Raw genomic sequence first — 120,662 nt, 5'->3', positions numbered from 1 at the left:
TCCTGACTTACTCTGAGCTAGAAGTTTTCACTTACAAGGCTTTAACTCAGAGTGTTTCTGCAGAACAGTTCCCAAGAGGCAGGCGCATCCCTGCCTCACTGCAGCATTCTCTTCCCTCACTGTTCTCCATCGCTTTTACACTCAGCTTTCACATTACACAGAGCTTTGGTCTACATCATGTCACGTTCCTGTAACCCAGGTTGCCAGGCAATGCTCCTGATCCAGTACTAACCCCCAGACCTAACTCCTCTGCTAAGAGATCACCTCCACACTTCCACAGGGAACTTCCCACCCCACTCCAGCTCTTTTACATGATTTTGTGGGAAGAAGGTGAAACGATCTCATTGCATCCACCTATTGCTGTTTGCCCACAGCAGGACACACATTGTGCATGGGAAGCACTTCCCTCAAAATGCACTTTCTGAACTCAATTAGATTAACTGTCTAGTGTTAAACACTGAGCAGAAACCTAGCAGAAGTGGTTCTGACCATCATACAACTCCCTGCAGCAACCAACAGCTGCTGCGTCACAGCCAGATGCCTTAAAAGATACAGAAATCTCTTTGACAATAATGAGCCTTCACTCATTAATTCATGACCCCAGCAAGCTCCCAGCAGTTTCAGCAGTGCACAGAAAGGACTTGCATTGCACTAGTACTGCCTACCCAGCACATTCCCTTTTTAGAAGGTGTGTTTCACGTACAAAGGAGGCCCAGTTAAGAGACACAGTACAAATTCTCCTGCCTGCCAACATCTGGACAGTGGCATCACAGCTGTAAGCAACAAGGGCTTGGAACTGGGGGTAATCAAGCTATTCAAAATACGTGACTGATCACTCAATCCTATTAGCAGCTCTCAGCTTCTTACTTACTATCAGCCAGGCAGCATCTTATCTTCATTCATGTCTTTGGATCTCTCTAGAACACAGATCTTGGTGGTCTCTGATTTTGGTGCTTAGATCTTAGAGGGATAGGTCTTGGATCTTAGATAGCTAAAGGGATGGCTCACCCAAACTGCACATTAAGCTTGGCTGCAAACTGCATATAAGGTACCAGTAGAAATATGACCCCTCTGTACCACTGTAACAGATATCATGAGCATAAACCTATCAAGGAATTAATTCTAAATGCATATCCAACCCTCCATCTGCAGACTTGGGGAGACACATGGCTTGGAGAGTACATGTCCATGGACTGCTGTCCGTCCCAAGATACCCGGGGTAGAAGTTGTTCACTTGTGTCTTCTTACGTGGGCTTTTCTATGTAAGAACCACTGGCATTTAATGTGCTTTGGAAATACACCAAATAGGCTGGACTGAACTGCTGGGATTTGCCTTCAGCAAAGCTACCTCTGCAGAAGGTCAGAAGGCTGAGGGAACCAGAAGCAGCAGCTTGGGGCATGCACCAGAATAAACACTTGCTCTTCTCTAGTCACTGCCCTGAGCTTCCTGTTGAATACCCCAAAACTGAGGAACAATTCATGGGCAGAGAAGTTTGTTTTAAGCCACCAGCCTGACTTCACCGAGGAACCTCCAGCAGAAGTGACACAGCAACAGCTTTCCAGAGCAAGACTGAGTTTCCTTCACTAGCTCTTCCTTCCACGCAGTCCCACGACTGATCCATCTTCCAGTTCAGTCAGCTGCAGCCAGCACTGCATCTCAGAGCTAAACCTACAGCTCAGAAAGGTCAATCTTCCATTTACATGCAGAGCTGAGAAGAACATTCTTTACAATCAGCTTAGTAAGACCCAGGTTCTTTGCACAAGACACTTACCTTGGCACCCCTATTAATAAACTACCAAAAGAAGGCAAAACCCAAACCACACCTTTTACACTAAAACCTTACTAACCAGATGCAAATACCAATGCAGCAGTGAGAAGGGCAGGAGCCAAAGGCACCTCCAGCCCTGCTGCAGAGGTGACTGACTAACACAGCATCAAGCGAGAAGGCACGGAGATGCTTCTAGCACATCAAACAAGTTCAGAACAAACCTGACTGGGTTTGTGGCTGAGCAGCAATGCCTGGCCTGCTCCTTGCACCGGCAACAAGAGGAGGGCTGGCTGAGCTGCAGTTCAGAGAAGCAGCTCAAGGGTGCTTGTTTCTCCCATGCAGGAAGCTGTTGCTGGACAGGCCTGCAGATCTGACAGCTTTTTGCTAACAGCATGGGGAGGAGGTTTTAGGTCAAAGCGAGTTGACTTTGCAAAGGCAAAAGCTGGAAGCTGTTACAGGTTAATACGAGACAAGAGTCTCAGCTATAGAATGACTTCCAAAGAGAAGAGGAAGGGATTAAGTTTGTTCAGAGATTGACAGTTACCTAACTCAGAGTTGAAAATACCACTGCAGCAGCTCAAACCTCTCAGAAGCCGATGGACTAAAGGCAAAAACCTTGGAGTTAACACTTAGTGATGGGAAGAGCAGGAGCTGCTTTACAGTTTAAGCATAGCCTCAACTAATAAAGAACAAAAGGTACAAGATGGTCACTGAAAGCCCTGTGAAGCTGAGGGAGGCATGGGATGCCCTCACAACACAGAATTTGTTGGCCTCGTCAGACACATGCTTCTACCCTGAAATACTTTCTGAGTGATAAAGCATTTTGATGAGTTAAGTAAGCTCCAGATAAGTAACACAGCCAAAATGACCCCAAAAGAGCCAGTTACTGGAAGGGTTGGTTAAAGTCACTTTGTCAAAGTGACTGGATTTTACTTGACAGATGAGCTGGCACAGTGAATGCAGCTAAGCTCAACCCAGACTCCTCAGACTAATGCTGGGGTGCATGTAGTGCAAGTGCTCAGAAGCCATCCCCTGGCTGCTGTTTCTACAGCATTCAGCACAGAAAAGCAGTGTAAGGTGAGGAAAGCATTGTCGAATCACAGTAATCTCTGTCAGAACAGTAACCAGACAGTTAAATACAGCCTTCCTGTAACTAGGTTTCTTCTTCTGATTCATCTGAAATCAAATCTATGTGGCGTGCAGGGTCAGCATGACCTATCCATCACTGGATTCCCATCCTGAGCTGAGCAAATCAGATACTTCTGATTTTTGTCATGGGAGAGCTATCACATCTGCTTGTGCTCCACGCTATTGAAAACCTCCTGAGTAATTTAGAAACCTTGGAAATACTGGAATTGACTTTCTGTTCTGAAGTGGGGGGAAAATGTGAGACAAAAGAGCTGTGTTCGTATATTTAGTTCCTCCTCCAGCATGAAAGTGTCTCATGGATGATGCTTAAGACTTGAACTGAGATACTCTTTGCATCTTCCCCATCCCTTTTGTTAGCCAAAGTAAAGGAAACCCCACAGCAATAAGGAGAAAACCAAGAGCAGTGTCACTAGGTCTGAAAATAAACCTGAGGCAGATGAATGATGCTGGAGAAAAGGGGATATCCATTTCCAAGGCTGAGTTCAGGTAAGCTCTGCTCGCTCCAGTCCAGGTCACAGCACACACCAGCTTCAGCGCCGATTCTCTGTTCCAGTCTGCGCTGGAACTTGTGCTACGTTCAAATTAACCCTCTAGAATGTGACAAACTCTTTGTTCTAAAGTGGAATAGGAACAATAGGAACAGGAACTGGACAACACTACCAGGGCTTTTGCATGTGAATACACAGATACAGCTGTCTTCTAACAACTGCTACAAGTCAGTATGATCTGAAAACACCAGTTGCTGCAAATAGCCCCAGCAGGATTCAGTAAGAGCATACAGTAGGCTGTAAACAACTCGTTTCCACACTTCCCTACAGGATTGTGAATTCAATGCAAACATGAAGTCATAAGGTATATTAAGTCTCCCTTCTCTCATACATATGCATTTTGTAAACCACTCTTCCTTTATACATATTAGGGCTTGAATTGAATTCAGAATAGTAACACTACAGCTTTACTCACTACCAATCATTGCTGCCCCTCTCAGTTTTCATTCTTCCTTTCCCTACACTGCAGTCTCCATTTCACAAAGGAAAAGGACAAGAATTTGGATAGATTAAGGAGCATGATTTTCTTCTCCTTCAAGAGACAAATCAACCTCTGCAGTGATAAGCTCTGAAAGGAACACAGTATCCTGCAGCAGGCAAACAGACCTTCCAAGGACAATCTAACCCAAACTGACTGTGAAACCTGGTAAGATGGCTCTGAGTAGTCATAAACAACTTCAACCTTCTCGAGCAGCAGCCATCCTGTACAATGTTAAGAAGAAAAGCAACAGGATGGAGACAGGGGTGAGCTGACAGGGATGAGAAGCTCTAACTCGTAACACAGAGCTTACACCGCAGCTTCTGCACACATTAATTGACTTCCACAGAGAGGCAAAAATCAATAGTGTTTCAGTAGTGAAATGCTGCTTTCGAGGAGAGAAGACTGGCTGTTCAACCTGAACCATGGAGTGCTGAAATCACTGCAGGAAAAGGCTTCACCTGATTAAAAAGTACTTCACAGAGCAGCCGATCACAGAGAAGGCTAATGGGAGGTGAGGGTACGAGCCCTGTGGTACATGACAGGCATAGTACTACAGAAGTCAGCAATACCCTTTGAGATCAAAAAGGTTAGGTACTCCTTTCATTTCCTACTACCTGTTTGTAGTGTTTGATTATGTTTGATAACTCGAAACCCCACAAGAACATACAACAGATTTCCTTCCCAAGAGATTTAACAGAATTAAAACTCAGTGTATTAACAGACACAGAACTAACACTACAGAGGTGCCGTGCTGCTACAGGAACCCTGCTTATAAACATCCATTACTTCTGGAGTACACATAAGTTAAACTAAACCTTTTATGTAAGTGTGGTGAAAAGATTCCTGGCTTGAGGCCCACCTACATTACCAACTGGTGCACTTGCTGCTGCAAAGCTGCTGTTCTGACATGTTTTGCAGTTGCAAGCCTAATGCAGTATGCAGAAGTGACACAGTGATCTGGATGCAGATATAAATGTCCACAATCTCTTATTATGCAGCAGCCTCTTGAAAAGGCACTAAGAGACTACTTAAAGGCTTCACAATCTGCTCCAAAAGTGTAATAGCGGCAGTCCTCAGATACCACTGTAGTTTTAAAAGCAAATTATTTTTTACTATGGATATTCCCAAACCCTGTTAGAGAAAATGTATGTGTATCAGGTGCTAACCTTTATGCAAACCTCAGAGGACTATTCACTTTTCTCCCTGCAAACTTCCTCTAGTTACCAGAATCGTATCAGGCAGTGGTAGGAGACAACCTGCATCACCTCAGAGGGCAAACTGGAGAGCTGCAACAACAAAAACACAGATGGGTTTCATGAACACCCAGCCCCATATTCCGCTGCCGCAAGCACGTAAGTGCTCTACATCAAACTGCTAGCATCATCTGTCGGTGGAGCTTCGAAACTGCACGCAATTATTTAAGCAAGAGTTAGGGAAAGAGTTGCAATTATGTGAAGGTTTGAATTAGATATGGCTCTGTAACATGCACTGTTTAAAAACGAAAACAGGACCAATCTGTATTAAGAACATTCTACTATGCAGGTTGAATTTGTACCCTATTGACATTTAATAACTGTGCCATTCTTGCACTTTAAGTAATGACACTATCATCACTAACCAGTGTTCACACCAATGCCAAACTACCAGCAGCATAATGGAGGAAGAGATGCAGCACTTACTCTTAAGGGTGATTTGGGACAAGGGGGAAAGTGTATTATAGGGGTTTTTTAGATACTTCATCTGGCATTTCATAAAACTCCAAAGCAGTAAGCAATTTGACTCAAAAGATTAAGAGTTATTTCAGCACAACTAGGAAACCTACATGGAAAATAATCTCCTCACCCGTTTATTGTTGCTTTTACCACTTGGTAACGCGGTTGTTTGGAACCTTGTGTGAATACAATTTCAGTTCTGCAGAAAAAAATCACACACCTGTATTGGTCTTCCACCCCCCCCCACCCCACCCCCCCCCATGTATCAAACACATTTCAAGTTTCAAATTTGTGTGCCTTGACTTGCTCCTTTTAATGTCTCTTTAGGGTTGTCCACTGTCACTGATCCAATAGAGTCCGAAACAGTCTCTCACATCAGGTGACAACCAAATTCAAAAGGTGTAGATTTTCTCATCAAAGACGGTCTTCTCTGTAGTGCATTGTGCTAAGTGCATTCAACCAGTGTGTCAGGACTCAACCATAAAAGCTCGGGTTGCCTTTTTGAACTACACAATACAGAAAGAGAATTTTACATGTAGCTTTGCATGCCACAAGGCTGCTCGCCCTACTATAGGACAGTGCAATAAATACAAAGATATGCACACTAGAAAAGATCTAACTGCCATGATCTACGTCTGGGTTAGGAGTACAGATTTAGCTACTCAACAAGATGACAAATTCAGCAGAAAAGGTGGCAATGGCAGTAATATTCTACTACAAAAACAAGGCTAGAAGCAAAGTGTTCTCAAGCTACAGAAAACTTGCTACCTCCTAAGATATGAAGTAGGGCCCAGTTCTGCCAAGTGCAGTCGTGATCAGTAGGTTGCATCAGAACATGCTTCTCCCCCAGTTAACAATGAATACTTGTACAATTTATTTGGTTTTGATAACTGTTTATAAATAGTACACTCTAATGACTAGTAAACTATACAGCAACATGACATTTATAGCCTAATCCTGAATACAAAGTTCAAAGAACATGACTACAAAGGCCAGAGAGCAAATGGCATCGACTAAAAGCATTTCCACTTCAGGGTTTATTGAATGTTCTCTTACACAAACACTTCTCCACCATGAAACCAAAAGGAACAGGCTTTCCTATTCCCTCTCTGCTCCAGTAGTAACTTAACCACGCATCACCCTTATAAATTAGTGATGGATTTTACCATGTAGCCCCTGGGGGCTATAGATTTTATATACTTTATATATATGCACATTTACTTTGCATTCTATGTAAAAGTTGAAAAAATGTTTGAAAGGAAAAAGCTCAGAATATATCACAGCTTTGTCAGCCAAAAAAATACAAATTACTTTTATAACCACTATTCAATTTATCAAACTTGGTTGGGTTTTTCTGCTGAAGTATTTACCTTTAATTATATACACGTTACAGGAAGGAAAACTTTGTCCACAAACATTCCCTAAGGTGACGGTTACCAACAGAATGACAGAATAAAAGCAGGAGGAATAGCCAACACATGGGGGTGGATCAATTTCTGCTTTTAAAAAGTAAAAAGTCACCATATCATTAAGTACAAAAACCTGCATTGAATGACAACTGCTGGTGTAGTAACTTGATCAGGTATGGAGACCAAGAGTATAGTAAAGCCCTATGGTAATAACATTTCTGTAGCATTTCCACTTGGTATGTATATACTAAATGTTGGCAAAGTTTCTGTAGCATTAGCTTATACAAACACAGGAGTCCTCAGTCTGCTGCATAAAAGGGAACGAGTGTGTCTGAACTCTCCTGAAATGCACCTGAAATCCAGAGTGTCACTTACAAACTGCATAATGAAGCTTCTCTTCAGAAAAATATCTGTTTGGCATCTCCAGGGCTCTGTTCCATAGGACAATAAGGGCATTTTAATCTGGGGACAAAGACAATGTGTTAGAATTGTGGCAGTGGGTGAGAACTAAGCATTAAAGGTATCGAGTTTGCAGTGATAGCCCTTCCTCTTTTTCCCCTGAAGCACTAAACAAATGCACTCTGAAGCTATAAAGCTTTACTTGGCTCCATTAAAAGTCACCTTTAGCTCAGAGAGCCCTTAGCATGCTTTTTCTTCTAATTGCACTTTCTCGCCTTTCACCCACACACTCCTAAATTATTGAATACCAGGAAATAAGTCTTCCATCTATTATTTCTACTTCTGGATGCGTCTGTTGCATTTTAGGCATTTTTAATAGGCTGCCAGCTTTCACTTTGACTTCCTCAGCATCCAGAGTAGTGTTTGTCTAGTCCCCAAAATGTTGTGTGATTTTACAACTCACTTAGACCAGCTCCTGCAGGCTACAGCTGAAGAGGTCAGCCTGGCCTCCCCCTGCTGAGTTCTCCACTGATACAATTCCACCTGCTTACAGTATTTCTTCTAGCATTGATCCATTATTCCCCATCTCTAAGTTTGGGCCTTTCACCCCCCTGCCTGAGTTAATACTGTCAGAGCTGTGCTGTCACTAAAGCTGATCAATGAAAGCACCAGGGATGAGTGACTGGAGACGGGAATAATGCAGCAGCAAGTTCAGTGGCTTCAAATGGCTAAAGTCATCCACAAAGACTTTTCTGACAGGGCAAAGAATGCAAACATTACTCAACATTTTCATTCACAGCATCACTTATTTGCACACTGGAATTCACAACTTCTGGCTCTAAATGAAGCTGACAACCTCCACGGAAGCTGCTTGTCTTCAATCCAAATTACCACTGGTTTTTCCTCAAGGAAATCTGTATAGATCTCTCCCTCCCATTTCCTCCTTCCCAAAGGCCTGTAGGCACCTCACTGGTATCTAAGAAGGATTATTTCCACAGTGATAACTCAACTACCTGTTCAATTACAAAGCTTTATTTCCCCAGAGGTTTAATTTTACCTTTTAAGGGCTATTTCACACGTTACTAACCTTGCTCCCAAGGAAAACCTGCGTGTGTAAAAGCCTCCATTTTGAGTTTAAGACAACACAATGGTACTTACAACTTGGAAAATGACTGTGTTCATCAAATTCCTTCACAGAATCTCAATTGCTACAACACCAGAGGGTTTATTATGCTTTTTTCCAGTGCATCAACCTGGCTTATCTAGCTATTAGTTATCTTCCCAAGATTAACAATTCCATCAATGATGGACTCAGTTTTCCCAAAACACAGTATTGCAGTCTTAAGCTGAGTCCTTGTCTGTACATGTTGCTTGAAACAAAAGAATTGTACTTACTTGCTGCCATTAAACATTTTATTCAAAGCATCTCTTGATATAATATGACCACAGACTAATTTCATAGGTGGGTTATTATCTGTCGTTTGCTGACGAAGAATGGGACAGGCAAATATTGAATGATACCAGCACTTCTTCCCAAGGTCCACTTCAATCTGTGAGAGAAATTAACAGAACAATTTATCTGGGGGAAAACCACATTTCCAGACAATTATCCCTTTAGGACATGGCCCTTACTTAACAGATTTCACAACTCAGCTGTGAAGGCAGCACAATCCATTGTGTGGATGCCTGACAATTTCCCAGCCAAAAATACACTTCACTGTGATCTTAAATGGTGATTTCTGTTGCTTCTCCCCATCCCGAATAAAGCAGAGAATTCTGCCAAGAGACAAGTGTGTATTTTAGTGCAGATCTATGCCCTGGCAGGAAAACTAAACTGATGACCCAGAGCAAGACTTTGTGTGTTTTCCAGCCAGTGATTTCCACAGTGGTTTAGATGACAGATTTCATTTAAGATGGGGGGAATAAAAGAGAAAAATCCATGGATTGATCATGTTAATGTTACACAGCTTCTTGAAAGACTCTCCCAACACCTACATGTCATGTCAACAATGAAATGTATCCAAACCCCTTATTTGCAGTGCTACCATTGGTACAGCGTAACTCTTGCCATAATAACAAGAGGACAAAGACAAAATGATTTCAGAAAGGGACATCTCACAGCAAATAATGGGTCTGTGACTTCAGGGATTGAGAACTGCAAAAATCACAGCTTCTGTACCTGAAGCTCCTGGCTCTGACCAGTGCTCAGTTCTGACAGGTTTAACCTTCAACAAAATCTAACATGACCTTTTCATACTACTTAATCTATGTCTTTGCACAATGAAAATTAGGCTTCCTGTCCCCATTCTGCCTCAGCAGTACATGCTAGAGACCCTTATGCTTAGAAAATGCAAGGAGGCATGTATGTACTATTAACTGATCTGCATCTGACAGCAATCTTCTCCCAAATGCTCCCTAGTTGATCATTCCTGTCTGGAGAGCAGGGCATGAATCTGTCGCAACTGGGGGTTATGCTCTCAAGCACTACAGGAAACATCACTGGGAGAAATTCCACACATGCACTTACACTATAAATGAATCTCTTCCAGCTACAATCAAAGAGGCTAACTCAGTTCATGCCCAGTTTGCACAAAATAGGTTTTCTCTCCAAATCAGGAGCAGGCCACTGGAGAGCTGCACACACTTGGTAAGAGCTATAAAGGGAAACTGGGGGTTTGTAACAACTGAACTTCATTTCAACTGATATAAATGAGTTGTGCTGGAAGCACAGTGCACTGGATCCCAGTTCAGCTTCTGTGTCCCCAGACGTAGCACTAATTCTTTCATCTCATCTCCTATCTGCCTGATAAAGAGTCAGTGTAAAGCAACCCGTGGACAGAGCTCAAGGTAGCTAAAGAAGTTAAATGTTTCTCAGTGGGATGTATTTCATTTCTAGTTATACAGAAACACCTCATACATCCAGTGTAAGGCTAAGTGGAAGGTGTTGATCAAAGGTAATCTGATCAAAGACCTTTTCAATGTGTAAGGGGATAACAAGTGAAAGGGGGAGCAAAAAGCAAAACTCAGAGACACAAACCTGACAGATCAACATAATAGAGACGGTAACAAAAAACAACCTTGCTGGACATCAAGAAACTGCAAGCAAACCTAGACTCTGCAACAGGCAAGAACACAAACCAAGGGTCTTGGAGGAGAGGGAGTCAGTAGAACTATACTGCAGAAGGAAAGTGCAGGGAAAGGATATTGGGGTGGAATGGCCAGAAAGGGGTATAAAGGGGGCTGAAAAGGCCTTGCCAGTATTTGAGGGCTCATGAATATGCATTTGTTTGTGAATGTGGAGTGGTGCATGTGTGTTTTCACCAGTGAATTTCAATCTTTACCAGCCAAAGGGGAGGAAGGGATCTTGGCTGTCTTATGCAAGCCCTGTACGTGGGTGCTGCCGAAGGCAGTGCCTTGTCTGTGGCAGCCTGTGCAGCTGGTTGTATCAGTGTCCTTTGTGCGTGTGTGTGGGCGCGTGTCTGCCATTCAGGCTCAGTTTAGCTACTGGTTCCAGCTACGAAGGGGAAAGCAGCAGTTACATCCATCAGCCTGGGATGGAGACCCCTGGTCTCTCTACAGCAGGAAGCCCCAAGATGCAGAGCTGCTGGAGGTGGTGGCCACGTATAACATCCCTTAACATTCAGCACAAAAACCCTCTGAAAACAGCATTCACCATTAGAAGCCTGTCCTGGGACAGCGCAGCATCAACTCACCGGTAGTTCATCCTTCTGGTTCCAAACACCAGTGCACTGCCTTTGTTCAATAACTGCCTTGATATTAATTAGAGCTGGTAATGCTACACAACCTGCTGAAAAACTGCAGAGAGAGGAGATGTTAACATAAGGTGCCTGTCAGGAAACCAATACTTTTGTATTTCTACTTTAAAGGCTAAATGTTCACAAGAGTGTTGTTGTACTACTACAGTCAGTTCTTGCCTATACTTCTAAGCTCCCTTCAAGTATAACAAGCAAGATTTTGGGGGCAGGTTATCAGTTACCCTGCACCTTAGACTAGGGTCCACATTCTGGACTGAAAACAAGAGTTAATCCCAGCTTTGAGTCTTATAATGAACTGATTTTAGTGGTGTACTTGGCAGTCCTGAGGTAAAGACTGGACTTGATGATCTTAAAGGTCTTTTCCAACTCCATAGATTCTATGATTTTCTGTAACACCTACTTTGATTTTGAGCTGTAAAGGAAGACATCATGTTGGCTTATGCAGATACTGGCTCCCAACCATGGAAGAGCACATGCAGCCTAAGAGTTTCCGTGTAACCCACACATACACACAACCCATAATCCTTTAATTACACGTAATTACCATGTAAAGAAACATGTCTTTCCACCTTCCCCTTAAAGCACATGTAGAAAAAACAGAGGAAGGCAAATGAAGGAAGGAAACCACAGCCTGTGACAGGAATGGCACTATACATGTGCCCAAAGTCATGTGTCCCAACAGCTGAGCTGCTCTGGGCTTTACCCACTAACAGCACTAACATACCCATTAACATGATTTTGAAATACTTCACTGTGTTACAAAAGAAACTGACACTGAGTTTCCACAAAATAACACATTTTGATGGATTTAAGTCTAACAACAGTACTATAGGCCTAGTTTTATTGTCTCCACAAGTCATGACCTTCCTCTCCACTCTGCCCCTCCAGATACTTGGCTTTATGTTTCTGCAGGATTGTTCTAGTTTACTTGTGAGGGATGTGCCTGAAACCTATGGATCTCTTGCCTAATATTAATAGAGATCACATCCCTCACCTTCAACTGGCCATTTTAACCCTTACACTTGGCTTTTTGGTGATTTCAGCTCTGAGTGTAACCTGTGTTAAGCCTGTGGAAAGCTTAGATAAATGGTATTTGTAGAAATAAAAGCATTATTGCTTTAATGGCTCTGTGTGAAACATGGGTTTCAGACAGAAAACACTGGTTCTGGAGCAATGGCTCTGGAAGAGCCCCTGAAGAGTGTAACAACTCAAGTGAATAGTAAATTCAAATGGTGTCCTGTAGTCTGTCAAGACCCTGAACCACGACCTCCTTAGTACATAAGAGTTTTCCTACTGAGTCCATGTAGTAAATCAACCCAAGAGGCCTGTGCAGGATTAGATAAATATTGGAGAATCCAATCAGCCTGAAAGAAGTGACCACTGCTCATGTTCTTATGTTTCACTTCAAGCTGATTTTATTTCTGAAGGATCTGCAGCACTCAAAAGTCACACCAGCTGAAAGCAGTGACAAGAGTATTGATACCACCTATGCGGTAAATACATTTCGGTGCAATCAATTTCACACACAGAGCAAACGTCCAACCAACCCCAACATCAGTAACAGGGATTTTCCACTTCACCAAAACTCTCCTGGCCATCTGTACTGAAAACTGCATTACAGCACCAGTGCAGGAGCAATTCACATGTAAAGCACTGCTGTTTGTTTGGCTGCAACAGGGAAAAGATGAAAGCCAGAAGCAGAAGTCTTACGTATCTATAAAACCCTGATATTGAAACCTGTAATGTTTATGGTGGAAAGGCAATCTGATAGTGCTCCCTTTGCTGCTTCTGTTGCGTGACAAAGATGCACAAAGGAGAAGTCTTGACAGCTGAAATGCTTTAAACTAAGCACATTACTAGTAACAGTAACATGCAAACGATTACTATAGAATCATAAAAAGCCAAAACACCCTCCCCCCCCCAAAAAAAAACGAGGAAGAAGCAGCGAAGCTTCTGCTAATACCAAATCAAGCCAGAAACATAGGTGTAATTTATTTTCTATTTAATATCTGGCTGGTGTATTGGAGAAATTGACATCCAAAGGCTAAAGAGCAGCTAATCTCTTCTCTTCAGAGAAGAGAGAAGGAGATTAGGTTGGGGGGTTTATTCCACATTTCCAACTGCCTCCTACAGATCTGCATTTTGTCAGATTAGCTCCTGAGCTTGGAAGTGCCTCTTTCTTCTTTGCAAATGGGTCTAGCAAACAATATGGGACTTTTAGCAGCTCAAATCACAACATCACTCTTCAGCACTCTTCTGAAGGGAAAAACAGGTAAAGTAACATGGGGATTTAAAACCATGATGAACCAATGCTGACAGAATCACAGACACAGTGTTAAGGGTTTTTGCAGTTAAACAGCAGGGACAGTTTTCACACATTTGCTGTGGGAATAACTGGCTGATTGCCACCCTCATCTTTCACACTGATGTCTGATACAGAAGCCAAATTCCATCCACAAATGCTTCCTCTTGAGCTGGGACAGCGCAGGATAAAGCCTAGCACATGGGAACGTCTGATTTCTAATCTTTGCAGATCTTGCTAGAGCTAAATGTAACTATACACTTAATTTAACATGAGACGACTTCTCAGAAGCCATTTCTTTTGTCCTGAACAAGAAATAAACCAGGGAACACTCTGTACCTGATGTGAAAAGCAAGTGAAAAGCAGCATACCTAACACTGAGAGGTGATTCAACAGAGAGACCCAGAAGAGCACAGGCATCTCTTGTAAAGATGTCACAGATGTCCGCCCACTGGTTGGCATCTAATAGATGAACGTACGGAGAGTTCTCTATTCCTTGACGCAGGTACACCAGGCTGCCCATCAAAACCTGAATATCTGACAGGGACCAGGAACACTCAGTCAGTTTGTACTACAAATAAAAGCTAGTGGCTACAGTTTTAGCTGTTACATGGAAAACAGGGAGATTGGGAGCAGCCTTCCAGTATCTGAAGGGGGCTTACAAGGATGCTGAAGAGGGACTCTTCATCAGGGACTGAAGTGACAGGACAAGGGGTGATGGGTTTAAAATGAAACATGGGAAGTTCAGGTTAGATATAAGGAAGAAGTTCTTTACTGTGAGGGTGGTGAGGCACTGGCACAGGCTGCCCAAAGAAGTGGTGAATGATCCATCCCTGGCAGTGTTCAATGCCGGGTCGGACAGAGCCTTGGGTGACAAGGTCTGGTGTGAGCTGTCCCTGCTCATGGCAGGGGGTTGGAACTTAAGGTCTTAAGGTGCTTTCCAACCCAAACCATTCTGTGCTTCTATGATATAAACCAAATCAATAATTGATTCAGTATCAATAACATTGTCACCTCTACAAAATACAATGACTGATGTCTACAGCCACAAGGGCTCCAGTCCACTATGGACAGACTGGGGGGGCGTTATCTCCCGTCTGCATGCACAACATACTGCTTACCACCTGTTTCAAACAGGTTCACCCTTATTGTAAAGCTTTGTCACACACAGTACCTAAAAACTTAAGCTTTACTGGATTCAGTTGGAGAGGATTCACTTAACTCTCATATTCTCCAGCTTTCAAGTTTCATTTCTCTTTGTATTACCCCACGCAGCAGAAAATAGCAGATGACTATTCCAAGAACATTTCTGTGCATTTTTAACACTTCACCCTGGCAGCAGGCCTATTCTGGATGTAATGTATGTATTATTTAAAGAGTCACAAACCTTAAATTCAAGCAAATGTGCAGAAAATATAATTTTCTGCCCTCTTTTAGGAAAAAAAAAAAAAGCAGGAATTAATTTAAATTGTAAAGATTCAAGTTATACAAGATAAATACAAAATGGAGTAAAACACTTTTGGAACAGGATTTATATTTTGCTTTGAAGTGCCACAACCAAGTGCTTTAAATCCCCTTAATGTGACCAAAACCTCACCTTTCTGATGATTTAGGGCGAATGGCTGGAAGTTTTTTGCATACTGAAGGGCTTCTCTTTGATTTGCTGTTCCACCCATCAATAAACTAATGAAATACAATCTGTGTAGTTTAAATTCCAACGAACTATTCTGTGCCATGAGCATTTCTCTGTTGGATACGGCCCACCTAGAAGAAAAGAAGAGGTACAATGACATACTACCCAAGAGTAATTGTCAGCCCACAACGTATGAAATCATTACAATTAGCAACCATCTATTTCTGCCAGAAGGGAGACTGAGATGAGCTCTTAGGCAGAAGCTCTTCCCTGGGAGGGTGCTGAGGCGCTGGCACAGGGTGCCCAGAGAAGCTGTGGCTGCCCCATCCCTGGCAGTGTTCAAGGCCAGGCTGGACACAGGGGCTTGGAGCAAGCTGCTCTAGTGGAAGGTGTCCCTGCCTGTGGCAGGGGGTTAGAATTGAATGAACTTTAAGGTTTTTTCCCACCCAAACCATTCTATGATTCAACACTCACTGGGTGGAAGGAAAGACTGAATATCAGGTAGAGATACTCAGAATCTACTGTCTGTGAATTAATACCATTCTGTATCTAGTTACAGGAGTATTCAGCTGCATGTTGAAGAAGCCTGACCAAGCCTTTTCCAATTTCCTCATTCACCAAACACTTTCTCTAAGCCACTATGTTCGTGTGTACACATATGCTGCCCTGGAGAGGGAAAGTGTGTCTATGGGGGCTTCAGAAAAAACATCAGAACAGGGGATAGGGTAAAAGAAAGGAAAACCAGTTTAGATTTCATACTTTACCATACTTAAACTCTGCTTTCTGTGTTATTTTCAACTGGGACAATAAAACTATTTCTCACTTTCTGGGTCTCATTCACCATGACAACTAATATTTGGCTCTGAAATAACATGGAAGAATTCTTAAACACACACCAAGTAAAATGAGCTGGAATTTTCAAAGCATTTCACTAGAAGTTATTATTTAGATTTTATCCATCCCTTTCTTGGGTGTTTTTTTTTTTTTGGGGGGGGGGGGGATGTGTTGTTTTGTTTTGTTTTCTTAATGCAATTTAATCAGGCCTAAATCAATCCAATCTTTCTCTTAAGAACTAAGTTTCAGTGTTCTTCAAGTACATCTGTTTCTCATTAGTGTTCATTAGTTGTACTATTTTCACTGTGGGGACCCCATTAAGCAAAGAGCTTTTCACTTTTTAGCAAGGAAGTGAGGTAATCCCTGTCCCTTAAAAAGAAGGGCTATGTGAGGCTTCTGTTCTTTTCAACCAACACTAAAATTAAGCATTCTTAAGAGTGCTGGGAAACCTTTCAATGTAAGTTAGCCTTGTGCATTAAGATGCAGTGTCAATGAGCAAGTATCTAATTTGTTGTGGTGAAAAGGTCAGGAGGAGTTTGACTCTACTAAAGGCTTTGTCATGACAGCAGTTACCTTTCAGTAGGGAACACTGGAATTAAGAACAAGTCCTCCTAATCTCAAGCAGTTTCAGATGAGCAGCCTCAGAGACTGTCACCTCCATCAGGAGGGAGGGACACACTCACTAACCATGGGTGGGTTTGTTGTTGTGATCAGTGTCTGCAGCTTAAACTGGAGACAGCAGCAATAAAGCTCATTCCCATCAGAAAACTGGAGTTAGAAAACACAGACCAATAAGCAGCTGAAAGACAAAAAGGCTGTTCTCTATAAACAGTAAGACTAATTCAGAGTCCCATTAACGAGATATTAATCTGTATTGCATCAAACCAGCATCCATCCTCTCCCTGCCAATATTCGCAGCCACATGACACGACACTTCATCTTGCTGAGATCAAGTCTATTTTTCTAAATTAGCTTTTAGGCAGGATTGCCATTTTTAGCTCTTTGAGTGGCAGCACAGATTTGTATCAGAAGCAAACAGCCACAGAAGAAAGGTCTGAGGTGTTGGGTCTAGGATGTGCTGCTCCCATTTCCGATGGAAGGATAGAAAACCAACAAGTGACGCCTAAAACATTCAACCCACATACTCCCTACCACCATTAAATCATTGGTAATCACAACACCCATGTTCCTGCCTACCCTCAAACCAACACTTCCAGAGTAGTTTTCACTTCTGAGACTCAAATACATATGGATTTTTTAAGGTTTACAGTATCCTGTGAGGGTGCTGAGGCACTGGCACAGGGTGCCCAGAGAAGCTGTGGCTGCCCCATCCCTGGCAGTGTTCAAGGCCACGTTGGACACAGGCGCTTGCAGCAAGCTGCTCTAGTGGAAGGTGTCCCTGCCCATGGCAGGGGTTGGAACTGGATGAGCTTTAAGGTCCCTTCTAACACAAACCATTCTCAGATTCAGGATTTAGTTAGAATGAAATCACAAAGATTAAATTAGGTTTAAACCATATCCCAAAGGTCTCAGCAAATTCCTGGACCTGTGCACATTGCTGTTTTCCAGACACAATAGAAGAAACTATCGCTTCTTCAGGAGAATACAATCAAAAGCTTTGAACCTGCAAGTCATTCCCACCAAACCTTCACATTGGAACCCACCTGGGCTCAGAAGAGCCAGAATCTGCCCAGGAAGAACCTATGGATTTCCCTCCCCATCATTAAATTACAGTGAAAAAAGTCTCTGGAATTTAATGGGATCCTGCAGAGATAAAGGGATTACACAGCTTAGGGTGCAGGGCCAGACTAGGCAACTAGAAGTCAGATATGAATAGCAACTTCTCTCTATTACCACGGGAGGCTTTTGAAAGTCTTTTCACAAAGCCATTAATCTGACACCTTCTTTTAGATGGCAGTGACCAGGAGCCACCCATGTTTGCTTGGTTTCCAACACTGAATTAAGCTGAGCACCAGCAGAGCCAGAGAGACTGGTTATTGTTTTCATCCCAACCTTCTGCACGGCTGAACCCTGCTACACTCCCCTTCCTGGTTCATAAGCCTGTAATTCATTATCCCTATGTAACACCACTTCGCCACCACCAGCACTAGGCTACCCTAGAATGGGCTGATTTAGGGACTGCTTTTATGCACCCTGAAGCTGTATTTACTGATGCCAGCTTTAGCCATTTATTAGCTTTCTGCCCTAAGAGCACACTGTCAGAGGCCATCCCTCCAGGAGCAGTTTCTATCCCTCCAGGAGCAGTTTCTATCCCTTTTCCTGAACACCAAATCTGCTGTGAAATAGTAAGAGAATACAAGCATCGGCAGTTCTGTGGAATAACCAGGCATTTAAGACATCAGTTACCACCTAAACTGTATGGTTTTGTCACATTTTGGCCCTCCTCACTAACAACCATGGGTTTTACATAAGCATCACTATAATTTTACATAATTACACAATTTTACATAAGCATCAGTATATGCCCAGAAAAGCTGTGGCTGCCCTATTCCTGGCAGTGCTCAAGGCCAGGTTGGACGGGGCTTAGAGCAACCTGCTCTAATGGAAGGTGTCCCTGCCCATGGCAGGGGGTTGAACTGGATGAGCTTTAAGGTCCTTTCCAACCAAAACCATTCTGTCAGTCTATGATTCCACGAATAAGGACCCTCTGTGCCCAGCAGCAAGGAAAGAGAAGCAGCTTCAGCACTGAGGAGTTCAGACACAGTAAACATTAGAAACAGAAATGAGATGGGATGGGGAAAGGAGCCCAGCATACACACTGGGCTGACAATACACCCTATTCTCTGTCCATTCAGCTGTCTTTGGAATAAGAGTTCCATTGAAGAAGGACCATGCCTTCTCCTTCGTTTGAAAAGCATTTAACACATTGCAGGAACCACAAGACACAACTAAGTAGCAACAAGTGAGGCATAAGGCCTGGCAAACCGGTGCTAAATGAATTCAGTGACTTCAAGTGAATGGCCATAACAGGAAGTTACTGTTCCTCAGAGGACCCTTCACAACAGCTATGTTATTACTTAAACCACAAGAACTACATGGTGTAGCTGACAGTAAATCCTGTTTCAGCTGTAACACCAGGCATTGCAGTGTTGCTTCCCTTCAATCAGCTAATTCAACAGCAATCAACCACCTGAGCTTGTAACTATATTCAAAGACCAACTATTTAGGTCAAGCTCTGTATGACCCAGAGGCATAATCCAAGATTTAGTTTATGAACACCATGGTTTGAATATCAGAGTATCTCTGCACTTGATTTAGATGCCAATAAGCTTTGAACTGACATACCTGTGTTGGCTCAAATTAAAAGGGAAAATAAAGTATTTGTTAATGTGAAGATGTGCTTAACTGAACAATGGAAAAGGGGATCTTACGAATTTCAATTAATGCTCTGCAATGAAACACAGATTATGAATTTGCTTTGGTTTCTTTGTTTCTATTTTTGAAAGGTCACTTCAGAGTTGGTTTAAGTTTTTTTTACCTTCTTTTGGGATTTCGTGTTGGTTTTGGGTTTTTCCTTACTTCCAAGACCAACCCAAGCTTACCAAAGCTCTTATAACATGTTAAAAAACAACCAACCAACCGGCTGAGGGCTTATTTGGGTTTTTCTTACTTTGAAAACAAAAGCAATTCTGGAATGATACTGCACAGTTATATATCTACTGCTATAAATCATCAAATAGTAGCCCATGAGACATTTCATCACCTTTCCCTCCTTACTGTCACTTTCTGCACCAGCTTACATTTCTAATGACTGTAAAGTCTACTAAGATTAAGAAAATACCTGGTCTAAGGTTGCTCAGACACTCCCAGGTTTGGTGTTCAACTCAAGAGTTCAGCATTACCCACTGACTTGCATTAACTGAACTGTTTTGTTCAGAAGAAACCTCACTAACAGATCCCTCCATCAGTCCAGGCTCCCAGCGGCAGCTCACATCTCACCCAGCATTCATCAGCACCAACCCGGCAGCAGCAGCCTGCAAAGTACCCCTCTGTCCTTTCATTCCCTCTTCCCACCCTGTGGTCCTTTATCTAGAAAGGGAGAGTGACTTGAGGAAAAGTAAGAACTTTGATCCTGAGTCAAGTTGTGCTCACCCCAAAGTGAAGCCACAAAGACTTGGTGGTACCCAACACCTTTACTAAGCCCTGATATCCTTCATAATTGGACCTTTTAATATAAGGCTCACTCAATATAAGGCTAAGTACCATCATGGCAGATAACCGTTCCTTCAAGTCATGTGTCTTCCTGAAACCTTAAAATATCATCAGAAATGATTCAAGATAATCTTTAATCTAAGAAAGACACCCTTACTTAAGCACTGCCTATGGGGAGGGACAAAGAGGGGACAAAGGAAGGAAGGGGTTTACTCAGTAACTGGACCATTCAAAAGATAAACAGGGACTTATCAAAATACACTAGAAGACAGTGTTTAAAGTGAAACACTAAGGATTTGTTAAAGCATTCAAAAAAAAGGGAGAAAATCAAGATCTGAGTAGACTCACTCTAGTGCAGGTCTCAAAACTCTGACTTTTAATGCTTCCAATATTCGATTTAACTCCACAAATGGCTCTTTTTGGCTTTGATCTATTGATAGACCAGACTCCTGAAAAAACAGAGGCAGTTTTTAGTTAAACCACAGAACCCAATGGGATTAAAATGCTGTTTTCCTAACAGTTTAAATATTCACCTGGAACATTCAAATAAGGACACTAAGACAAAGCATAGTTCTCCAGGGTTGATAACATTCAATATCTACACTGATGGTTACCTGACAAAGCTCCTCTGCTACATCCAACATCCCCTGCCTGAAGAAGTGCTCCACCATCACCTCGTTGAGGATCCGCTGGCTGTCAGCCTGCCAGCACCCATCTATCCCCACGCTGCTGATGTCCGAGTCAAAGTTCTGAAACACACAAATCAACAGTTAATGAGCTGGAACAAATCACCCCAGGGAATTCTTCGTTCATTATGCAGGACACCACCCTGGTGCTTTCTCTGTCTTTTACTCAGTTAGCCCTTGATTCCCTCCTGTTCAAAGTGAAACCTATCAGCTGCTTCACTATCTCCTGTATACAGAAGAAGAAATCCTTTGGTTTGCTTGTTTCAAGTCTGAATCTTATTCACTATAAAGAATTACACTGACAAAGTACAAGTGTAGCAAATTAGAAATGTAGTTAATTAAGAAAGGGGTTTCCAGACTATGATGCATTTTTGAAGGAAGTATCTGCAGAAAAAGGCTTTTTCCATATGGGAAAACTGAAAATGCAGAGGGAACAGAAAACAAAATCGCCTACACTGGAATGGAAATAGCGCTATCAATGTATCACTGTCACTACAGTGCACCAAATTAGAAGGAGAAGCTTTAACTCAAGAATTCTTTTACATAGCTGGGGGGGGGGGGGGTTAGGCAATGCTGGCAAAGGAAAATGTCACTTCTCCCCACCCCCAAACAACAATGACATTCAAATCTCTGAAGACCTCAGCATCCAGGCAACAGGATGAGCTTTGAAGATCTGAGAGATCTTTAGCAGATTTAACCCCGATGATCCTACTGCCATGTATTTTTAGGCCAGTAGCCTATGGACATATTCCAGGAATAGGTAAAAATATTGTCACAGTGACTACAGTAACACTTGGCACTGCTTTGGCACTGTGCCTCTTGGCAGCAGGAGAGCAACACTTACCCTAATGCAAGATATGAACCAGGATTTAAACTGCCAACACGTTTTATGGTAAGGGCAGGCAGGTTAATTTGAATGGAAAACCTCACCCATTGCCTGAAACAAATCTCTTGTAAAAGAAATATTGTCTAGAAGTCAGTGTGTCACTTGCTGCTTGATCTGATGACTGTGGCTCTCTTCCAAGAGGGAACTTCAGAAATCAGAAGTTTACTAGAACAGCAGTGCTTCAGCAATGTGAGAACTGACAGTCCTGCCCAGTGCAGGAACACTGACCCAGCACAAACACCTTCTCCTGCCAAAGCCCACGGGGCAAACACAACAAAGCTGGTACCAGCTACCTTCCTCCTCAGCTTCACATGGCACCTTCTTTCTATTTGCCACTTATTAATTTCCTTCATCGGCCACCTTCACATCCACTTTGATGCTGCTCTGTGGCATCACGACGAAGGGGCATCATCCTGCACACGTGGCTTCAAAAGCACCACTCCCTTCAGGTCAAACTGTCAGTAAAACAGCAAGTTCAGGCTAGCAAATTGTGTCTTTATCTTTCAGAGATGGTGGAGCAAGATGAGCACTTAGGTTACTACCACTGACTCAGGTCTCACATTTAACATCTTCACTTGGGTGTTTTAACCTGTAAACTCCTTGCCATGCTGTTCATCTTTAAGCTGTATCTCGAAGAAACTTAAGCACCTTGATGACTACATAACCCTGTTCTTATTTGTGCCAACCCTTTGAAGCCTTTAAGGTTTGCCACCATTGCTGATTCTGGTATCACTGTCCAAACACCCCTATCAGGTAACAAATCCACTGACAATGCATTAAAGAAATAGCAGAGGCAGTATTAACACATGAAGTTGCTTTTATTACTTCAGTTCCTGGTGAGGATCATCAGTAATCTAAAAACAATCAACCTTTAAGTCATTGTTAATGCAATTCAAAGTCCTAGCTAACATAATCCATAAGAAGAAACTGCATTCTTCTGGGTAGTTACCAACCATCAGAGCCGAACCTATACCTTAACCATCTTCACATCCTTCTCACTGCCTGGGGGCAGAGGTGGCAGTGCCACTTATTTCAGGTCCTTCACAAACCCCACATTTTGTTCTGAAACAACAAACCTCTGAGCCTTGAGAACCTTTTCCAAACCCCATTATAAATTAGAATCATAGAATAGTTAGAGTTGGAAAGGACCTTAAGATCACCCAGTTCCAACCCCCCTGCCATGGGCAGGGACAAATTAGACCTTTTAAGTCCTATTACAGATGGTAACAGTGAGCCACATCGACCCAGGTGTGCTGTAGATTCAAGTCACACCATACAACCTGGAGGCCTCAGTTCTTCACCCTCAGCCATTCTCTGATCAACCCAGTCTTGATCAGGTTCTCATTTCAGTAACTTATTATGATTTTAACCATTTCTGAGGTCTTTACTATATGAGATTCTACAGTTCTCCCTCCTCTGGGTCCTGGGAAGCTTCAAGAACTGACTGCTCATACAACAATGACTGTCACATGTCAGAACAAATTACTGCTTGCTTTTAGCTTACATATTTCATAACTGTCATGCACACATGATATGCTGGTGACTACACAGCTCTCAGTTTTGTTTTCTAAATGCTAACAGTATGCTAACTGACAGCACGTGGGGTTTAATAAGATAGGGAATTTATTTCAACTTTTGCTAAGTTGCAAACTCCACAAAGGTTATTTTGTGCCTTTTTTTGGTATGGTTTTAATCTTAGAAGAGTGTCAGTTGATATGCCCAAGAAACAAAGCTTTCTTTCAGAGCCTAGGGCTAAAATGTGAAACATTATGTGCTAAATACACTACTGACACAATTGAAAGTACGTGAGTAAATTGCTAGGATGTGAGAAGGACTTCAGGATGCACACACACACAAGAAGGATCATTTTAAACAACATCCAACCTTCCATGTTATTAGTGATATAGAAACATAAAATGGTTTTGGTTGGAAAGGACCTCAAGATCATCCAGTTCCAACCTCCTGCCATGGGCAGGGACACCTCACACTAGACCAGGCTGCTCCAAGGCTCTGTCCAACCTGGCCTTGAACACTGACAGGGATGGAACATTCACCACTTCTTTGGGCAACCCATTCCAGTGCCTCACCACCCTCACAGTAAAGAACTTCTTCCTTTTATCTAACCTAAACTTCCTCCGTTTACATGTAAACCCATTCCCCCTTGTCCTATCACTCCAGTCCCTGATGAAGACTCCTTCTCTAGCATCCTTGCAGGCCCTCTTTGGATACTGGAAGGCTGCTATGAGGTCTCCACGCAGCCTTCTCTTCTCCAGGCTGAACAGCCCCAACTTTCTTAGCCTGTCTTCATATGGGAGATGCTCCAGCCCCTGATCATCCTCATGGCCTCCTCAACAGCATATGAAGAAGGGTGAGGATTAAGGACAGTTTTATTCCTCAGCTTCCCAGTTTTTTTGTGCATTCCTCCCTTCTTCTGAATTCTGACCCAAAATACAACTAAAATGCATTTGTTCACCTTCTCTGTTCAATTTGTTTGTTCCTAAGATAAAGCTCAGCTTGCAAAGACTATTTACTAACCCATTATTCACAGCAACACTATTAAATGATGTTCAGTCAAGGTTTTTAGTTTATTTGTACACAGGTTTTTACATTAAACAAATGCTACATTGGGTCAAAGTTTGGTTTCCCAAAACTAAACTGGATTAAAGTGGTGGCCTTTTAAAAACAGGTTTAACATTCAGGGATAAAGTGGAGCTACCATTTACTCCAGTTTCCTCAATGAAAGTATTTAAGCACTACTCAGATTGCTGCTAGAGGGAAAATGTTTAGTAGCCCCATCAAACACGAATTCAAATCATTCCAGAAGAGTGACTGATTTACAGGGAGACTGATGAGTGAGCTACCTGATAGCAACCTGCTGAACAACAGTGACGTGATGAGTTCTGGAAGCAGAGGGAATGCTACTACAATAAAGGAAAAACTGGATGTAAACATTTCCTTTCAAAGGACAAAATGCTCTTTGGAAGAAAGGGTAACCCTTCATGGAGCAGAAGCATGGAATCCAACTAATATGAAAGAAAAAGGTCTAGTTTATTAGGTAAGTTTTCCAGGAACTGGTAACTTAAAAGCAATGCACAAAGTTTGGGCATTTCAGACTTTAACATGGCTCATATTCAATGCCAAATTTGACCTTCGTTTTTCAAACACTCAGGAACTTCTGTTCTCAGAGTGAACTCTGCAGGCAGACAAATCTAGGTCCCATCTAAGTACATAAGCAAAAACTATATTAGCTTAAAAACCAACCAGGTAAAGTTTCAGATATAGGTATAACCCTGCCTTAACATTGCCTTAATAAATAGAGCAAGTTCTTTTGAAATCCAGGCTTGTTAAGCAGGAAGTTTGTGGATCCTACATGTAACAACAGCTGTCATTTGGATGTGTGACATAAAATTGGTACCAATATTAACGCATTTCCCAATCTCAACCTGGCAATAAAGTAAGGAGTGATATTTATCTGTGCTTGAGCATAAGAAAGCCATAAGCAGTGTTCTTGAGATGTTAATGTGTCTGTAAAATAAATGAGGATTTACATGTGAGAGAATGAAATCTTCTACATCACCAACAAGCATTTTATTCAGGAAGCAGTAGGATTTTGCCCAGAACGTATTGACAATCAATGCGCTACATCAATTCCACTTAACTACTTCTGCTGGTTAAAGCTGAAGTATATTATGATGAAAGGAATGGGGAGAGAGTGATTTCAAAAAATGCTTGGCTGGCAGGTTTCAAGCACATTTTCCAGCAGCACAGGCAAATCACATGAAGTACATATGGAACATGCCCCTGTCCAGGGAAGCATTAAATTCCACCTGGATTTAAGCATTACACACATTCACCTGACAAACAAGCCAAGACTCCCATTTTAAACTACTTTCTTTAAGGTACTTCAGGCAGGGAAAACTAATAAAATTCAAATTTACTTGCATTAAGTTCCCACTGCTTCCCGGGTTTTGGATGTAAACACCACTGACAACCCAGCAAGACTGGAGGAATGAGCACAAGGAATGCAGCAAGCTGAGCTTGGTTTTTAACACCTCCCTGGAACAGCCCTTCTGACCCTCAACAGGCAGGGAGCAGACTGTTGGTTGGTATCCTTCCTATTTTACAAAACCACACGCTTGCCATTTTAACAATGCTTTTATTTACAGTTGTCCTTTTCCAAATAAAAAAGGTAGATAAAACAGCAGGAGAGAAGCAACAGTGGACAAACTACACACGAGAAGTAAACCAGCTATTTGGACATTAGACTCAAGCCTAAACCTTAAGCTTGCAAGTGCAATTTTCATGGGCATCTAGGAAACACTAAGACCCATTTCCATTGAATATTCACACCCTCTATATATGACCTAGGGCTGTTCTACCTCTGAGTATTTAAATGAGAAAGGTATAGCCACACCTGAAAGTACAAAGTCCATTTGCTAGAGCAGAAGAAGAAAGATTCAAAGTTAGGACAAGATTACACAGATTTCTTTCAGGCTTCAAGCCAGTAATAAGGATGGAATTGTACTCTAGTTAATTGGTTTAGATACAGCAGCAAGGATTAGAGACAGATGCATCCTTAAGCTTCGAATACCAGTGACGTTTGGATTAAAGCTGTTAGTAGCAGGTTTGAGCTCTCCATGATGGTCAATTGTAGATGTAAGCAAAAATACAACAGTTGCACAGACATTCTGCCCAACAACGCAGCATTATGTGCTTTGTGTCTTCACTGCACATCACACTTTGTTTTACCATCACAATTAAATGATGCTTTAACAGATTATCATTACTAACAAAGTTTAAATGAGATTCCCAAAGGATAACTAACTATTCTTCAATGCTGCAAGCATCTTTGTCTAGATGAAGAGACTCATTTACTAGTGTCTTCCTTAGTATGATTATAAGGTGCCCCTCAAACCAAATGTTTAGATCCTATCAACATAAGCGTGTTCTGATATAAAACTAGCCCAAAAAAGCAAGTACAAGACTCCTTGCCCACAGAACAACTTCCACACAGATGGAAAAAAGCATGGCATAAAAGCATACATCTAGCACCACAAAAAAAAAACAAGCAAGTTTTGGTGTAATTTCAAAGAATTGTAAATATCTACCTACACAAATACATTCAGATTCCAGTTATTCTTGAACCTGGAATCATGCATCTCATATGCAAAGCTTCAAAGATAAGCTGCCCTACCTTATTATTTGTTATGACATAGACACAGATACTATGAGAAGTTGAATCTACTCTACTCACATTAAGAGCACTGTGTGTTAGAAAATTAAGCCCTGAGAACACACATGAAACAGGTACAAAACATCTTAAATCTGGTTTTGTACTGCCTTCTAGAACAAACTGCCACCTTTGTGTTATTTGGTAGTGACAACTAGAAATGTAATATATATTAAAACTCAGTATTTCTGATTGAGACACATACTGAAGGAAATATTTTGCTAAACTGACAGAACATATACCAAGTCTAGTAACAGCTATAGGGAATGATCCCTTGGAAATCAAAAGACTTGAGCTGCCCCAGAAAGAATACTCTGCACACAAGGAGTTCTGGAAGCATGTACTGTACCCCACTGCCCTGCCCCAGGCACTTGGCAGGAAGATTTAATTAAGATTCACTGTAGTATAAATCCAAATTTTGCACAGAATACAGGCAATAATACAACCAAACCACACTATAAATACCTTATCTATGGCTTTTCCAACTCGGGATACGCTGCTGTGAATGTCTTTATGATCGGAGGCCAGTTTCTGAACTGTGTCTTTTATTCTTTTACAACACTGTGTCATAACAAGTGAAATTGTCCCCGATAAGTCTCCATCTTGATCTAGACAAAAGAAAGGAAAATTAGTGACTTTGTTACAAATAAATGATAACCTTACATCTCTTCATATGCAACAATACATAAAGACAAGAAATGGGATTAAAAGGAAGAAATGCAATCTAGGGAAATGCAATCTAGGGAGTACTTGTAATGCAAGATGGGTTTAAATGAGGGAGGATACACCTGTGGAATTAGGAATCCAGTCACAATAACAGTGAACAAGAGCAACAGCTTAAAAGATTAACGTAAAGTTCTCGTGTGTCTCAGTCACAGCAGATTAACAAACACATCTCAAAGAAACACCCCAACCCACCAAGCCCACAGGAGGTAATGGAAAGCTACTGAATTTACTACAGGGTCAGTTTTCTTTTAGACAGTTACCTCAAGATACAGCCTGTTTAACCTCCAGGTGGAAGCAAAATTTGGATCAATGAGGGCCCAATCCACTCTTTCCCTGCAAGCTGCTCACTCATATCAGACTCTGCCTGACACAGGGGGCCCAGAGAAGCTGTGGCTGCCCCATCCCTTGCAGTGTTCAAGGCCAGGTTGGAGTGGGCTTGGAGTAACCTGCTCTAGTGGAAGGTGTCCCTGCCCATGGCAGGGGGCTGGAACTGGATGAGCTTTAAGATTCCTTCAAACCCAAACTATTCCATGATCCTAGGTAACTTTTGCTTCCTGGCTTATGGAAACAGCTCTAAACAGCCAGTCTCCAATTCCCCTCAAGGGACAAGACGCAGCACATAAAGGACCTGCCTGTGAACATCAGACCTACTCCGCCTTGTAACAAGATTTATTCCCTAGAAACTGAGACATTTTTAAGCTGTTGTCCAACCAACAGGGACAATGGTGGATGACTCATTCTGCAGACAAAATGATACATACAAAAGGTCTGCATGCCCCTGACCACATCACCACACTGAACAGTTTATATCACCTCAATTCAAACATCACTCAATAGCTTTAATCAGATAATAAAATACACTTTCTTGTGCCTTACTCTAGAGTCCTTTCTTCCAGGGAGAATCTCTTTTCCAGTCTTACCTTCCTCAAAGTTCATGAAGAATTTTCCCTGTAGGGACACAGACTTTGCAGCCTGCAAAGGGAAGGCTCATTTATGTGAGAGAGCAGCCCAGAAACACTTCCCTAACATTCCGGATCCAAACCCTTCATGTGAAAAAATAAAATCCCCAGAATATCTCTTTAGAAGGAAGATTTTAAAAGCAACCACATTTTCCATAAAGCCTGTCCCTATCTCATGCTGTATTTTAACGTGCCTTTGGTTTCAGCAGCACATTAAGAGTCCAGTTTCTGGTATTATGTGGAAAGCAAAGCACCGGTGCACCCAACTGCTGCTGCAGGACCAGGAAACCAGGAACAGAAACAAACACGGCTTATACTTAACAATACGCCCCAGAGAGCAAAGAAAGAAGTTGTAATCACAGGGGAAGGTAATAACTGACCAGCCACTTACTCTATATATCTTCCTTCATGCATCCCAATTCTCAATCCTGTTGATAGCAACAGCAAAACTACCTCACTGCAAAGCAAACAGCTCCTGTTCAGCCCCACAGCTGAGGAAGCTTTAACAGCACTTTGCAACCACCATAGCTTTTAAGAAATACTACACAATAAAAGGCTTTAACTCTTTCTCCCTCCAGTCCCATGAAGCTACGGATCACCTTACAGGCAAACAACTAATGGGGCTCTGTATTCTTCCTAGTGGATAAGTGAGGAGTTATAGCACTGAAACAGTCTCTTCACATTCACCAACTTGACTCTGGGTGTCCTGAACTAAAAACGTAAGAGTCACTCAACTATCCCATCAAATTCACCTCCTCAATTTATTTAAGGAATGATCGTTATTTCTCAGTTGCTCTTTAATTTTTATGATACATATTTCAAATCACGTGAAGGAGCTTGAATAAGTGCCGCATGACTCCTGCCAAGAGAAAATGATCAGTCAGAGATTACACAACACGCAAAATGCAAATACTCCTTCCCCAGTAAACAGAGACGTTCAAATACACTCTCTTAACAGCCTTTTTCTTTTTGCAAGAAAAGCCATTAAGTAAAAACCCAAACAACTGACATGCAGAACTGCTTTTACCCCAAGCAAATAAGTGAATTACTGGGCCCCAACACTTACTGTTGCAAGAAAGCAAGTACAGTAAAGAAAGGAAATATCCACACAGGAAAAGCCACCAGAGCTGTTAGAAACGGTTTCCCCTCTGCACTCATCTCAGCTTTAGTTAAACCATGAGCTACTGCTAATAAATCAGCAGAAGAAAGCCTGCAGAGCATCCTCTTGGTAGTTCACTGTGCACAGAACACTAGAGCCTGAGAGCGTCCCCCTGTATCATGAACATACAGGCAGAATTAAAGTGTGTGTGTGTGTGTATGTATATATATATATATATATATATATATGATGGCTTGGCTTTGCGAGCAAAGATTTGGGAAGGGCTTTAACCACACTTACTACAAGCACGATGACCAAGGGCATGTGGGATAGGCAAATCTGTTTGGAAAAAAGGCTGCTTAGGCAATCAGGAAGTGTCCAACCAGGACTGTCATCTCCTGAGCAATCTCGAGCTGCCCATGTGCTATAGATATATATATATGTATCGATAGATATATATATACACACACATAAAAGTGAGCAGACACCAGGCACAGCGTAGAGCCCAAAGCCAAGTTTACTCAGCCAGACACATTTATACCATCCAAGAATACACAACTCCTGCCTTGGCTACTCCAGGAGGCAAGATCTGTTAAGGGAAGAGAGAACAAAAGCAACCTTTGTCTTCCTATTCCCAGGCCTTCACATGGGCCTGTTCTGTACTTGGGCTTTAACATGAAACCAACTCAGGACATTTATTTAAGTGACTCCATGAGTGAGGAAAAGAAAATCAATTTAGAGGTTGAAGCACCTTCTAAGTTTCTTCTTCTCCACCCACTTCTTTTTTATATCCAATGCCTATTTCAGGTCTTTTCCTACATCTCTGCCCTCCTATCTTGTCGCACAGCATTAATGTCTTCTTCAGCAATGAGGGGTTCCCCCCCCCCCAAGAAAAAACGATAGGCACAAGCTTATAGCCTGAATTACAGAGCTCCCTTTTTAGATGCTTGGCTGCTTCCACTTCCACCAAGTTTCAAACATACTCAGGATACAGCGTATAAAAGCTAAAAAATCCCTGTTCTTATTAGAAAGTTTAAGTACCATGTTAAAGAAAATACAGTAAGAATTTTACCACCTCTGAGGGCAGCTTATCCTCAGATGCCAAAACTGAACAGAGCCCACAGATGTCTGAGGGTGCACTAATAACATACTGGGTTCATTCTGGAGTACTTACTAAAAAAAAGCTCAGTCTGGGATGTGTTCTGCTGGGGCAGCATCACCACTTATTTGGGAAGTGCTAAGAATGCCCAGGGCTCTCACAGGACACTGTTAATCCAAGCCTGGATGGAAAACCCAGAGAGGACCCTGAGGGAACGGCACACTGGAACCTTTTAATGTTATTACAAAGGGAGTAAAAGCTCCAGACCTGCAACAGGATTCTCACAGCCAAAGCTCTAGGGTCAGAGTCTGCAAAGGTCACTACAAGCATGAGGATCACACCACGCAGCATCTTGGTGTGTGAAAACACACATTTTAGCAACTGTCCTTAAAGCACAAGCCCACATGATTTCAAAGGATGGACTGGATGACCTCCAGAGGTCCCTTCCAACCGTAATGATTCTGTGAGCAGCACAAAACACTTGGAAACACAGTTCAAAGCAGTGCCAAAAAGACCAACTATCCCAAAGAAATGCCTCAGAACCGGAGTTTGATGTCTGCTCCCTATGGACATTGCTGTGTACAAACACCAGCTCTAATACACTCATGTTTGTGTTCCTGAACACGCCTGTGAGTGAGCTTTGCACCTGTCCTTGTGCAGGACTACATAAAACACATTTTCACCTGAACACCACAAAAGCAGGCTCTGCAGAGCAGGGAAACGGCACAGTCTGCTCCCGAGTTTGGGCTCAGGAGTTCCTATTTTTAATCCCCGAGCCATCCCTCGCTTCCTGCACGGCCCTGGGTCAATCTCTCCAGCTGTCTCAGCGTGCCCTCCCACCCCATCAGTACACACCGCACCGCCTCCACCTTGCGCAAGGTTTAAATGGCTCATGTTCAGAGAGCACTTTGGCCACCTCGCCCGCCTGCGCAAGAGCTCGGCACCAGCTGTAAGACACAGACGAGGCTCAGGAGGCCGTGTTTACTTCTTGCTGAAGAGCGGCTTTACCCCACACGCTTCAACACGAGCCACATCAAAACAACACAGGGACGTCGGAGGGGAAATAAGTTAAATAAGAGGGGAAAAGAGGAAAAGAGGAAAGCAGGGCAGCCCTGCTGTCTGCTTCCCTTAGGAATGACTAACACATTGGTAACTCAACATAAAGGCACAGAAAGTACCAACAGGCTGACCTGGGTCGGGCCGTACCTGCTGATAAGGAACAAACCCTCCTCTTCAGAAGGGAAGGCCCAGGAGTGCCGATACGTGCTCCTACCTTTAACTCTTCCCTTTCAGAACGGCGCACACAGCTCCGACTCCACCGGGGTGACATCCTCATAGCACAGATCCCTTCCCCGATCCCCGTAACCGGGGCAGGAACCCCCAGAAGCGGGAGAGAGCTGTTCAGCCCAAAGGCAGAAGGGGAGAGGGGGGTCCCAGCCCACACAGGCCCCAAGTTTTGGGCCTCTGAACCCCAGAGGAAGGGAAGGGGCAGTGGGGGACGGGATGAGGACAGGATGGGGGTGTCTCCACGTACTCTCCGTCTGAAGAATCTCCCGCCGCAGCCCTCCCGCGTACTGGATGAGCTCCTCCAGGCTGCGCTCGCAGAGCTGCCCGTAACCAGAGAACTTCTGCAGCACCTTCTCCAGCTCCCGCTCCACCGTCACGCACTGGTCCATAGCGGCCGGCCCCGGGCCGCGCTGCTCCTCCACTTCCTCCTCCTCTCCCTCCTCCGCCGCCACCGGGCCCCCCTCGCCGCCCTCCGCCAGCACCGTCCCGCCGGCGCGGCCCAGCTCGGCCCGGCCCCGCTCCCAACTTCCCCGTCTACCCCAGGCGGCGGCAGTTGTGCGCAGGCAGCCCCGAAGACAGGCGGGGACCTCAGCGCCGCTTCACTCAGGCAGCGCTGGGGACACCTTCACCGAGGTTCCCGTCACAGCCGCGGTGGGCGGTGTGGCGGATAGGCTCCGCCTGCCGCGGAACCGGGGCCGGGCGTACGGGTACCGCTGCACCGCGGACAGGCGCCGGGCGGGGCAGGGTTGGGCTAGGTTTTGTTCCGGTGAGGTGGCCCATGGAGCAGGCGGCGGGGAGAGGGGATCATCGAGCGGCAGCGGCGCAGGCAGGAAGGCAGGCAGCTAAGAGCGGGGTCCTGAGGGAGGGCGCTGTTGCCTTGGCGACCGGAGGGTGTAGGGCCAGGGCTGAGGTAAACGGCGCGTCTGTGGGGGACCAGGAGTAGAAGGGGGGGGTCACTGCCAGGGACGCGTTGCACAAGTACATAGCGAAGAACAGGTATGTCTGCAGGAGCATGAAAGTCATCATCCCCTGTGCTGGGCACTGGTGAGGCCTCACCTCGAATCCTGTGTTCAGTTCTGGGCCCCTCACTACAAGAGAGACCTTGAGGTGCTGGAGCGGGGCCAGCGAAGGGCACTGAGCTGGTGCAGGGCCTGGAGCACAAGTGTGATGGGGAACGGCTGAGGGACCTGGGGGGTTCAGTGTGGAGAAGAGAAGGCTCAGGGGGGACCTGATGGCTCCCTACAAGTGCCTGACAGGAGGATGGAGCCAGGAGGGGCTGGGCTCTGCTCCCAAGGAACAAGGGATGGGACAAGAGGAAACGGCCTCAAGCTGCACCAGGGCAGGTTTAGATGGAGCTGAGGAACAATTCCTTCCCCAGAGGGTGCTCAGGCATTGGAACAGGCTGCCCAGGGCAGGGCTGCAGTCACCGTCTGCAAGTGTTCACACACCGTGGAGACGAGGCCTCAGTGCCATTGGTTAGTGGTGACCTTGGCAGTGGTGAGATAGAATCAGAATCACAGAACGGTTTGGGTTGGAAAAGACCTTAAGATCATCCAGTTCCAACCCCCCTGCCATGGGCAGGGACACCTCACACTAAACCATGTCACCCAGGACTCTGTCTACCCTGGCCTTGAACATTGCCACGGATGGAGCATTCCCTGGGCAACCCATTCCGGTGCCTCACCACCCTCACAGTAAAGAACTTCTTCCTTATATCCAATCTAAACTTCCCTGTTTAAGTTTTAACCCATCACCCCTTGTCCTATCACTAGAGTCTCTAATGAAGAGTCCCTCCCCAGCATCCCTATAGGCCCCCTTCAGATACTGGAAGGCTGCTATGAGGTCTCCATGCAGCCTTCTCTTCTCCAGGCTGAACAGCCTCAACTTTCTCAGCCTGTCTTCATACAGGAGGTGCTCCAGTCCCTGATCATCCTCGTGGCCTTTTCTGGACTTGCTCCAACAGTTCCATGTCCTTTTTATGCTAAGGACACCAGCACCGCACACAGTGCTCCAAGTGAGGTCGTATGAGAGCATAAAGTTGGACTCAATGATCTTAAAGGTCTTTTCCAACCTAGCTGATTCTGTGAAGAGTCAGGGCTGCACTGAGAAGCCTGGCATGCCAGAAACAACATTCAGCCTGTCATTAAGTTGTTAATTTGTTCATTAAACTTCCTCCTGGGTTTTCTGTTGACTTACAGAGTGAAGTCATGCAGCTGACACACATCTGGTAAAACTGCTCAAAAGAAGTGTCTCAGCTCAAGCACCATTTGTTTAACACACTTCAGTGTCAGTGCTGGAAACAGCAGCACAAGCCTTATGTTTTCTGTAGCATGGTACAACCGAAGCTTCTTATAAACCTGGACAAAGCTGACTGGAAAAGTGGTATTTGGTCTGAGGCTGGGACAATGTTGCTTCATCTATGCCCATAGAGGACAAGAAAATCCAGACATCTCTATCGTAAAAACACAGGAGATGGTTACAAGTCACCTTTGTTCTGTCTGATTTAGACCCAAACTGCTACGTTTGTTTGTGTTCTTGCTCTTTATGTTAACATAGATAATGTTTAAAGATGGGCACAACCTTCTCATTTCTTAGGTCATTAGTACAGTGGTTTAACTTGTTACATTCTTTACCACTATTGGGCTTTTTGGTCATCTCAGCACATTTGAGCAAGGTATCATCTGTATTTTTTTTTGGGGGGGTCATTAAACAGAGCCTCACTTCTCCAGGGGACAAAAAATAGTTTGTCACTCTTAAAAGAAAATACCAACTGCCTAGGGGTTATAGTGCAAGCTTTAATTGATGTATTCTGCTCCTGTAGGTTGGCTTGGCCTCAACTGATGCACATTTCTGTGCTGTTTGACTACTGAATGCTTGCAGGCAAGGAAAATTGACACCAGAAAAGAGGGGGTGACTGTCAGGCAACACTGCAGACTGTATAAAGCCATGAGCAACCTGTTCTAGTGTCACAGCTGAGCCTGTGTCGAGCAGGTTGGAATTTATAGCTGCCTGAGATCCTGTCCAACCTGAACTACCAAGTGAGTCACTATTGGATCATCCAAAGAGCTGAGCTTCATCTAAGGTGTCAAATATTGGTCATTTTATTACACATTAACACCTATATATTAAATTGCTTCAATTTGGCCTCTTGTAGATAGTAGGAAACATCTCCTGATTGAAAATTCCTTGACGTACACAAAACAATATCTGGGCTGCTGTTGTCTCGCTTTGAGACTCTCAGGCAGGCTTGCTGGTTTGTTTAATATCAGATAATGACAAGTTTCTTTAATATCTGATAATGTCACTGTTTCATATCACACAAAAGTGTGTTGAGATGCACCCTTGTTTAAGAAGTACATCAAGAGACTCTATGATATCAACTATCAATTGCATTGGCTGGCTTGTAGGAAAACCAGGTTTCGGGTACTTTATTACTTTGCTGAAGTTGATGTTGATATGTGGTACCATAAACTGTCCCAAAAGAAGGGTCTGATAATATTTTAACATGAGAAGGGACTGAATTGAGATTTTCAGTCCTTAGTTTCACTGTTCAAAGTGACAATACTTTTCTGAATGTTCCCCATAAGAGTCTGGGAAGTGGATTATTGTCCCAGTTCAGAACTGCTTCTAGCAGAGAACAGGGGAGGAGGGGGAATCCTTGCCATTTATCAACAGGCAGCAGAAACTTCAGATTTGGCTGCTTGACAGGAGAAGATGCTGTTCCAGCCTCAGGATTTGATTTCATTCTCTCATAAATCTGAGTACAAAATTCTTACTGCCAAAATTGTTTAAAAGCAAATCCCTGATTCAGGTTTTATTTCTTAAAGGTGGAATTTATGTTCTTCATTCTCTTCCCATTCGTAATATTTGCTCTATGAGCACAGGACTGATGACTGTTTAATGCTGTTCATTAGGCAGAGTTAACCCTGGGGTCTTTAAAGATGTCAGCGTGTGTCATCTCTGTCTTCAGTCCAAATGAATTGCAATTCATTGTTAAGATATCCTCATTTTCCAGAGAATTAAAACCCCCTGAATAATGGTTTGCAGGTGACATGTCAAGGATGTTCTGGGTTGCAGCTGGAAACCAACAAAGAACATACAACATTCTCTGGTAGGATCAGCTCAGTAAAACATGGATGTAAAGGTGGGAGGAAAGAGATGGCCAGAGAGGAACCAAATCAGTCTGGGTTCTCTCTGCCAAGCCTTTGATGAGCTCCTCACCAGCAGCTCTTGGTCATACCCATCCCCTCTCTTCATTTGCAGCCCTGCCATTGTCCTGCCTTGTTCCCCAGGTGCTTCTGCGTTGGCAGCTGTTTTGCTTTGGGTTGTTCTGGCAGGTTTCAAGTCCTGGTTCGAAGCATCATTTTTACTTTCTGGGAACGACTGCAGGGGTTTGAGTTTTGGCAGCTGATTAACTCCATCTCTCAGGGCACTCATCATCAGTTACCACTGGGGAATGTGAGGAATTGGTTTAACTCAGCCCAGGAGCATTAGGAAGTGACATATTGGTGACAGCCTCCCCAGCAGCTGGTGTCACAAATAGTTTAGCTTTGAGCGTAGGCTCATGATTGTTGAGGGTGTTTCCTGCTGGAGGGGGCGAGGGCACCCCCAAATTCAGGCCAGATTGGATGGGGCTTGGAGCAGCCTGGTCTAGTGTGAGGTGTCCCTGCCCATGGCAGGGGGGTTGGAACTGGATGATCTTAAGGTCCTTTCCAACCCAAATTATTCTGTGATTGTATGGAATAAGCTGCAGGGGAGAACCACAGGGCTCAGGGGCAGAGAGCTCTGCGGTGCTCATGAAAAACAAACCAACCAGCATAAAAAACCCCAACAATACCTTTTCAAACCAAAGTTAAATACACAAAGTTCCTCTTCAAGTGCCTAACTCGCATCTCTTCCACCCACCCATCACTTCACATACACTCGAGCTGCCACTTGAAATGAAAGGTAGGGAAATCTTGTATTTGAGACAAAAGAAATGGGCCTTCAAAACGCTGCTGAAAAATAACTCTGTTAACTGTGTTGTTGGTGTGTGCTTTCAGGGCTGAGACAGCCTGCCTCTGCCCTCACAACTGGTAGTGGTAACTGTGTGGTTTGTGGAAGTCCCATGGCTCTGGCAGCTGCAGTAAGAAAACCACCTCTTGTGCTTTTGATGGGGAAACGGATTTATCTTATCAACACTTTGGGAGATGGGCCCTGGCCCTGCTGAACAGAGTTCACCAAACTGCAGTGGTGTTGAAGGAGGGAGAAGCACTTCAGCTCCATACCAGAGGCACTGGACTGTGCCTCTGGTATGTTCTGTTGCAGCTGGACCCCTCACCCAAACCCATCTGGGCTGCTGAAATCCCTTTGCATTTAATCACAGGCTGGTTTGCATTGGAAAGGACCTTAAAGCTCACCCAGTTCCAACCCCTGCCACAGGCAGGGACACCTTCCACTAGAGCAGCTTGCTCCAAGCCCCTGTGTCCAGCCTGGCCTTGAACACTGCCAGGGATGGGGCAGCCACAGCTTCTCTGGGCACCCTGTGCCAGCGCCTCAGCACCCTCACAGGGAAGAGCTTCTGCCTAAGAGCTCATCTCAGTCTCCCCTCTGGCAGGTTAAAGCCATTCCCCTTGGCCTGTCCTTACAGGCCCTTGTCCCAAGCCCCTCTCCAGGCTTCCTGTAGCCCCTTTAGGCACTGGAGCTGCTCTAAGGTCTCCCCTTCAAGAGCCTTCTCTTCTCGAGGCTGAACAAGCTCAGCTCTCTCAGCCTGGCTCCAGAGGAGAGCTGCTCCAGCCTTCGCAGCATCTTCATGGACTCCTCTGGACTTGCTCTAACAGGTTCTTGTCCTTCTTATGCTGCTCCCCAATGAAGCTGCATCAGCAAAGACAGCGTTTGCAGCCCACCTCTCATCTTTTCCACATAAAATTCTGACGAACAGTGTGAGACACAATATTTAGCAGCCCATGAGGGCTCAGTCTGAGAGTAGCTACTTCTGCCATCCCTCCACTCTTCCCCTTTACTGAAGAAAAGTGCCATGATCTTTCTTCTCAAGGAGGCCATGGTGGCTGTGTGACCAAACAGGCTGAACCTGGGGTTGGTTTGGGTTTTTTTCCCCTTTTAAATCAAACCAGCACACTGGGAACCCTGTAAATGTGTTTTAGAGGCTCTGAGGAGTACAACCATTTAAATGCTTTCTGCAGGTCAATATTAATGTGCCCTTTTGCAATGCAATAGCACAGTGAGTTCAGTGTGTATACTCTGGGGGTTGTCAGTGTTGTTAGAATTAAGCTGTGCTATTTCTGTCCTCATCTGTATGAGCTGGCAATTTTCATGCAAATGATGAAGTCTTAAAATAACTAAACATACAAAAGAAGTGTTGAGTTTCCTTCCGAGGAGAGCCTGGGTCTCAAAGCAGCAGCTTGAATTTAGCATGGGGGTGTTTTTTGCAGCAGACTAAATTGTATCGTTGCAGATGAGCACTTGTTGTGTAGCCTGGGACGATGGTTTGTGGATCCACTTAGAGGAATGCACTGGGCTGAAAAAGACCTTTAAGATCATCAAGATCCGTCAGATCAAGTCCATCTAGGCCCACGTGTGTGGCCCAAGCACAGAACCCGGCACGCTGCACTCCACGTGTGAGGAATAGGCCCAATTTCACCAACAAGCTCTGAGTGCTCGAATGCCAGTGGGAATCATAGAATCATAGCATAGCTAGGGTTGGAAAGGACCTTAAGATCACCAGTTCCAACCCCCCTGCCATGGGCAGGGACACCTCACACTAGACCATGTCACCCAAGGCTCTGTCCAATCTGGCCTTGAACACTGACCAGGATGGAGCATTCACAACTTCCCTGGGCAACCCATTCCAGTGCCTAACCACCCTTACAGTAAAGAACTTCTTCCTTATATCCAATCTAAACTTCCCCTGTTTCAGTTTTAACCCGTTACCCCTTGTCCTATCACTACAGTCCCTAATGAAGAGTCCCTCCCCAGCATCCCTATAGGCGCCCTTCAGATACTGGAAGGCTGCTATGAGGTCTCCACGCAGCCTTCTCTTCTCCAGGCTGAACAGTCCCAGCTTTCTCAGCCTGTCTTCATACAGGAGGTGCCCCAGTCCCCAGTCATCCTCGTGGCCTCCAACAGCTCCATGTCCTTCTTACGCTACGGACACCACAGCTGCCCACAGTGCTGCAAGTGGGGTCTCACAGGAGCAGAGTAGAAGCTGCAGAATCCGGGTTTTAACCTGGGCAGATGATTTCACTTCATCCAGTGAAGAGCTGGGAGCGGGGCTGGTGCGTGGATGCAAGAGATGGAGGGCTCAGCACCCTGAGTCCACATAAATCGTGTCCACTGAGCCACATTCAAACTGACTGACCCAACGACCTCTCCACCGGAGGGATATATATATAAATACTATACATGTAAGACATATAAAATAGATGTGTATATATATATAAAATACTATGTATGTAAGACATATAAATAGGTGTGTGTGTATATATACATATTTATATATATATAAAAATCTCTGGGTCCCAACTTGATGCCGGGGGCGATCCACATCCGCGCCCGGTGCTGAATCACCGCGGGGCCACGGCACTACCGGGTCCCCGCACCCCGCGCTCCCTCCGTTCCCCGCCCTCCGCCGTCCCCGGCTGCTCACGTCACTTGTTATGTCTCCACCGGCGGCTCCGCCGGGGCGGGGACAGCGGCGGGAGGGAGGCGGGAGCCCCGTGGCCCCGCGGCGCTGACACTCTCCCCCCCCCCCCCCCCCCCCCGCCCCTACACACACCCCGCACCCCGGCCCCGCTCCGCTCCGCCCCGCCGCAGCCCGGCCTCCGGCTCGGCGGCCCCTCGGCGGGCAGCCCCGGCGGGAAGATGTGGGTGAAGCTGTGCTGTTTGCTGCTCTACTTCCTGGCGCTCTTCGTGCTGGCCAGGGTGTTCGAGGCCGTGGCGTGGTACGAGAGCGGGTTCCTGGCCACGCAGCTGGTGGACCCGGTGGCGTTGAGCTTTAGGAAGCTGCGGACTATCCTGGAGTGCCGAGGGTTGGGGCATTCCGGGCTGCCCGAGAAGAAGGATGTGCGGGAGCTGGTGGAGAAGTCAGGTACGCCGTGACCCTTGGGATGGAGAGCCCGGCGCTGCGTCCCACGGTCGGACGGGGAATTTAGGGAGGGAGTTGGTTGGTCACACTGAGGACCCCAGGCGCCGGAGGGGTTCGATGGAGGAAGGCAAAGGGGGGAAGCTCGGGCATGGTGGCGTTGGAAGCTAGAACGGGCTGCGAGGAGGGAAGGCCTCGGTGAGCAGGGTCATCGAGCAAGGGTTTCTTCCCGCTGGGTTACGCGGGTCGGGGTCGGGGTGGTGGTGGCACAGAGGAGGGCGAGTGTCGTGTGCTGTGATAAACAAGGACGAAAGGATCCACATCTGTGTCGCTGTTTGCAGCCGGGGCCAGCTTGTTTCCCCCATGTATTCATCTGGAATCCCGTTTGCTGATTTTATTACAGGTCTTGCTATCAAGATGGGTCCTGAGGAAGGCAGTGATTTTATAGCAGGAGGGATGGGTACCGAGGGATGTGGCGCTTTGATAGAAGAGGAGCAGAAGTACATCCTACGTACAGAAAATGGCTTGGAAAAAGGCAGGGAGGCATTTGGGAAGTAGGGAAAACAGGGTGAAGGAGGTGGACTTTCGGGGAATGATGAATAGCAGAAGGTGAAGAGCTCTGGCGATGCGAGGAACGGCTCAAGTATCCTGAGAGGCAGGGTGCTGGCCTGGGGTGGCTGGAGGGAGCTGCCCCAAGGCCTGGGAGATGGGGCTGATGTAATAGCTGTCGTGCCAGCCAAGCAGGAGGATATGAGTTACTGCTTAGAAATCGATGATGGAAGGGGCCAGAGAGAAATCCCCAAATCCCTGTAGTCGGGATAGGCAGAGACAGAGGAGGGTTTGGCTGAGCACAGCGAGTGCCATAACCTTAGAAAACTATGCTTTAAATATTTGATACTAATGCTGGGCATTTAAATCTGATTTCCTTTTCTTGTTCGTTGTTTATTGATGCTGTTTATTCCCTTTGCTGCCCCAGCAGTAAAAAGCATTCGGTGATTTCACTTTTGTTTCCAATGCCTTTCACTCCTTGGCTGTCAGGTACTCTCATGATGTCATGATGTTTGGGTTGCATATGCCGCAGGGAAGTGTTTAACTCCAAACAAACTCCATTAACTGACTTCTCCAAATGTCATGGAAACGCTTCTCTCACCAACCAGCTTTGCAGCATTTTTCCTTAATTTCTGTTTTTTTTTTTTTCTCCCTAAATTCTATGAATACTTTTGGAAACCCCTCGAGGGTTTCAGCTGCAGCACTTGTATTTCTGAAGGAAATGGTCTTTCTGGACAAGACTTCAATCCTTGAAGTAATGGATGAGTTACTAGAATGCTTCTTGTCATGGGCAGCGTTTGGAATGATTGTGAAACAGAACGCGAGAGGGAAATGAGGTTACAAAGGAAACGTTACTGGATGGTTTTACTGGGAGCTCTTTACATCGCTGTGACTGGTGTTGAGGGGAACTTTCTCCAACTGTGAAAACAGAAGCCAGCAGCTTGGGTGTTCTAGCTGAGGTTTTTGCTAGCAACGGGACAACAGACAGCTTTGTTTTGGTACAAAGTTACGGATTGCGATTTTGGGAGGCTGTTTGAATTCTCACCGTTAAATTGCTGCAAAATGAGTGTCCTGTGAATGAAATGAAAAAGGAAATGAAAGCAAAGATATAGCAATAAAAACTCCTTGCAGCCACTGCATATCGTTGTTTCAGAGAGTGAGGCTTGGAAGATGTTAATTTATGCTTCCGTGAGCTCAGTTACATGTGTGGTACATCTGTGTGATCACATTTGGCAGCTGAAGTCAGGTTGTTTGTAGTCGTGATAAACAGAATTAAACCTTTACAGTTACCTTTGTCCTGAAAAGGTTCTTTGAGCACCCATGTGAAATGCAGTTAATCTGTTACTAGAATTCATGAAGTGATCCTTCTCGAGTGCTGTTTGAATTGAATGTCTTCACTTGTCTCTTTTTCAGGAGACCTCATGGAAGGAGAGCTTTATTCGGCTCTCAAGGAAGAAGAGGCTTCTGAATCGGTTTCCAGTACAAACTTCAGTGGTGAAATGCACTTCTATGAGCTTGTAGAAGACACAAAAGATGGGATCTGGCTGGTTCAGGTAGAGAAATCTGACCATTTATTTCTATGTATTTACCACATCCCAGATGTGTTTCAAAGGAGGATTTATGAGGGTAGTTAACTAGTAGTAAACGTGTGTAACAGGGAGATGGTGACAAAGATAAACTACATTAGGGAGATCATAAGGAATAAATGCGTTTGAAAAAAGCCAAGGCAGGCTGGGAAGTGACAGGCACTCCTACACAGGCAGGGAGAAAAAAAACCCTGTTATTCTGTAGATTGCTTTATGAAAACCAGGTACTTAAGAACCAGAAAACAAGCAAAGCAGCACACACTTCAGTACACAGCCTCTGCAAGTACTTGGCCCTGGTGTTGTAAGAGCTTGTGTAAGTGTGAAGTGCATGAAGTATAGATGCTCTCAGCTGGCACAGGAGAGGTGCTTCTGGTGTTGCTCTTCCTTTTGGTTGCGTTACATGCTCACACCCAGGGGGTTTAAGTTTCTGTTTATCTCAGGGGCTTACAGCACTTCTGTTGCCTCTGCACAAAGGCAGGATCTCAGTGGGCTGCTTCCATAACATATTCCAGTAGCTGAAAGTTAACCTTCCCCCAAAGCTTGTGTGCTCGCTGGTTTCAAGCGTGCTTCCCCAGGGCTGCATGGGAGGAAAAGAACATTTGGAAAAGGAAGACTTTGGCAAATAGGCTGAGAACATTGGGGCTGTTCACCCTGGAGAAGAGGAGCTGTGTGGAGACCTCATAGCAGCCTTCCAGTATCTGAAGGGGGCTACAAGGATGCTGGAGAGGGACTCTTCATTGGGGACTGTAGCGATAGGACAAGGGGTGATGGGTTTAATCTGAAATGGGAAGTTCAGGTTAGATATAAGGAAGAAGTTCTTTACTGTGAGGGTGGTGAGGCACAGGATGCCCAGAGAAGTGGTAAATGCTCCATCCCAGGCAGTGTTCAAGGCCAGGCTGGGCAGAGCCTTGGGTGACATGGTTTAGTGTGAGATGACCCTGCCCATGGCAGGGGGTTGGAACTGGATGGTCTTAAGGTCCTTTCCAACCCAAACCATTCTATGATTCTCTGAAATAGGATTCTGAAACTATTTATTATCACTCTTGAGAACATAAGTAATCCAGACCAAACTGCAAAAAAGCTTTTCTGCATTAACTCCTCTGTTGATAGAGGTTTTTTAAGGTGTAAGTTCCCTGCTGACAACCACATCAGGCAATGTGAATTCTGCCTCAGACAATTCGTTGTTGAGGTGACAGCTTTCCTGCCTGGTTTGTCCCGTCTCCTTCACTTCATGTTTTCTATTTAAATACATTATCAAGATTTAGTGACTTCCTGCTGTCACCACATCAGATCTCACCCTAAAATAGAGCAGGAGAGGACAGATTACCTTCAGAGCCGAAATGGCATTTGTATTGTGGGAAAGATGTATTTGGATGTTATTGAGTCTTAAGTTTCAAGTTTAAATCATAGAGAAGGGCATTCTTCAAGCAGAGAGAGTGTGTTGAAAGGAAGTTTACACATCTCCAAGATAGTTGACAAATAGGAGCATGAATATGCTATGAACAACTTTCCCTCCCCATGCAGCTCAGAAGAGTAAAATCTGGCAGCTCTCTATTGTCTGCTGCTTGCAGAGTTTTAATCCTCATATATTTTCAGCTGGCTTCGTAATAGCAGATCACATAGGCTGTGGTTTGATGTCTCTGGGGTGATGGATGTTGTCATCATTCTGGGAATATTTCACAGCTATTCAGTTGGTCACAATAGCTGTGGACAACAAAAATTAGTGGAATTTACTGAATAATTTACTTGCTGAGCACTATTTGTCTGTTTCGCCACAATGAAAACCACGAGATGTGCAATTTATCTTTTTCATGCTTGCTTCTGGAGTTTTCATCACTCTTGAGTTTCTTTTCGCTCCCTTCCCCACTGTAACTCCTGTCTGGGTAACTCCTGTGCTGGTTCTCTGTGTTCTGTCACAGGTTTCTCATGTTCTTTTCTTACTCCTCATCCCTGCAGAGCTGGTTTTTATCACCGCTTCCCTGTTCTTACTCTTGATCACCCTCCCTTGCCTTCTCCTTCACCATTAGGAGTCCTATGGAAACTTTACAGCCAGTTAATCAGCTCAGCGGTTAGACAGGCACAGCACACAGTGAGGTTCCCTCGTGGATGGGTTTGGTGACCGCAGACAAGGTCAGAGCACTGCCCTGCTCTGCTGTTGGGAAGCAGAAAGGATCCCGATATCCTTTCCAGGATCCTGACCCTGGATTTCTATTCAGGGAGCTGCTGGAAAGCAGTGGAGAGAGAGGAACAGCTCTGGCTCAGCTGGCACAGTGACTGTTAGTGCAGTTGGGTTTGAACGCTTAGTGATGATATATGGGAGGATGGGGACTCTGAAGATGATTCTTGTTTCCTGATGCATGTAAGTGACATTTCCAAGGCGGCATAGGCTGGCAATGTGATAGCCATGGCTGTCTGCACGGAATCAAGGGACAAAAAGGAAACAATTGATATGTTTGACACAAATTCAGATGTGAATTCAGCAGCCAGATGAATTCCTTGGAGAAAGTAAAGAAAGGAACAGCATTTCCTGCCTTTGTTTCTTTATTCTCTGAAAATCCACATGCAAAGCATCCGGGTTCAGCAGTAATTTGTTTACTGATGTGGCTGTTCACAGGTGCCCTCTGCTCCTATGCAGAGCTTCCATAGAGCCACAGACAGCAGCGTGTTCTTTCTCCTATTAGCTTATGATCTCATACCTTTCCTTCTATGCCTTTCTTCTCGCTTGCCAGCTGCTGCTGTGCACTTCTTTGGCTGGCAAGGAGGGTAAGTAGGATGAATGGTAGCTTCTAGACCTGCTTCTCTTGTTGGAGAGGGGTAACATGTAACGTTCTAGCTTCTCCAGACTCTGCTCATGCTCTGCAGTTAGTCACTAGAAGCCTGTCACATCCAATAATGTCATAGTCATTATGACTTTCTAAAAGCATGCAGTAAATGATCTGCAGATAAAACCCCTCTTTGAATGAAGCTAAAAGCTAAATTATTCTCTGTTTTTGTCTAAAAGTCTCTACTGTAACACAGTGGTAAAGGGAAGTAAAGGGAACTTTCTTCTGGGCATTGAAACAGGAGGAGAAACATTCTGCTCAGGTCTGGTAGAGGTACAAAGGATGTTATTATGGATGTAAAATGCTGTAGTCTATTCTGCATCTCAGCTTCTTCTTCAGGTGGTGTAGTCACAGGGCCAGGGATCTGTCTACAGGATTTTGGTGGTCTTTTCCTTCTTCCCTCCTTTCCTTTCCTTCTTTCCTTCCCCTCTTTCCTTCCCTCCTTTCCTTCCTTTCCTTCTTTCCCTTCCATGTAGGATGAGTACTTCTCCTATTTGCCTTCTCAATATTGCAGGTGCTTCAGCTGTTCCCACTACAAAGAAATTAAGTAGAAACACTCAGTTCTTTCAGACTACATAATTTGTGTATTTTTGTCTTTTCCAGTAGCCCTTCAGGATCATTTCCCAAAGGATACCTGATTTTAACTTTCAGTATCCTTCTTGAGAGTCTTCCTACCCAGTTGAGGTGCAGAATAGCATCAGCTTGAATGTAATAGTTCTCATATTCCGGGGCATCCATGTTAATTCATTCCAGCAGCTCTTTTATTCCCAACCTCTGGCTTAACTGAGCTGTTCAGGCTGGTGCATAGATCACCCACCTCCCTTGAGAAACTACACGTGATTTTAAGGTGGTTCATTTCTGCATCCTGTCATGGATGTAGTCTTCTGTCATTGCCTATTTTGATCTAATTTCTTAGTCTCTTTCTCAGAAAAGCCAAAAAGCTCCAGATATCTTTAATTCATATGGGTGGATTCTGAACCAGTTGTGAGTTCCTAGGAAAGAGTGGAAATCCAGTTTTGTCAGCATGATGCTGAATAATAAACAGAGTGAGATGTCTCAGGATTAATACAAATGCAGACAGTCATACAGATTATTGACATGCTCTTGACTAAGTGGGCTTTTCTCCATGCTTCTACTAAGCAACTCACCAGTCCATTTCAAATGAATTGTATTTCTAAAGGAGGATTGTCCAAATACTTCTGTTCTTGTATGAGCAGGGCAGTTTGTAGCATAGCTGTTGGTTATAAAGGGTTCTGTGAAGTCTCTCTGCATGGTGACCTCATAGCAGCTTCCAGTATCTGAAGGGGCCTACAAGGATGCTGGAGAGGGACTCTTCATGGGCTGTAGTGATAGGACAAGGGGTGATGGTTTTAAACTGAAACAGGGGATATAAGGAAGAAGTTCTTTACTGTGAGGGTGGTGAGGCACTGGCAGAGGATGCCCAAAGAACTGGTGAATGCTCCATCCTTGGCAGTGTTCAAGGCCAGGTTGGGCAGAGCCTTGGGTGACACAGTCTAGCGTGAGGTGTTCCTGCCCATGGAACTGGATGATCTTAAGGTGCTTTCCAACCTAAATCATTCTATGATTCTCTCATTCTATGAAAAGCACAGAAGTTTTAATTAACAGACCAGGGACTTTGAACTTTTGTGGATCTCTAAAAGTCTTCCAGTGAGTGCATGGACTCTTTACAGTAATAACAGGCTTCCTGTTGGCAGTTTGGAAACCGCCAAACCAGACTGTCAATTCTCCCATACGTACAACCTGGCCAGTTCATAACAGAAGTTAGAAATCACTTCTGCCTTTGGCAGAATCACAGATTGTTACCCAGTTCACATGTGTGTACTCCTGCATGCACAGACTGACTTGCTGAGGCTCGGTGAGGATTGACTGCTCCAGGAAAAGGTGTCTATTTAATAGGTTTTTGTTCTTCCTACTGATTTTAAACCTGTCACAGTGCCCTCATGCCTAGAGCTGAGGAGCACCTGGAGTTGGTGTCTTTGTGGCTAAGCTGTAAACCCAAGTTTTGACTATTTGTGAGTGTTCAACACTGTGTTCTTGGTCTGAGCAGGTGTGTCTGACACTCAGTATCCTCACTAGAACTAGAAAATAATGAGAGTTGAAACACCTTGAAGGGTTTGTTCTGCATTTGTCTGTCTCTGACTCATTCTCATGCTGTGTGATTTAGTTGTGAGTGAGCCTCAAACCATACTGACACCAAATCAGCTACAGTGACCTGTTTGGAAATCTCTACATAGCTGTCTAAAAGAGATTGAACAAGGTCTGATTTATACAGCTACTCCTTACTGATAACTGGAAATCAAGGAGCAGCATTGATGACAGCCATGAAGTAGTTACTGCAGTATCGACGCATCTCCTCAAGACACTTTTGTTTGGGATTTGGCAAGAGAGGGAAAGTATCTTGCTGACATTGTCCTATTTTTCCAAGTGTTTGTATCTTTCTGTCTCCAGGGTATTTGCTCTTAAAAGTCTGTTTGCTTCTTTCATGTCAGAACTATGACTGTTTTAACATACAGATCAAAATGATTCTGTTAATTATGCTCTTGACTGGCCTCTTTTGGGACAGTTCTATCAAATTCAAAGTCAGGAGAGCTCTTTTAGTGCAAAAGCTGCCTACTCAAATGCCCATTGAAATCAGGATTTCAGTAATTTCAGTATTCTATGTCCCTAGATGAATTCTATTTTCATGTTGTTCTCCGTGGTATCTGGAAGTCACCTTCTCAAGTGTTTGTGGAAACTAAACAAGAACACTCAATCAGAACATATACAAATAAAGGAGATTTCCAAATCCCCATCTTCTCGTTTTTACTGTGCACATCTTGGTGGCATAACTTATCTGCGGTGTGGTCCTCACAAATTCACTGATGGAGTATGAAGAAATGTGTCTGAGACTTAAGAGGAGGTTTGTGGATGGATATTTAGTGAGGACCTGGGCTGTCCAGCATCTTCCACTAAAGCACCAGGAATTCACCTAAATGGAAGTTAATTTGGACCCTGCAGTCAGAGCCAGTCCTTTGGCCTGGGTTAGATGTAGGTGAGGGAGCAGATCTTCTCCTTGATGTGGGGTTATTAAATGGCAGGGTTACTGTGATCCTGTTGGATTCTCCTAGCCCATTAAGATGATTAATGGATTCATTGAGTTATCTTCCTTGGCTCTCACTCTGATGTGTTATTTTACAGATTGTGAACAAAGCTTATACTAAGAGAAGCTCAAAGGGTTTGTGTTCCTCTGAAGGAGGTGTTTGTTTCCCAGCTGATCTCATACAAGACACTTTCTCCTCTGAGCTTTGTCTTTTATTTCTTTAAAATGAAATAGAGCATATGGCTGCAAGGGGCCTTCTTGATGAGCGAGTTCAGCTCTGCTAGACTGTGAAATATGTGTTTATAAAATGTCTTGCTGTCTGTCTTAAATCAGAAAGTGGCTGAGTGTAAAACTCCTTCTGACTGTTCTGTTCTTGGAAAGGTGTATCTGATGTCTGGCTTCAGTGTATTCATTTGGCTCATTTGTTCCTATTGCACTTAAATTGACATCACCCTTTAGTTTCACTGGCTCCTGATGTCTGCTCCCAGTATGTGAGATCAATCAACCAAGTTTGTTTTGTTGGGTATAATATATCCTGGGCTTTGCTTATTTCACAGCCAGTTACTAGCGAAGGCTCACAGTCCCTTTTGAATCAACTAATAGATCCCAGCTTTTCCTCCCATCGCTGTTTCTAAGTGATGAACTCCCCAAGTGTCCTGTTCATTATTGAATTCAATTTCATTTCTGGCACTTTGGGTTACAAGATTTGTGCATTGCAATCCTCTTTCGCACACAGCCGTGCTTCCCAAGTTTATGTCATCTACAGATGGCTTTGGAACACTTAGAGTTCCTGCAGGGAGGGCATTAATAGGAATATATGCTGAACTGAGCTCTAAGGTAGATATATTAAGAAATCTGTTAGTACTTTCCTGGCATTTTGATGTTTTCTTGCCTTAGACTATTTACTCAGTTTAAAGCTTGGTTTTTTTACTCACTATAAAAGCTTATATCCAGTTTGCATGGAAATCTTCCATGTGGCACAATATATGATACCCTTCCAAACTACAGGCAGGGTTCTACCTTCCGTTTCTCTTGAAACTTGGCTCTTTTTCTCCAGGAAGAGATGGAATTTTAACTCTCAATCAGGAATGATACCTCTTTAGTAATTGCATGCTGGAAAGGGGTGGAAAACATGACTTGAAGTCTTTGCACCTTTAAAACCTGTTCTACAGTTTTGCATACTGTTGAGATCAAATGGGTTAAATACAGTTACTTCTTGTTCTGCTGTCAGTGTAAATGAGTCTGACAGGGCTTTATACAAAACCTTCACAGCTTCATGTGTGATTTTATGTGCTCATTGCACTGCAGTTCTGAGATTGAAATTACCTACTTACACAGGTTAAATTGAGTTTTGGTTCCCTCTTCAAATGACAGTCTCTTCCCATCAATGCACTAACCTGTCCATGGGCAGCCATCTCCTCTGCACTGAAAACTGAGTCAGAGCATTCATTTCAGTTTAAAAACAAACTGATCTGGCGTTTGTACCCTGTTGTCATTGTATGGTGATCCTGCTGCTTTTCCCTCTGTTCTACTCTGATTCACATGCCTGAAAAACCTTTTGGTGCAGCTTGTAATATCCTTTGTATGGTCTAATTGAATTGCTCATTTTCCCTTACTTTCTTTGCTAGCTTTTCCTTTTGACCTTTATTCATTCCTTGTAGATTTGCAAACTGTTTCTAACATCTTCTTGGAAGCACTTGCTAGGAAGAAGTACATGACTTGACATATAAACCCCTGATAGCTTGAACACCTTGGACTTAAGGAACTTCCAGGCATCTTCCACATTCAAATTCCTGCTCTTCTCAGTCACAGGTTTTGAAGCTCAATTTCTTAGCTGAGCAAAACCCACACTTCTTAAATAGAATCTGTTACAAGTGTTGCAGGTTATCTCTAATTTGAACTGAATTACACTGTGATTGCTTAACCTGAAGTATTCTCTCCAACTTCCTCATCCACAGAGTTGATGATTACTTTCCAAAGCATAGCCCCTTGCTTCTGTGTGGTGAACTCCCAATATTGTAAGTGGTTGTTGTCTGCAAGGAGCAGCCTAAATTGATGTGTTTATTTGTGTTGGTTTTGGTTTTTTTTTTGCCATAATGATACAAAAAAGGCTTAGCCCAAGCAATTTTACACAGCTTCAGTGTGCAAAACCATAGTAGGGTTCTCTCTATGTAGTTACAACTGCTGGTTCTGTTGTTTGCCTTCAACATAAATAACCTTCTCCAAGGGGAAAGACTTTTTCATAGGAAGGGAGTAAAACTGGTATTAAAAAGCCCACAGTAAAACATATTGGTGACTGTATTTGCAACAAATGTCTATCTTGTCACTTAAAGTGAGTATTGTAGCTATCGGACAGAAGGAACAGCTGAACAAGATTGGTCTTTCTGCACTTAACCATCAGCATACTCCCAAGGACTGTGCTGGGCTTGGTCATAACATGCACACAGAAGAAACCAGTCTCTGAGTAGTTGGAATCTAGTTATCAATGTTTCACTTCTGTGCTTACTAGTAAAACATAGTGATTCCTTACTCTGCTGGATGCATTTCTCACATCGTAGTAGCTCTGAGGATATCCTGGTGTGAAGAAGTCTTTAGGAATGTCTTCTTTTTTAGTTGAAGCACCTGAAAGGAACAAGTTTAAACTATCCAAAGTGCTTCAATTACAGTGGGGAATGCAAAGAAGGCTCAGTAATACAGCAGGCTTCCCCATCTGGTTGTATCGATGCTTGAAGATTACACTTAGTGAACCAGAAAGGCTTTTCTATGTGGTGTGTGTGTTTTAAGAATAACTTGAAGGCTTCTAATCCAGCTGCTCACCTCTGGTTTTATTTAAGCATTTTGGGCTCAGTGTAATCTGTTTCTTCAGTTTGTTTCCCTATGGAGAATGTTCTGCTTAGTGAATTCTCTGAATCTTAAGTTTCTGAGAGGATGCTACTTAGCACAAAGCAGATAATATTTTGAGTCTCAAAGGCCAGACACAGTTTGCAGGTCTGCATCTCAGCCTGTAATGGAGCACTGTTACTCACAGTGACAACCAGACTTCCAGAGGAAAGCTGACATTTGAGGTTGTTAACCCAGAAAATGATCAGGAGAAGTTTAATGGCAGGTAAACAAATCCCTAACAAATGGGAGATTCAAACCTTGATATAAAAATACATTTCAAGTGGTTGCCAGTGAGCCTGCAGAAGCATGTGAGGCATTTCTGAAATAGAAAATGTGATGGCTCATGGAATAAAGCATGATCAGTCATGTCAGTCAAAATTACCTGTCAACTGCAGGCAGGCAGGGCTTTCTTTTCCTTCTTTTCCTTCCCTGTATAGTTGTAAGTCAAAGGATAAATACTTACTCTTTGTCATTTGTGTCTGCACAAGTAACCTAACATACTACTTTAATACACTAGATTAGAACAAATTGGACCTTGGGATACGTCACAGTGAATGGCAGATGGGATATTGGAGTTGGTGGAACAGTCATGTAAAGTTCCCAAGTGAGTCACTGGCAAAGCTGGAAGGGATCAGGGTTTTTAGGTGTTATCTGAGAGTTTAATCACTAGTTTCCACTGCTTCGAAATGGCTGTTGGCAGCCTAATGTGGTACCAGGTAATCTGAGACACCATTTCTTTGGTATGTTGTAACTTCATGGAGAATTCTAATAAAACAATAGTCTTTTTTACTGCAAAGAAGAGGAACCTGCTGCATCCACCTCCTTTCTCCCCTCGTATCAAGTGGTTAATGAGAGCTTTGTTATTTTCCCAAAGGTTTCGTTAAGTACCACTCATTTTAGTGTCTTAACGGGTACTTTAAATGATGCTGCACTTTTGTCTGTCTGCAGAAACTGTATTTCTGCCTTAGAGCTTCACTCTCCAAAGATACTCAGTGTGGTTCCTGACTGCACAAACCTACTCTGTGTTGTGAGAGAAGGGAAGAACTGTATCAAGGGTGACTCCGTCTCTGTTTTCATGAAAGTTGCTCTTTATTTCAGGAAGCAAGCTCACTGTGACACTAAACTGTTACTTCCTTTTGGCAACAGGTCATAGCAAATGACAGAAGCCCACTGGTGGGTAAAGTCCACTGGGAGAAAATGGTGAAGAAAGTATCAAGATTCGGCATACGTACCGGCACTTTTAACTGTTCCAGCGACCCCAGGTATGTTCCTAAAGGATTGTTTAAATCGAAAGGATATCTTAAGGCTCAGCTGTGTTCTGGCAGCAGGGCTGCCTGTGGGTAAAAGTAGCTGTGACAGAAGGTGGCTTTATTCATGGGTTTATCTTTAGTGAAGTCTGTTCAGAATTCTCCATTACGTGATTTATCAGTATCATAGACATAGACCCGCAGCGTCCTAAAGCACCATGTGGGAAATGCATGATTAGACTATGTAAAGTGTAATAGAGCAGTGGAAGGGAAGGGATAGAAGAGTTTGGCCTTATATCCCAGGCAAGAATTCTGGGGACAAGAATTCTGCTTGCGTAGGACAAAGCTGTATATATATATATAGCCCTTGTAAGAGAACTGTACCAGTTGTAGAGTTGCTACATTGCCATCTGGAAAGGAGAAACACAGGTGAGCATGAACCACCCAAACAGTGCCTGTTTCTCAGGGAACAAATCCTGTTCCCTGACAAATGTGCATGTATCTATATAAACTTGCACACACCCTTTGACAACACACAGCGTGCTCTGCCAGATCCACTGCTGTTTGCTGTTTGACTTTGAACAAGGAAGAAGAGGAGAGGCACAGGAGTGAATAGTCATTCTGTGCTGCTGTAAAAAGAAGGGTTTTTTGCACGTTTTGTTGCAAGCATTTGCCTCACATGATGGGAAATTTTGTCTGGAATTCCAGTGGCATGTATGAATATGCAGGTCTTACACAGTCCTAAATGTTTGCACAAACCTCAAAGTTAATCACAAGAGAAAATTCTTATGCAAAATAATCTTGTCTAATCAAAACACCGGTATTTGAACACCTGAGACATTTGGCAGTGCTTCTCTTTGCATAGCTCCTAACTAGTCTTAATGTTACCATCAAATCCTGTGTTTTAAATGGACTCATTTTTCCTTAATGCAATAAATGTTTTGTTGATTAAACTCTTATGAATAGTTTTCATCAGGTGGCAGCTGAAATTCAGCAGAACGCTGCATGCCACAGCAGTCAGGATACATAGAATCATGGAATGGTTTGGGTTGGAAAGGACCTTAAGATCATCCAATTCCAATCCCCTGCCATGGGCAGGGACACCTCACACCAGACCATGTCACCCAAGGCTCTGTCCAACCTGGCCTTGAACACTGCCAGGAATAGAGCATTTACCACTTCTCTGGGTACCCTGTGCCACTGCCTCACCACCCTCGCAGTAAAGAACTTCCTTATATCTAACCTGAACTTCCCCTGTTTAAGTTTAAACCCATCACCCCTTGTCTTATTGCGACAGTCCCTTTATTAGTAGGGTAATATCTTACGGCTTCTTCTAAAAATACTACATTTTAGAGCTGGGGAGATGTAATTGTCTAAATAGATGTTGATTTGAGCAAAAGCAGAGAGGAGGTAGGTAAGGTGGTGGATGAATGCAGCTGATGGCCCCTGCTGCAGTGTGCAGGTTCTTAGGCACAGCTTGCATGCCCGTTGGCTGTGTCATGTTTCGGTTGTTGAAGCCTCCCAGATGTTTCCTAAAAGGAGAACTAGATAAATTGAGTGGCACAGTGATGTTGGCAGAAAAGAGGCATGAGAAAAGGGATCTTCTGAGTCATCAGGCTTTTCTCATGGTTACTGGGGTCTGCACCATGACTCGGGGTTCAGCCTTGAAGAGCCTCTTAGGTATGGATTGGAGTTCACCCCAGCCCAGCTCCAGTAGGGGTGTTTGGTCTTTTAGATCAAATCATCCAGCAGCATGAGGCTGCTTCCTCCTGTGCTGGTTTTGCAGTGAGCTCTCTGAACACACCTCTTCCCTGTCTGCATCCTTTCAAAATGGTTATGGAGCCAGGCTGAGAGAGCTGGGCTGGTTCAGCCTCGAGAAGAGAAGGCTCCTGAAGGGGAGACCTTAGAGCAGCTCCAGTGCCTAAAGGGGCTACAAGAAACCTGGAGAGGGGCTTTGGACAAGGGCCTGTAGGGACAGGCCAAGGGGAATGGCTTTAACCTGCCAGAGGGGAGACTGAGATGAGCTCTTAGGCAGAAGTTCTTCCCTATGAGGGTGCTGAGGTGCTGGCACAGGGTGCCCAGAGAAGCTGTGGCTGCCCCATCCCTGGCAGTGTTCAAGGCCAGTATGGACACAGGGGCTTGGAGCAAGCTGCTCTAGTGGAAGGTGTCCCTGCCCGTGGCAGAGGTTGGAACTGGATGAGCTGTAAGGTCCCTTCCAACCCAAACCATTCCATGAGTCCATCAGAATGGCCCCAGTAGGAAGTGGACACTTCTCAGCATCATTAAAGCAACTGCAAATGGACCAGTGTCCTGTTAACTTCACCCCACTGCTGCTTGGCAAAACTAGGGTGAAAGGAAGCCCTGGGAGAGTTATCCTGAGGCTCAGGAGAGCTGTGGGGCATTGAGTTACACTATAGTGATCATTTTCTTGGCTGGAAGATCAAGGAAAAATAGCTTCTCGTACAAAAACTGTATAGCGAAGAGCAGAGTAAGATTGAGTATTTTTCAAATCCAGCTACAAAGTATGAACGACTGTATGGCCTTGTTTACTACAACAGCCTATAAAAATTACTACTGCTTCTCTTTCTGGTTTATGAATATGTGTCATTACAACATTTTTGTAAGCTAGATAACAAATATAAGAAGAAATACACTTGGACTGTGAATATTGTGTGCGCATATTTCCTGGTATTCTGTGTGAAGATCCCCAGGTCCTCAGCACATCTCATTTTTGGATTCACAGCAGTAATTTAAGCACTGCAGCCTCAGGGTTCTGAAACTCTGTCATCTAACCCACTCTTTTCTTTGTAGATACTGCAGGAGGAGGGGTTGGCTGAAATCCACGCTCATCATGTCAGTGCCACAAACCAGCACCTCCAAGGGAAAAGTGATGCTGAAAGAATACAACGGGCGCAGAATCGAGGTGGAGCACATCTTCAAATGGATCACAGCCCACGCTGCTTCTAGGATCAAAACCATTTACAACTGGGAGCATTTAAAGGAAGAATGGAACAAAAGCGACCAGTACCGTGTGAAAATATACCTGTTTGCCAACCTGGACCAGCCCCCAGCTTTCTTCTCTGCACTCAGTGTAAAGTTTACTGGAAGAGTAGAGTTTATATTTGTGAACGTGGAAAACTGGGACAATAAAAGTTCCATGGCAGAAATTGGTGTCTATAAGACACCATCTTACATCCTTAGGACTCCTGAGGGGATTTACAGGTATGGAAATAACACCGGTGAATTCATATCCTTACGTGCCATGGATTCCTTTTTGCGCTCGTTACAACCAGAAGTTAATGATTTGTTTGTTTTAAGCTTGGTTTTGGTTAATCTCATGGCTTGGATGGACCTGTTTATTACACAGGGAGCTACTATAAAGCGTTTTGTGGTTCTTATAAGCACTTTAGGGACGTATAATTCACTATTGATTATTTCCTGGCTGCCCGTGTTAGGTTTTTTGCAGCTCCCCTACTTAGACAGCTTTTATGAGTACAGCTTAAAACTCTTCAGGTACTCCAACACAACTACTTTGGCTTCTTGGGTAAGAGCCGACTGGATGTTCTACTCGTCGCATCCAGCCCTCTTCCTCAGCACGTACCTTGGTCACGGTTTACTAATCGATTACTTTGAGAAGAAAAGAAGACGCAATAACAACACCGATGAAGTAAATGCTAATAATCTGGAGTGGCTCTCAAGCCTGTGGGACTGGTACACCAGCTACTTGTTTCACCCCATTGCTTCTTTTCAACACTTTCCCTTTGATTCGGATTGGGATGAAGACCCAGATTTGTTCCTGGAGCGGTTGGCCTTCCCCGACCTCTGGCTTCACCCTCTGATACCAACCGATTACATAAAGAACTTACCAATGTGGAGGTTTAAATGCCTTGGGGTCCATTCCGATGAGGAAACCTTTCAAGACAGCGAAAGTGACTCTGACAGTGAAAACAAAGAGGTCTTCAGTAGTGAAAAGGAAGTCTCGGAGGACGAGGAGCTAAACACGTTCCACAAGGAGGGAGAGCCTGGTGTGGAGCCCTGTTTGTGTGCCAATAAATATTGTCACCATGAGCCATATGATGGGAAAGCAAGGTCCTACGGCTCATCCAGCATCATGGGTGACATGGAGCCGGACTGGTCAGCCTGGCCCGCTGAGATGTTGCACTGTACAGAGTGTGTGGTGTGTCTAGAAAATTTTGCAGATGGGTGTTTGCTCATGGGCCTGCCCTGCGGCCACGTGTTCCACCAGAATTGCATCGTGATGTGGCTGGCGGGGGGGAGACACTGCTGCCCCGTCTGCAGGTGGGCTTCCTACAAAGCCAAGCAGCCATACACACACCCGCCGCCTTTGGCGAGTGATACCCCATCTTAGTTGCGTGTGCCTGTGTCCTTTGTAAGCTTCCCGGGTATTCCTGCTTGCCTTTTAAATGTTAGTCACTTCCAAGATTCCGTGGTTTGAAGTTTTTTAGTTGCAATGTTAGTGCAGTGAGCTAAGATATAGCTGATGCTAACGTTAACGACAGAATCATTTGGTTGCCTTGTCTGTTGAACTGAATGCATACTTAGAGTACAGTTACTTCTTTCTTTTCAACATCTGGAAACTTGATGCTGGTTTTGGAAGCACAAATAAAACATCAAGCCTACAACAGAAGCATATTCCAGCCAACGTTTACAAGTGAGGATGTGGGTGACATGGAAATCCTAATTGGAGACAATTGCTTAATTTAAGTGTTTCTTATTTTAGAGTCTGTTCAGCACATCTTTGTTGAATAATGTATGTTGTAAACCCAGTACCATTGACAAAGAGATCAGCAAAATAAATTATTTTAAAAGGAGATTTGTAATGTTAATTGTTTTGATAACTATTCTGTGTGTACGGTTACACATGTCTTGCTGGCCTTATCTGTGAAGCCAATAAAAATATAACACAGCTTTTGTGACTAATAAATCATCTCCTAGTGGTGTAGGAATTCACTGCTCGTGTTAGCCACTGGGCAAGCAGAAGGTGGTGGTGTTTCACTACTACTTCCTTCATAAGTCCTCTGCACTGAGGGGCTTCTCTGCTTTTGCAGTTGATTACAAACTGCTTTAGCAGAGACCTTCTTTTACTGGATGTCTCCCCAGCACCCTCAGCTGCAGATACCTAGGAACACTTTAGGTTTACCCCTTTACAGCCTCAAAGGAAACCATCATGAAGTAGCAGAGTACTGTCATGCAGTGACAAAAGTGTAAGAATTGACAGATTCCAACTAATGCCATAAAGAAAAAAGAGAGTCTGCTATTTTCTTTATATTTCAATATGGAAGTGTGGTGTTTGGTGTAGCTTTCAGAAATCATCTGGCTGAAAATCCAGAGAGGAAATGCTGTTGGAAAAAGAAAGGGAAAAAATGAGGTAAGTAGAAGAAAAGGCTAACCTAGAAAGGTGTTTTCAGTTGTCTCCTTGTTTTATTTCTTTCCTAGCTCTTGCTAGTGGTATGAAAGCAGGATAATTAAATGAAGATGCTAATAGGAAATGGAAAGGCAGGTTTACATTTGCACTTCCAATCCATCTCTCTGTGCCTGTACAGAGCTGGTGCTTGCAGAGCTGCTGGGCAGTTTTGTCTCTCCAGGGCACCTGGGCACTATCTTTTGTAATAACAAATATTCCCTGCTTCCAGGCATCTTCCCAAGAGGATATTCTTGTAATTACCAGCACAGCTGTTTGTAATTATGGGGGCTTTTCCCTCTCTGCTTTCCTTTTCCCTATTGCAATACTGAAGCAGGGAGGTATAAGCAGCAGAATATCACCAACTCTCCTGTGGCCCAGAAAGCCGTTTTTATTCCAGTTGAGGCCTGTCAGTACGTGCCCTTTATCTGTCATTACAGCCATGGCAGAGCAGTGGAGAGGCATAATGAGGGCAAAGATCATTTCTGCTTCCAGTTTGTGCAGCACCGTGGCACTTGGCCTATGTGCTTATCGTAAGTATTAGGGGTTGAAATCCACACTGTTGAAGGGCTGTCTTGAAACCCGCACTGAACTGAGGCGCTGAACTTTTCTCCTTGACAGTGGAGATGGAGGAGAGCTTTACTGATTATAAATCAAGCTGTAGTTGATGTACTTGGGCACTGTGTGCTTGTGGAATGCACTCTGCTGCTGAACACTGACCTCCTTATATACAGCTCCACTCCATGCACGGGTTCAGCCTCATTTGCAAACCACTGTGCACCCCTGTTTCAGCTGAAGACTTGTTTTAATGACCTCAGTTACTCTGCCAGTCCAATTGCTTTGATGAACGAAACAAACTGCTATTTAATTAGCAGGAGAGGCGCAGAGGGGACATCCATATGAGCAGGTGATTATGACCAGCAGATAGCTGTGACTGAAGGCTCAGTCCCCTCGTGTCCATTAGCCTGCGTTATATAAATTGTTGTGATCCAGTTCCTGGCGCTGCATCTGTTTCAAACTCTACAGCAGCTGCTGGAGTGCATTGGTAGTCCCAGCAGGCAAGAAAAAGCAGTTGGATATATTTACTTTATGGAGCTCTTGTGTCAGTAGCAGCAGACACACCCAAGCAGGATTGTTTTCTATGGAGTGCAGGATCTCAGGCAGCCCTTACCCAATGTGTTGACAGTTTACAACCCAGAGAACAGATCAAAGGCTGTGCCTCTAACAGGGTCAGCAGTTCTGCTCACTTGTTTTGCCTTGCGGGGCTGGGCTGGGGTGGTGGTTGTGAAGTGTCTTAACCGAGAAGCTAAACATTCTTGAAGTCATGGCTTATCCTCCGACATCTTGTGCATGCAAGCTGGTGACCAGCTGTAAACAGAAAATGTCAAACTACTGATGTCAGGTTATTGCAGTGGGTTTACTGCGGGCCACGGGTGTCTTGCGCTGATACTGACAGAGGGTGGAATTAGAGCATCTCTGAAGGTCTTTGCCAGTCTCAATTTCACCAGTTACTGTCTTGCTACACTGTTTTTGCCACTGCTGCTTCCCAGTCCAAAGCGAGAGCTCTCCTGGCCAAAGTGTATTTAGATCTTTGTATTGGATTTTAGAAGGAAAAAAGACCAAGTTGAACTGTACACTTTTATAACTTTTCTCTGGGATATAATAATATGATATGATATGATATATGATATAACCTTTCTTTGGGAATTAAATAATGAGGGTAACTATAATTGTAAGGCATTACACTAAGCTAACAGTACCTTTTTCCTCCTAAGCCGCACTGTTTCTGTGCATCAGTGATTTACTTCCAGTCCTCTGCATCTGAGCTTGTGCACTGGGGCGTGAGGAGATGCAGTGCCCAGCGGGGTGGCTCCAAGCTGTCCCTTAGTTTTTGCCAGGTTACCCATCCTGTGCTGCAGAGAGGATGGCGGAGGGTGGAGGTGAGCCAGGCCCTGCTGCTGGGGCCCTCAAACAGAACTGGCTGCTGAAGACAGGCAGGAGATGTCTCTCCTCAGGTGTCCTGTGAGTGTTCCCTGGGCTGGCAAGAACACGCAAGAGTGTGGTTTGAGTCACCCCGTGTATGACTTGATTTTGTATATAAGGATCCTTCATCAGGGACTGAAGCGATAGGTGATGGGTGATGGGTTCAAACTAAAACAGGGGAAGTTCAGGTTAGAGTTAAGACAGAAGCTCTTCCCTGTGAGGGTGCTGAGGCGCTGGCACAGGGTGCCCAGAGAAGCTGTGGCTGCCCCATCCCTGGCAGTGTTCAAGGCCAGGTTGGACACAGGGGCTTGGAGCAAGCCGCTCTAGTGGAAGGTGTCCCTGCCTGTGGCGGGGGTTGGAACTGGATGAGCTTTAGGGTCCCTTCAACCCACACCAGTCTATGACTATATCCCCACACGGGTCACCGGGCGAGCTGTGAGGCGCCCGGAAGCGGCGCGGGGCGCTGCCGCTATGGGGCTGTTCGGGAAGACCCCCGAGAAGCCGCCCAAGGAGCTGGTGAGGGCCCGCGGCGGGCCGGGGCGAGGGGCAGGGGGGCGGCCGCGGGCTGTGGGCATGGCGGTGGGTTGCTGCGGGGGTCGGGGCCTCGCCTGGCGACACCCGGCCTGGGGCTGAGGAGAGGAGGGCTTGGAGCGGGCGGTGTGCACTGGGAAGCTCCGTCCCGGTGTCGCTGGGCCTCAGCAGCAGGGGGGAGCCTTCACCCGCTCTCCCCAGAGGACCGGGACCTCCGCGCTCGGTTCATTCAGTCCAGAAACTCAGCAGTCCCGCACCATGGGGAGGCTTTGGAGGGGCTCTTCTCCGGGCCGCGGAAGCAGCAGGCAAAGGAGGGATGGATGCTTCCTGTGTGGCATGGCCTGGGGAGGCGTAGCCAGCGGCTCTTGGAGGTTTAGGTTGTTGTTTGCTGTGTTCCGTAACTTTCCGGATTCCTTTGGGGCTTCCAGGTCCTGTTGTAGAGACTGTCTTACAATATGAATATCTGAGGACTTGGGTTGTTTGGGGTGTTTTTGAGTTTGCAGCTGCCTACAGATATCTAATGGCACAGTGAAATGAAATAACGGGTTTCACTGTTGCTTTTCATAAATCACTACTAATGTGTTAATTAAAAAGTCTGCTGTTTGGTGAGGGGAAAGATCAGATGTATTAGACATAATGAAAAAGCAGACACCAAAGGTGAAGGTTTAGAAGATCTGCAGTGTCCTAGAACCATGGAACAGTTTGTGTTCAAAGGGACCTTAAAGCTCACCCACCTCCAACCCCCTGCCACGGGCAGGGACACCTTCCACTAGAGCAGCTTGCTCCAAGCCCCTGTGTCCAACCTGGCCTTGAACACTGCCAGGGATGGGGCAGCCACAGCTTCTCTGGGCACCCTGTGCCAGCGCCTCAGCACCCTCACAGGGAAGAGCTTCTGCCTAAGAGCTCATCTCAGTCTCCCCTCTGGCATGTTAAAGCCATTCCCCTTGGCCTGTCCCTACAGGCCCTTGTCCACAGCCCCTCTCCAGGCTTCCTGTAGCCCCTTTAGGCACTGGAGCTGCTCTAAGGTCTCCCCTTCAGGAGCCTTCTCGAGGCTGAACCAGCCCAGCTGTCAGCCTGTCACACATATTCCCTGCCGCTCTGCATCCACCAAGTCTCAGGGGAGCAGGTTATAGTTGTTGCTTGTTGGCTGATAGTGTTAGATGAGACATACACATTCAGCAGTGTACTTCCCCTTCTCTACCTGCCTCATACACCACACAGGTTGTTTATAGTCTCCTCCATTCATGAGTGGTGTTGGAAGATGCCACAGCAAGAACTGGGGCTTGGAGGCTGCTGCTCTCAGTGGTGGGATAAAGCAGCAGACAACTGTTTAACCCACCACATTGGTGCAGTGGTTATACTGCACCAATAAGTCCTTGTTTCATGTGTGATGAACATTATTTTGCCTTCCATAACAAACAAGCTTGTCATGTATTCCAATAACACAGTGTGTCTGTGGGTCATCCTTGAGCTGTTTGCCGAGGCACTAGAAACCAGGGAGAAATGCCAGTGTCATCCTGCTGTCAGGAGCACACTCTGGATGTTGCAGCCTTAATGATGATTCACAGGCTGTAAGTGTTAGTGAGATTGAGAAATCCATTCATAGTAAGAAACTTCCTCCCTGCTGCATTGAACTGCATGTTTAGAAGAAAGAAGGAGTAGTAATTTATGCATAGTAGATGATGAGGAAACAGCAGCACTTGCCTCAGGTCTGCCAGCAGCTGTACACAGGATACTGTCCCTGAGAGGGCTGGAGAGAGCATCCAAACACCACAGGAGGAGATGCTGATGGGAAGAGGTTGACATTTTTGGAATAGTGATTTGCCCTGGATTCGTTTCTGTGCTCTCTTGATGGAAGAGAATTTATTTATGATATAAAACAAGAATCTTCTGTCCTTGTGAGGGGCTGGTGATGCATTGCAGCCCATCCAAAGCTGGGGGTCTGCAATGCATTTAATAGCAGGTCTGGATTGTTTGAGCTTAAAAAGTGGGTTTACTTTTTTTACCACAGTGTGGTCCAGATGGTTTGTTTTATCTTACTATTTCTGGCTGTCTCTTGGGTGTGATGTAGTGCTGGGAGAATGATGTTTGTCACCAGTGTCTTTGGGACTGTGCATTACAGAGGCACAGCCTGTGCATCCTGCTGTAGTTTTAGCTTGGAGAAGAGAAGGTGAAGGGGCAAAGGTTTGAAGCCTTTCACTGCCTCTAATGGGGTTGTAGTGAAGAATTAGCCACGTACTTATCAGTTGTGCCCTGTGATAGACCACAAGGTGGTCAGAGGGGAATTTTGTATTGGACATAGCAAAGGTTTTCACTACAGGAGTGATGAAGTGTTGGAAGAGATGCTGAGAGTGGCTGTGAAGTCTCTGCCCTCACACAGTATCAAAACTCAATGGCTGAGGCCCCATACAACCTGTCTGAACTCTGAACTTAGTCCTGCTTTGAGCAGGACATTGGCTTGGAGACCTCCTGAGGTTCCTTCTGACTGAAATGGATAGTGGTACTCTTGGTGCTGTCATCCCCTGCCCACGTTTCTACCTTATGCTGAAATCCCTCATGCACAGCAATGTCACTGTGATGTAGGAAGGTGGCCCAGCAGTGAGTATCTCCAGTTCACATATTGTGTCCTCCTTAACTCCTTGTCTGAATGTTGAGGGCTGCAATAATTGGTGGTATCTCTGCAATGTTTGGTGGTTTTATTTGAGTAATGAACTATTTAAACATCACTCATAACTTAAAGCTGGTGCATTTTCAAGTGCTTCTTTTGATATTGAGTGTTTCAGTTCCTTCACATTATGAAAGCATAGTTTTAAAGTAGGAATTTTAAGTAACCCTCATGTTCTCTTTTTCAGGTCAATGAATGGTCCTTGAAGATAAGGAAAGAAATGAGAGTGATTGATAGACAGATCAGAGGTTTGTGCTTAGTCTCATTTTTTCCTTCCCCTGTCTGCCTTCAAGGGGGTTTTGTTTGAACTGGGGGAGGCCGTGAAATCTGCTCACCTGGGGTGCTCTGTTGCATCTGGAATAAAGGAGGAGGGGGAGGAATGTGATCCTGGAGCCAGACTTAGTCTGTGCCACAAAATGATGTTGCTGTGAAGTTCTCCAAGTAATATTTTCAAAGGAACTTGAATATTGTATGCTTCCAGTAAGACATAATCCTCTTAAGTCTAATTCGTCTTCTCAAATGGGATTTATTATCCAGAATTCCACCCGCATGGATTTAATGAATGGTATTGGTGTGGTATATAATTCCACATGTAGAGAGTTCCACAGGTATGTACTGGGGCGTAGTGCACATGCCGACCAAAAGTAGCTGCTATCAGCTTGGGGAAATTACAAACAGGAGAGAGGAAAAGAACAAAATCCTTTTCTCGGTGGGAGTTTTGCTGTTAAATGATGAGTGTTACACCTTGAAGATGTCTTGAAAGGCAGAGGAGTTATTATCACATAGACACTAGTTTAGATTTTGTTCTGCCCACTATCCCTGAAAACAGGTTTGGGGCTAGATTCTGTTTTCCCCTTTTTGTCTTCTACCCTGCCCTCAGGTTTGGTCCATGGGATGTGCTGGTAGAGGGTATTCAGTGTCAGCATCTGGTTATTATTTGGGGCCTACAAGGATGCTGGAGAAGGGACTAGAACGATAGGACAAGGGGTGATGGGTGTAAATTGAACCGGGGAAGTTCAGGTCAGGTATAAGGAGGAAATTCTTTACTGTGAGGGTGGTGAGGCACTGGAACAGGCTGCCCAAAGAAGCTGTGAATGCTCCATCCCTGGCAGTGTTCAAGGCCAGGCTGGGCAGAGCCTTGGGTGACATGGTCTGGTGTGAGGTGTCTCTGCCCATGGCAGGGGGTTGGAACTGGATGATCTTAAGGTGCTTTCCAACCCAAACCAGTCAGTGGTTCTATGATTAGGCACACTCCTGGTTTGAGTCACTCCTCAAGGAGTACGTTCTCCATTCCTGCCTTGATCCCCAGCCACACACTTGTAGGGTGAAGTGGTGGGGTCTGTATGTGCTCCCACTTGTAGATTTGTACAAGTTGGTTGGAGAGAGGTGCTTGTGCAGTGCAAAGTCTGCCTTGTTCCTCACTTTCCAAATGAGGACAAGGGTTTGTGCCTCCTGCAGGACACCAGCATACAGTGATGCTCATTCCACTTGTGAGTTGTTTTATGTTCTCCAAGGCACTTCATGTGGCTGTATTGGGCAAAGAAGAGCTGCAGTGTGGCTGATCTTGTTAGTAGTGTCTGTTTTAGAGGTCACATCCTCCCTGGGAGCAAACTACCCTTGTGCTTACAATTGATGGCTTCTTGACATTATGGTTTTCTCTCAGCTTTACACATGCCATAATACTTGTAATGGCCTATATAGATACTGGGTTATGTGGTAGCTTGGTATTTTGATGTAGATGTAAGTCTAATTACTATTACAGCTCTAAACATGTCTGCATATATATTTCAGAGTGCTAAATTCAAAGAGGTGCATTTCAGCATGAAATTGCTTAGGCTAGCTACCAACTATCTGCTATTCTGTTAATTCCCATTAAAATAAAGAGCAGAATATCTTCAGGATATTCATGTGGCTGTTAGACTCTGCCATGCTTTATCACTCCAGTTGAGACTTCCACAGGAAATCACTGCAATTTCTGTGTCAGCGTGTTGAGCTGGGACCTTGGTTTCCTCAGGGAAGGCTGTACTAGAGGGATTGTGATACAGCAACACTGGGATCCACCTGGGATGACCTGTGGGCTGGGATTGCTCCAACACTTGACTGGTCAGTGCAGCTACTAATAGAAGAGCACGCTGTTCTGAGCCATCTGTGGTTGGCCTCTTGCTCTGTGGTGACTTCTGTTCGGTGTAGGTTGCTTGGAGGGCTTGAAGACATGAAAGGTATCCTTGTGGCTTCAGAACAGAATGTTTTGAGGTAATATAGTTGGAGTAATGCAGTTTGCAAGTCTCTGTCACAGTGCTTTGCACTGCATTGTGTCTGAGCTTGGTCGCACTGCAGAGGGAGGGCTGTAGGGACTCTGGCTCACCAGAGGCGCATAGCTGGCATTGACCTTCAAAGACTTGTCACATATTTGTGCCACTATTTCCTATTTAGCAGTTTGTCACGCAAGTGAAAGCATGTACTCGAGTATGGGGCCACCCTGTGCTAGTTGGGTTGTAGTGACACGATGCTTTTGGTGGGTTTAGCCTGACAAAGTGAATGTAATGACAACGTGAATGTAATTCCTCAGTGCTGCTGGAGCACTGCTGGTGCTTCCTGTTCACTTCTGCTGTTTCTTACCTGTTTTGATACGCTGGGACTCGGCTCACTCCCATGTCTGACATACAAGTCTTCAAACCTTGGACATTCCCCCAAATAATAGTGGGAAAGCAGCAAGGAGTGTGTTTTCCTGATTGTGATCCTGCAGATCTCCTTTAGGATAAAGACACCATGGGCTGATACTGAGAGAATGACTCACCTTGAGCACAGGGTTCATTAACTCCCACGTGAGAAGCTGCATTGAAGTCTCTCAGTTGGCATCTGCCAGTAAGCACAGTATGTTGATGCCTTTGTTTCATGAAATGGCAACTTCTGATTCCTGCCTACGTGTAACTTCTGTCTGATGTAAATCAAGAAGACTCAACCCCCCCTAAATTTGAACAGAAATAATTGTTTCTTTACTAGAAAATAATGGTTCTTGGTCATTTCCTTCAGCTCTTTGCAGGAAGGTGAATCTAACCCTTACTGTCTGAATTCTCTGTTTGCTTTAGGCTAATTTTTTGTGGACTCTTAAATCCACATTCATCAGTAGCTGGTTTGTTGCTCGCTCTGGAGAAGGAAGGGGGTTGATACAGCCCCTGCTTGTTCCTGCATTTCTTACTCTGGGCTTTTTGAGGTACACAGCCAGTGTTACCTGACAAGGCAGATGTGAGCAGTCCCATCAGATTTGCTGCAGAAACGATGTTATTTACTGCATAATATTTTGCATCCAGTTATTTGGTGCTCATGTAGTACAGGCCTAGGCCAGCTTTCCTGCACCAGCATGCTCTTACGATAGCTGTGGAATGAAGCTGGATACCAGGAGAGTTTGAACAGGCTGTTTTAAGTTGTATCTAACAATTTACCAGCATAGTAGTTTCTGCTGATGAATCATCCATAGCTTTGGTGCCAGCCAGCTTGCGCTCTGAATATGCCAGTTCACACAAACACCTAATGCACGTGTGTTTAAAGGGTGAGCAGCAGAAACTCAAGACCTTAACTCCTTAGGCACAAGTGTAGACTTGGCTGGGGGTCCAGTTGAGGGTCCACGACTTGTGCCTGACAAGGGGAATAAATAGGTCTGTCTGCAAGGGTGAAGGCGTTTTTGGGCAGGAATTAAGAGTTCTCAGTAACTTAGGAATTCACTGTAGAAGTTGTTATGCTGTTTTCTGCAGGCAGTGTACATCTAAAGCTTTGTAACTCTGTGAGATCAACCTTCTACATCCTTTCTGAATGTATCTTAAGAAGAACACAATTCAGGGCTTTAGAAAGTGACAGCAGCAGCCTTCAAATTCCCTTGAAGGTGGTCATATGGGTTAAGCTTTGATGTAGGTAGGTATGTTTGCTAGTGAAATGCCTGCCTGGCTTCTGAGACTGAGTTTTAAACTGCTTGTGACAGCTTTGTTCCTTCCTGGTGTAGTGGGACTATCAGTGATGAAGAGGTAACCTTATAAACAGCAAATCAGTCTTGAACTATGTGTGTACGCATTCTATGTCTGTGTAAGTATTTATCTATCTGTACATCAGGCCAGTTTAATAGGAAGTCATTCTGAAGTTGTAAGTCAAGTAATGGCTTTGTTCTTCCTGGACCTTGAGGATTCACCTTAGCTCAGCCCAATGCAGGAATATTCCTGGAGAGTCATTTACAGTACTCATGGCTGCAGAGGGAATTACGGAGCTGCATGTCTAGTAATGAGAAATCCCTTATTAATATTCAGTTGAATTAATCAGCTGACATGTAAAACAGCTTAGAACAAGGTCTTTGAGCAACAGAGGGAGTTTGAAATCAAGCAGAAATGTTTCTTTGCATTGAAAATACCACCCAACAAATGACTGGTTTCTCTTCCACATCCTTTAGCACCTTGTCACTCTTTGCTGTGTATTTTCTGTATTCCAGATATCCAGAGGGAAGAGGAGAAGGTGAAGCGGTCAATAAAGGATGCTGCCAAAAAGGGTCAGAAAGATGTGTGTGTGATCCTGGCCAAGGAACTGATCCGCTCCCGAAAGGCCGTAAGCAAACTCTATGCATCCAAAGCTCACATGAACTCTGTTCTCATGGGGATGAAGAACCAGCTTGGTAAGAACAACTTCTGAGCACAAGCACAATGACTCCTCTGGCGTTAGAAGTGAGGTCTGAGTCAAGGTCAAGTGCAGGCAGAGCTGGAATTGGAAGCAGTGCTGCTCTTGTGAAAGGCAGCTGATTCCTGGGCTTCAGGACTCAGGGAAACTCCTCCCATAGCAGTCCCAGAGGCATGAGGCTGCTGCAGTTCCATGTCCCCACATCCAGCCAGGCTGAGCACTTGGTCCCAGCAGGCATATGCAGCCACACATGCTTCACTGCAGTGCCTTTACCAGCTCCCCTGTAGGCACACACAGCTCTCACACAGGCATTAACAGCACTGACACTCAATCCTGGTCTTGCTCTTCAGCTGATTAGGACTAAGGTGCCCTAGTAGAACATGTATGTACACGCATACAAGGTATGGGATGTTCCAGGAGCTGCTGTCAGATGCCCAGTCTAAGCTGACTGTCTGATAGTTGGCCCCAGAACAACTCCTCTGCCTGAGCTGGTACCTGGTCCTGCAGGCCCCTGAGGTGTGTGTGTTCCCTATGGTTGTTCCCTTAAAAATCCCATAGTAAATTCTTCATGTCCAGCCACATTCCTGCAGTCCCCTTAAAAGATCTGTCATGAGTCTTTCCTGAGTCCACAACACTTTTTCCCCTCACATCCCATAATGAGTCTCATATCCCTGTAGGCAATAACCCCCTTCAGTGTGCAGACCTTTCCACTGCCCTGTGTGGATGGTTTCCCACCCTGGGCTCCGAAGCAGCCGGGGAGTTCACAGTTAGTTCCTGGGGTCCCTACTCCTTGTTGTTCCCTAGATCCTCATTGTGTTTCCTCTAAGATAATCTATCACCTCTCCTCAGAGCCTGAGGGCTGCAGTGACATTGGGGTTTGTGTGCTCTGAAACAGAACCTCCTTCCAGTAGTTTGGGGCATGTTTTCAGTGTGTTCCTGAGCAGTTCAAGTGTGTGCCCGATATCCTTGTGTCCTTCTGGAGCCTGTTACTGGTTTTGGCAGGATCTGTGGCATGAGGTTTATTTCCTGCACTAGGATTCCCTTCATCTGGTAAACCATTTTCTCTAGCAAGAGTCTTATGGCACTCGCTAAGCCCCAAATGGAGAATTGGGGGCAGTGTTTGATTTCCTTGATGAATAGATTTGTGGCTTAATATCTTTGCTCTCTGCAAACCCCACTTAGTCCTTTGTGCTCCTCCAGCACCAGCACATTCCCTCATTCCTCATCCCCATCAGACATCTGTTGTAATAGATTTCCTGCAGCATTTTCTAGACTCTGGAGTGTTCCAGCCTGTAACAAGAGCAGAGCAGAAAGCATTAAAGACAGGGAAAGACTTGGTGGGGTTAACAGGCTACTGATGTCAGAGCATGTCCCCCTACCCAGCATTATCCAAGCAGTGCCAGTGGATTTTAACACTTGGATGAGTGATAAGTGAGGTGTTTCAATGTGAACCTTCGGTGTAATGTTCTGGTAGGTCAAATATGACTCTGCATGTACCTGATTGAGGAAGGGAAAGCAGTGGCCATCCTTGAGGTGCATTTCAAAGGAAACACAGCAGCCTCCTCCTTACTACCACCGGCAGCATCTTCATCCTGCTGGGAATGTTCTGATCCACTTAGGAAGGAATCTAACATTCAGTCTGGGGTTTGTATGAACTGGTTTCATCTTGGGGAAATAACCACTAAAGGCAAACCTTCTGTCAGTTTGTTAACATTACAAGTGTCAGGCTCTTGAAGCATTAAAATGACAAGTAAATATCTGCTGTACCTTCATTTTGCTTCATGAAGGAGTGACCATTTTATACACAAACAGGTAAGTTCCCTGTGAGCAGGAAGCTGCCAAGTCAAATAGCAGGAACCTCACAGTAGGCTGGGTTGGACACAGGGGCTTGGAGCAAGCTGCTCTAGTGGAAGGTGTCCCTGCCCGTGGCAGGGGTTGGAACTGGATGAGCTTTAAGGTCCCTTCCAACACAAACCAGGCTGGGATTGTGGCAGAGTTGTTCCCACTACCAGGTGCTGGGCAGAAGGTGAAAGCCCCAGCAAGACCTCTGGCTGTGAGGGATATGGGCAGGAGGTCCTCAGGGATCACTCTCCTATGATCTGGGTGCAAATCTCTCTGCAGCCAACCTGGGTGCTCCAGCTAATTGTACAGGACCAGGACATTTGCTATCAATGCATTTTTTTCTGATGCGGGCAGCAGTTGAGTTTTCAAGGAAGGCAGAGATGAATGGAGAATCCCAGACTGGTTTGTGTTGGAAGGGAGCTTAAAGCTCATCCAGTTCCAACCCCTGCCACGGGCAGGGACACCTTCCACTAGAGCAGCTTGCTCCAAGCCCCTGTGTCCAACCTGGCCTTGAACACTGCCAGGGATGGGGCAGCCACAGCTTCTCTGGGCACCCTGTGCCAGCGCCTCAGCACCCTCACAGGGAAGAGCTTCTGCCTAAGAGCTCATCTCAGTCTCCCTTCTGTCAGGTTAAAGCCATTCCCCTTGGCCTGTCCCTACAGGCCCTTGTCCCAAGCCCCTCTCCAGGTTTCCTGCAGCCCCTTTAGGCACTGGAGCTGCTCTAATGTCTCCCCTTCAGGAGCCTTCTCTTCTCCAGGCTGCCCCAGCCCAGCTCTCTCAGCCTGGCTCCAGAGCAGAGCTGCTCCAGCCCTCGCAGCATCTCCGTGGCCTCCTCTGGCCTCACTCCAACAACTCCATGTCCCTCTTGTGCTGTTGCTCCAGAGCTGGACACAGGACTGCAGGGGGTTCTCGTGAGAGCAGAGCAGAGGGGAAGAATCACTATGAAGATGGGGGATGCAAGTTTCTCTTTTGAAATAAATTGCCCGATTCAAACACATCTGTGCCCATGTAGGGAGGATGTCATTGCTCTGCTTTATGGTGCATGAATCATTGAAGCTTCCCTCTCCCTGTCCTTCACAGCGGTGCTGAGAGTAGCAGGTTCGTTGCAGAAGAGCACAGAAGTCATGAAAGCTATGCAAAACCTAGTCAAAATCCCTGAAATCCAAGCAACGATGAGGGAGTTGTCCAAAGAGATGATGAAGGTAAGATCTAGAACAACAGGATCCGGGTGGACAGGAGCTGGTCTTTACTGTGCCGTGAGATCACTCAGGTGGCTCCTTTGTCAGAGGGATTGTGTGAGCCCTAATGAATGCAAATTGAAGCAGCACTTAATAGCTGGGATTCTCTAGCAGAGTAGATGATACTTGCAGCATGTTTGGTGTAGAGCTTGAGGTATAAAACTGTTGCTGAGTTTGAGGACGGAAGGAAGAGGATCCATCCCCATGCGGAGCGGTTGTGGCTTGGTTGTCCCAGTCCCATGGGCAGGAGCGGAGCGAGGCTGGCAGCAGTGCCCAGTGGCTGCCATGGCCCTCAGCTTTTCCCTGCTCTTGGGGGATGGAGTTCCTGCTTTCAGGATGGAAATGTTCATTGAGACCCCTGACAGCCTCTTGTGGAGCAGGGAGCTCAAAGTCTCATCTCGGCAACGATGGCTGCTCTGATACTGGGTTTAGAACATCCAGCTTAGTGTCTCCATGGGATGAAGTGCTCTGGTTGTGAGCTGCACTGGTTCTCTGTTGTGACTGGTATCTTTTCGACTACCAAAACTGGTTTGCAACTCAGTTTGATTTCTTACTCATTTTACCACTGTGCACCAGAGCAGTTTGGCCATAGACCCTGCAGAGGGAGTTTTCAAATCATAGAATCATAGCTTTGTGTTGAAAGGGACCCTCAAAGCTCATCTAGTCCAATCCCTAAATGCAGACAGAAGAAAGGGAAGCTGCGTCAAACACTGATTTCAGTGTGTTGTACAGTCTGTGTGCTGTACTGAGGTTTGCAGTTGTATTTCGTGGGCTTGCAGCATGTTCAGATGTGGAACAACAATGACACCTTGAGGGTTTCTGAGTGAGAACACGGGTGTTTAGTCCTCATTTTTCTTACTGCTTTTCCTGTGCACTGCTTGTACAGTCATGGAATCAGCCGGGTTGGAAAAGATCTCTTAGATGATCAAGTATGACCATTCCCTGTGCACTGCCAAGGTCACCACTAACCCATGGCACTGAGGCCTCATCTCCACGGTGTGAACACTCACAGGGACGGTGACTCCAGCTCTGCCCTGGGCAGCCTGTTCCAATGCCTGAGCACCCACTGGGGAAGGAATTGTTCCTCAGCTCCATCTAAACCTGCCCTGGTGCAGCTTGAGGCCGTTTCCTCTTGTCCCATCCCTTGTTCCTTGGGAGCAGAGCCCAGCCCCTCCTGGCTCCAGCCTCCTGTCAGGCACTTGTAGGGAGCCATCAGGTCCCCCCTGAGCCTTCTCTTCTCCAGAGTGAACCCCCCAGGTCCCTCAGCCATTCCCCATCACACTTGTGCTCCAGGCCCTGCACCAGCTCCGTGCCCTTCTCTGGCCCCGCTCCAGCACCTCAAGGTCTCTCTTGTAGTGAGGGGCCCAGAGCTGAACACAGGATTTGAGGTGCAGCCTCACCAGTGCCCAGTGCAGGGGCACGATCCCTGCCCTGGTTCTGCTGCCACACTGGTGCTGATACAGGCCAGGATGCTGTTGTCATCTTGGCTGCCTGCATACAAGGTGCTCATGTTTAGCAAGCTCATATATGTACTTAGACTGGAGGCAGGGGTGTTAGGCCCCCTCCTGCGGTGGGATGGGCTTGATCCAGAAAGTCTGTGTTGTTATGCCTGGATAGGCATAACCTGAACGAGGAAGTAGGAAGCGTGTCCTTACTCTGCTGCACATTGCAAGCACATCACACACTGCCTTCTCTGCTTTCTGCTAGGCTGGAATTATAGAGGAGATGCTGGAGGACACCTTTGAAAGCTTGGAGGATCAGGAGGAAATGGAAGAGGAAGCAGAGATGGAAATTGACAAAATCCTGTTTGAAATCACAGCTGGTGAGTTCGCATTGGCTGGGAGCAGAGCTGGGACCCTGCTGTGCTCAGCAGGACACAGCACTTCACATCCTCTCTTCTGAGCTGTGCTCTCCCTCAGGTGTCTTGGCCTTTGCCACCAGGCAGAGTGCTTTTGGAAACTGATTTCTCAGGGAGCACCGGATGAGGAGGCCGGTGCGGTTCAGTGAAGCAGTAGTAATGTCCGTGTAGTTCATCAGTGAGGTTGCAGCAGCTCGGTGTCTGTCTGTGCATCCTCCTGATGAGGGGGAATGTGTATGACTGACTGGACAGGCTGTTACTAATGAAGCTGTGAAATGAACTTGGCTGCATCACCTCGAGTCTCGGGCCAAGTGGTAACTCCTGGCTGTAAAGTGCTGTTGGGGTCTTGAGGGTTTGGGGAGGGAGAGAAAATAACACAAACCCAAATTCCAATCACAAACCCCAGCTCCTGCAGTCATGATTGACTGGCTCTTACTTGACTGAGATAATGCTTTGAATGCTCCGTGCCTGGATTTCTTGTGAGGTGGTGTGAGATGCCCAGCTCCACAGCACCTACCCTGCTCTTGCCCCATGCCCAGCCCCTGGTGTGTTGCCCTCCCTTGTTTCTCACATCCTGCTTCCCTTTTCCCCATCCTGTTTCCTGGCTGGGAGCTGCTCCCTTCCTGCCTCTCCCAAGCAAGTTGATACTGACTGAGTCAGCCACTTGTGCCCAGCCTTTACCAGAAGTGAGTGGCTGGATTCCTTCAGCTGCATCTCACCACGAAGACCTAACGCACACCCTTTGTTTGCAGGGGCCTTGGGTAAAGCACCCAGTAAAGTCACAGATGCTCTTCCAGAGCCCGAGCCCATGGGAGCGACGGCTGCTGTGGACGAGGAGGAAGACATCGAGGCGATGCAGTCGCGGTTGGCCACCCTCCGCAGCTAAGGGGTGACCAGCGTGTACAGATGGCTTCTGGGCCATTGTCCTGCCTTCAGAATGCAAAACTTAATACGTGAGAGTACTTTATGTAATATATATTGGTATTTTTTCTTCCTGGGGTTGTGTTCTCTAAGAACCTACTGTAACGTACCTCTGACTGGGGAGGGTGAGCTGCAGCGGTCACCCTTTGCTCGTCAGCCCATCTCCCCTGTGAGAGGCCGTGGTGAAACGGTAGCAATGGTGTAACCTTATGGGGTTGTAGATAGAAGGTCCTGAAATCCATCCTTAGCTTCAAGAAGCATCTTGTCCTAAAACGCACTTTGTCTGCTACCAAAAGCCTTCAGCAGTGTAAGAGCGTGTTCTTCCTGAATCACTACACATTTTATTAAAGCTGCTTTTAACAGTCAGTTCAGTTTGCGTCACTTCAACCTCTCTTCCACCTCCACCAGCTCCCTTCTGGGTTTAGAACACCTTTGGGGTTGTTTCTTTAGCACATAGGTGAAGAAAAGCTTTTAGTTGTTAAATAGTTGCTGTGTTCCAGTGTGGCCCAGGTGGTGTGTGTTCACTGCAGTGCCTTCTTCAGCAATGAACAGCTCCATTTCCCTTATCTCTACAGCCACACACCCACAGTGTAAGGCTTTGTGTCATTAACTGAGCAGCCTTGCTGTCAAATACAATGGGGTTATGGTAATGCTGTTGTATGATCTGTCCTTACACAAAGCAGCTGATTTACCTCTGTGCCAAACACCAGAGCCCACGGGATGGAGCTGAGCTAAGATGACTCTGCCTTGGTGCTGCTGGAGCTGGGACCCTCCCAGAGAAAGGAAATGACCCTGCACATACTTAAAGTCATACTATGATCATTTCTGTAAGGATCAGAGGCTGCAAAGCCTTAATTGAGCTACAGCTTATTGAAAGGGCTTCCTTAAATGACAATCTCCACACCAGCACCTAAATTCATCCTTCAGAAGCTGGAGAATTGAATTTTTCAGGATAAATGAAGAAAGATGAAATGAGATTTCAGCCTGGAGAAGGTGCGGTGGGGAGACCTCATAATGGTCATCCAGTGTCTAAAGGGGCCAACATGCAATCCAGAGGGACGCTTGCCAAGGGCATGTAGGGACAGAACAAGGAGGGATGGCTTTAAACTGACAGTAGTTGTCTGCACGAGCCTCCCTCAAGTTTTAATCTTGGTGGGTGCCACCTTTTCTCTATCTTGAGAGGAAGGCAGCAGCTGTACCTGTTCAGTGCACACAGCACTTGATCCTAACTCTCTGTGAGTCACTGCACATTCTGCTGCACTTCATGTACTGAGAGTTAATGCAGTGAGGTGCAATGGGGAGGGGGAATCAGCACTGTTTGGCAGTGTGTTACATGAAGTTCAGAACCATGACTTGTGGCTAACCAGTGCATTTCCTCTCACACGTGGCTCTTCCCATGCATTTCAGTGCCAGAAGGGACACTGGAGAACAGAAAGGCTTGGATTATGGTGTTAGATGGGAGATGCACTTTCCCACTCTTGCCCCCATGCCTGTCTTATGATGGTTTCAGTCTTTCTCAAGTGATTCTGGAGCAGCGTGTGTGCTATTTGAGAGTGCAGCTGCAAAGCTCCTTTAATACAGACCCTGATGCTGGCTGAGAAGCAGCCACTGAGCTACATCACGCTTCAGTCAACCAAAGAGAGCTGTAATCAAACCTGTCTGAATTCAGTACCCCAAAGCCTGCAGGTGCTTTACAAACCAGCTCAAGCAGTATATAATACACCATTTTCTTTTGCATTTCAAAGCACTGCCTCAAATGAGTTACTTTTGAAAGCCTCAGTTGAAGAAGCCATGCAACGAACAGTATCTGAAATAGAAGAATTTTATGTAGACCATTCGGTGTTAAAAACCAGAGGATCAAACATCAGTTCAACTGAAAGAGCAGTTTCAAACAGAAGCTGTTTTGATTAAAAGTCTTTGTTTTTAACATTTAGAAATTTAAATACATTTATCTAAAGATGGTTTAACCCCCATCTCTATGTTACTATACAATAGCTTAAAGCTACTTTTAAATGCTAGTTCTATGTTAATGTGAAATCCCAGAACTGCATTCTTACAGGAAAAAAAAGGAAATCAGTTATTAAACTGGGTGACTCCTGCTTCTTCTCCCACCCCAAAATACATGTGAAAAACTGGAGCTTTACAATGCCTTGGAATAATGTTCTTTTTTAAACAAGGAATTTGGAATAGTTTTCCAACAGTTCTCTAAGGAGGTATATTTGTACAGTTTGGAGAGCAACTCCGTATAAAGTTCTATTGCAACTGAGCATTCACAGTATGCCACAGTCCATACATATTACTACATATACATATCAGGTTTGTAAACATTGGAAGAATACACAGAATATAGTACCACGAGCCTCTGGTACTGCTGAAAGGAAGATGAGGTAACATTCATAGAAGCTCAAAGTCCACAGAGGTCCTGACTGAGTAGGTAAAACAGCTGCCAACGCTTCTGTTTCAGAGTGTGTGGTTAAGGCTTTCTGCTTCACGGTCTGCTAAGGCTGGATTCGTTCGCTCTCAGTATCCCAACCGCGTCTTTAACAGCGTGGTAGATGACATTCTTCACCTGGGAGGAAAAGAAAAGGCTTTGAGTTCTCAAAGGAACAGCATAGCCAGGGTCAGGTTGGAAGCTGTATGAAGGCAGGCTGAGAACACTGGGGCTGTTCAGCCTGGAGAAGAGAACCTGCATGGAGACCTCAGAGCAGCCTTTCAGTATCTAAAGGGGGACTACAAGGATGCTGGAGAGACTCTTCATCAGGGACTGTAGTGATAGGACAAGGGGCAATGGGTTCAGACTGAAACAGGGGAAGTTCAGGTTAGATTTAAGGAAGTAATTCTTTACTGTGAGGGTGCTGAGGCACTGGCACAGGGTGCCCGGAGAAGCTGTGGCTGCCCCATCCCTGGCAGTGTTCAAGGCCAGGATGGACACAGGGGCTTGGAGCAAGCTGCTCTAGTGGAAGGTGTCCCTGCCCCTGGCAGGGGGCTGGAACTGGAGGAGCTTTAAGCTCCCTTCCAACCCAGACCATGCTGTGATTCTGTGATCTACATGACCTTCAAGTAAATCACTAACTCAGAGGAAAAAAAGGTTCAAATTCTGACAGGACAGAAATTGAGACCCCATGGCCTGAGCAAAGTATTGCCAGCTCAGCTAGAGGAAACGTGGAAGAGACACGGAGACAGGTAGAGAAAACATGGAAGAAAACACATCCAAGTAATCTCAGGCAAAGCTTCAGAAGCTTCTTCAGAACTACTAACAAACAACAATTTAAATCCCTATTGAAACTCCTCTTTGAGATCCAGTGCAGGAAGCTGACCTCAACATGAAAGCAACCCGAGTTGTGTGGACACAGCCCTTGTGCTTTGGTGAGGGCTGGTTAGTGAGGTTTGGTGGGTGTTATAGGGTTAAGAGGGGCAGGGTTCATCTTGAGCACTGATAAGTTACCTGCAATTTATCTTCATGGTTCGTATGCGTATGTGACAGATATCTAAATTCCTGAGTGAGCCAGAAGCAGTGTTTGACATGCTCCGGGGATACAAAGTCTTCTGCAACTTTAATACAACTGTACAAGTTATGAACCTGGAGAGAACAAACACAAGCGTTAGTGCTGTGCTCAGAGCTCTCTGCCCACAAGGTCAGGCTGGAAGAGTGCCCCTGGGCCTTGCCTGGTGTGGAGCTCCTGCTGGAATGAAAACTACATCTCCTAGAAACTGTACAATAGCCCAGCCTTGAACTCCATACTCCTGATGAAGGCGTTTTCTTAGCGACCGGTCCAGGTACCAGCTCTGATCATGAATGGGATCGTGATCAACAGGGTTTTCTTGACCTTGTTCCTCTGCAACCTGCAAAGTCACAACATGACAGGTATTAAAATACACCATCCTCAAGATGTATCTGTGGTATTCCATACACATGCACTCCAGAGTGACTTGTACCATGTGTTCAGGTCTAAGAGGCACACAGTGAAAGGTTTGGGTTCTTAGTCCTTACCTTGTCACGGGCTGGCCATTTTTCAGCCCCTCTGGCTTCACAGACACATTGCAAATGTGGGTATAGGGAATGGAAGTGAACCCAATTTGCAGGAAGCAGCATCAGAGGGTTAAGGGACTCACGTGTTCACAGTGGGAACCACTGTCATACAGGATCAATACTCTCACACTATAAGAGGTTGTAATTGGAAGAAACCACTGAGTGGGGAGTTCCGGAGGTGTCTGCCCAGGGACCAGCACAAGTCAGTGCACATCCAAACAGAGGATGTGAATAGATTTCTGGGAGACAGGAGGCTGGGAGCACAACAGGCTCTTTAGGAAAGAAATCTGAGGGCTGCAGGCAGCAAATTTCTGCAGTGTTCCAGTATAAACCCGTTTGCTGCAATCATTTACACCAGGAGTGTGGCCCAAAACCTCATCTGGGAGGAGACAAACACCTTGGTTCTGCTGGAAGCCTCACATTTGCAGGCAAGTGCTACAAGAGGTGAGACACTGATAGCCAGAACTCAAAATGCCAACTCTTAACCAAATTCAGTATCATGTTTTAACAAGTATAAGATCTGTTCTTTGTTAATACTGAACCAACCTACTGTAGCCTCTCTGAGCTTCCACCCAAGACAGCAGCAGTTCAGGCTGACAAAGGTGACAGTTGTTCACACCATCCCATTTATCATTTTAAACCATCAACACATCAGCGATTTCCACTTTCAAAGCACCAGAGAAGTTCCAGAACTGAGACCACAAAGAACTCTGGACCATTTGTGGTGAATTCAAACGCTGAAACAAGCCTTTTGGGATGTAGTATCACATCTCTCCTAAGCCTTAAACTCCATGGAAACATCACCACGAACACCTCATGCTTTTCCCTTAATCCAAACCTCATAAAGGTATGAGGAAAAATAGGTAGGAAAAGGGAGAGAACAAGGGAGAACTTTAGGCACCACATACTTCTCTGCCATTTCCCAATGTGCATGCTTTTAAGGATGTAGTTTAAGAAAAGTCCAAGGATATGTACTTACGAGCCCACACAGAGAGAAGATCAGTTTTTAGGACATCACAGCTTACCTTTTTAAGGAATTCCCGGATCTTCTCTGTATCTTTGGCAGCATAAATGTGCCACAGAGCTCCAGGTTTCTCTCTGCTTTCAGTAAAGCGCTTAATGGTCAATTCATCAGAATCACCATCCTGTATGGTTTTAAGCACTTCTGTTGAGAGGAAACATGAGCAGTTACAGCAAAGGACTTTCCCTCCAACCACAAAAATAACCTCTATCAGCATAAGAAAGACTTTACCTTCTTCTTGATCTGCCTGGCCTTTGGGGATACCCACATAAACCATAACGTTGGCTGCATCAGACACATCTAAATGGAGGTTTGTTGTGCCGTATTTTCTATCCTCTGGTGTTATTAAGCCTGGGAAAGAAGAGAACAAAAAGAGCAGCAGCACATTAGCAAGACAATAAGAAACCTTAGACCCCTCTTAGCAGCACCAGCTGAAAAGACCAGAGAGCTTTTTCTTTCTGTTCCAGGACAGCAATATGCTTTATAGCCAGGATCCTGCCCCATCCTGGGTCTTCCCAAGTGATCAGTTTACAGGCTGATCCATGCCTATACCCTGCCTGTACAATATATAAAAGCCACATTTAAGTCCTGACTAAAAGAGAGTTTCTTCCAGTGCCTAAAGAGGCTACAGGAAACCTGGAGAGGGGCTTTATTCATGGGCCTGTAGGGATAGGACAAGGGGGAATGGCTTTAACCTGCCAGAGGGGAGACTGAGATGAGCTCTTAGGCAGCTCTTCCCTGTGAGGGTGCTGAGGCGCTGGCACAGGGTGCCCAGAGAAGCTGTGGCTGCCCCATCCCTGGCAGTGTTCAAGGCCAGGTTGGACACAGGGGCTTGGAGCAAGCTGCTCTAGTGGAAGGGGTCCCTGCCCGTGGCAGGGGGTTGGAACTGAATGAGCTTTAAGGTCCCTTCCAACACAAACCATGCTGTGATTCCATGGTTCTCCAGCAGTCTAAAAAGCAGCCACTACAGTATTTACTAGCCATGATCTTTTACTGCTCATGGTCATGCTTAGTTTTAAATGCCTTTTGAGTGAGAGCAGATGAACCAACTATGGAAAGAACTGCTCAAGAGAGATTAAAAACTAAACAATACAGCCCCAAAAGGAGAAACAACAAAAGTGATACAGCAGAAGCAGCTATACAACAAATACATGGGGCTGTCTATAGAAAGAGAAGCTGTGTATACACATGTGGAGCAAGCCGATAGGGAAACTGGAAATACTACTGGCTTGAAACCATCTAGACAAAAACACATTTAATAAAACCATGTAATGCTCTGGATATCACTAATGCCTGTAAGTGAGCCAAAGTTAGGGTTTTAAATCAATGGGATTAATCAAATTGTCTGGAAGAGCAAGGATTCATTTTGTTTACAGTGAAATCTAATCTCTGTGTGGTCAACATGAGCTTCAGAGCAAAACACTCCTTACCGTAGGCATTGTACATCTTGGGGCCCAAATCTGGTCGTACAAAGTAGTTGGGCAGTCGAGAGGCAAGGTTGAGCTTGCCACCCCTCCTGGTGTATTCTGGCAAGGGAATATTTTTCATCAAATCATCAAACCTAAAGTAATACAATTCAATGTTAGGGACTGACAAAAAGCAAAGGCAGTCTAAAATAGACCCAAGAAATGGTACTCCTTCCCCCCAGGGGGTTACAGAACACCAGGAAAAGGAACCAAGCAAGCAAGACAGGATGTATAGTAGATAAAAATATTTAACTGCTCTGGGGTAATGCTATTTCCTTGTGTAATCACTTCAACTAATATCAAATAGAGTAAGGCAGAATACCTAAGAGTTTGGCAAAACAGAAGCTTCAACTGAACTTTACATTTCAAAGTGACTCAGGGTTTTAGGGAGCTTCCAAAGTTTATCCAACTATGAACCAATTTAGGTACCTGCTTTACTTAGGAATCCAATGAACTACATGAGAACTGGTCATAAAACAAGTGATGAGGCACTGGAATGGGTTGCTCAGGGAAGTTGTGAATGCTCCATCCCTGGCAGTGTTCAAGGCCAGGTTGGACAGAGCTTTGGAAGACATGGTCTGGTGTGAGGTGTCTCTGCCCATGGCAGGGGGTTTGAACTGGATGATCTGAAGGTCCTTTCCAACCTAAACCATTCTGGGGTTCTATGAAAACTTGCTTAGCTCTGTCAGGCATCTCAAACAACATGGTTGCACATGACCAGGTGCTTCCCAAAGCTGAAGCAGGTGTCAAGCACAGCAGGATTCCTGCATTCCGGTATTCCGGGGGGGTATCACACATTATGAACAGTTTCTTTGTGAATTCCTACCGAGAAGGCATCATGTCTCTGAAGTCTTCTCCTGGAGGCCAGTCTTTAAGCTTCAGCACCATTGGTTCTCCTTCTTCTGTTCTCAGGCGACCTGTTGGCAAATGTTAACAGGTCTGACCTTTTAATAGTTATACAACTCAAAATGCAAAGAACTGAGACAAAGAAATCCTTATCCTCACTTAAAATCATGTTCATTCCACAACTATTTCTGTAGAACTATTTAACTAGTTGGTAGGAAGATCCCAAACTTCTTCAGAATGCTCCCCCAAAAGACTAAAGGCGGCCAAACATACTCCGGAAGACGAGTCGTGACAGTTTCTACCCTTTCCACATGGTGGGCATACACTGCAAACACACTGCCCAGTATGAAGAAAATCCCTGGAACATCTTGTAAGCTATTTAAGGATGATAAATTTGTGCTATTTGTTGAATGTTTTGCCTATTGGAACAAAAATTCACACTACTTACTTGAGATATCTTCAAATCCATCCCAGAAGTCTCCTACAGTAGCTCCAGTGATGATTTCATTGGTCCTGCAGTTAACCAGATCCACTTCCTGTTGGCCAAATTCTTTCCTAAAGGATTCTGGTCTCCAGAGGTCTGCATTTAATTTGTGATGCACTCCTGACACCATTACAGGCTGTGAGGAAGAAGAATATATAGTGAAGAACTATTCAGCACCAGAAGTTCTAATTCCAACCAGAGTAATGTTTTTATACAGTAGCAACACTGAAGACAACCATGGGCTCTTAGTAGAATAAATACTAAAAGAAAACCCAAGACCCCACACTATTTAATCCTTAGAGGAGGACTGAAAAGATGCTTTCACAAGGTGAAGTATTTGTACTTATGGACCTCAAAAAAGGTGAATACAATGAGCTTTTCATTTGAGTGCACATCTTAAGAGAGAAACCAAGGTACAGAGACTTTCCACCTAGTCCCTCCCAGTCTGAAAGGTGCTGTTTCTATATTGGTCATTGCTTTGCCCAGTAGGCAACGGGAAAGGCATTTTCCAGGAAATAGATGATTTAACCACACATTGTTAAAAGTGTGTTTAGAAACTGATATTGCATAGTAAAACACAGATCCTTTTATCCAAGGATTTAACAGTGCTCATGTCATACATCTCATGTATGGTTTAGTGTTGCTCATGGTTGCAGGAAGTTTATACCAGCACAAAGGGCAAGGAATATGAATTCTAAAAGCAGGAAAACTTCAGTACCTGTCCCTGCTTCCAGCACTCCCTGAAGACATTCCAGTTACTTTCATTGTTGGGGTCTTGCAGACACAGCAAGCGGTTATCACATAACCAGTAGTGCGGCGTGTCAAAGCCCATGATCGTAGGCTTTATAGTCAGTCCTTGAGGTTTCTTAGGCAGGTCTGTAATGGTTCTATTTTGCACCAGGGAAGCAAAAATGTCATCAAGGATTTTGGGTGTACTCTTGAGTCCGTTGTCTGTCTGATTTAAAAAGAGAGACAGAAGAACACACAAAGAAGTTGGTGCACTTTAATGTTCCTTGTCCTGCATACTTCTTTAAAGATGGTATATCCCACTTTCAGAACTTGCACTTGAGTTCACAGTCATGCAAAGAAACAAAGATCTGCAGAGCTTTGCTGTCTAGAAACTCACCAGCATTAAATGTCAATGCCATTTCTGACCTTTGTCTACAGTGTTCTGGCATAAGTAGTTCTGCTCTGCTCTACGTGTCAGCAATGCTGCAGAAAGCCATGAAACAGGCAGGGAACAGGGCTTTCTTTATTATAAAGAACATCAAGGAACTCTCAATGCCAATATTTTACCCCACCATTTTGAAGTCATATCTAAGAGTAAACAAAGCTCAGGAATGCCCCAGGTGAACCAGTCTGCAAACAGGATATGAGATAGTTACCCATCACAGAAGGTTTTCCCCTTCATCAGCAAGGTCCTTGATGCTTCCAGTCTAATGGCCATATCAGTGAATGCACCTGCCAGACACTAGCCTAAGGAAATTAACCTGCTCTAACATAAAACGGTTTGGGTTGGAAAGGACCCTAAGATCATCTAATTCCAGCCCCCTCCCTTAGCAAGACTTGCTGATAGTACCACTAAGCTGCTACTCTGAAAAGCATTAACTGGAGCACTGCAGTATAGAGACTTTTCCCAAATGAAGGCAAGATTTTACCTGCTGTGACATTCACAGGTTAGAACAGTGACCTAAGCCTGGTATTAACTCAAACCTGTAAACTTAAGCTTTTCATATACCTTTCCTCCAGAAGAGTTTAACAGGTTCCTCAAGAAGCCTGTGTTGTTGTTGCTCACAGGTGTCAGTATTGCACTGTTGAACGTCTGCAGGGCTGCAGCAGGCTTGGCTAAGCTAGGGAGTGTCTGGAGAGGTTTGTTCTCATTCTTTGGAATAGGTATGAGGAGTTTCTCTGAAATGAAAAGAACATGTGAGAATGGAGGAAGGATTCCGAACCATGAGAAGTGCATGCTTTGGGTTTTGAAGACAACAAGATACCTCATGCATACATGTATGTATGTACATATATATAGATCTCCTCTCAACACATGCAGATGAAATACTCCTTTCACTCAACTTTCTTCAGTACTGTAAAGCTTTTTAAAAATCACACATTCTGAAATACACACATTCTCACATTGAATTTAAGAATCCTTGCATCAATGGGATATTAACCCAGTTTTCAAAGCAGAACAGGCTAACCCTGCCAGGTTTTACTCCCAGCTGTTGCCATGGACCAGTTTGGCAGCAAGGGCACTGAACACCCATCCCAGGAGGCAGACTGCATCTTTCCCACTACAAGATACAGCTGGGTCTGGTCTTCATTCTTCTGACAAACAGCCACAAAGGGTTTACTCTTCACTGGTTCTGCACATACCTTTGTTTTCTTTATTCACATTTCCACTTGTTAGATTTGATAACCAGCTTAATGAAGGAGTATTTACTGATGCACTTTGTTTACTTCCAATTGCTGACTTTAGAGGAGGATCGTGTGTAGTGGCCTGTGGGCTCAGGACAAAGCTGTTATGTTGAAGGCTGGTCCTTTCTCCAGGTACCAAGTTCTGAAAGAACAAAGTGAGAACTTGATTAGGCACACACAAACTCTGCTCTGAAAGGGGAAGCAGTACCATGTCCAAATTCATTCTTTAAAACCGAAACTGAAATGGTTTGGCCCTTCAAAATCTATCTGGTTTCCACAAGAGGTCAGCATTGCATCTCAGTAGCAGCCAGAGATGATGATCCAGCAGGATTTGGGATGTCCTGACATTTTAAGAGCAGGCAAGAGAGTCTATCACCCCTCAAGACAAGCATAGAAAGCAGAGTTTCCCAGATGCATCTTCTGGGTTGCTTTGGGAACTAAATGCAGCTGTAACAGCAGTGCTCTCTCAATTCTAGTGACAGCTGATGTTCAGACCAGGGCTAAGCTGGGGTCCCATCTGGTAGACTAAAACAGATATGTAGTGCTCCTAAAAGTGGGGGCAAAAGTCCATTCACCTGCCTAAAATACACCTGCATATGAGCACAGCACCAGCCTGGCCAGCACAAACAAGCACAGGACTGCTGCACACCTACTCAGCTGATTTATCTGCTCTTTACCAGATATGCTAATAACAGACTAACCAGAACTGCTGCTCTGACCTGGGATTCCTGCATAACCAGCTGAATTTCTTCTCTCTGCTCAAATACTTTCCAGTCAAGAAATTATTCTGCACCTGTACCTGCTTATTGCTACCTTCTTTATTTCATCTCAATGTCTGCTGATGTTTGGGAAGGATTCCAAACATAATACAATGCTTCACACTTTAAGCTGATCCTCACACAACCAGTGCAGGACCTAATTTTACACAGAGAGGTATAGATATATTTCAATCCTGCTCTTTGCCCAGGGTCACAGAGGAAACAGAAACAGAAGACTGAAGTTAGGTCAGTCATAAGCTAACTTCTGAAACCCATAGCCATCTTCCTCACAATATGTTTCACCTCTCCTATTGATTACCAGCACCAAAGTCAAGCTCAGCCTGCTTCTTACACATTCAGTTTCCAAATAAGCTTATGAATAATCATACAACAAAATCGAAGTTACTTAATTCAGTTGTTTTCTTGCAAGATGCTGCAAAACTAAGCCCTTAATTTGTGCTCTGCTTTCAAAAGCAACACACATACATCCATTTACAGATAAGCACATGGTGGGGGGCTGGAGTTGTTAGAATCTTTTATATAATGAACAGCAAAATTCCTACCAGGATTCACACAGAAACCAGTACTTCTCCATGCTGCTCTAGCCCTTAGTTTTATTCCTGTTCAGTTAATCTATGGATTCCAATGCTCTTCCACCCTACTTATTCTTCTAGATGCTGCATGTATTACATCTCCAGGAGCCAAGGGGTAGTCCCCACTTTACAACCATTTCCATTAGTCTGTTTTTAAGACTTTTAAGGGTTCTCTCAATCTAATCCTATTTTTGTCCTAGGAAATCCTCACTGAGCATATTTCAGGGATAGGTCACTTCCTGAGGCATGAGAAAATGAGATCCCCATCCCCCCCCCCAAAAAAAAAAAAAGAGAACTGAAACAGAAAGATGAACACTGAACACAAGGTGTGAAGAAAACCCTACATGATGGGTTAGCAGTAATGGTCAGCACTGGCACCCTTATAAAGTCAGTTACCATAGGTAGTAGCTGAGGCAAACCTGTACCACAGACATAACATGAGACAGTAGCAATACCTGTTTTGAATCCTCCTTTAGAGTTGGCTTTGATAGTGCTTTGAACTGCTTATTTGCACAAGGACAATTAGCCTTTATTCCCCATTTTGTTCTTATGGAGTGAACAATATCACCTACATCGTAGAGAGCTGAAGGAAAAGAGTCATTAGTGAGCTCATGTGGAATTAGAGCATCCAGCATTCAATAAGCCTTTATAAGAAATGGTGTATCTATGCAGGTAACCAATAGTACATGAAGAGAGTTCATCAGTAAATGAGAAGTTGTGATACTTCTTTATAAAGGTCAAACATAATAAAGCAGTACTAAGAACACAAAGGCTATTCCAGGCTTTGGACAACAAATACTAAGCTTTTACTAACTTCATTACTAAAACCTCCCCTCATTCAGTACAATCTCAACAACATACAAAGGACAGTAAAAGCCTACAGCTTCCTTTCAGCCCAACCTAATATTTAAGATACCTTTTCCAGGAATGATTTGTGTAGGCATCAGATTCTCTGGTTCATGTACCTGCCCCTTCACACATTTAAACCAGGAGAAAGTATCCGAGTCATCATCTGTAAGACAAAACCAATACATTGTTTTATTAGCACAGCTTTCACCCTTCTCTAGAAGGTTACATGTTTTACTGCTATTGACACACCAAACCATAGGTCTATAATGAGTTCTTTTAGTTGGGCAGGTTTATTGTCTTGTTGCTGAGGGTTGTTCCTGACTTCCAAGTTCAAATTACACGTTTGAAGGCTTGAATTCCTTTGCTGGAAGTAGCAATATGCATCCTCACCTTCATGCAAGCTTTTCTTCTTCATCCTGTAGCAATCTACACACACACCAAAGCCACACTTGGAGCAGACCCAGTGAAGGTTGAAGATTGTGGTGTCACACACATCGCACATCTCCCGGACTCCACGAACTGCACGCTTCCAGGCGACCTGTCCTGAGGGAATTCCCAAAGTGTTAGTTTCATAGAATGGTTTGGGATGGAAAAGACCTTAAGATCATCCAGTTCCAACCCCTTTCCCATGGGCAGGGATGCCTCACACCAGACCATGTCACCCAAGGCTTGAAACCGAAACCATTTAGTTTAACCAAAACTAAGTATTTGCACCTTAAATATAGCTCTATTGAAGCACTTCAGTGTTGCTGTCTCCTGTGCAGCACCAACTGCATCTCTTACTCCCAGCATGTATTTGCCCAAGTGAACATGCACACTGCTGACATCCACCCAAGTGGAAGTTCCACAGCTACCCCAGAAAGAAGTTATTAGCAAGCTAAGCTTAATGTCAAGATTGCTACACACAGCTTGTCCTTGTTTTCTGCTCTACAGTATAACAGTCAAGTAGTTCTTTTCAGCAGGTTTTCTATGTGTTTACAGGTGTGTATCATTCAGAATGGTAAGTAGCTTCTCCAAAGAACTCACTACTGCTGTTCAGGTTTCTTATCACCATCACACTCCACCTCTCCTCATCCCAAACCACTTTTTCAGTTCACTCAAAACATCCCAAACACTGACAGTATCTTACAAGCCCTTTCAGGGCTGCATGATGTACAGATTATTTCAGCCTGCTCTCAGTTTCATTATGACACCAGTTAGAAAACTAGACTAGACAAAAGCACACATCTGTCTGCTCCTCCTACCACCTTCCACACTTGTAACTGCTCTGAAACTCCTCTGCCCGCAACACCTCTTCATTTTAAAAGCAAGTTATGAGAGACCATGTCCTAATGTAGGCTAAAAACACCACACCAGCACCCCAGACATCTGTTGCTTTCCTTCTGCAGAATGCCCATTAGCTATGTATGGAACAGAACTAGAATAACTTGGCACAACTTGTTCTTAAGTAGGAGGTAAGAATTCTTTTGATTACTTTGCTTCAGAATTCTTCCAGGAAGCTGAAATCCAGATAGCACCGCCTCCATTCTTCTCTGCTTTTAAACACACGCACTATGGTTACCATTTTCTAGGCCAATTTCCCCCCAAAACAGGATGAAGGGGGGATTTTTGTTACCTTTTGCATGATATTTCAGTTTGGGACGTTTTGTCCTTTTCTACTCCTCCTATTCTTTTATTTCCTCTCAGTAGTTTGATTGCATCTCCTCTTTCCATAGACTCCTTTCTGGCACTTGATGGCCAAGGAGCAGTGTGACCCAACAAGCTGTTCTTTCTACACTGGTCAATCTTTTATTACACAGGGATAGTTTCACTTGTGCTTTTCTACTAATCCTTCAAGGAACTCTCTTTAAGGAAGCCCTCCCAAATAATCATCATCTTCATGCTCGTTTGTGTTTTAGCTCTGCCTGCCAGGCTAGTAACTCACTGGTAACAGAGAAAAGGGCTTGACCCTGAGACATACTATGGGTGCAAAAACACTCAAATACAAATGATCTCCTAAAAAGCAATACCTGAATGAGCTGTTGTGGCATTTTGGAAAAGGTCAGTTTGTCAGAGACTGAATTTTAATGACAAGGAAGCGTTTCACCTGAGCCCTGCAAAGAAAGCTTTACCATAGCTTCAAACTGTGGTGGCAGAAAGAATCTACCTCTGTCCTGTGCCAACTGAGTGAGGGCTCTTCTCCTGAACTGTTCAAAGCAGAAGAATATCCAGACTGTAAATCACTTCTTTCCTACCCAGAGCATTAATAATACCCTCCAGCAGTTTAATGAAATGGAGTTTCTTCACTCTCACCAGCCAGGACAATAAGTGAAGAGGAATTCATGACGTTTTGCTCCTTTCAAACCACCTCCAGAACTCACATGCGTCTTTGGTTTCTGTAGCAGAGGGTGTCTCTGGTAGGTACGTTAGTAGATGCATCCTCTGCTATTAAGAAACACAACACCTCCCTTTTGTTTCATAAATTCCAGCCAAAATGTCATCCTTCTCAAAGTGTTTCAGTATTCCAGTCTGTACCTCTCACTCTGCCTATCGATACTCTGGCTCCAAAGGCCTAAATACGTTCCAGTTCAAGCAAAGAGCACAGCTTGCAGATTCCAAATGGTGCAGGGTAAGATATTCTAAAGTATCTCAAGTCTTCCCTTCCCTTGTGAAGGGCATTCAAGCCTGTTCAGGTTTTTGTCTTCTATTCAAAACCCTGCAGTGACTCAAACTGGAATTATCATTATATAATGTCAGTACTATCTAAATGCATAAGACATGGGGTAGACAGTCTTTTAAACTGCTCTGCTTCTCAGTCAAGTACTCATAATCCAAAGAACAAATATGGTTTTAAGAGTCATTCTACTCTGAGAAGTGATTACACAAGATCACAGCCTTCCCCATTTGTCTGCTCATGTTTGCTACAGAAAGGTTCTGACGTGGCAAGAAAGCCTGTCTTTGAGGACACAAGGTTTGCCCTGTCTGCTATATACAGATAGCAGACAGGGAAAGCATACACTATATGTATATATAATTACTTAAAGCAGTCCTACTGGAAACTTTCAGGTGGAGGAAAAGGTTTTCCTTACTGACTTGACAGGCAGCACTAGGTCCATTATGCAAGAACAAAGTAGGACCAAAGCAATCCAGTAGGATCTGTTCAGCCAAAATGAAAGCTTTATTTCATTTACATGCTAAGAACAGACTGTTGTCAGCTGCCTGCTGGGTTTCTTTACACTTTGTTTCATAACAGAATTACACTCTCTGCAACAGGAAAAGTAATTTGATAAACTGAGAAAAGTCTTTGACAAAGAGGGTAGAATTTCTCTTCCTTTTCCCCCGCCTGAGAGCAGAGCTGTTGACACAAGTTCACACTGGCTCTTAACCATTACCCCTCTCAGAGGAGGGGCAAACACTGAAGTCTCACATGACATTTCCAAATGCATGCAATATACTTTCACATAGGTCAGAAGCCTGAAGTTTCACATATAATTATTAAAACACAGGTTATTTTAATACAAGTTGATCTTACTGTGTGGTTCAATTGTAGACATCATTTCCTTTTCAGATATCACCAGCTGACAGAAGTGGTCTCCAATGTTGGCCAGGATGTACTTGGCTGTGTCAAGATCTAGACCCACAACATTTCTTGATAAAGGCAGCCACAAGCTAATAGCCTCAGGATCATACTTATTTGGAGTTAGGAAGCCTTCCTCACGTAGTATTCCATGCTTATTAAACTGCAACCTGTGGGAAGAAAGAGGGAAGAGGAGAAACCCATCATCTCAAATGCTTTCTTAGTTTACATTCACTCCAATGAGTCAGTGCTTGAATTGTAAATATGTATCCTGTATGTCAATGAGTTTAGCTCTTAATGGTTATAATAGGCATGGATAAACATACTGGTCATTAGCATTAAGCACACTTAATGTCCTTAGGAAATCTTCTACAAAATCCTGAAGATTTATACTGTTTCTTATTCACACAAAACCAAAATCAGGTTAACAGGTTTTAAAATGCTTTGTCATGAAGGATCCCACCTTCACTAAAAAGGGATGGTTCTATTAGCTTCATGCTTTTAACCAGAGGATTCAATGGCTTTGAACTGCACTGCAAGTCTGGATTCTTACCCTGAGAAGGTGAATCGGCAGTCTGTTGTTACTCTGGTCTCGCACATTTTTGAATGCTTCAGTTAATGTCAGATTATCCCAAGATTTACTACAGGAAAACCTCTAATCTGAGATTAAACAACAGATTAGTAGCACTTCTATAAACCTTTAGCTACAAAATGTGCAAGAGGGACAGTGTTGTAGTGGAAGACTAAACCTCAAGAAACAAGCAGAAGAGTGGAAGAGGTTCTTTTCTCATTGTCTTTGTAACCTTTCTGCTTTCAGTTTTCTCTGTTCAAAAGGTCTTGCGGCTTTTTTTACAGCTTTTCTAGTCTACCTAGAGCCTCAAAAGAAAGTCATCCCTCTGAAAGCCAAAAGGAAAACTGAGAATAAGTCAGCTCCCCATCTCCCTTGTGGGACAGTAAATAGTATTCTTGTTTTCCTCTCTAATATCACAGGTGTTACCTTCTTCCCTGGAAACACAGTCCACACTTCAAAGTGTAAGTGGGTGTGGGGAAAACAAGAAGCATGTAACAACATCTGGATGTGAGATCAAATAGTTCATGGAAAAATATTTACACAACTTAAAAACAAAGGGAAGGACATGTTAAACACAGTCAGACAATATGCAGCCTGGGCTTCCAGACAGGCTTATGTTACAGTAACAGCTTAAGCACCTTTTTGAATGGCTTCCTCATGGTATCTTAAGAATTCAGTAGATTAAACAAAGGTTTTGACTCTTCCACTCACAATATCAGAGCCTACAACTCTTCTGCAGCTGGGGGTATAGGTCTGATATTCCACACATCCAACTGATAAACTTCACGAGACATGCACAGAATCTACACTCTCACTCATGCCTCCAATACTACTGAGAGCACTCAAACCAAACTCATGTTGTCCCACTGGCACTCACCCCAGAACAGCAAAATCAAGAGCTCAAAGTACTGCCAAAATATTTTCTACTCAAATTAAGCAGTTACAACATTTCTAAGGGCTTCAAAACCAAAGGCAACCTCTCAGTAGTTAGGTATAGTCCTAGAGCTGAACAGCTACACACTGACATCTAGCTAGGTTTGAACCAGAGATCTAAATGAGACCACCTGGACCAAATAACTGGTTTGTATGTGTCCTGGAAGATGGAAGTCAATGTTACAGCTACACAGAGAGCACTCAGCAGACTCCCTTTCAGAAAGGAAAAAAGGTCATTCAACTTGGACATGTTATTCACGTTTAAAGAGCATTAGGGTCTATAAAGAGTCAAAATGGTTCTTACCTTCTAAAGTGAAAGAATCGACAGAAGACAGTGGAGTCTTTCTGCTCTTTGTTCTTCCTGTAGCTATCCAAACGGCATTCCCTGCATTTGTGCAAGTGAGGTGCAATGTTATTGCAGGAACCATCCTGTACAAATGCTTCTCCACTTTGCTGCAGCTTCTTCACTTTAGAAGCATCTGATAAAATGGACTTGCGAACTAGTACTGCAGGGAAGAGCAGTGGAGATTAGACAAGCTGCAATTTCTTACATAAAGGTGCAAGTAACTGCATTTTACTGAAAGATCGATATCAGATTTTCCTATTTCACCTTACATGGAAACAAAGTTATGCTGAAGTGTTTGCAGTTGGCAGAGAGCTGTTTTCAGGTCAGTAGAAACTGTCTCAAGCAATAGTTCCACTGGAGTCAAGTCCACTGTGGACTCAAGTTTAACAACTCCTTTTGCTCCTCCACAGAGGAATCAGCATCTGCTTTCAGTGAAAATCCTTCAGCTCTCAGGGCTGGAGTAGTTGAGTGCTGGGCAGACCAAGGCACAAAGCAACCACACTTCACAAGTACTGAAGACAGCTTTGTCTTCAAGCATCACTATCAAAACACAAGACTGTCAAAAGCACAACCTGGCCATTTCTCAGTCCTGTTTGCACCCTTCATGCTGCAACCGCCTTTGGCACCTTGCTGTAACAGATGCCAAACACTTGTCTTCCTCCCACACTGGAGGTGAGGCCTACCAGGGCACAACAGCCACTGCTTGGCTGGCTCCATACTCACATTATTTATGGAATAGCACATCATAACCCCACACCAAGCAACAGGAGACTGGGAAGGAGAGGTGGGTGTGCAGGGAGATTCCCAGAACCCTGAACAATCAAATGATGCACAGCACAACACATAACATCAGTGGTCCAGCTCCTTAAATAACTACAGCCTTTCCCACTCTGTCCCATGTGGAAAACTTGAAGAGCTCCCCACATGGAACTGAGCACAGGAAAGAGATGAGGTGGGTTATTCTGGGGTTGGGTAGTGTTTGACTCTGGGTTTGGGGTTTTCTTTTCAGAACAGTAATGAAACGAAAGCTCCTTTTGAGCTAAGCCTTGTTGAGAATACTTTCCCTCTCACCTTGCTTACAAGATTTAGAAGCAATGCTAAAAAAAAAAAAAAAAAAAGAGGTCTCACTATGCATCAGCATTTGCATTCCAAAGAGAACCTTGCTTTTTGTAAGCTATTCTGTTCTTGCATACATTTGGTAACAACTTCTTTCTACAATTTAACAATTAGTCCTTTTCCTTCATCAGAAAGGGACATTTTTCCTCAAAATGCATTCCCCTTGTAAAAGAACTCATAAATTACTCAAATTCCAGATTCACTCACACAATTTAACTTACTAATTTAGCAGATGTTACAAAGGACTTACTTGTATGTAGTTACACAAAGACTTTCAAATGACATAAGGTTTTAAAAGTACTCACTATTATCCTGGACCTTGGCACTTCCAGTCCAGAAGCCTTCACTCTCAGTTCTGTCATAAGGAATCTCAGCTGAATTTCTTCTAATAAAAAGCTCCATGTCTGCAAGTTCATCTGGTTTGTTTCCTTTGTGGCTGTTGCAATTGCTGTGTGATTTAAATCCAGACTCAGTGAAACAGTGAAGATGAGCATCTGAGGTGGAGGGTCTGCAGTCTAAAGTCCGCTGCAGCTCAGCAGTGCTGCTGCCCCGGGGTATTGCTATGGAAGGGTTTGGATGCTGCAACTGTTTTACAGCAGTGTATTCTTTTGGAAAGTTTGTGGTGGGCTTCACAAGAGGTTCATTGGTGGTTTTCATGCTGGTTCCTTTTTCCTTAGCTGAATCAGTCACAGATGAAGATCTTGAGGTTGTCAAAGAGGTATATTTACCATTTGGATCGGTAAGGTTTTGTGTTTGTTCTTTAGATACAAAGCCCACTTTAGGAAAGGCTGGCAGATCCTCCTTCAGTGGTTTCATTCCAGTATTAAGACAAGAAGGATGAGTTTCTGGTAAGCTTCGTCTACACGTGCTAGAAAACAACATGCAATGATCAGACATATATCAAACAAATCAGCACATCTAATGCTCAAATCTAGTCACGTCTAAGGCCCGAAAGAATGAATTTAAATATGTTATTTTGAATTACGATGTTCCAAGATTGTAAACTGGGTGTTAGGTAGGTTTGGGGGGTTTTAGGTGGGATTTCTTTTGGCTTGATTTTTCCAAGAGTTGAACAGAATGAGCAAGCTGTACACATACTGGGAGACACAAACTTCAGTACTGCAGCTACTCCACTACCTTCCCTCACAATGAAACAGTTACTTTCTAGTTTTGTCCATGCGACAACTGTATAACCAAATCCATTTCACTTGCGTGTCTGTGTGAGAAGATTTTAATGCTCAAGGAACTGCTGGCTGATAATACAAGTCTATACTGAGATACCAAAACTGCTCCCACACAAAAAAGCTCAAATTGAAAACATCTTTTCTGCATTTATCTTGTGAGATACACACAAAAAGTTACAAAACCCAGCCCCAAACCTACACCACTTCTTTTAACGTTAATACACAGAATTAGTGTTTTCCTGTCACATTATTTCTACCATTATATTCATTTTTGTGACAGAAGCAGGGTGTCTGCCAGAGACTCCAGGTAGGACCATTCTCCCCAGCTGCGGTATAGAGTACATGGTTTACAGCTGGCCCGGTCCAGACTGGTCCAAGGGCTACTGCATGAACTATCTCTTGTTTAATTTGCTCAAAGGCTTGTTGCTGCTCAGGGCCCCATTTAAAATCATTCTTCTTCCGGGTCACATGATAGAGAGGGCTTACAATCGAACTGTAATTCAGGATGTGCATTCTCCAGAACCCCACAGCACTCAAGAAAGCTTGCGTTTCTTTCTTATTAGTTGGTGGGGACGTTGCTGTTATCTTGTTGATCACATCTGTGGGGATCTGGCAACATCCATCTTGCCATTTTATTCCCAAAAATTGAATCTCCTGTGCAGGTCCCTTGACCTTACTCCGTTTTATGGCAAAACCGGCTTTCAGCAGGATTTGGATTATTTTCCTCCCTTTCTCAAAGACTTCTTCTGCTGTATTGCCCCACACAATAATGTCATCAATGTATTGCAGATGTTCTGGAGCTTGCCCTTGTTCCAGTGCAGTCTGGATCAGTCCATGGCAAATGGTAGGGCTGCGTTTCCACCCCTGGGGCAGTCGGTTCCAAGTGAACTGGACACCCCTCCAAGCAAAAGCAAACTGTGGCCTGCACTCTGCTGCCAAAGGAAATGAGAAAAATGCATTGGCAATATCAATCGTGGCATACCACTTGGCTGCCTTTGACTCTAGTTCATACTGAAGTTCTAGCATGTCCGGTACGGCAGCACTCAATGGTGGTGTGACTTCATTCAGGCCACGGTAGTCTACTGTTAGTCTCCATTCTCCATTAGACTTTCACACTGGCCATATGGGGCTATTAAAGGGTGAGCGGGTCCTGCTGATCACTCACTGACTCTCCAGTCTACGGATCAGCTGGTGGATGGGAATCAGGGAGTCTCGGTTGGTGCGATGTTGCCGCCGGTGCACTGTTGTGGTCGTGATTGGCGCTTGTTGTTCTTCGACCTTCAGCAACCCCACCACAGGAGGATCCTCTGAGAGACCAGGCAAGGTGCACAGCTGCTCAATTTCGTCAGTCTCCAAAGCAGCAATACCAAAAGCCCACCGGTACCCTTTTGGGTCTTTGAAGTACCCTCTCTTGAGGTAGTCTGTGCCAAGGATGCATGGAGCTTCTGGATCAGTCACAATAGGGTGCTTTTGCCACTTCCTCCCAGTCAGGCTGATTTCAGCCTCCAGCACAGTCAACTCTTGGGATCCTCCTGTCACTCCAGAAATATAAATGGGTTCCACCCATTGACAGCTTGATGGCATCAGGGTACACTGTTCATCGGTATCTACTAGAGCCTTATACTTCAGTGGGACTGATGTGCCAGGCCATCTGATCCACACAGTCCAGTAAATCTGATCGTCCCCTACCTCTACCTGGCTGGAGGCAGGGCCCCTCTAATGGTCATCACAACATCGGTCACTTACGTCTTGTTGACAGGGATTAGTCTTTATCACAGGAGCTGGAGTAAAATCAGCTCTTTCGCTCCATCTGGGAACCTGCTCACCAGAGACTGAAGCCACAGCTTTCATGGGATGATCAGCCTTGACATTTGTTCTCCTCTTCAGTTCATGCACCCGTTCCTCCAGAGCTGAGGTAGGTTTTCCATCCCGCTTCCTCATGTCTTCTCTATGATCCCACAAGTAAAACCATAGGGTGACCCATGGCATATACCTTCTATATCTTCTCTCTTGAGCAGTAGGATGCCTTTTGCTAATAGCTGAAATGTGGGTTGGTACACGTGCGGAGCTGGATAGATCAGCTAGGTCATCTCTCAATTGTTTGAACTCCTGGGACAGTTTTTCCACAGCTGAAATCATGGAAGGGGGGAGACTGTCTTCGAACTCTCAGAGTTGATGAATCACTTCATCCACGGTTGGTGGTGCTACATCACGCCAGGTTATTGATGCCGATGAGTGGGCATATGATGATGGTGAACATGCAAATTTCTGCCACATGGCTTGTGTACATTCAACTTCATATGGATCTATGGGTGCACTCCCGGCATCTAACCTACAACAGATCATCTCTACAATGGCTGACTCCCTCAGAGACTGGATGCCTCTCTCTAGCATGGTTCAGTTGGCCAAATGACTCATAACATCGTCCTTGTACGGAAACCTTTCCTTCACAGCTGCCAAGAGCCGCCTCCAAAGGCTGAGGGACCATTTCTCTTTTGCAACTGTTTTGTCAATTCCCCCTTCTATAGCAAGTGATCCCTTGGCTTCTGTACCTTCTAGTCCATGACAATGATGCCCATTGTCCCAGCATCAGAGCAACCAGGTGACAATGTGCTCCTCTGGATGATGGGTGAAATCTTTTCACATATTCGGTAGCTCAGTTGAGGTCCAGGGCTGAGAAGTCACCTCTTCTTCTTCCTCTGATCCACATAATGATAACTCTTGTTCAGATGATGTCCCATGTAGTAAGTGCATTGTTTCTACATATTTCTTCACTGTATGGGCTGGTTTTTTGTGTCTTTTGTTTGCTTTTCCTCTTGTGTACAGGGGCAACTGATATTGGCACGAACTGGTCCTTTGGTTTAGCTGCAGTGACTATCACTGTGGCTGGAGTGGCTGCAGTGTCTGTCACTAGGGTTGGAGTGGCTGTAGTATCTGTTGTTGCGGTTGGTGCAGCCACTGTGCTTGGGGCTTGAGTAGCACCAGCAGCTGCACTGTCTATTGCTGCTGGGTTTGGGTAGCTGCTGTACTTGTTGCTGGGGCTGGTGTAGTTGCTGTGCTTAGAATTGGAGTAGCTGCATGGTCTGTTGTAGTCAGTTTGAGCAGCTGCTGTACTTGCAGTTAGAGTGGCTGTGTTGTCTGTTGCTTTGCCATCAGATCCAGAGACATCTTTTTTCCCTTTGAAGGTGCTGGATAGTGTTGAACAGGGCTCTGTAAGCATAGAGCAAGCCCCAGCACATTGCCGTGATTTGTCCCTCTCTGGTATGACCAGGATGACAACACACCTCATTTAAGTGTTTTACTAGTTTTTCTGGATTTTGCCCTCGTTCAGTGGTGAAGTTCCAAAGCACTGCAGGGACCCACTGGCCTAGATACTTGCCCATACTGTCACACGCACTCTGCCACTCATGACTGTCCAGCCTCAGGGAAAAAATCTCTTGGTCTTCCTATATTGTCATCTAACCCTAGACAAGACCCAAACCTGACTCTGCTTAACTTTTGAGATCAGACAAAATGGTTGTGAGTAAAACACACTCTGTATGTGTGCCAACATGGTGATCCCCATCACAGTCAGCAGGCACGTCTCAAGGGTATCCAAATGCCTTTCAAAACCTTCAGAACTCTCAAATGATGCTGTAAATAGTCTGGCGGGGGAGCTGGGAAGGTAAGGGAATGTCTCTTATAGGTTGACCAGCCAAAGAGGAAAAAAATGTGTAATTGCTAAATACTTCCATTATATACCTCCCAAAGTACAGATGTGAAGACCACACTGGGAACGCAAGCCAGATGAGTTTCATGATCAATGAGCCTATTGTATTACAAGTCATTACCCTAAAGCACAGTGAAACAACAACCTTAGCCCAAGCCCCCCAGCTGACAAACACTAAAAAAGCAGCTGTAAGTAAGGTACAACATGCTGAAACTCTGAGATCAAGAGCAACAACTTTGAGAGCCAATAAACCAGCATTGTGGCGAGTGACTATTAATCCAAAATAATAAATGCTTATCACAAATATGGTTAGAAACACTCCAGTCAGATCTGTCATTATCTCAACCCTCTGTGCTCCACACTGGGCATCACAAAGAACTGTCACGGTTTAAGCCCAGCTGGCAACCCAGAACCACACAGCCGCTCGCTCACTCACCCCCCTTCTTTCTTCCCCTGCTCACAGAGGGATGGGGAGGAGAATTAAAAGAACATAACTCCCATGGGTTGAGATAAGAACAGTCCAGTAACTAAGGTATAATACAAAACCACTGCTGCTACCACCAATGGTAATGATAAGGGAAATAACAAGGGAAGAGAATACAACCGCTCACCACCCGCTGACTGATACCCAGCCTGACCCAAGCAGTGATCTAGCCCTTCCGGGTAACTGCCCCCAGTTTGCATACTGGGCATGATGTGCTGTGGTATGGAATACCCCTTTGGCTAGTTTGGGTCAGATGTCCTGTCTCTGCTTCCCCCTGGTTTCCCTGCCTCCTTGGCAGGGCATGAGACTCAAAGTCCTTGGTTGGAGTAAACATTACTTAGCAACAACGAAAAACACTGGCGTTATCAGCGTTGTTGCCAGGCTGAAAGTCAAAAACAGCACTGCACCAGCTACTAAGAAGGAGAAAAATGACTGCTACTGCTGAACCTAGGACATTGGGGTAACAAAGAAGTTTAAAGCCTGGCATTCAACAGGAATATAACTAAGGACCTGTACTTGATGTGCAAGAAGCTGGCATGCAGGACATCTGCCTGAATGTGTTCCATTTCTCTTGGGAGAAGTATGTTTGACAAATGCAGGCACCACACCTACGTATAACCCAGCAGTTTAGAGGCGGGTACAATGAAGCAGCGGCATTGGCTTGTGACACTGAAGAGCAACTACCTCAAAGATGAAGTCCAGAGCAATCAAATTTAACATTTTTCTATGCCAACATTACAGAAGACTGGTTACTTCAGTTCTTTAAGATGACCTCCGAGTTTGTGTTGCTAAGAATTGGAGTTACCTTTGGAATTTGGAGTTATTTATGCATAAGCATCAACTGATTCCTTACCCCTGAGGAGTTTCTGCACCAAGATTGGGTGGCGAGTTAGCTGGCAGGGGCAAGCCTGGATGCCTTTGGTCTTTATTAGCAGGAGTACAGCCAAGCAATGCTTCACCCAACACAGTTGGTACTGACTGCACAGCTCCCTGACTGGGAGAGACCTGTAAAGGGAGATTTTCAGTTAGGAAAATTCAGGATAGCAGAAATACTGCTTTGCAGGGTTCAGCTTAAAAAGACAAATACATTAATGTCATTCCCAGTGTGTTTTATAAAGCTTGTTGAAGACCATTCCTCACTCAGCCCATAAGATGGAAAGACCTTAGAATAACTTCTTAAACCTCATCTGAAATCCTAGAGAAAATTAAATCTGTGAAGTTAGTCTGACAACCTCACTAAAAATCCAGATGTGAACTTCCTTGTAGTCAGAAAATCTTTTTACTGGGATTCTAGGAAGTGTCAAAGAAAGAAGTGCTGTACTGATGAAATCACATGTACAGTTCTTGTAGGAATAAAACAGGCCTATCAAATTAGTGTCTTTAAAACCAGTCATTTACTGTAGGGGTCCTTCCTCAGCTCTAACATCCACATTCCACTCCCACATACTCCACTTACGGCTAGAAGTTACACTACAGACCCATTGCCATCAACTCCAAACTATTTCCCTTTCAGCTTTGGTATAACACAGCTGTCAGGCATTGAGGCAAGCTCTCAAAACAACACTGAAATTAACTCCACATTAGAAGTCAGAGTACTCAGATACCAAGTGATAACAGAAAAAAACCATGACTTCATAGAATCATAGAATCGTTAGGGTTGGAAAAGACCTTAAAATCACCTAGTTCCTTATCAATCCCATACATTCACAGCCACCAAAAATCAGAGAAACAATCAGACTTCCTGTTTTCTGTATTAAAAAGTACACTCACTTGTAACCATTTGCAAGACATTTCCCAGAGAGTACAGAAGTGCTAAAGGATCCAGTCCTCTGAAGCAAAACTTTGAGGAGAATTAGAAGTATCTCACTTCACCACTTTAGGGAAAAAAACTGTGGTGAAACGAACTATGAATTCAGATCATAGCAACTCCTCTGCGGGATGTTTGGAATATGAAATGAAGAGCAGCTTTTTGTGTACCAAGCAGGCTGCTCCATGGCTGAATACACAGAAAGCAAAAGAATGGCAAATTGAGCACCCAAAAGATGCTAAAGGTACTCAAGCATGAGCTACAGAAACATCAGCGGATTATGACCGCAATGCATTAGCTGCTTTGTACTGATTTGCTGCACACTTTTCCTTAGCAGTAAATAAAAGTAGACCACTCTTTCCCTTGGGGAATCTTATCCTGTACTCGCTCCTCATGCTCTATCTTTGTGAAGCCATTCAAGGTGTCTAATAGCAATACCCAGTCATTGCCAGATACACACAGCTGGCTTAGCACAGGACTGACTACACCAAGCCAGAAGAACCCGAACCCCAATTCAAACCCCAACCCTCCCACCCCACCACCACTGCAGAGCTTCCAGAAGGCCTGCCTAAAATGCAACTTTTGGACTGAAACATTGGGACAAAATTATAGGGCAAATTTGAAGTGCTGTTCTTTAGCCAAGCCAAGATTTTTCATCAGCATTAAGTTACCCAGACCATCTTCTGACCTTTGAGACTGTTTTCTTAGATCTCAGTGACACTTGGCAGGTCACCCATAAAAGAAATAACATAGAGTTGAAAGTACCAGAAAAGTAGTTATATTCCCTTTTTTACTGAAAAAACATTTTCCAGACTGCTGCTTGAATCCTCAAAGCATGAAAGTGTACCTGAAGGTTTTGAGTTTAAGTACAAAACAGTTAAAGAACATGAGAAAGCAAAGGTTACAGACTTGAGAACTGCTTTGGGTTTTCTCCCACTCCAGAATACATGACCAGGCAGGTTAACTCCAAAGAGAAGGAGGGGGCAAAAAGCACAGTTACCAAAACAAAAGCCAACCTTTAAGGCTCAGTTAACTTTTTGCTGATTATCACAAGATGTTTCTCTCATGCCTAGACAAGTTTCAAGGAACTCAACACACCCTCCCAGGGATTATATTTATTATTTTACTTTTCTGTCTAATCCTTATTTAAGGCTGTTCTGAGAAGTGACATAACCTTTATATAACACTCATACATAACACAGCAAGGTATTACCTCAAGAGAAGATTTTGGGTGTTTAGCATCAACACTTCCACTGTTCTCAGATGATTTCCTTTTCATGCCCCCAACTCTTTTAGATTTATCTGGAAGAGAAGGTGATCAGGATTAGTCTATTTATCACAAATCTGCCACTTAGCATTTGAAGGACAAACAATAATAGATCTTACCAGATTTTCCATTGCTGTCATATATGATTTCAACGTGAATTAACTCTGGATCAAGAGTTTTTAAAGCTGGAATCTTGGAAAGGAACAAAAACACAGAAGCAGACATTTAAAGAGGTGAAAGTTTCTGTTTGAATGGATTTATCTTAGATGCTGTGGTACAGGCTGAGCTTAGACACTTAACTCCCAGGTTCTTTGAATACCAAGCTGAATTTAACAATATTTGTTGTGACAGTGTCTCTGCACGAAAACACACACATAAACCAGTGCTTCAGAGCACTGTCTGCACAGCACAAAGCAAAGAAACCATGATTAAGTTTGCCTTACTCTTCAACTAAGAATTTCAAGTCTCCCTCATTGTGCATAGAAGCCCACTTGCTGTCTGATAATTCCCTCAGCACCGGATAGAAACACTTTAGGGTAACAGGCTTTTCTGCACTACACCAACCTCTACTTTCTTTAAGCTTATTACAGTAAGGACAGAATTAAAAGTGATGTTGGTGGGGATAGAAATACAAGTTCTCACTCATTTCCCCATCTTTGTTTGTAAACCCACAGCAAGTGGTTCTTACCTCCTGACAGTTGACCTCTAGAGTTCTGGTGGTTGGATTACCATTGACAACAACTGCTGTGAACCACTGAGTAGATGGATCCAGGCTATAAATTCTGATTTTTGAACCAATGATGTTTTTCCCACCTTAAGAATTGATAAAAAATACAAGAAAAAGGAGCTTAAGAAAAAAAGGAGCATGAAGATCAGTTACCAACATAAATTTGCTGACAGTATTGCATGCAGGATGCAAGTAAGCAAACAAACTGAGAACCTTAAGACAACTTCCATAGAGCTGAGAAGGATAAAAAAGCATGATAATGCTATGTACAGCTACCTCCTTCCTGCAATAGTTCAATGAACTTTTCTGGAGGTTAAGGCATACAGCAGAGGCCAGACTGACCTCTGCATTTCACAGTGAGACAAGGAAATGAAGATTCAATTCTTCATCTCTTCACAGTATTGGAAATGACAACCCTAAGTTGCAATATTTGTCTTTCCGTAAAGGGAAGATATTTCTTGCATATGCAAGCACATGGCTCCAAATATCTTGTGTGAACCCAGTAATCAAGAATTTGAAGCTGGCAAATATAAACCCAACAAATTAAACTTGACTAAAAAAAGTCTCTAAAACTTGGGAAGTTTCATAAACAAGAAGCAGACTAAAAAAAAAACAACAAAAATTAGGTTACTCAAATGTATAAACAACTCCACATAATGGCTTTAACGTGAAAGAGGAGAGATTTGGATTAGATAGTGGCAGAAGTTCTTCCCTGTGAGGGTGCTGAGGCACTGGCACAGGTGCCCAGAGAAGCTGTGGCTGCCCCACCCCTGGCAGTGTTCAAGGCCAGGTTGGACACAGGGGCTTGGAGCAAGCTGCTCTAGTGGAAGGGGTCCCTGCCCATGGCAGGGGGTTGGAACTGAATGAGCTTTAAGGTCTCGTCCAACCCAAACCATTCTATGACCCTATGAATTCCAGTGAGAATTGCTACAAATCTGATACCTCTTCATAATCACCAAGTCATCTCTATGTGCCCAAAATACATACTCAGTCTCAGAAAGAGAGTTCTTGAAACTTAAATCTCCATAATCCTTCACATCTTGCATTCACTGCTATGAAACTGGTATCAGTATTTTAAAAAGGCTTTTACCCCTAAACCAGATTAGTGTCATTTACCCCATCACTGCAAAGATTTCCCTTTAGACTTGAGTATTTATTGCCAGTTTTCTGCTACAGAGCATGCTTGTACCTTGCACCAAGCGTGTTTCATCCAGGTGCTTCTTAACCAGAGCCTGAATTTCTTCATTAACATTTTGATCATCCTTAAGAGGAAGCCTGGAATTGTCCACATCCTATTCAGGAAGCAAAACAAGAAGTTGGTATTAAGAGTAATGCTTTTGATTAACAAAACACCGTAATATTTAGAGACAAAATAGAAGCAATTCAAAGAAGTCCAACAGGTTTCTCATTAGCCTGTCTTCCTTCAGCTCCTAGGATACTGGATTTATTGAGGCAGACATCATTTCCTTACCACTCATTTGGATGGAGCATCTGCAAGCCAGACTGAAGTGAGCTCTCCAGGTCCACTTTAATATTGTTCTGAAAACAGCCTAGCTTTGGCTTCCTACATTGCTAATGAGCACTGACTTTAATGGAACCATCAAGATTTTTTAATTGGGGATTTTAAGTTCTCAGAAACAGCAACTTTAAGTAGTCCTGAGCAGATGCCAATGCAAATATTTTCAGTTTTCTGTTTATATTTATAACACCAGGATCTAGCCCATCTCAAAGCACCATTACAAAATGTTCACATGAATGAAAACAGCTACATCAAAATCATTCAGAGTTATTCACAGAATCATAGAATATTTAGGGTTGGAAAGGACCTCAAGATCATCTAGCTTCAACTCCCTGCTATGGGCAGGGACACCTTGCACTAGACCATGCCGTCTAAGGCTCTGTCCAACCCGGCCTTGAACACTGCAAGGGATGGAGCATTCACAACTTCCCTGGGCATCATGTATTTGTATTTCAGGGGAGGGTTATTTCCTCTATTATCAACTACACCAAATGGAAAATGGAAAAGGGAAGTTTAGAGCAAGTTTTTACCAATGGCTCAGAGCTCTAATGAAAAAAACAACAGGTTTTGTTGGTTTTTGCATTTGATCCCAAACACTGCTTTGGTACCTGTAAGAAGCAGAAGGCTGAAGAGCTGATAGTGAAGAAACTATTATTCAAGCTGCCAGAAGAGCAATCTTCCCTTCTGCAGTATTGAGATAAGACTGCTACGTACAGAAATCTCTACTCTGCTGTTGAGCCAACACAGGCAAGACAACAATCTACAACTCAAATTTAGCTTAAAGTGATTCTTTTGTTAGTCTCTCAAGAAGAGTTATCTATTTGCTGACTTAACAAGTCAAAGTAGAACACTACTGATGGCACTACCACCAGCCTCAACACGAGACATCTATTACTAGTTTCATTCAGACTGTTTGTAGGTCTTGAGAGTATTTTTCTGAAATGGTTAAATCCTTTACCATTAGGAGATACTGTTCTTCAAACTGCCTGACAAGTCATGCAGGGCAATTGTTTCAACCTAATTCTCACTAATCAGCTTCCTTCCTGGTGCTCAATAAGGGGACTGTAATTCAACCACCTTATTTACATCCTGACCAATTCATCATTTGTTTAGGATGTGATGAGTTTCTATGAAACAGCAAGATTTATTCCAGACATCCCTGCAACTCCTTTCACAGCAAGAACAAAGTGAAGCTATTCCAGATTATCCACACCACCAACACGATGGGATCGCTGTCACCTGTGCTGAGTAACTGTCCTAGCACACACCCTCAGCAGCTCTTTTAAGTAACCACATCCTGGATCAGCTTCAGAAGGTTTTTATTCAGCGGACACATTCCATTCAGAACTGATATTTATGAGTTATAGCAACAAACACCTACTCCAAGTTTTCACCCATCTAAAGTCTGCATTTAGAATACATTAACTTGAGTTATCTTCAATACCAAGATATAAGATTATCTTCCATCTTTATAATGTCATAGAAGGTTACCTGAATGGGTGTCAAAAGGTCTTTAGAAAGAAAAACACATCTCTCTTCACCAAGATAACGTACTGAAACCATTGATCCCAGGCCAGCTTTGTCCACTAAGGATTTGTAAGTCTAGAAAAGTGATAAACATTGTCTTAGAAACAAAGTAAGAATACCTCATCATTCCTCATTTGCATTTAAACAAATACTTTAGTTTTGCATCTATTTCTCTGTTAAGATACCACATCTACACACAGCTCTCGAGATAAACCAAGTTTCTAATACATGCTTAACAGGAGTTACTGGACTATACTTGAAATCAATTTAATTTATTAGAATAAGTTAAAAAATTCAGTTCAGGGGACTGTCATTAACAAGAATTAATCATTCAGCTCAACAGAAAGAATTTACTAATACTAAAAGTTCCAATTGTGGCTATGTTAATGGAAGCCCTCCTTATGGTAGGTTGAGGGAATAACTAGAAATCAATGAAGGCTGCTGTATGGCTTACATTAAAGTTCTCAAAGGTTATGCAACATTGACAACACACTGAACCCTAGTTTAGGCATGTATGATGCTTGGAGAGCCTCATAGCTGTGATACCACTACAAGTACATTGCTGTAGTATATACAGCATACTATGGGGCTATACTTCTATAGTCTCATGGTTGTTATAACACTGCAGTACCAACACAGTTATACCAAAGGCTTTAAGAACAGACAAGAAACAAAGATTTCCTTTAAAAGCTTCAAAACTGTTCCTAGGTTAAATTTTGTCTGGTCCTGCAGTAGCAGCTCTGAGTGGGAAAGCATCAGAGAGCCTGGAATACCAGAAGTATCCAGAATAACTCCTTCCTACATGAAAAGTATATTTGTGCCCCATTTAAATTAAAAAAGAAAATCATTTTGATAGAGTATGTGTTTGGATTTCCAAAGGATTGATCAAGCAAGAAAAGACTTTCTTCCCCTTTATCATTTTCACTTCAGTTTGGACAGCTCTGTAGGGGCAGTATTACCAGAAAAGGAACAAGACTCTCTCCAGGAGCAACTGGGTATTACAGCTCTGTGAAGTTATCCTGTTCATCAGAAACTTTTATATACGTGAATCAACAAGTTGAGACCAAGATTTAAATAAGTTAATATACACACCCCCTTTGTGACCCCTTCTTTCCTGCCTGTGTAGTGGTAAAAGCAGCCTCCAGTATTGTGCTTGTCTTTATCCTACATCACTCCCCTGCTAAATGAGCTTTGGAACATGTACACTGCATGAACTGACACGTCAATGCATCATGAGGAAAACCTTATGCATAAATTGAAGACAAGTATCCAGTAAGCACTGTTCAGGTACTTGGAAAGGGACAACAGCTAAGTTTAACTAAGCAGGTTTTCAGAACATTGTATCAGCAAAATCCACTGTTAGAACTACTGATATTAATGCACAGGTCAGGAAATAAAATTAAGGATTCATCTTTCCACTTCCTCTCCCATCCTGTTTGGCCCTACCAGCAATAAAAATCTGCTTAGATTAGCTTTGCTTAAGAAAAAAGCTCAGCTAAAATGCAGCAGCACAAATTACACTGCATACCTTATACTTAGCAGATTTAAGAGTATTAATTATGCTGAAGTTGTAGCCCGTGTTTTAATGTTCAGAACGTTTACATCTTTGTTTATTTAACAACTACTTTTAGGAGTACCAATATTCAAAGTAGCCAAGTAAAACTATCCTGGCTGAATACATTAAGAAATGTGCCCTGTTCACCTCCACTGACTCATTTGCCTAGCCAGCCATGCATGGCAGTTACAGGAAGCTTAGTTCTCTGGCTTGTACAGTGTAGCTCAGGTTTTTCTATGCACTAAGTCCAAATCTCACAAATCATTTGTGCCAGGCAGCCATCACATCAGTCATTCCAATTCTTGTTGTCTCAGATCAAGGATCACTGAAGAATTAACAGCACTTGAGGCAGAGTAAAACAAGATATAAATACACACTATCCTTAGAAACCTGTTATTGACCCTTTTTCTTTTCTCAGCTGCAGTTTCATGAAAGGAGGAAGAAACATGAGACTAGAGGGAGAAGGAATTAACATTGTACAGAACAGCGGCTTGGGAGGGAAGCAAAGTCATAAAAATACATCCCTGTATCTTAGGCAGAACATACCAACTTCAAATGCTTACAGGCTCTGCCTAGCTCTAGCTATACAAGGAGATTTAGTCTCCCTTCATATTACATGTTACAAGTACAAAAGTGAAGCTATACTTGAGAAATTCACACTTGTAACAACACTGTCCTCAGAAGGTAGAACTGCAAAACCAAATGAGTTAGGCCAAGTGTATACTTGCCATAGCAGGCCACTGGACAGGAGACACAGAACCAGCATGAGATTTTCTTTCAGCCAGTACCAGTTTTTGCTCCACCAGAAATGCTCTCATTTTATGGCTGTAGACTTCTATCCATCTTCGTTTTTCCCATGACTCATCATCAAATTCTACACAAATCTACAGAAAGGAAACAAAGCAAAGGAGTGACTAACCAGAAAATTCAGACACATGCAACATGAAAAAGGATAAGCACCAATTTCATGAAGAAAAAAACAAAAACCAAGAGTACTTATAATGCAAAGATGGTTATTGCTTTTCTGTGACACCATCAAGCAATCACTACAGCATCCCAGCCTGACCTAGTAGTTTCTAGGGGAGAGCCAATGTTAACTGGTTTATCATCACTGCTGTCTCATAAAACATTAACATTCTTATTTAACTCTACAACCATCCCATCTCAGTAAGTCCTCTGCTGCTCAAGGACAGCTACATGTGATAACTCTGCCACCAGTGTTTACAATCAGGTCAAAACCATATACATATAAAACTCTAAAGAACTGTACAGAATAGTGTCAGATGCATTTGTAACAAGCTCCAAATCAGAGTACTTGAATAAACAAGATGAATTTTTCCAGAAATACTAAGAATAAGAGTCCCAAAGAACAGCTTTAGTTAATATATTGAAAGCAAATGACAGTTAAGGTGATCAAGTCATATAATGTGAAAGTCGCTTGCTGCCTGCTTTGAACTGGTATTTATCTTTGAGTCTGAAGTATCTACACAAACTTTAAGAGGAAAACAGTTCTCACTTCTTGGCAATACCATGCCCACTTCCTTTGGGATGGCATTGTCCTTCTTTCAAAGACAATACGAAGAGATGAGCAAAGGCTTAGGAATGACAACTCTGCCTGAATACAGCAACTGGATTGCCTACCAAGACAACAGTAGAGCACTACTCAGACAAATCACTCCCTCTTCCCATAAAATAGCAAGATCCAACCCAAATACATTTAACTAACGGCAGAGAAAGCTCGGTTGAGTGAATCTTAGAAACAGTCCCTTGTGTTTAGCTTCCTTCTCAGGGGAAAGGCAAGTAAAAGCATGCACACAATATAGCATTACCACAGGAGTGCTAATGGGTGCACAAATTAATTTAGTCATTTTGAAGTTCACAGAAACAATTAAAGAGATAAGCAAACAGCACAAGTACCAGAACGGCTTGGGTTTTTTTTTTGCATAGGATCAACACAAACGGGAAAACACAGCTGAGAAAATATTTTAGAAGTAGCTGATAGTCCTATTTACAGCTTGTTTTTCTGTACAGAAAGCAAAGTTTAGAAGAATAACTATTCCTACTCCTTTAGAGACCTCTTCCTCTCCCCCTTGCCCAATCTATTACTATTTTGGGTCTAACTGTACATTGCTCTTCCACAAAGCTGTGAGAGAGAAACGGAGATGGCACGTGGGTTGGTACAAAGAGCTTTCTACACCTCAGTTGTCTATTCTGCAACTTTTATAACACTTTTACTGGAGAACGCACCAACTGAATCGCTTCCGGCAGAACTGTAACCAGTTACAACCCAAACCATGCTGTGATTCTATGATACTCCTCATATATAAGGAGGAGTATCACTATAAGTACAGCATGGGCACAGTCCCACTGCCTAGAGAGCTTCACCCCTGCTGCAAACACACAACAAGCAGCTCAGCTCCTAACAACACGGAGCTCTTCGTAATTACGTTCACACTTCCAGAGAAGAGTTACAAACAGGTAGGTTTTCCTTCTGCTTGACATGGATCAGGTGCTTCTCCAGTTAATCAGAGATTACAAAGATTCCCATTAAAAAGAAACAGTTTCAACTGAAAAATGGCACTGTTGATGCCTCATAGAACAGCATATCACCAAAGTCCCTTGTAGAAACAAGTAAGAGGACCATGTAACAAGATGCAATGACTATAAGGGAGGTTTGTCCCTTAGAGAGTACTTTGTATACTATAGTAATTGCCCAGGCATGTTTGAATGGTTTTACTGAGAGCAGTTGCCAAATAGCCCCTTTAGAACTTAGTCTCAAACAGTGAAGTCAAAGAGTGGAAGTCCCTTGACTTCCACCCAAAAAGTAGTTACAGAATTACACTCGGCTTGCAGTAACTGAATGTGTGGTTAAAAATCCCTTTGGTAAATCATGACTAAGTAGCCACTACTCAAGAAGAGTCTGAGAAGCCTCCAACACCATACATGAACTTGGTACATCTTTCAAGACAGCAGAAGTACTTTGCTCATCCAAAGAGCAAGAAAAGTCACCAACACCGGATAGCTTTGGTTTCATCTCCAAGGAAAACGTCCATAATTGACAAGATCTTAAATGACATTGAGGAAACACACAGAAAAAAAGCCCAGGCACAGCAGGTGCCATAACAATATGCGTATTTTTAAATGCTGGTGTTAGAAAGAACATTTATAACTAGTTTGAGGCAATTTCCAGCATTAGCACAAACATGCTGAAAGCTTTATCAGAAGCGCACGTGTTTTCAAGCATGGTACGCAGTGAAGTTGACCAAGACAACTTCTCTCCCCCAACAACAGCGTGTATATACACACACCCACACGAATTTCCAGGTCACAGGGTAAGCGCTTTAGTTTAAGCAGGTGTCTTTGAAAGTTCCCGGTTACCTTCAGGTCTTGTTTGGATATATCCGTATGGGAAACTGCTCGGATCCTGCCTGACTTCCAGGGCCATTCCAAGATGCGGTTGGTATCCCACGACCTGTCCTCTTCTTCCGAGAGGCTGAGGAACCTCTTCCCCACGAGCAGCGACCAGCTCCCCTCGAGCCTCAGCACCATTTTAACTCATTGGGAGACCTCCAGAGCAGAAACCGATGAAGGAGAAGAATAAGAAACCAAACCAAGACCAACGGAGGCGGCCGTCAGCTGGCAGCCCCCCGCCCGCCTTCCCTCACGGGGAGCCGCTGGGGCCGGGAGATGCGTTGCTTTCCTTCACCCTCTCCCCGTCCCCTCCCTCCCCCGCTTCTTCCCAAGCGGCTCAAGCCGAGCCCTCGGACACCCGCAGGATGCCCACGGTCCTGTTAATCATTGCCTCAGTGGGGCTGGCTGCAAGGAAACACCACAAGCTGCTGCAGTGCAGCTCCCGAAGATCCCCACGGCTGCCGACAGTCTCCCTGCCTCCTCGTCAGCCCCGCCGCCTCTTTGTTCCCTCCCTCCCAAGAGCCGAAACGGGGGGCGGCAGCTGAAGAGAACGCAGGGGAACAAGCGGCCCGGCCGAGCTCCTTCCGGACGCCTCTCCGCGTCACCAACACCCGCTCCTGCTCATCTCAAACACCCCTCTCCTTATGCCCTTGCCCTTACCCTCACCTGCTTCCCCCTCCCCAGCCCCTGCCGCCACCCGGCGCACCCCGCCGTGGGTCAGACGGCCCCGGCCCGCGCTCTCCACGAAGGGCCCCGCCGGCAGCCGCTCCGCAGCGCGGCACTGCCCGGCCCCTCAGCAGCGCGCCCTCCCGCCCGCTCCCCACCCCGGCGCGCAGCCGGCCCCCGCCGCTCCATACAGCGTTTCTATTGGCTGTAGCGAGGCAGCGGGGCGGGGCTAAAGGCAAGCCTCCCGCTGTGATTGGCCTAAAGGGGCGGGGCCCGCGAGCTCGGCCACGCCTCGAAACCGTTGCTCAGCAGATGGCGGATCACAAAAAAGGGGTAGTATCCTTCCGCGAAGCGTCGAAGGAAGGAGTCCTCCCGCACGCCCACGTTGACGGAGAGCCCGAAGATGGGGCCAAGTGTGGAGAACCAAATATGTTTTAGGCCGTTTTTCGCCTTAAGGCTTGTGTTTGTGCCTCAGGCGAGCTGAGCCTTAAGCCATAAGGCCCGCTTTTGGAGGTGGCGGAAGGATCCTGGGGAGGCAAGAGGCGTGAATCGTCCGGTTATACGTGCAGCTCGCGGCGTACTCAGATATAGCACAGGGGGAGGGGGCACATGCGGGGCGCTACTGCGCAGGCGCGGAGTGGCAAGGTGCACCTGCGGGGGCGCTGCGGGACGGCCTCTGCGCCTGCGCAGGACCGGCACCTGCCCCCGGGTCCGCGTCTGCGCGTGCGCAATGGAATGGGGGAATGGCGAGGGAGGGGTGGAGGCGAGTTGCGCCCGCCGCCATCTTGTTGGGGTGCAGTGGTGGCTGAAGTGGGCTTGTATGGCTGGGTCTGGGGTGGTGGGGGAAAGAGTAATGTAGTGATAGAGGTTCCTCGGGAGGATGGTGGGCTTTGGAGAAGCTCTGGTTGGAGTTGATGTGGGTTATGGGGTTGTGTCTGCAGTAAAATGGCTTCCACCACCTCAGATGTCTCATTGGTTTCATGCGTGAGCTGTGTGTTCTAATGAAAGAGTAGCCAAGCTAGTAAAGAGGACAAGTAGTTAAAGTGAGGATATGGTAATGAGGTAGCTGGTGGTATTCTGAGTGACCTCACATGACACAGTTAAGGTTGGAAAGGACCTTAAGATATCCAGTTCCAACCCATGCCATGGGCAAGGACACCTCACACTAAACCATGTCACCCAAGACTCTGTCCAACCTGGCCTTGAACACCACCAGGGATGGAGCATTCACAGCTTCCTTGGGCAACCCATTCCAGTGCCTCACCACCCTCACAGTAAAGAACTTCTTCCTTATATCTAACCTGAACTTCCCCTGTTCAAGTTTTAACCCCTTCCCCCTTGTCCTATCACTACAGTCCCTAACGAAGAGTCCCTTCCCAGCATCCCTATAGGCTCCCTTCAGATACTGGAAGGCTGCTATGAGGTCTCCACGCAGCTTCTCTTCTCCAGGCTGAACAGCCCCAACTTTCTCAGCCTGTCTTTATACAGGAGGTGCTCCAGTCCCCTGATCATCCTCGTGGCCTCCTCTGGACTTGTTCCAACAGTTCCATGTCCTTTTTATGTTGAGGACACCAGAACTGCACACAATGCTCCAGGTGAGGTCTCACAAGAGCAGAGTAGAGGGGCAGGATCACCTCCTTCAACCTGCTGGTCACGTTCCTTTTGATGCAGCCCAGGATGCGGTTGGCTTTCTGGGCTGCAAGCGCACACTGAAGCCGGCTCATGTTCATTTTCTCATCGACCAACACCCCCAAGTCCTTCTCTGCAGGGCTGCTCTGAATCTCTTCTTTGCCGAACCTGTAGCTGTGCCTGGGATTGCTCCAACCCAGGTGTAGGACCTTGCACTTGGCATGGTTAAACTCCATGAGGTTGGCATCAGGCCATGCCAAGATGCATGCTCATCTTTTACCACAGGATGAGCATTATTGTCAGAGGATGTGGGAGGAGAAATGAAGAAAGTACCCAAGGCCAAGAAGCTGTTGAGTCATCCAATTGACTAGAAACTGGTGGATGTTCAGCTCTGGGTTTCCATCACAAAAGATGTCTGAGCTCCAAAAGTCACCATCAAACAGCAGCAGGGGATCTGCTGCAGGTAGGACATTCCTGCCACGTTATGGTCTCATCCTCCATGTTCTCAAAGAAGCCAGTCCCACACTTGTGTTAAATGCATCTGTAAAGCATTTCCCACCAGTTTCCTTCATGCCTCCCCACTGACCACTTGTCTACTGCTACATTCAGACACATCCATGTGTGAAATCCAGAATTCTCTGTGTGCCATGAAGGATGCTCTTCATCAGGGACTGTAGTGATAGGACAAGGGGTAACAGGTTAAAACTTAAATGGGAAGTTTGGATATAAGGAAGAAGTTCTTTACTGTGAGGGTGATGAGGCACTGGAATGGGTTGACCAAGGAAGCTGTGAATGCTCCATCCCTGGCGGTGTTAAGGCCAGGTTGGACAGAGCCTTGGGTGACATGGTTTAGTGCGAGGTGTCCCCGCCCATGGCAGGGGGGGTGGAACTGGATATCTTAAAGTCCTTTCCAACCCAAACCATTCTGTGATTCAGTGTGTCATTCACACCATGGAAATCCGGCAGCCCAATTCCTCTGATAACTTCTAGCATCCGTGACTTGTAGCCATAAGATGAAACTAGTAATGTGTAGCATTATTGCTAGGGAAAACAAACAAGTAAAAGTGAGTAATAGAAGATGAGTCACTTATATCAGCTACTGCATGTAGCCTAAAGAGAGACTCATTATTTGACACCAAATGGAGAATCAGTTTCGTTTACTTCTCAGGTTTAGATAGTTAATATATAGACCAGACCTGCAACATGGAATTTGTGATAAGATATTGTATAAGGCAAGCTACATGTGAAACTACCACATTACTTGTTTCGTTGTAGGTACTAGGCTGTTGTAACAGCAGCTTTACAATCATGCTATATAGGTGTTGTGTACTAATCCTTGTTTAAATCTCTGAGTTTTTATATATCTGAAACACATTGCCTCAAAGCGTAGCTGATTAATACATAGAGGAAGAGTGATGTTAGGCAATAAAGAAGCAATATTAGTCAATACAATAGATCAAACTGTTGGTAGCATTCCACTTGCCTAATGGTGATTTATCTTTTCCGTTAGCACCGGAATAAAGGAAAGCTTTAAGGAGAGACTTGAAAGACAACAGTGTGAGTTTTTTTCGAATGAGCAGCTCCTGCGTGCAAAGAGGAGCATGAAGATTGATCAAAGATGTTTTAAAATGTGATGCTTTGGGTATGTATTGGCCTAGGGGGCCAAGAGTAAGAGCAAGCACAGGGTGATAGCTACAGTGACATAGTCCATTAATGACCTTGAAAATGAACTAAATAGAACCATGGAACGATTTGTGTTGAAGGGACCTTAAAGCTCATCTAGTTCCAACCCCTGCCACAGGCAGGGACACCTTCCACTAGAGCAGCTTGCTCCAAGCCCCTGTGCCCAACCTGGCCTTGAACACTGCCAGGGAAGAGCTTCTGCCTAAGAGCTCATCTCAGTGTCCCCTCTGGCAGGTTAAAGCCATTCCAAGCACAGTTCCAGAATGCATTTCCTAGGATTTGAATTGTACAATACAGAAAAAGAAATGGGGTTATTTATTGGATTATTATAGAAAACTATTGGGGTTTTGACCTGATTATTTCATCACCACTCACAACAGCCTGCACTAAAACCAATATCTACTAGAAAAATTGTGTGTGTGTGTCAAGAGAAATCTCAGATGTTTAGTAATAACTTTCAAGCTAACAACTGTGATAACAGCACACATGCAGCTATCTCACACTGGATTATAGACTTTTCAAGAAGAAGATGCCAATCAAACTAGTGCTGTCAAGATGCAGAACTGATAAGCCTACAAAGCAGCAGATTTTGACCTGTTCTTATGCCTGCAAGAAGCTCTGCCTACTGGGTTGAGCTACTAATAGATAAACCTTTAGCTCCCATCTGAGAAAGGAGGAATCTCTGCAAACAGGTGCTCTTTAAGCAGCAGCTGCAGAACACACTTAAATAAATTCTTCCTTTCAGCCGCCATTAAGGAACAATACTTCTCTTTTGTGCATGGTATCACTAGGAAAGAAGTGTAAGAGGACTTTGGATGCAGAGAAATTGGAATTTAACAACAGGCAGTAAAACTCAATAGCCAATTTTATAACTATCAAGACCTAAAGATTTCCACATTCAGGCATTTAAGCCTCCTTCTGTGCATCTAAAATCTGGATGTGGTATTCAAGTATTTGTGCTTTGAAATTGGTCTCCCACTAACTACATATTTGTTATCACCAAGCGAGAAAGAGACATTTTATTCAGAGCAGAGCCTGAAGCTAACATTAAATATCATAGCACCATGTTCTCAGAGGATGATTTCTGTGCTAAGTGGGGACAGATGGTTTTTCAGGGCTCTCTTACTGCATTTCCAAGGTAAGGCTACAGGTTTGTGTGCAGTTGCAGCACACAATGATCAGTGCAAGGTATTATGGATGCTGTAAATCTCTACTGTAGTGACATTTAAAGGTATTCATCCTTGGTCCAAGCCCCTTTGGGTAGGATGCTGGACAAGCACAGAAAAAGTATGTGAAGTCCTTTATCTTCTAATAATAAATGATGAAGGTGTAAAGATGTGCAGTTAAAGCTTGAAAGTGCTTATGGTCACATACCAGCCCTGATAACCAGTCATGGGACTTTGGGAGATACCCAACAGTTTCATTTCTCCAGTACATCTTGAGATATGGTGCTAAAGAATGAGTGATAACACACTACCAAAAGCTTTCTTGTTCAATACAAATTGGTGTAGCTTAATTACTCCTTAAGTAGCTAAAGGAGATCAGTTACTATTCCTGTTCAATCTAGCTCCAGTCGGAGCATGAAAAGAAGAAAGCTGTGTTAGCTCTTTCCTCATGTACAGTCGTGTTACATAGGCACACCTCCCATGGATCAGCTCTGCCAGACTAGCAGGACTAGTTCCAGCTCCTTTTTCTGTGCTTATCTCTTTACCATAAGTCAAAATACTTTATGTCTTACATAAGTTACTATTGTCTCCCTGTCTGAAGCTAAAGGAGAGTGTTTTGACACAAAGCACATTATCATGCTATACAATTAAGTTGACTCACTGAAGGAAAAATTCCATAGGAAACACTGAACTTGCTCTTTTCTGCTACTGCCATATCCTGCAGTGGGGATTGATTTGCTTTTCTTTTGCTAGCTATGAGTTAGTAGGATGTAGATTTGCTATCACAACTGTAGGAGCAGGAAACTGTGAGAAGAAGACGTTTAGGATGATAAATCAGGATCATCTGTTAAATTTTAATTGACTCTTAATCTAACAATGATTTCACTATTTAATTGAATGTGAAGTATTGCCTGGGGGTTGGATTTGACATTTTTCAGATTCATTCTAAAGTGAAGCAGGTATTTATAGATTGAGTGATGCAACAACCTTTAAAGAATAACCACAAACATAGAAGTATATATATAGGCAGAAAGTGTGGTTAGCAAGTACATGCTGATTTTGGTTTTCCTTGGCTGCTCCAGATGGAGAAGGTCTGTTTGGGAAGAAAAAAGCCCTTTCCCCTCAGGTGTTAATACATTATCAGTTAATAATTCAAAGGGCTGAGGGCATGATTCTTTAATGAAAGAATGCAAATTAATAATATATTGATGGATATAATTGAATCACGTCTTAGAACCCACCGGCACAGCAGGAATGTGTCGGGGATGCTGCTACCCATGTACAAGAAGAGCCACTGGAAGTTAGGTGAAGCTACAGAATGAACTTTGAGCAACATTGGTTAATGAACTGAGGAGAATTGTGCTTTGTTAATTCACTTTACCTCCAAAAGCCTCACAACAAACTGAAATCATGTCATGCAATTCATCTTCTGCTACTTAATACTGTCCAGGCTCTTTCATCCTTGAAAGAACATAACCTGGATTTGGCAAAGACTGCTCAGCCTTTACATTGTCCAGTGCCAGTGCCAAAGAGGATATGGAAGTTTATTACAAGTACTTCCTGCTCTTTCTTTTAAACAAAGATGAAACTTTTTCCTTGGGAGAACAGTTACACCTTTCTCTTGAGGATCCAATGGAGAATTTGAGCAGCGCAGGCTCCTGGGCATGTGTAGGTGTCAGGTCAGCGAATCCTACACTGGGTGATTTCTTACATTTATACTTTTCTTTATAATAGAGTTTTCTTGTATTGAACTGCCCTGCTACATGCTTTTCTAGGATCATATGGACAAAATTCACAGTGCTGCTGTGGATTTTTCAAAACCACATGTGTATTCTCTTGAATGTATTTGAGACACTTTCAGCTGTGGTAATTTAATGTAGTTTATGGCAAAATGGTGAATATGGGGAGAAGTAGTGGTTGTTTTAAGTTATGAGTATGTACAATCTGGACAGGAATTTTTGGTTGTTCTTGAATGTGTGTTCCTAGAATCATCGAATCCCAGACTGGTTTGTGTTGGAAGGGACCTTAAAGCTCATCCAGTTCCAACCCCCTGCCACCAGCAGGGACACCTTCCACTAGAGCAGCTTGTACCAAGCCCCTGTGTCCAACCTGGCCTTGGACACTGCCAGGGATGGGGCAGCCACAGCTTCTCTGGGCACCCTGGGCCAGCGCCTCAGCACCCTCACAGGGAAGAGCTTCTGCCTAAGAGCTCATCTCAGTCTGCTCTCTGTTAGTTTAAAGCCATTCCCCCTTGTCCAAAGCCTTTTTACTCTGATAGAAAGAACACACTCAAGAGTGATATTGATGGGTAGGCTGCATGTACTTGAGTCTTACATGATGCACTACAAATCCTTCCAGTCCCTGCAGGGAACACTGGCTTTCTTGACTCGAGTTGTTTTGTCCTGCCACTTACCTTCAACTTTCCTTGAGCTGGAAGGTGGTTATTTAACAGAGAACATAGTGTGTTTTACCTGCTTGCGTAGTAACTGATTCCATTAGGAAAATACAGTGTCTTTTCATAGCAAGGGTCAACTGAGAAGTAAGTTTTTTGTTTAAGTTCTTTAATTCTGCACATTGTGCAGATCCAGATATTGGTGAATATAGAAGTGGGGATTTTGTACAATTGTATATTGCTAAACGTGACCCAGTTGGTTCAGCACAGAACTGGAAGCAGCCACATCTGGAATCTAACACTAAGTGTGTCAATAGGCAGATAATTGAATTCACCTCATTTCTCTGTAAGATGGGATAACAGTAATCATTCTCTTGAATTGCTTTGTGTTGTGCACCTGAAAGATGATGAATATTATAGTTACTAATTAAACATCATTTTAACTTCATAAGTGTTTATGCTGCCTAATGCCAGGGAGGAAAAAAGCAGGATTGTAAAGCAGATGCTAAGAATTTTTCCCAGAAGATGTTTCATATTAAACTGGGATTGAGTCATCTGCTTCAGATAAAATGAAATGAAAGAAATACTATGCACGAGGAGAGATTTTGAGTAAAATACATTAAAAGCAAAATCAAAGCAGCTAGCACACCTCTGCCTTCACACTGCCTTCACCTTCCTTGTACTCTCAGGCCAGAAATTGGGAATGGGCATTGTGCTTTCTCTGCACCTTCATTAGAGAGAACAAATGCAGGTAAAAACTAGGTACAGGTGTGAGTTAGAGGTGGTTCCTGATGTGCCTTCAGTCTCAGCTCTTCCTCCTCAACGCCAGCCAGCACGGCCAGGGGAGCACTGGGCAGTTCCAAGGCCACTGAGACAGCAACTGAATATCCAAGCTATAGCCTGTGGTACAGCTGGGTATTGACACTGGTAATTGCAGAGTGTTTCCCTGTATTTATCATTGTAAAGTACTTAGTAATTCCCTACTCCTCTCTGTAAAGCTCCCCAAGTCAATTACCTGTCAATGAAACTTAAGTGTCTTTTCCCTAACCACTTCTCTTCACAGTTGTCAGAAGCTAATGGCTGTTCTGCAAACCACAGGCTTTGGAAGTAGAGGTTTGTGCCTAAAATGAAACAGTAATTCTAAAGCAAATTCCTGACTCCAGTGAAACCAGGGACTTCATCCACTGATTGTTCCCAGAGATCATATGTCAGCCTTGTCTTCTCCAAAGAGGCAGATTCCGATCTGTCTTGTCCCTCAACTCTTCTAAAAGCATAAGAAGGCAAAACTGAACTTTTCTTGCTTCCCAATATCTAATGCCCTGAATAGCATAATTACCTAACTGCAGTTGTCCAACAAATGGGAGTGTCGTTTCCCAGTTTCCTTTGCAGAGGAACTTGTGCTGCTTCTGATTCTTATTTCCTATTCACAGAGTAAAATGTAGAAATGCAGATTTCTAATGAGAACATAAGAGCCAAGTTACTCCAGACTGTCTCTGTTGTCCAGCGAACTTGGACACATAAACAATGAGGAGTAGTTTAAAACCTGTATGTCCCATACCTTGGGATGGCAGGAGATGGATTTGTTTCAAAAGCAAGTAGAAAACTATTTTATATGATAGAAATAAAACCTGAAAGGGATTTTATAAATGCAGCATTGGGAAAACCAAACCAGCAAGTGATTGGATGAGTGTGAATTTTAGAGACATGGTTATATGTGAGGTGTTGGTTTCCTTGACTCACACCACTGAGGTGATGTGCATTATGCCTCTGGTTGCAGCAGGGGTAGGATGTGCCTCGCTTTGTACAACATGTAGGTCACAAACTGCCAGTACAAAAAATACCCATTTAATAAACTTCATCCACCAGCGAGCATCTCATTGTCTTACTCTGGCTGACTCTGCAGGGAATGAAGAGAAGCATCTCCAGAAGGAGGCTCATGCTAAAATAAGTGTCTAGAATAAGTGGGACAAATTATCCCTCAGAGATGTCTGATCTTACTCATTTGCTGTAGAGGTCCCTGATTATTGACTTCTGTTCCCCACTGTCTTGCAGAATAAATGCTGAACTAGATACCAGCAGAAGGTAGGGTGTTGTCTGTGCTACTCTTTAGTTACACATTGTAGCCCAGAGTAGGTAGGCATTGATTTTTTTCTGTCTTTATTGAGAGCCACTGCAAGTGAATGCTCCTATGAAGCATTAATGAGCAGTGCAGTGTGTGTTCAGGGTGCACAGGTTTCCAGTGGTACAAATGACCTTACGAACATTAGAAGAATAATATCTAAAGACAGGAATCACTGGAGTGGGTTGTGGCTATAAAGGATCTTTTAAAGAGGGGGGAAAAGGAAAGCTTTATTCTTAAAGTTCATTATTTTATAAGAGTGTTTTAAACAGTGTTTGTATACAATGCAGACTAGTCCTTTATTAAGACAGGCTGTAAAAGACAGCAGATAAGTGATAAATGGTTCAGAATGCTGACATCTGACTATTCCATAGCACGGTGTGTTAGACACACTGCAGTGCAAGGGGAAGAACAACCCTTCTCTAGGTTTACCACATAAACTCTGTGCTTGCTCCCCAAATATAATCTCTGTAGACTTTTCCAAAGTTAAAGGAAAGGGTGTGGTGAAAATGGAGACTTAACTGGCAGTAGAAATGTTGCTTTGTAAGCAAGGGGTTGGAACTGGATGATCTTAAGGTCCTTTCCAACCCAAACCATTCTATCATTCTATGATTTAGCATAAGAAAACAGGATGTGCTGTGATTGTTAGGACTTTCTGAGCAGGTCATATCAACCTATGGCTCTGGTAGAGCATAGGGTTATTGCTACTGGTTCACTGTGTGGAACTGGGGTTACTGCTTAACCTCTTTGCACTTACAATTTCTTCTCTGGGATTAACAAATATTTGCCCACCTTTAAAAAGTACCTTCTGTTCTTCAGAGAACTGCTGAATAAATACAGGGTAGTGTTACCATTGTCAGCAGGTAATCCTGGTCATCTAACCTGCACCCTATGAATATGCTGAATATGTGCCATGCCACTTGATCATTGTAGTTAGATTAACAAAGGGTATTACAAGGATTAAGTTTTAAGTAATGGCTGCAGCTGCCCTCCATGTGTGCTTACTAGATGCCAAAACCAGGGTCTGAAATCCTCTTGCCTATGGTGAATAGAAGGAATGCACTTGACTTCTGCAGAGCCAGTTCTCCATTCAAAAGAATGATGTCTTGACCCAGCTGTCACCAGTAAGAGCTTTGTAACACAGCCTGTTGCACAGAGCTCTGGTAGCTCTGTGCTGCTGCCACCAGGGAAGACAACTTCAGTGCTAAGGCACTTTCAGGTCTCTGCCTACCACACCAGTTCTGCAGACCTGTTATAAGGTTAAAACTACTTCATGTCCCACTGTACTGCAAC

General features: G+C 44.3%; 3 protein-coding genes and 1 long non-coding RNA gene across 17 annotated transcripts; 2 read left to right on the top strand and 2 right to left on the bottom strand.

The window, feature by feature from the left end:
• Nucleotides 1-5,770: 5,770 nt before the first annotated feature.
• Nucleotides 5,771-32,807, bottom strand: RMND5A (required for meiotic nuclear division 5 homolog A). 4 transcript variants are annotated; one of them, XM_062624314.1, is made up of 10 exons: nt 32,405-32,795; nt 27,453-27,595; nt 20,800-20,934; nt 20,534-20,634; nt 15,143-15,309; nt 13,917-14,082; nt 11,181-11,283; nt 8,863-9,017; nt 7,444-7,530; nt 5,771-6,165 (listed from the first exon to the last, which is right to left on the bottom strand). In XM_062624314.1, the coding sequence occupies exons 1-9, from the start codon at nt 32,544-32,546 to the stop codon at nt 7,467-7,469; spliced, it is 1,176 nt and encodes a 391-aa protein (XP_062480298.1). In that variant the 5' UTR covers nt 32,547-32,795; the 3' UTR covers nt 5,771-6,165; nt 7,444-7,466. The 4 variants fall into 4 exon arrangements, 3 of the variants coding, with proteins under 3 accessions (XP_062480298.1, XP_062480297.1, XP_062480299.1); XM_062624313.1 differs by having other exon boundaries at nt 5,771-7,530; nt 32,405-32,794; XR_009965915.1 differs by lacking the exon at nt 11,181-11,283 and having other exon boundaries at nt 5,771-7,530; nt 32,405-32,802.
• A 114-nt stretch (nt 32,808-32,921) lies between these two features.
• LOC134166568 (uncharacterized) lies at nt 32,922-35,956 on the top strand. Of its 2 annotated transcripts, none has more exons than XR_009965916.1 (2): nt 32,922-33,067; nt 34,979-35,956. It is a non-coding gene; the product is annotated as an uncharacterized LOC134166568 (long non-coding RNA). The 2 variants fall into 2 exon arrangements; XR_009965917.1 differs by lacking the exon at nt 32,922-33,067 and adding an exon at nt 33,070-33,201.
• A 3,961-nt stretch (nt 35,957-39,917) lies between these two features.
• On the top strand, nt 39,918-73,906 carry LOC134166557 (charged multivesicular body protein 3). 4 transcript variants are annotated; one of them, XM_062624301.1, is made up of 7 exons: nt 39,941-40,243; nt 42,200-42,339; nt 63,213-63,273; nt 67,500-67,679; nt 70,604-70,725; nt 72,469-72,583; nt 73,372-73,906. In XM_062624301.1, exons 1-7 carry the CDS (start codon nt 40,018-40,020, stop codon nt 73,503-73,505), a joined length of 978 nt encoding a protein of 325 aa, XP_062480285.1. In that variant the 5' UTR covers nt 39,941-40,017; the 3' UTR covers nt 73,506-73,906. The 4 variants fall into 4 exon arrangements, with proteins under 4 accessions (XP_062480282.1, XP_062480285.1, XP_062480283.1 ...); XM_062624300.1 differs by lacking the exons at nt 39,941-40,243; nt 42,200-42,339 and adding an exon at nt 60,278-60,345; XM_062624298.1 differs by lacking the exons at nt 63,213-63,273; nt 67,500-67,679; nt 70,604-70,725; nt 72,469-72,583; nt 73,372-73,906 and adding exons at nt 52,324-52,439; nt 55,236-57,369 and having other exon boundaries at nt 39,918-40,243.
• Nucleotides 73,907-75,094: 1,188 nt separating this feature from the next.
• KDM3A (lysine demethylase 3A) lies at nt 75,095-110,400 on the bottom strand. 7 transcript variants are annotated; one of them, XR_009965913.1, is made up of 26 exons: nt 109,682-109,946; nt 107,032-107,187; nt 104,713-104,823; nt 102,892-102,994; nt 101,664-101,788; nt 101,095-101,167; nt 100,922-101,010; nt 98,755-98,906; nt 92,830-93,392; nt 91,367-91,568; nt 89,514-89,728; nt 86,393-86,545; nt 86,070-86,165; nt 85,609-85,736; nt 83,761-83,944; nt 83,126-83,295; nt 82,106-82,342; nt 81,352-81,523; nt 80,884-80,974; nt 80,022-80,152; nt 78,823-78,942; nt 78,596-78,735; nt 77,207-77,383; nt 76,986-77,120; nt 75,894-76,109; nt 75,095-75,347 (listed from the first exon to the last, which is right to left on the bottom strand). XR_009965913.1 is itself a non-coding variant. In XM_062624293.1 (26 exons), exons 2-26 carry the CDS (start codon nt 109,850-109,852, stop codon nt 76,029-76,031), a joined length of 3,975 nt encoding a protein of 1,324 aa, XP_062480277.1. In that variant the 5' UTR covers nt 109,853-109,870; nt 110,381-110,400; the 3' UTR covers nt 75,349-76,028. The 7 variants fall into 7 exon arrangements, 6 of the variants coding, with proteins under 6 accessions (XP_062480277.1, XP_062480276.1, XP_062480278.1 ...); XM_062624293.1 differs by lacking the exon at nt 75,095-75,347 and adding an exon at nt 110,381-110,400 and having other exon boundaries at nt 75,349-76,109; nt 109,682-109,870; XM_062624292.1 differs by lacking the exon at nt 75,095-75,347 and having other exon boundaries at nt 75,349-76,109.
• Between the last annotated feature and the right edge of the window lie 10,262 nt (nt 110,401-120,662).

Source organism: Pezoporus occidentalis, unplaced genomic scaffold (assembly GCF_034315485.1).
Source record: "Pezoporus occidentalis ecotype Australia unplaced genomic scaffold, CSIRO_AGI_Poc_V1 ctg265, whole genome shotgun sequence".
NCBI classification, from domain to species: Eukaryota; Metazoa; Chordata; class Aves; order Psittaciformes; family Psittacidae; genus Pezoporus; species Pezoporus occidentalis.
This window is presented reverse-complemented; position numbering and strand designations above follow the sequence as displayed.

What these genes read in the sequence shown, in the direction of transcription:
- RMND5A (XM_062624314.1), bottom strand. Translation starts at nt 32,546, where the DNA reads ATGGACCAGTGCGTGACGGTGGAGCGGGAGCTGGAGAAGGTGCTGCAG. An exon ending in TTGGAAAAGCCATAGATAAG is followed by an intron (nt 20,935 to 27,452) that starts GTATTTATAGTG and finishes TGTGTGTTTCAG; the next exon opens with AACTTTGACTCGGACATCAG. An exon ending in AAAATGTTTAATGGCAGCAA is followed by an intron (nt 7,531 to 8,862) that starts GTAAGTACAATT and finishes CTTTGTCCCCAG; the next exon opens with ATTAAAATGCCCTTATTGTC.
- LOC134166557 (XM_062624298.1), top strand. Translation starts at nt 40,018, where the DNA reads ATGTGGGTGAAGCTGTGCTGTTTGCTGCTCTACTTCCTGGCGCTCTTC. An exon ending in ATGGGATCTGGCTGGTTCAG is followed by an intron (nt 42,340 to 52,323) that starts GTAGAGAAATCT and finishes TTTTGGCAACAG; the next exon opens with GTCATAGCAAATGACAGAAG. An exon ending in AACTGTTCCAGCGACCCCAG is followed by an intron (nt 52,440 to 55,235) that starts GTATGTTCCTAA and finishes TTTTCTTTGTAG; the next exon opens with ATACTGCAGGAGGAGGGGTT.
- KDM3A (XM_062624293.1), bottom strand. Translation starts at nt 109,852, where the DNA reads ATGGTGCTGAGGCTCGAGGGGAGCTGGTCGCTGCTCGTGGGGAAGAGG. An exon ending in GGTGCAGAAACTCCTCAGGG is followed by an intron (nt 93,393 to 98,754) that starts GTAAGGAATCAG and finishes GTTGTTTTCTAG; the next exon opens with CACGTGTAGACGAAGCTTAC. An exon ending in CGATTCTTTCACTTTAGAAG is followed by an intron (nt 89,729 to 91,366) that starts GTAAGAACCATT and finishes TTCTTCCCACAG; the next exon opens with GTTGCAGTTTAATAAGCATG.